At 42.0% G+C, this 144,179-nt stretch overlaps 2 protein-coding genes across 2 annotated transcripts; both read right to left on the bottom strand.

Annotated features, from left to right (window-relative positions):
* Positions 1-29,957: 29,957 nt before the first annotated feature.
* On the bottom strand, positions 29,958-116,652 carry LOC108920009 (unconventional myosin-XVI-like). The gene is given in 36 exon segments (XM_029258151.1): positions 29,958-33,136; positions 39,950-40,040; positions 41,468-41,541; positions 42,291-42,431; positions 45,310-46,392; positions 46,541-46,881; positions 49,129-49,351; positions 50,148-50,244; positions 52,442-52,544; positions 57,496-57,701; positions 57,845-57,931; positions 61,189-61,337; positions 62,936-63,011; positions 64,138-64,338; positions 64,926-65,078; positions 69,493-69,565; positions 71,984-72,125; positions 73,347-73,418; positions 74,240-74,357; positions 78,231-78,354; positions 80,715-80,862; positions 81,289-81,400; positions 83,778-83,883; positions 84,402-84,529; positions 85,188-85,253; positions 85,971-86,081; positions 87,746-87,890; positions 88,547-88,688; positions 89,245-89,320; positions 92,114-92,281; positions 92,638-92,762; positions 94,866-94,974; positions 102,871-103,014; positions 103,887-103,957; positions 111,654-111,911; positions 116,544-116,652. Coding segments are annotated over 35 exon segments (5,499 nt in total). The 5' UTR covers positions 116,623-116,652; the 3' UTR covers positions 29,958-33,136; positions 39,950-39,992.
* A 22,868-nt stretch (positions 116,653-139,520) lies between these two features.
* LOC108920011 (tumor necrosis factor ligand superfamily member 13B-like) lies at positions 139,521-143,609 on the bottom strand. Its single transcript, XM_029258098.1, has 6 exons — positions 143,275-143,609; positions 142,921-143,038; positions 142,309-142,365; positions 140,592-140,704; positions 140,010-140,160; positions 139,521-139,878 (listed from the first exon to the last, which is right to left on the bottom strand). The coding sequence occupies exons 1-6, from the start codon at positions 143,542-143,544 to the stop codon at positions 139,766-139,768; spliced, it is 822 nt and encodes a 273-aa protein (XP_029113931.1). The 5' UTR covers positions 143,545-143,609; the 3' UTR covers positions 139,521-139,765.
* Between the last annotated feature and the right edge of the window lie 570 nt (positions 143,610-144,179).

Raw genomic sequence — 144,179 nt, 5'->3', positions numbered from 1 at the left:
GTGGCACACAATTCCAATCCATGACCAGAAAGACAAGATCTAGGAACTACTGTGACATGATACAGGAGCTTTTATAGTGACAAATGCATATCACCAGGCCTGTGAGTCATGGGAAAAAGGTATAATGTCCACTGATTATCTTTCAAGATAATTAAAGTCCAAACTCAATACAACAGAACTACTTTCAAGGTGTACCCTCTAAACTACAGACACTGTCAAGAAAATTGTACTTTTTCTAAAAACTGTAACCTGCTTGTGTCCTTTTCCTGTCATTGATCGATTTGCCTTATGAACTGGAATTAAGGTCAAGCACTTTTGTAAATCTGGTTCTTCACATTCCAGCCAAATACACTCACTGCTCATATATTTTCCAATACGTTGCAAGTGAATGAACAAAAATGTGCCTAGCAGTATTTTTGATCTAATCTTTAATTCTACCTTAAAAAGTTGCGATCCATCCAATTCTAAATGTAGATCACTGGTTTTACTTTGTGCTGTAGAGGGTCTGGAACACATGATGACTCAAGTAGCTGTGATGCTGATGACTGTTGCTCTGTTGTCCCCCAACATCTTCTCAGTGGTGCTTTATCAAAAGGAGCTGAAGGAGCACAAACCCTGATTCCATATATTTTCCATTACTGGTTTATCTGCGCCGTAGATGTTAGTTATATGATGTGGGCCATTTCGAGTAAGTGCATCACTTTTGAAAAAACATAACATCTGCCAACATCTGCGTGTCTTCCCATGTAATGTTGCATGACTGCAAATAGGTTTGTGTCAGTCGGAAAATAGCAATAAGAGATAATGTGTCCAGTTGCTGAACTCAAAAAGATCTCAAATATAGTACTTGCAATTTTGCGCTCTGCTGATTCATTCATTCACTCTGCCCCCTTCCACTGGCTTATTTCCCATTTTTGTGTGCTGCACTACATTTCTGTAAACGCTGAGACACTGGCATTGGTAGTAAATAAAGAATGAATCTATCAGCTATACTTTATTACCTTGTTGTGAATCTAATGTTTTTTACCCAAAGGTCCATACAGTTTTTCCACTGTAACAGCTGGATATTTTCTGGATATTTTACTGGAGCTCTATTCTCAGGGATACATTAGCAGAGGCCTTTCCACCGTCAACATTAAGCACTGTTCCACCCATATCCTTAACCACTGTGCTACCTGCTGGCAAACAGAGGTAAAATTGCAATGACCACTCTTGAAGCCTTTCCCAGTTCTCAGTTTATTGTACTAAATTTCGGAAGGAGGTGTGCCTGTTTTTAACTTCAAAAAGTGGACAACTGGGACTCAATAGAAATATGAGAGACCTGTAACAAATCCCATTTGTAACCAGAAGCCTTTGTCTTCAATTCCATCTCTTGCACTGTGCATAACTTGCCTGGGGCCTCTGTAGTATTTGGCAACCCCGAAATTACACAGGGAGCAGAAAACAATGTGTACTGTACACGCTGTCAGCTCTAAGTCTGTCAGCACATGATAAAACAATTCCTCCTGTGTTCTGTTTTTGTTCTGACAAATACCATGCGTTCATAGCAATACTTTATGCATATATTAACAGCGATAACAAGGAAGAGACTTTGGTGGGAACAATTTAGTAATTTCACAGATGTTGTGTAAGTTTCATTGGTACTCAATAAAGTCTAAATTTGGTCATTTTATTAGAAATATTAACAAGGCAGCACAAGACTTGATCCTTGGCTTTAACATTGTCCACAACAACACTATTCTGATCTGAAAATGTTTCATAACACCTTCTGTATTCACTGTTTTGATCCTTTCAAAATTGTTCCAGTCTTACTTTAGACTCCATTTGTGACTATGCACATATTTAACAATGAAAGGTACAGTTTGTGCAAAGGGATGTTTACTGGAGGCAGGATGATGACTTAAATAGCAGATTAAATGAAAAGATCGTGAGATGTACGAAACTTGGACACTCACTTTGTCCCACAGGCTTTTGTCTCTTTCCTTCGTGCCTCTATTCTTTAATGTCCTTGAGTCTGAGCTTATGTGGTGACACTGAATGGACTCCACTAGATACAGTAAATGAGAGTTTTGGTAGAATGTTCTGTTATTCACAAAGTTTTCAGAACATATTTAGAGAAGTCTGCACTGGCATCTTTTAGTAACCTGTGAATGGTTGCGTGCATAAATCAGTACCAAGGTTTTTGAGGCTAAAAATCAAATTTAAATTGGACTTTACTGGCCTTAAAATAGCAGCAACACCAAATCCAAAAGCAAGGCTGTGCATAAAAAGCAATTATTTTTGTCTTGATAAAAGCAAAGAGAAATATTCTAAATACTTTCTTATAAGCATCTGTTTTTACACTTGCCTTTACTGTAATTTATAAAAGAACTGCATCTGTTTGCATGTCTTGACTTACCTTAAAGCTGTTAAAGATATATTGGTATGCATTTTGTGTGTCTCAGTGTGTGTGTGCGCGCGTGCGTGCGTGTGTGTGCTTATATTATGAAATGGAGGTGCATCTTAACATTCGCATTGAACGGTATGAACTGTTGTAATATCTAATGCTGTAACCCCAACCTTAAGTATAGCATCTATTATTATTTAAGCGGGGAAACTACAAATGTTCTTGCTGCCTAAAGCCAAAAGTCTATCTGTCTCGCTCACTCTCTTACACCAGCCGCCAGGTGTGCTGCTTCCGTCAGAAGAATGTCAGCCTTGTCAGTCACTTTGCTTTGCCAACCCGAATGTTTTTCCATGAATGGAATTTCTGCGGAGACAGTGTAGCTGTGCAACCCATTTTTCAGTCAGGCACCCTGAAGCAGGTTCTGAAGCATGTTCTAAAGCAGGTTCACAGTCACACTGCTGGAGACAGGCCCCTGGGATGTCATGTTGACAAGCTCGGAATGAAACTTCCATTCGTAGGGACTTTTTACAGGGCTGGAGAACAGAGGCGAGTATGCGTGTGTATGGGAGCACATTTTTGGAAACATCTCCTTGTAAAGGATAGAGTTTCCCTCAGTAGGGGTAGACCTGGCAAACCTGTGTTGTTCCTCTTTATCACCTGACAACCAATAGTTATGGTTGTACTGTCATTAGCCACAGATACATGCAAAGACCTGGTAAGCACAAAAGGAGGTCTGAAAGGTACATTTAACTGTCTAAGAATTGAGTTAGCACCACTGGGACTTTTACAGGTATGAAATAAATGTTGGCAGATGTGTCTGAATTCGGACTGGACTCTAGAGGGAAATTAAAAGGGATATTCTACACTTCCTGTGCTACGCTTAGCTTAATGCTTCGAGAACGGAAAATGATGGAAATGCAGTTTGCAGTCTGACTCCAATTTTCAGCTTGGTTCTGCACCTTCTGTTCTATTTTTGACATAAACATTTGGTATTTGGTCTGTTCGCTTGAAAGTCCCACTAAGCTGTAATCTAACTGCTTCGTCATTTTACTTTTTACTGTCTAGGACAGCAGGTAACATAGTGGTTAGTGCTGCTGCCTTCTGCTCCAGGAATCCAGCTTTGAATCCTGCAGTAGTCCCCTTAGTCAAGGTGCTTACCCCCAGTTGCTCCAGTCAAATTTCTCCAGCTGTCTAAATGCGTTAAAACAGACTAAGTAGCCTAACGTGCTAAGTTGCTTTGGAGAAACGAATTAGCTTAATAAATAGGCAACATACTACATTTAGTCAATTGCTGAGTTTGACAACTCAAAACGAAAAACATAGAATCCATCAAGAGTTTTCCAGAAAGAGTGAATTTTTAGGTGATCAGAGGCTTGTTCTAGGAAACATAGGGATGGTAATGCAATGAATATTCACATAATGGGCAAAACTGAGCTCAGCTGTCATTGAGTTATGAGTGGAACCTGGAGAACTGCGAGAAACATGCAGACTGTATAACTCACTGTGTGTTTGTTTGTGTGTGTGTGTGTGAGACGGACAGAGAGAGAGAAATGGACACCAGTAAATTGCAAACAGACTTTGATCCCATAAAGCACATATCTTTCTTTCATACAACGTACCTACTGGTCTGAACCTGCATGAATTCACCGTTCTTTGACCCAACACCAAGTGGCCTTGTATCTTTGTCTGAGCAGTCAGGACCTGGATTTTGTTGTGTGTGTTTGCTCTAACTTGACTTTTATGCCATATATAAATAACTTTTGCTCACTTTCATTTTATGCACTGTCTTCTCTCCACTCATCCTGTAATGTCTGTACAAGGAATTACCATGTTTTGTTCTTCAAAAATATTTAATTTAGTTTTATGTGATGAAGGCTGAATAAAGCACGTTTTTAGAAAGTTCACTCTTAATATATGATTAGTGTGTTCTCTGACTCACGCCTTCATTCTTACCTCAGTGTTTTTAATCAGCACTGGTGACAGACCCTGAGCAGGACGCATGCAGCCCAGTAGAGAGATGACGCACGAGTGAGTGGTGTGTGTTGACTCAGGAAGCCAAGGAGAGTTTCCATGCTCTGGGCTGACATAGCTACTCACATATCTAGCTGGAATTAGGCCATGTGTGTGCAGTGGCAACAGGAACAGAGGTAAATAAGGAACTAGAGGAATCAGATGGAAAGAGCACAGCAAGTACAAGTGTCATCACTGGACAAGGAATGTGCCCACCAAATGCCAAATACTTTGGATAACAATGGAGACACCTGTCCATCCTCATCTCATGTGTTTATTGGCCATTGTGATGGTGAATAAACCAAGGGTACTGCTTATTGAGACAGGATTGCTCCAACATTTTCGTGAGCACCTAAAAATTGAACCATTGTAAATGCTTTGATTTATTTTTCTAAATTATTGGTTTTATAAACACCAAAGCATCAGCATCAACGGTACACTGAGAAAACGTAAATGTCCACATACATAGAGAGAGGGCTCAGGGTTAAAAGGTTACAGATTATCACAGGTAGGTCATGCAGCACTTTCCAGTAACTGTCAGAACAGTGTCCAGATATTCCAGAATTCACTGGAGTTGTCATGAAAATTAAATGTCAATTTTTCAAGTGGGAGAAATTTAAACACTTCCGTCATCTATATTTTCACTGACCACAACATTAAAATACATTTCTAGATGGAGTGTTTGATGGAGGGGGGCGCAGTGGCGCAGTGGGTCTGGGGTTCGAGTCCCGCTTGGGGTGCCTTGCGACAGACTGGCGTCCCATCCTGGATGTGTCCCCTCCCCCTCTGGCCTTATGCCCTGCGTTACTGGGTAGGCTCCGGTTCCCCGTGACCCCATAGGGGATAAGTGGTTCTGAAAATGTGTGTGTGTTTGTTTGATGGAATTTTTTAATGGACAACTGAAAAGACTTCAGTGAAGACAACAATACAAATCACAGGTGGAAACTATGGGAGACTGAATTGTTGCTGATTGCTTTTATAACTGTTTTCCTTTTTCCCTTGGCCCTTCTCAGGAGCATGTGGTACAGTGGAGAATGTAATACTGTATAATAACATGACAATTACAAGCAATCAAGGACTACTAAGTATTTGTCTCTTTTTAAATGTTTATTTTAATGCCCTTCTTATTCTATAAGTACAAGAGAAGACTAGGTGAACACCAGAGTAAAATTCTAAGGTAGTGTATTATTATTTGTGGCACAGCTACACCACACACACACACACACATTTTCAGAACCGCTTGTCCCATATGGGGTCACGGAGCCAACCCGGTAACACAGGGCGTAAGGCCGGAGGGGGAAGGGGACACACCCAGGACGGGACGCCAGTCCGCCGCAAGGCACCCCAAGCGGGATTCGAACCCCAGACCCACTGGAGAGCAGGACTGTGGTCCAACCCACTGCGCCACCGCACCCCCACAGCTACACCATTTTTAAATAATCCATTCATTATTCTTTTCATATTTATAATGACTGCATTTGAATTGGGATATATCTGTATCTATATCTGCGCTAGAAGTGTGAATTTGCAAGAAGGTACACAAGGGTATCAAAACACATCAGCTGGTAATGACCTTTTTAAAAGTGGAGTGTATATGATAGAAATTAGAACTGCATTACATTATCTTATAATGGCAGTAAACAAGGAACAAAATCCTCAGGGAATAGTGCACGGTTTATGGGTGCTTTCAGTTGTAGGATGTGTGTGTGTGAGTGTGTGTGCACTTACGAGAGTTAATTCCCCCTTCCCCCTGGCTCTGCATACTGGTACAGTCCCTTACTGGGCCGGAAGGAGTTAAGAGGAAATCGCAAGCTCATTTTTCACTAAGACCAGACGTCACTGCGGAGTCTGGGGGGAACTGCAGTGAGCCAGAGGGGCATGTGGTTATTAGGTTGGCAACTTCTGCAGAGGGATTAAAAAGGAGACAGGAATAGTGAGCATAGCTATCAAATCTGAAAGCACTGATATTTTCACTGATATCAGGTCCAAGTTTAGCTTACACAATTTTCCCAGCGTCTCTAAAAGACGTAGATGAGATAGACTGTACTACGGAGAAGGCAATAGCACAGGACTAGAGCTCTCGGCCACTCGAAGTGTTTTTGCCAAAAAAGATGCTGCGGAGTCCCGATGCGCTCTGTGTGGACCCAGACAGTATTGAGCAGACAGACAGTCACCTGCTCGTGTGACAATGGGCTGGTGAGTGTCATGGCCCGGACGCCCCGTGCATGCTAATTTTGCTGCTGAGGAGAGGGGTAAACAATGATGGAAGGCGGGATGGGGGAGGGAGGTAGAGGGAGAGGGGGGCGGAGGCAAAGGAGAGACCTACCCTGTCTAGGAGGAATGGTTTTGTCCCAGACAGTACGGCTTCCCTGTGCCAGCCCCCTCTGGCAGTGCAGTGATGCAGAGATCGGCCAGAATGACACGTGGGCTGGGAATCCACAAAAACAACAGCACTTCTGCATCACATCCTCCTCCTTTTTGCAGGAAAACATCCCCATCATTTTTGCAGTTATGTTACCAAACACTGCAAATAATAGAAAATGAAAAACAGCAGCACTCAATTATTTTTGCAGCGTTAACATGATATTACTTTAAGAAGTTAAAAACAACAGTAGGTTTCCTTTCAGATCTTGTGTTGACTACAATTTCAGTATGTCAGCTAAATCAATACTTCTGAAGTTGGAACGAGTGCATCGTGTCATATAAGTACATAAATTATTTACAGTATTCATCCCATCAAAGATGCAACGCTCACATTTTTACATTTTTGGATGCTCAATATTTTGGTCCACTGATCAAAATCACAGCAACAGTTAATCAACCCTAGATTGTCTGAGCGTTGGGAAAGCAACACACGTCTACAGCTGTCTCCATATTTGGGACAGCAAGTCTTTGGCCCTGCCACATTTTGTTATTTGCTCTTTCCCGACAGTTATTTACACTCCTTCAGTCTTGAGGGGAAACAAAAGTGAATTTTAGACATATATCATATATGAACTTGTAGAAATATCTGATGATGGTATGTGAGCCTTCAATAGTGCTTATGTTTCCTTCACAGCACATCACTGGTGATTGCCTGCAGACTGCTCTTGTGGTCCTTAGTGTGAGGAAATGCTACATTCGCCATGCATCAGCCTCTTGACTTGGGAATGCTTCTGTGTGATGCTGACATGCTTTCCTCTGCTCATTCCCAAGTGAGGGTAAGGTGTCACACCTCAGGGTTTGTTGACAGGAAAGCTATAGTCACAAACGTAGATGAGTAAGGCTGGGGAGTAGGAAACCACACGTGAAACCCAGGAAGCGGACCAAAAAGGGATTCAGAGATGCGTGTAGTATCACCCCAAATCATGTTTACTGTGAGGTTACAGCACATGTAATTGGATATATTCAGTGTTACTCATGTGGAACACAGAAAAGTACTAGGGTATATTTCAAAATGTATTTCTCATTAAAAATTAATGACATAAAATAACATAAGACAACTGCCAAAAAATAAAATCAGAGTATAACATTTTTACTGGAGTCACAGAATTGACAAATTGATTCTCAAAATATCAGGGCAGGCATTCGCTCTGTTGGTAATAGCTTTCATTTATTATTAATGCGTTATATTTATCAGATTAATTTCTCGCATGAGAGAACCTAATAGGTGTTACAGTATGTCTCGTCCAGAATCAGCAGCTAATTTTTTTCTTCTCCTAGATGGTATTAATGGCAAGCTAGAATGACCTACAATGGTCTTGTTTGAAAAGAAATATGTCAAAAACATTTTAAAAATGAAATGGAAACTGTAAATTTGTAAGAGCTGAGTAAATGGGAACAAAACCATTTAAGTGATAAAAAATACCTCCCTAAATGAAATACACAAGAAAAAACATCAACAAGTTATTTACCCTTGCAATTTTGCAGTCATGTGATCATTTCTGAAGCTATTTAAACAGACTTGAGGCAAAACTTGGCATATATAAATAATACACTGCAATATTTTTGATGCAATAATTTGCTCATGTCCATAGAGTCAAACTTGATGTGGCTATAAACCTGTGGCACAAAGGATTTCATTACATACATTAACAGTAATGATCTGCAGAAGAACTAGAGCAATTAGAACAGTTTCCCAGAGTCCTCTTTTAATTACCATGTGCTGATAGGTTATTTGGTTAGCATGGATACCATTATAAGGCCCATTAAAGTGGTTTAAGAGCCTCAGATAGGATAGTTTCCCATGGATGGTTTGATGTACATCGTTGGGGGCCTGGAGTAGTAATGGATCATAACTCAGTACGCAGTGATGTCAATGTACATGGTCATTATAGGCCCATCATCCAGATAAGCATATCAGTGAAAGTAAAAAATGTGCAGCTATACACTGAGTAGACAACATGACCTGTCACTACACCTGGCTAGCTCCTTTGCTTGATGGTCAGTAATCTAAGCCCTTTTTGTATGCTGAGCGGATAACTGTGGACACCTGTGTATTATGCACATTATAAGCACACTGTGCCTGAATAGGCTTCTACCTCCACACCTTGTTGAAAAGGCAATGAAAACATACCACTCAGTGCAGGTAACAGTGTATGGGTCACCAGCGACTACAGAACGTGCTGGATTGGATTCCTGTGTACGTGTACACACAGACACGCTAAGATGCCCAACCACAAGCAGACACAGAGCAGCACATAATCCATTCACATCTCACTTTACAAACACCTTGTGAGTGAAAGAACAGATTGCTGAAGATACACAAATACAACACCTGGCCTGAGGCAAGAAATCTCATCTGTCCAGTAGGAAGGCAAAATCAATACGCAGTTTTTTGGCAGCAGCTGCAAGTAAGGACTCCGTCTTCACTCTCTCTCGGATAGTAATTAATGCGCATTATGACCTTTTAACCGGATAATAACCTGTTTTTAGAGATTCATCTCAGCCTGGTGGAGCTGAGTACAGTACCCGAGACAAAGCACAGGACAGAGGCCCTCTGTATGTTCTGGGGTAAATCCATATGAACTAACCAAAGAAGAATTTCATCATATGCCTCTAAGCACTGAGTGCTTTGGTGAATTATGTTGTCTCTTTCATGTATTGCATATGGAGACAATGAACAAGCACTTCAATAAGGCATAGGAAGCTTGTTCAGGATGGGAAGAGGTGGAGGGATGCCTACAGGTGTAAGGTAAGGTATTTGGTAATTTAAGGTGTTTAGTAAGAAGGCTGTTTAAGTAGTATGTCAACGGAAGAGTGTATTTATTCTGAGCCCAAAGTAATGTCTTGATTCTGTCAGACTGACCATACCTGGTGCTTGTTTCCTTGTAACGGGTCCCCACAAGGTACAGCCGTGAGAGCACATGTGGTCATGGGCATGGTCAACATTCTGGTGAATACAGTGGCCTTAATGCTTCTTTACCTAGTAGACATAACAAGGTAAATAAAGTTTTCCACGGCAAACACATCTGAATGACAGCAGCAGAATTTTCAAAATTTGGAACAAAGCAGTGATACCTTTATTGAGTTTACTCAAGAAACACATTTCCTACCTTTTTGCCATGAAAAAAAATATTCCAAGAAATGTAGGACTTTGTAAACGTGACACAATTCACTAACAATTATTCCTAAATATTCCTAATGCTTATTCCTAAATATACAAAACTTCACACTGTCACATGCAAACAAAAGGTTTCACAGTCTGACATATTTTTTTATATTCTAATGGATTGCTCTAAGCAGCAAAACAAAATCCAGTGATTAGGTGGGCTTTCTGAGTAGCGATACGGAATTTGAAGATTTTAAATGTAACTGAAATTAAATTTATATAGAAATTTGTGCATGATCTAGAGTAGTTTTTTTTGTTATATCCAGAAACCTCAAACAAAGATCTTTAAAGACAAGATCAGATTTACAGGTAGGATAAATAAGACCTATGGGGTAAGCTGCATACATTAGCATACTGCTAAAACAAACAATGAAAAAAAAAATTGCATGTTCAAGAGGTTAAAGGTGATCCCCAGCCAAAGGGTGGATATGAATCTACTGGGAGGTATTTCTTAATGAGCCTCATCACTGTCCTACTAAAAAGAAAGAATATCAGCAATATTTTGCCTTCCACACTGTCAAAATGACATCAAATCATCAGAAAACTGAAGATAAGAAAAAAAAAAAAAACTTCATTAATTTTCACAATGTAAAAAAAAAAAAAAAAAAAAAAAGAAATCTGTATTCATAGAGCAATGGGCTGTAGGAGCACTGTAAAGTTGCAGTGAGCCCAAAGGTCATGAATCTGAAGTTTTTGTGCTCTGAAACACAAGTGTAACACACATAAATGTACAGTACCTGGGAGGAATTGTGAGGGATTCCTTCACCTTGCTGGACTGCAACACCGAAATGTCCTGTGGGACCATACTGTGAAAATATCCCAGGAGCGTGAGGATCAATGTGATCCTGCAATGAAGATGGCTCCTTCATCACTGTCATCCTTTTGATTTAAGATTTAACACAAGCAAAGCATGGAACTTGCAGCATAGCTAAGAGTGTCCCAGGTCGATGGGTCAAACCAGGATTTTCCCACATGAAAACAAGCCTGGAGTGTCTACTCACAGTGCAAAAACCCGTTCTGAGGTATACTAACAACAGAGAATAAAGAAGAGTAAAAGAACAATGCACCAAGAACATTCAAGGCTTAATTTTAAATATAAGTACAAGAATAGAGTTTAGCTATACTTTAATAATATGGCTTCTTTTGTGGATGTAGAAAAACTTGATAGAGTGAATTTTGCTTTATGAATTGAATCAAAATGTAATGCAGTAATATACTGTAGAACCACGTGACCTTGTACCAACATGTGTGGGTCTCTTCACTGAGAAATTCATACCATTCACAATGCTATGGTGACATCAGTAACATTAACAAACACCCCAAAAAACTGGTTTTGAAACTGATTGATAAAGTGATTAATTTTACTAATAAAACGACCTGCGACGGACTGGTGCCCATCTAAGGTGTACATCCCTCAGGTGTGCACCCAATGCTTCCAGGACAGGCTCTAGTTCACTGTGATAATGCTCAGGACAAGCGATTATTGAAATTGGGTGGATGGATGTATGGATGGATGGAAAAAAACACTTGGGAAAATGAGAAAAATTTTGCATGTAAATAGTTTTGCAGCTGAACTTGGTTTTATGCATTCATTGGTGGAAGCTAAAGAGGATATACACACACACACACACACATTTTCAGAACCGCTTGTCCCTTACGGGGTCACGGGGAACCAGAGCCTACCCGGCAACACAGGGCGTAAGGCCGGAGAGGGAAGGGGACACACCCAGGACGGGACGCCAGTCCGTCACAAGGCACCCCAAGCGGGACTTGAACCCCAGACCCACCAGAGAGTAGGACTGCGGTCCAACCCACTGCGCCACCGCACCCCCCAAAGAGGATATAAAGAAAGCAAATTCTTCTCTTTATACAAAGCAGTCCTTCCAAAAATTCCTCCTTCACATTTTTAATTCACATTTTACATGAAAATGCAAGCCTGTGCCACAACTCTTCAAATGGAGTTAAAACCTTATGAGAAAGCTTCGCATTTCCATATTAAGTTCAAGGAAAGAAATATTCTCAACTTTAGCACTGGAAGAAAATAAAAGCATGGGAGGCCATCCTATCATCAAATCCAAGTAACTCCTAACATGAGTTCAGAGCTCAGGGAGAGATGCAGGAGCAGGGGGCGTAGATATCGATCGTGATACACTGATTCAGTCCACAAACTGCCTCTATATCAATGACAGGGACCCATATGATGTCTTGTTATTCAGACATTTCAGACACAGTTGGAGGCCACCATCGCTTTAACAAAAGGTCTGACACAACACTTTCCCCCGGGAGGGAAGTGAAAATCGGTACTAAAATGGGTTTGTTTTACTTGCTCAGTCCTTACCTCAACCCATGTGCAACCACCAATACACAAGCCCCAACGGAATCATGCAAAAAAAAAAAAGCTTTGGGTAAAAAAATGCAGTATGGGTATTTTTTTAGACATCTTGCAGACATTTTCAGTTAATCATTCAGGATTTGTATGAAATAACTATTATAGTCCATAGTTTTCAAAAAGAAGGAAAAAGGTGGAAAGAATTTTTGTAAACACAAAACAGCTGAAAGGTCTTTGCATGGTGCTCACTAAGAATGTCTTGAGCTCTATCAGAAACACCTTTATGACAAAAAACTGGCACAAATGAGGAGTGAAGATGGTTCAAATGTTGTTTTCATAAGAACCTTATTAGTTCATTTGTATAAACAGAACTGCTTATTCCTAAAGTAACTGGAATGACATTTTTATGAGCATGTGATACAAGGCACTCTTCTGTTGTACCACTGAGAGAGTTATTAGCCCAAACTGCTTCTCTCAACTACTGATATGTTCTTCCTAAGCAGCTAATAATAATGCAAAGGAGGCCAGCTAAAGTGACTGAAAGGAAAACCATTATAATCCAACTTATTTTTGCCAGAATGCAAAACATATACACTGCAAGTTCAAAATTATTTAAATTTATGCACAAAGATAAAACTACCTCTGCCATTTGAGAACCAGCAAATGTAACATGTTTCCTTGGAAACTGTAAGACATCCATGCTATTTGGCTTTAATGTTTCTGCATAATTGTCACCTCTTTATTTTCTGTACCACTTGTATACTACAGTTTTTTCTTTAATATGTACTTGTATAACTTTTGAACATCATGATTTTTCTTATTTGTGACTCAGTAACATTTTTGTAACCAATAACATTTTCTAACCAATAACACTAAGCATAAGTAACATTCCTAAGCAAAAGAAAAACAATCTTAGCAATTACACATAGAACTTGAATGCACACATAATATCTGGGTTGCTTAAAGGGAAGTATTTTCTTAAGAATTTCCAGTGTGAGCATGTTTGAAGATTATATATACACACACACACACACACACACATTTTCAGAACCGCTTGTCCCATACGGGGTCACGGGGAACCGGAGCCTACCCGGCAACACAGGGCGTAAGGCCGGAGGGGGAGGGGACACACCCAGGACGGGACGCCAGTCTGTCGCAAGGCACCCCAAGCGAGACTCGAACCCCAGACCCACCGGAGAGCAGGACCGTGGTCCAACCCACTGCGCCACCGCACCCCCTGATTATATATATATATATATATATATATATATATATATATATATTTTTTTTAATTTAGAAAATATATTGTATATTAAGACATATAATTGCATAATTGTGTGGTTTCGCTAAGCAATATTTCAAAAAAGTGGTTTCATTGACTAATAAATCCCGTTATGAAAAAGGTGTTTATGGAAGTTGTTTTGGATCCCGAAAGGCTCACATAAAGAGGCACACGCACACATACAACTAAATCCTGTAGAAATGACCTTTCTCAGCTGAACAGGACACGTTGGAATGACATTCACATGACGGAACCACACAGAAAGTTACAGAAAGAGAACACATTGCCCCTAAAGAGCACAGGGGGTTTGACAAGGCACAATAGATCTTGCTACTGTTCAACTTGTCAATAACTGCAGTTGCAGGAGTCACTGATCCTAAATATTTTCTTTGAAAATTCATCTTGTGTCTAAAAACAAAAAACAGCTGAAACACTATCATTTACCTGCACTAGACTGCGTTCACAGGCATGTGGAAGTATGTATCACTGTGGTGTGTGCACACACTGAAAAGACATTATAAAGGTACGGCCTTTGACTGGACAAGAGGCGACAGATGAAAAAGCAGAAAGTTATGGCTGTGTCACTCATTTGACTCCAGTACTGGCTTGCGCTCCCCACGTGACTCATGCAGCCAGGGGAGCTGTTAAAGGCCCTGAATGTGGAGCATCTTCACACCAGTAACGTGTCCTGGGTCTCTGCTCCCATTTCAAGACAAGCGGAAGTCATTACCCTGATGAATGGCCTCCAGCCCTCTGACGCGAAACCATCACTGGATGTCAACGCATCTGTGAAATATTAAATCTTAAAGAAGCCACCGTTTGAAAATCCTCCCTGAATTCCCCCACATGCTGTGGAGAGTGCGTCTCAAGTGAAACAAATGAATGAATCCAGGACTGATTCAGGGCAGATGCAAGAATCTTCAAAAGCAGATCTGATTCTCACAGTTTGGTAGAGATACAAACGCCTCCTGTGATGGCAGGCCGGAGAAAAAAAAGCCTCCTCTGGTCAGACCGAAAGCAAAGCTGATGTCTGAGTGTACAAAGTGTATCTAAAAAAACAATATGTCTTTGAAACATACCACACAGACAGCACAGTTTTTTTTAATAAACAAAAACATTGTTTCCCACACTGAGTGAGAATGAACTTGAGGTCACTGACAAGGGGATCTCTGCTTTCAACAAATTTTTAACAGACATTAATACAGCTTTACTGCAGACACCATTCATTTCACATTAAACAACCAATGATGAAATGCTTGAAGTACATAATTAATTCATGCAAACAGTTTAGTTGGTTTTTAGTATTAATACATTACTGTTTAGTCGATCAAGCTGAAGCATAAACGTTACTTGCATGCTTCTTCTCTTTCAGAAGTAGGTTCTTCAGTCCTGTGGCTGTTTTGCAGATGGCTTAAAATATGGGTCTGGGGTTTCATTCTCCTCTTGCTTGATGGTCAAACTGTATTTCAGTGAACCCAGGAGGATACAAACAGAGTTATTGGACAGTTATATCCTTACAGGGTCAAGGTTGGGTGTAAACAGTGCAAACCAAGGGCTTCAAGGCTTGAAAATAAGGGTTTTCATTTAACAGCACTTGACCAAAATATGCTTTGCTTCAACATAAAGATAAACTAAAATCTTTATGTATACATATGTTGGATAATAGTTGGGCCATTTTACTCACATAACTCCTTGTATGTGCACTAGTGATTGAAAAATTTACTATAAGAAAGTATTTATTTGTGCTGTTGTACCCTTGTACTGTTATTTTCAGCCGGACTTCTTACTTCTGAAGAAAAACAACGTATTTTTTAATTTTTTAATTTATTTATTTATTTATTTATTTATTTAATTTATTTTATTTTCGATTTCTCTGCAACCCTTTCAGGTCTGCATTCAGCACTTCTTTCACCAGAGCACAGTACACCCATATTCGTGATAAACGAGGTTAATCTAGGTCAAACACCTTTGAGGTACACTGCCCCTGAGGGAGAGACATCTTGAAGGTAAACCTAAAGAAAATTTACAGCAAAGGTGACCTAGAAACAGGCCTAGAGATATACAGAGAAAGGGGGTCAGGGTGTTTGGTCCACCACTCTTATTATTTTGGCATCAGGAGGCAGTTTGAGTGCAATTACACCAAGGCTCATAATTCTTGCACATTCTCTCAGATGCTTGTGGAAGACCCTTCACCCTGGATAAAATCACCTTAACATCAGCAGCGTAAAAACAGAGATAAATCAGACTGAAATGTGTACTCCTTGGTACTTTGGTACTGGGAGAGAAAGGGTATTGTTTTATGAAGGGTGGTTTGTCAGTTAAGGTGGTTGTACATGAAGAGACTGAAAGGGGTCTGATGAACAGTAACACAATGTTCTGCTGAAGTTCTCAGAAGTTTCACAGGCCCTGTACTTATCTCCTGAATAATGTGTTCTTATTAACAGGTGTATGAACTGTTCTGCAATAACCCAAAGACTGTGGTTATTCAGCTTGGGCAGAGGATGCACATGTGTAGCATTGCAAAGTTACAATCTGCTTGTGCAGATTTAATTCAGAAATGTGGCTTAATTATACACTTTATTTTTTTAAATGTGTCAGTGCTATGTGCCGTGCTCTGTAGTGCACAGTTTTCCAGTTGAAACTGTTCACTACACAGCAAAGAGCGCAGCACTGACATATTCCTGCATTCAGTCCCAGTAACTCTGGTCTCCAGTCAGGGAGGTAGCTGCTACAGCATGTTTTGATTGACCTTAATGCAAGTATAAAGTTGTAAAACTCAAAAATGCTATGAAATTGATAGTGGAAACAGCTGGTCCTCTATTTACGATGGTTCGACTTACGATTTTTTCGACTTTGTGATGATGAGCTGGTGATAGACATTCAGTAGAAACCGTACTTAGAATTTAGAATTTAGATTTTTTCCCGGGCCGGCGATATGCGGTACGATATTCTCTTGCGATGCTGGGCAGTGGCAGCGATCTGCATCTACCAGTATGTCACACAGAGGTGTGTATTAGGTGTATTAAATGGATTTTTGACTTCCGATATTTTCAACTTCCGATGGGTTTCACGGAACGTAACCCCATCGTAAATCGGAGACCACCTGTGTATATTTCTGTATATACGTACATTTTGTGTATTTAGAACAGAATTTCAGTATTTTCAAATAAAAAGTTGGCTGATTTCTTTCAATATTGCAAGTCAAAACACCAGAATTTAATTAGACACTAATAACACTTTGAACTAATGTTAACAAGGTAAGAGATGCTGGAAAACTGAAGACTGTGACACAGTTGTAATGCTATGGCACAGAAAGAGAAGATGAAACTGAATCTTTGACCTTTCGAATTTAAAAAATAAGATAAAAATCTTCTGCACATTTGGACCACTTGTATATAATATCCATAAAGCATACTTAAAATTCTCTTTTATAGTAAAACATCATAAGGACAGTAAAACTGTCAAAAAGTGCAACCTACTCTTCAGTGAATATTGCAATTGTCTTCTTAAGAATAATCTGCTAAAAATGACAGACTTTTCAGCCCCCCACATGTTGTTCATCCATAAGACTTTCAGTGTTTTTAAGGTAACAAAATACTGGCTAATGAAACAAATAAATAAGAAAATTAATTTAAAAAATTTGGTCTATGGTGGCATGACAGATACATGATTTTTTAGGAGTTTCCTTGTACCTTTCACCTTTACCCTGTGATTATGTCCCTCAGTATGACTGAGTTACTCACGCATTAAACCCTAACTCTCAATAACGCCTCTCCAACTCGAGGGACTGTAAACCAAGCAGCCTGATTCTTACTGTGTTGCTGCCTATAATCCATTCCATATGTCAGGTACAATTTCAAATAATCCTGAGTCAAAAGTCTCATAGGTCAGTAGTATCAGTGCTTGCATAATATTTTCAGCCTGATCTCAGAAATTATGTAAATATGTATTAGCAACGGAATTGCTTGCAATTTATGTTTCATTAAGTACATGAATGAATATACTACATGTGAACATGTCAAGTTAAATGGTGCTCTTTTATGTTTATGTTACCATTTTAAAAAATTATGAATGCTCAAGTATATACAACAGCAAAGTGTTAGAGGGTGTTTGTGATATTTATAAGGAATTACTTGTACTGTATATTCAAGGTACCTTTAGCTTGTCTCATATCATCTTGGGGTGCACAATGCCTTTAAATAAATATTTGCCTGTTTTTGACCATTTGTGTGTGTTTGCTACGGTAATTTTTACAGCAAGAAGATTTTTTTTTTTTTTAAAGAAAAGGAGAGCAGAAATGGTACTGCGAAAAGAAAATCCAGAGAGTAAATTTAATAGTTAGTAATACTGCTGCTCTTCCTTCCTCTGGATAACATCTTTGGTTTTAAATAATGCATCAAAAAGACTGATGTAGGTACTTGCTGCATAGTAAGAGTGGATTAGTCCTTCCATTGATCTCTAGCATGGTCTCCAGTGCAGGATTGTGCTTTATGTAAAAAATGTTCATTCAGCACCCAAGAATTTTTTGCGCTGTATTTTTCTTAAGTTCATGAAGGAAATGAAAACATGTCTCAACATAGAAATGTGTAATATCACACTTGGCGTTTTGTTCAAACATAAACCTATGTTGAAACCTCTGAGGTAATTGTGTATGACATCCCTTGTCATGCTGTAACATGCACAGAACCACACTCTGACTTTTAAAGAGCATAACTGGAATGTGAAATGTGGGAAATAATGAACTCTGCCTTGCAGAGAGGCAAAATGTAGTTACCACACTTGTAAACAACCTCAAGATTGCAATGTTAGTGAACCACCCCCTTTCAGACCAGCAAAATCTTAATAGAACAGGACCACATACTCACAATCATGTAGCATTTATTGAATTCAGTACTGCAGAATTTACATATTTTTATGAGTAAATAGTTTGAAATAAACAGATTTTTATTTAAAGAGAAAACACACTAATCATGGTTTGTTTTCCAAGGATGGAGGTAAGCCTGCCCTATAAAAAGGAACATGTCACATAAGTGAAAAATAAATGGATTGTTCATCTTGAATCTAAGAGGAGTGTAGTTTAATAGCTTCCACTTCCTAACTGCATGGTCTTGCATCATATCAGACATCATATCTGTTAGAGTTTTTAATAGAGTTTTATTACCAATATTAGTCTCAGCTGTATATACACACACACACACACACACACACACACACACACACACACACACATACATTTTCTGAACCGCTTGTCCCATTCGGGGTCGCGGGGAGCCAGAGCCTAACCTGGCAACACAGGGCGTAAGGCCGGAGGGGGAGGGGACACACCCAGGACGGGACGCCAGTCTATCGCAAGGTCCAACCCACCGCACCCCTCTTATATATATAATGTTATATATATATACACAACTGGGGGGCGCGGTGGGTTGGACCGGGGCCTGCTCTCCGGTGGGTGTGGGGTTCGAGTCCTGCTTGGGGTGCCTTGTGACGGACTGGCGTCCCGTCTTGGGTGTGTCCCCTCCCCCTCCGGCCTTACGCCCTGTGTTGCCAGGTTAGGCTCTGGCTCCCCGCGACCCCGTATGGGACAAGCGGTTCTGAAAATGTGTGTGTGTGTGTGTGTGTGTGTATATATATATATATATAATTGAAAAAAATCATTTAATAAAAACAAAAAAGGTTGCTCTACTGGCCAAGAGCTCTTGAAAAAGACGAAGGCTAAGTGTCAAGGAGGACTCAGTCAGAGGGAGATTTGAGAGAAGGAGGCGAGGGAGAGATTGCTGTGTTGCTGGAACAGTCTGCCTCCAAGGAACTGGTCATTATCACACCTCTGGTAAAGTGTTGTATGGTTGTGATTTGTCTGCTGGTTTTTTAACAGCCCTACTAAATGATCAAGATTGCTAAAATACAGTTTTTTCCCTTTTCGTTTTTGCAACAGTATCACCTCTCTGTATCGCTGACTGTCCTTATATTAACATTTATTTGTTGAGACTCTTATTAGCATAAGTAGAAGACAGTTCCCTCTCAATGTACTACCCCAAGAAATAGAGATCTAAGTCATATATATCATGGACATATCTTCTTCTGCAATACCACGGCCCTGCATTTAGGACTAGCAGTTACTGATAATGAAAGAATGATTGGATGAACATTTCCCTACATGACAATTCTTACTGTAAACTAAATTATTCTCTGAAACAGCCTGGTAAAGCTGCTGTTAAACTTACACAGACTAAAGGTTTCATATGTGGCCAGTTGTGTTACAGCCATAATGGATCTTCTGAGGCAGAAATACTCTATATTAGCATGCATATCATTTAAGTATGCAGATGTTACCTACTGTGCATTACTGCCCGTCATACCTCTGCTAGTGCCTTTGTAGGGGCTGCAGAGTCATCAGCTGTGAGTTACCCCTCATCAGTGTTTTGCCGTTTGAATCCCGGAACATTCCCTGGTGGTGGGACAGCAGCAGGGATGTCTCCCTGCCACCTCTGCAGCTAACCCCAGGAGCCATCTCTTCCAGGGGTTGCCCTTTCTCCATGACCACAGTAAACTACATGCGTTTCATGCATTATCAAAGGCCGTCTCAATGAATGGTCAGACAAATTGCAAAATGATAACATCCGGTCTTGAACTCACCTGAGAGATGGTTTTGTCTCTTTTTTCCAAACCTTAATGCAGCTGTTTCATAACATAATAATAATATCTTATGTGATAATGTCATCTGTTGCAGAGTTCTGATGTATACCGTCTCCCCAGGCTTCAGATGGACTGTTCTGCCAGCAATGGAGGTCTTTCACCATCATCAAAAGAAAATCTGGTCACTTCTGATTCCTTTATGAACTGAGAAGCTATGAAACTTTTCCTGTTTGGCTTTCATCCTGTCCCATGCAAGTAACCCTTTTTACCTTTCTAGAATTTGGCCTGTGCAAGCTGCTGTCTGAAGGATGTTATGGTGTTAACCATATATCTCTGCAAGGCCAGCAGTCTCTGTCCATACTTTGTCCGGTTTCAGAGGACCATCTTCCTTGCGTCTCTCAAAATGATTACCAGCTGTGAAAGGATGGGAGAGAATCAACATCCCATCACATTCAGAAGAACATGTGTTGTTTAAAGAAGAAGTTCTTAATTACACACACACATTTTCAGAATCGCTTGTCCCATACGGGGTCGTGGAGCCTACCCGGTGACACAGGGCGTAAGGCCGGAGGGGGAGGGGACATACCCAGGACGGGACGCCAGTCCATCGCAAGGCACCCCAAGCGGGACTCGAACCCCAGACCCACTGGAAAGCAGGACTGTGGTCCAACCCACTGCGCCACTGCGCCACTGCACCCCCTTAGTTCTTAATTATTTCAATAAAATTCAATCCCCCCCCCCAAATTTCACAAAGCTCTGCATTCCGGCAATTATAAACTCCTCTTAAATTCTGTCCATATTTTACATTATTCAATCGATTTCAGAAAAAGCTCAAATGACATCAAAATGTAGTTTAAATTCTAAGCCACATAATCCTGCTGTGTTTAATGAAAGCCTTGACGCTTTGCTACAGGAAGAGAAAGGGTGTTGTTGCATATGCAATGCTGTATGTCCCCTTGTTCGTATCGTGTTCTGCATCATTATTGTTTGCTGCTTTTGAAAAAAAAAAGCAGCATAATGTGAGAAATTTCTAGACTTCATATTTCAATTCAGTCTTCGGTAAGAAAATATGGAGTTATTGCTTTCTTTTAGTTGAGACCTGCTATGTTTATTATGACCTCCAAAAGAGGTTTGCATGACACATATTTCATCATTTACAACCCATAAAGTTAATGCTAATACAAAGTTTTAAATTATTTTATAGGTGTTAAAGTACTCCATAGATGGCAGCAGCAAGGATTCTTTACGTACTTTTTTTAGTTCTCTCTGGCTCTGTGTTGAATTTCATTAGAATAATGCATACCAATGTCACCATACTTTGTCGAATTAGCGGTTGTATTTTCACTCTGCTAGTCAAATCATGTTTAATGCATGATCTCTGTAGCTCCATGTTGCTCTGTTTTGTTACTTGAGTTTTACTTCCATCTCCAAGCTTTGATGTTTTTTCCCCCCTTTTTTCTTTACAGTAACCACCATTTATGCTATAAATTATATAGACACACCATATAAGTATAAAAGCTGCCTAATGTAGTTCTAAATTTCAGCTAAAACAGATGAATTTGAGCTCAGTGTAAGTGTATAAAAACTCACCCAACTTTACCCCAAAAAACAGAACCAGAGAGATGAATGTTATGCAATCTGACCTTATTTCATTTTTACCACATGACAGTATTTATGTGAAAAATGTAGAATATGATTGGAAATGATTACTGTTGTGTTTTTCAAATGAGCATCTATCCAGTATAGCAAAAGTGATTTATATCAATGTATTATGAAATACCACTAACAAACACTGAAAGTGAGCAGACAAATGGGGGATGATGCATTAAATAAATTTTAGCTAAACAAGTGCATTAAAAATATGAGAGAAATAAGAGACTCTATGAAAACTGTAAGAGCAGCATAAGCGCTCCAACCTATGAAGACTGTTCTCATAGTGCATCAGTGCATGGAACTAAATTAGAAGCTCAGAGGGAGTTTTGACTGAGAGGTTTCTCACTGCTACAGCGCTGGGATGGAGAATGGAAAAATGACACTGTATTGCACTGCCTACGGGTCACACTCCCCCAGCGTGCTCTACCCTTTCTCATTCAGAGCTGCAGCGTAACCAACAGGACTCTCGGTCCTTCATCTGTTTTGTTTTATATTAATCTATTAATTTGGGGACTAGTGTGTGTTTGATGACAAAACCCCAAACAGTGAGAGCATATGTTCACCAGATGGATGTGGAGATTCACAGAATTACAAAGACTAGGGGCATAAAAGGCCACCGATGGGACCCAGGTCCAGTATTGCTGGGTTTATAAGTGTGTTCAGTAGGTAGACTCTTCAAAACAATCCAACAAATACTGAATCAAAACAGAGTAGGGATCCCTGGAACATTTCTCTCTTCACACACACATGCACACACACGTAGAGTAAGTACCTGGATCTGGTCTAAATGAGATCCCTCAGAATGGCTGCAACATCAAAATAGCCCTCCAGAACACTGAACTGGGCCCCTGGTAGACCTAGAACCGTGTTTGGTTTGTTTTTGGCTCCACCAGAGACATGGAGTGACATCCCTACTCTACTGTTGTCCCTCACCCCGGTCATGACATCCTGTTCCCCATAACGGCGCCTGAAAACAAGGCTATTGCTCAATTCACTTTACAATCCTACAGATGGCTGTTAAGGAACCACAGAAAGAATTGTTTTGATGGCAAAACTGCATCAGTTGGGTTGATTCTCACATTACTCCAACCACATAAACCTTCCTAGTGCTTGGTGGAAAATAACATGTCAGTGCCCTGTAGTTATGATCAACAACCATTTCTCCTGGCAATAAATTCCCAAAACCGCAGAACCAAAAGTGTAATGATTTAATTATATAATTTGGAAAGGCCATTTTAAACACCTCAGCTTGAGATGTACTTCCCGTAATCTCTGAATTTTTTGGAGAACTCCCAGTTCATGTAGTGCTGAGAATTCCAAGTGATGTCTCTTAGTGATTCTTGGTAATGTCTCCAGATAATAGAAGAATTTCTGACAAACAAAATACCATTGGAAAATGGAGTCAATGATAATCTGTCAAAACCACTGAGAGCCAGATAAAGCCAGAGAATTAGCCTTGTTTCTTTCACCTGAGAGGATATGTTTCAGTACAGCTTCTGACTGAAGAAAGTGTAGTAACAGATGCTGGTGTAGGTGAAAAGCGTAAAGTCTGATTATACATACAAATATACTCTATGAATATATATATATAGAGTATAAATGCATATAATATGCACACATACTGTATTTACTGTATGTATATACATATATATGCATATGTGTGCACGTGTGTGTAATAAGACAATCACACATGAATTACTAAAAATGTATGATTCCAAGAAATGTGTTACTCTGCTTTTTTAAAATACACACACACACACACACACACACACACACACACACATTTTCAGAACCGCTTGTCCCATACGGGGTCACGGGGAACCGGAGCCTACCCGGCAACACAGGGCGTAAGGCCAGAGGGGGAAGGGGACACACCCAGGACAGGACGCCAGTCTGCCGCAAGGCACCCCAAGCGGGACTCGAACCCCAGACCCACTGGAGAGCAGGACTGTGGTCCAACCCACTGCGCCACCGCACCCCCCTTTTTTAAAATAGTGGCCTTTAAATCTTGAAGTCAGTACTAAAATAATATTTTCACAGATTTGCATTGATAGACGTGAACTGTTATACTAAGCAGTCCACTGGGACCTGGCCAGTGTGTGCACACACTTGTTGTCTGGTGTTAAAACTGTCACACGCAGCCGCGTAATGTGGGTTGACATGATGTTCCCAAATTTGTGCAGGTAAACACTGTATGCACCAGGGGGCTGGCCTAGATGTGAACGCGCCGGCACAATTGTGAAAAAGACACAAGTGAAAGCGCAGATGAATCACAGGCAGTGAGCTAACTGTGACAATGTAGAGGGGTCACCACCAACCCTCACGGCCAGAAGACACCACTGAATTCATTAAAGGAAAGAGAAAAATACACAGATTTCGCGGTGTGCTCATTTTTGCATACTGACTCAGGGGTTATATTATGATGTCTGGTGACTGATCCGCTCTAGAAAGGATGCGGCGGATTGCCGGTTCCGTGCAGCTCAGACGCTTGCAGGAATGAGCTGCGTGGTTGGCTGCCTGCGTAATTTTATGAGGCTCATGCCTGGATTTGCACTGATGGGCCTCCGTTTTCAACCGCGCTGACATTGTAAGCTCCGCCAGTGCACAGCTCTTGTACTTAATTTACTCAATCCAGATTCAGACCTACAGTAAACGCTGGGTTAAAACCCAGTTCCTGCATCTATGAAAGCTTTAATCCCTTCCCTCAGTCATGTCTAATGCAGACATGTGTCACGCATCTTCTGCCGTTGAAATGGGCGCCAGGAGATGACGTTTTTTGCCAGGTTTTTCCTACATCTTTATCGGGGTCACCTGTGTTCTGCTCGCCTCTTTTGCCTGGCTCCCCTCCACCTCTGTCTGGTCTTAATACTTCTGGAGCTAAACACGACTTCAGCTCCTGCCTCCACCACCAGTCTGAGTACTTTGTGTGACCATCTCCTCCTCACAGGCCTCGCTGCAGAATGAATCAAACCGACTGCAGTTCCATTACTCAGATTTGCATTTCCATTCTTTTAAGTGACATTCTGAACCAGTGGAATTTACAAAACTTATTGTTGTAGCTGCTTATATTACTAGGTAACTCAGATGAATCATTTAAAGTAAAAGGCTACACCTGGATTCAGCTGGGACTTCCTGACAATCCAGGAACTAGATGAAACCAGGCAAAACAATTCAACATAGCAGATGAATATGAATATTTGTACATGGGTAATTCCCAGACTGCTTTGCAAGTTTAAATTATTTCTATTAATTTACCTGACACTTTTTTCAAAGCAATTTACTGTTTTACATGTCTATAGTAAGCTTGTAGTAATTACAATGATTTATGCGTTAATATAGCTAGGTCATTTTTACTGCAATTTAGGGTAAGTACATTGCCCAAGGGTGATACAGCAGGAGGTAGGATCCAGACCTGGTTTGTTTGCTTGATTTCAACGAGACAACAATAACCACTAGGCTATCTGGTCTGCTGCACCTGTTCAGACAGTAAAGGTTAATAACTTGTAAGATCCATAGCCTTGGGGTACTTACTGAATATTGTGAGAATTTCATTAAAAAAAGAAAAAATATATACTGCTACTTCATGTATATGTATGTACTATATCCCTTGCTCGAGGAACCCTTCCATCCCCCAGCCTTCTTAAATCTATGCCTTATTTAGGGATAAGACATGTCAGCCCTGAAATTGGTAAGTGCGTTCTCAGTGCAGTGAGTTTACTTCCACAGAATCTCCCATGAACTCCCAAATATCACAGGTTTTATTAACGTCAGCAGCGGGGCTCCAGAGTCCTTATGCTTCCCTAGGATTCAGCACCGACTTATCCAGAGGAAACACCCCACTGGCGTGCAAACTCCTGGTGCTTGATGTGAAGTGCAGCTCAATCTGATTATTTGCAATGCAAAGTGTGATACGTAATGACCTCTGTGCAATGACCTTTTGGCATTCATTTGCATTAAGAAGCAACTCTTGGTTGGACACATTGTGTTTGAGAGGTTTGTGCTGCCACAAAGGCAAGGCTGTTTTGTGTTGCTTCACAAGTGTGTTTCTTCAAGACACAGCCACTAGAGAAACAGAACGGAGGTAATAAACTCAACAGAGCTCATTAGTGGTGCTTCTTTAAAAACCATTGAATATGCTCTCCCCATTCCCAGTTTTTCTGACCATCTCACATACTTTGCTTCCTACATGACACAATTCATATTTGAACAAGTGATATAAACTGTAATAGATTTGTTATTTTTGTAAAATAAATGATGAAGGTCAATTTATAAAATTGGTCCCACTTGAATTAATTTTCTATAAAGTATTTTACCCAGGGGGCATGGTGGTGTAGTGGGTTGGACTGAGTCCTGCTCTCTGGTGGGTCTGGGGTTGGAGTCCCGCTTGGGTCGCCTTGTGACGGACTGGCGTCCCATCCTGGGTGTGTCCCCTCCCACTCCAGGCTTGTGCCCTGTGTTGCCGGGTTAGGCTCCGGCTCCCTGTGACCCCGTATGGGACAAGCGGTTCAGACAATGTCTGTGTGTGTCTGTGTGTGTGTGTGTGTGTCTATTCCACCCATTTGTAGAGCCAAGACTAGTTCTTGCAACCCAGAAACATATTCATTAGGCTCAGAAGCAACGAGAAGGTGGTCGCCTTGTGAAATTCCTACAGCTTTCCTCGAATGGGCGCTAATTATTTTTGTCAGACTAGGCCACTTCACCTCTTTATGGCTTTGGTGCAGAGCACTGCATGTCGCAGACACTTGCTGCAAAGTGTGGGCATGGGGGTGCTCACAAGTGTACTCTGTCTGCACTGCTGAGCAACCACTACAATCCACCCACATAGCATTTGAATGAGAATCAAAAATATCGGCAATCTCTTGCAGAGCGTAGCAGGTTCTGTGTATACATTGTCAGATGCCTCACTTTCAACAGTGTGTTCCTCTGCATCACACACTAGGTGGTTAATAGTGACTGAGCTTTGTCTTTGATGAATTAGGGCAAATACTTGAAAGAACATCACAAGTGCATTAGCACACTTCATATACAATGCATATTTAAAAATAAGAGCTGAAACATTTGGCATGGCAGTGCTCCCCTGGAGGCCCTACCCTTGGCATACATGCCTTTTGCCTCCACGGGATTCTGCAGGACATTCTCTTTAGATACCCAATAAGCATTCCCTCTTCCAGAGATGCCCATCTCTTCTCAACAAAAGAATGATGACTGGGAAACAGACGCGGCACATTAAATGCGTCCACGTTCTCAAAAAAATCCAGAGGACAGGTGGCTTGATGAAGAGGGGGAAACAGTCCAGCGGAGGAGAGCTGGGAAATAGGCAGTTGTGAGAAATTCCGTTTAGGGACAAAACATGGTCCAGAGCAGGGAATGCACCTAGTGGTAAGCACAGCTTGAGGAGGAAAGCACCCACCATTAGGGTGAATTTGGTAAGTTGTATCAACTACCTTCTTCTTTGGAGAATTCCCAGACACAAGGCATTTAATGTCTACTTTTACCTAAAAAAATGTCTCTAGCACCAATTCAGCCTGTATGGTACATATCAAGCAACTACTGTATATTCCTTAAAAGAGTCCATGGCATATGGATTTGTTTTGAGGACACAGTATGGGTATGCCTATTGTTGCTTTGAAGCAAAGATTGAGAGAAAAAGGGATAAAAAAACACCCTGCTGTCCATGGATGTATGAATTCCTAACTCAAGGTCTGACATATGTAGATGAAACTGGACGTGTTGTAGTATGTGTCTGTCTTCATTGACCTTCTTACCTCATTTTGACTTCTACATTAAAAATAACACATACTAGGTCCACTTGGTAGGAGGCATAATTTTAATGTGTGGCACAGTGGCACACTGAGTAGCGCTGCTGTTTCACAGCACCTGGGTGTTGCGAGAGAATGTGGGTTTGATCCCTGCTTGGTCTGTGTAGAGTTTGCGTGTTACCCCTGTGCTGGGGTTTACTCCAGGTGCTCTGGTTTCCTTCTACAGTCCAAAAACATGCTGTTCAGGTTTCCCCATAGTGTGTGAGTACTGCAGAGAGAGTATGTTTCACTGATGTATGGATGAGTGACCCTGTGTAAGTAGTGTCTCTAGCAGTGTAAGTCACCTTGGTGAATAAGGTGTGTGGCCTAATAACACTACATAGTATCCATTGTAAGTCGCTTTGGAGGAAAGCATCTGCTAAATAAATAAATAAATGTAAATGTATACATGCTCAGAGGGAACAGCTTCTAACAGCAGATTAGAATGGGGAGCCATAAGGCACAGATGATAATAATCCAGCCCAGGAGTCCTCTCACTTGGACAGCTGTGTGTATGTGCTCACAAGAGTGTGTCAGTGGTATGTGGAAGTGAGCATTCCTGTGGCAGCCCCTCTCCCCTACCCACAGTGAACCTGGGTCAAGCCTTGAACAGAGTCCACCCTGAACATGCCATTCTCTTCATTTCCTGGAACTGCTGTCCAGTAGATTAGATCCAATCATGGGCTGGTTGTACTCGTTGACTTCAGACATTTTTGTTTTCAGTTTTAGAATCAAAAAGGGGAACCTTTATTACCCTGTCCCTTTCAATGCAGGGTAGAAATATTTCCCTTTTGCAGTTCTGAGGTCACCCCCACATTGTTTATGCTTCCTTTTTGCTTGCCCACTGGTGCAGCTGTGCACAGTTACATGACCCACACGACTGTATGCATGTCTGTTAGTGGCAAAGGTGTAGGCCACAGGGATGGAACGTGGGGTCATCTCACCAGCTCTGACACCATGGAGAGCTGACAGGCCCTCTTCCCACAGGGCTTCTGTCAAGCTCTGCAGCATCAGTACACCAAAAGGTCTAAGAAGGGACTAGTAGAAATCAACAACAAAAAATGTGTGGTTGGTTTCTGGGTCATGAAATACTGTACCTCTGGAGTCTTCCAAAAAACGATCATTTTGACAGTTGTTATATTCATTATTTAAGGCCAGTAAGCCATGTGATGTGCCATGTGGCCACACCCACACTTGCTCATGAAGAATAAAAGGAGAAATCCCTATACAAAACAAAGAATTAATACTACTACTTCAATAAACCAGTGCTGTGACATGGAGGAGCACAAGAAGCTCAGGTGCCGCATACCACCTGGGCTGCATGGTCGGACTTAGGTCTGATCCTTTCTGACTCTGCGTGGAGTTTGCATTTTCTCCCTGTGTTTGTATGGGTTTCTCCCAGGTGCGCCGGTCTCCTCCCACAGTCCACTGTTTCAGATGGATTGGTGACTCTAGAGCAACTGTATGTGGTGTGTGTGTTGGGGTTAGAGTTATGTATAGTACAAAGTACTATAGGTATTATAATAGAGCATTGTAAGTTGCCTTTGACAAAAGCCATGAGATAAATACTAGCTAATAGTAATTGTATGTTGCTTTGGAGAAAAGTGTCTGCGAAATTAATAAATGTAAATCCTTTCACTAGATTGCATTCAAATCATTACACCTCATGTAATTAAGTAATTACAGTTTAAGCAGCTTACCTATATTTAGAGGACAGCATCGAAAGGATGTTCATTGACAGTAAATATGACAAATCTGACTGCTACAGTCACGATGTTTAACATTTGGTGGTTCATAGACACAGAATTCCCTTCCTACTTAAAAATTTCATACACCTTTCTCCTTCATCCTTATCAAGGACTTTTAGTTTTATCCTAGGTGGACAATTGACTCTTCCCAGCAGGCCTGTGGGGATGTTCTCAAGATGTTCACAGAGTTCCATTGCCCATCAGCTGCGCTGGAGGCTGTGTGTACCGCAGTTAGTGAACAGAGTGGATGACAAACAGCGGAAGGCTGGCACAGGAAGCCCAAGTCTCAGGCAGCCCATTTTGCCAGAGAACAGTACCCGAGGCAGAGCCTGCCTTAATCTCCTAAAAGAGGATTAAACTCACTTGTTGGGCTGAATGGACCAGGCAAGAGGTGGAACTCATTTGTGCTTTATTGCTATCCCTTTATTTATTTAAAAAAAATGCTTAAAACAAGGCGCATAACAATAGGACACAACTTATTGGTTCCCCACAATTACATTTGAATGGAAAAGCCACTATAAATAAATAAATAAATAAATAAATAAAATCAATGGATGAATGCAAAGGAAAACAGCAAAACACAACTGATAAGTTCTTCCAAAGAAGTTTGTTATTACACTGATGTTTTAGGTAGTACAAGAAGCACTAATGTGAAGGAGGTTTGTCCTGAAGAGCGCTCCCCTTATGAGGAGTTTCTTTCGGGGAGAAGACCCTGTGGGTAACCAGACACAGGGTGGCGGGGGTGATGGGGATTATACAGCAGAGGGACACTTGAGCACCAAAATAAAATAAAAAGATAACAAAAATAAATAAAATAAAATAGCCACAGCAAAACAGCACCAGGAGAACCTGAGCACAATGACCTACAGATTTCAGCTGATATGATCATGCAGTACCATAACGGCAGGGTTCATCATTACAACTGGAACAAATATTTCTGCTTCTGTGGGAATGTTTTTCTGAACTATTAAAATTATGCAATAAACAAATTAACACACAACACTGGCTAAACTGTAGGTCTGTAAACAGGGAGAAAGCAGTCTCATGTGCTGGTTGCAGGATCATGTCTAACACTGAGTGTTTCACAGGTTTTCTTTCTGTGGAGCAGTATAAGCCATCGATCGAGCATGTGGAAACATGGTGTGTGTCGGGTCCACACAGCTCTGCTTTGTGAAGAGCTGTACTAAGAAAATGAGCAGCCTCTAGATGGTTCAGCACACACAAGTTAGTCCAAAATAAATTCTGTATACATATGAATGAAGACTTCATCCCATATGGAATGCTGTTTCGCTCATTATTTAAATGGCATATTAGCGGCCCTCTCATGTTAAGGGGCATCTTATGTATGGCAACTAAAAAAGGTTAAGTCATGATTTTTTTTTGGCAGTGGTGTTTTGAAAAACCCCTGTTGCTACTCATCAGATAAACATCTGAGTCACTTTGACCAAATCAAAACTGTCCTTGATCTGGTTACCAAACTGGATACCAAACTTGGAAAAAATGCCATCAAGAGTTTAACAAATTATTATTCAACCATACCGCAACACAATTTGTATAAAACCACAAATTATGGCTTTTTAAGGGTTAATAAGTTAAACATCATGTGTCACAGAGTAATTAAATGATGCAGCTACACGTCTTCCTGACAGAGCCTGGGAGAAAATACTGTATATTCAAAAAATCAACTGCATTTTACTTACTGTAATAACAGTCTTTCTAATATCAGTTTATTTTAGTTAACTTCATAGCACAATGAACCTGTGCAAAGTGCTATGGAGAAAGTTATGACCAATATTCCCCAACTGGCAGGGTATGACACTATAACCAGTAAACAGGCCATAAGTATCACTAATATTGCTTTTTTCTTAAAGCTCGTTGTGGGTTAATGACCTCAGGCCATTTCTTGTGAAACATAAATAAAACATAAATAAATAAAAACGCTAAAACAATAAATAAGACAAAATTGTCATTCGGTCACTCAGCTGAGCATTTTTCATGCTTTTCAAGCTATGTGAGATCAACCCATTCACTCCCCAAGTACAGCATACAGACTGAAGACAGACCAAACTTAAGTCTGTTTTGTCCCTGATTAGACCACAGATTTCACCTTTAAAGCACACAAACACTTAGCTAAGATAGAGAAAATAGATTCATACATGTCAGTTAGACAAATAGCAAAACTGAGTAAATACGGCTGTTCAGCCACTATGTGTGTTTAGCACCATTTGCCCAAATGGACTTGTTACCATTGTTTTCAAGGGTTCTCCACTAGGTATAATAGGAAGAACATAAGGTAAAACCTTGTTGTCGTTCACTAGCTCAACTATTACAGGAAAAACGGTAAAATATATAGCTAAACATATTTACTTTATTCATTGCTATTATTCATTTATTGTCTCAGTAGACCAGAGAGAAGCACACTAATTTCCACCATTTCAGTGGAAAGTAACGCGCAGGTACTTCACCCTGCTGTTCGGTCTTCTAAAGATGTTAGGTAGGAGGACATCAAGGACATTACAGATGTGATCCCAGCGTATGTGAATTGGGAATCCAAGTAAAACATCAAATAGTGGAGCCCGAGATGTGCTCCTCTCTGAAGAGCTGTACAGAACACCACGACCAGATATCTGTGGGGAGCTGACCTTCTTAAAGGCCTTCTACTGAATGTGTCCTGGAGAGCCCCAGCCTGCTAGTCTTATTTCTCACCTTAAATCACCCGTTTCCCTCTCTTCACACAGAACATTCAGACAAAAATCCCGTTAAGAGACTCACTCAATTATCACTAATTATCGAGTCCCTCAAATCCTTCTGAATCGGGTGATTTGAGGTGACATAAAAGACCACCTAGATTAAGGACTTTCCCCTTATGAAGCATAGAATGGCATGCACATGACTTTTACATGTATCTTTATGGTCTTATATTACGTATATGTATTTGTTGATTGTATCAACACACCTACTAAATAAGCTGGTCACCCTTTGGTAAGAGGGAGACTGTCACAGAAACTTGAAGCCAGCAACAGTTCTACGCCAGATGGTTTCTTTCAGCTTATTTAAAGTTGAAGTGAAGCTCTTTTGAAGTTTGTTCTTGGTAAGAAACAAGTGTGTCTATTGCGGGAACCTACATTTCTCTCTCCATATTTGGGAAGCACCTATAAAATAAATTTGCTTACCTGAAATATTCAGAGATGAATGTTGCCCATTAATATTGGGCAGCACCAGAGGAGAATATCTATAGGAGTGCAATGCGTGAAAAGAAGGGTGGCAGAGCACAAAGCTTTCACACATACTCTACTTAAAGTCCTCAGCTCTAGTTACCCTACACACAAGGAATAAGGCCAATTTTGTTGTTTCTTACTACTGAACTGTGGCCTGTGATATGCTTAACAAAGAATCCAGGTGAACTCCACATCTGCTCGGTGATCTCAACAAGGGGAACGAAGAAACAGGGAAGTAGAGAATCAAAAGAGGAAGAGAAAGAAGAAGTCTGACAGTGCATGGATGAGTGTGATCCAGTGAGCAATGCCCTCTAAGGTAAAGCTGCAGGGCTGAGCAGTTTTAAAAGATCTGTGGCACAGTTAAACTTTCCATCCTGCAGAAGATGTGTTTTCTGTCACCCTACTCCTCAGACTCATTATAAGTGCACCATCAGTAGTTCCTGCAGGGCGGCGCTCTCAGTCCATGACAGCTTCAATCTGCTGGATCACCTGAGGACAAGGGAGAGGAAAGGGCGTCACTATCAGCTTGCCCACTAGCAGTCTAATCTGTGGCTTTTCTCCTGCATTCATAATCCTTACTGTCTGTCCTAGCCAGGAGTCCCCCCCCCTCTGCGTACACTTACCTCACCTGAAGAAAAGCTTACTGATGTTTACTCATTTGTATTTTCTACGGTACTTCTGTTACATTACAGTGCAGACGTAATAAAATCGATAGCGCTACTGATGACTTTTACATACACCACTTCCTACAGAAGAACACAATGGAACTGCAGTATTTTTCAAACAATTTTATACACGGTATTAACAATGTAAATATTTAAATTTGTACGAAGATGCGATATAAATCAATAAACAAGAGGGAAATCCTGAAATCCTGAGAAATTAAGAAGAATGGATGACTTTTTGCTCCAAACTACAGGGAAAATACAGCTAATTATCATGGTTTGGGATGAACTGTGACAGTCAGTTGGTAACAAACAGAGAGGCTGCTTTCAACTCATTATTGATCCCGATCTCTCCTTTGAGAGGCATATTAAAATGTCACAACTTGAATGCACTTAAGAAATATGTTTAAGGTAATGTGTTTTATGTCTCTTGGTTGTAAGGAAAATATCATCCATGATTTCGTTTCATCCACACTGAAGCTTGCCTGTGATACCATACTATTATTATAACTACCTGGACCATGGCAAAATATTTTCTTGACTGAAAATATTGAAAAACAGAAATGTGTTTTCTCAAAGAGCTCTTCATGAAATAACTTTGCTATGTTAAGGAATTGGTAGCACTTCAAGATAGCAATTATATATTACTCCTTCAGCTCCTTTGTCCAATAGAGCACACAAGATAAAGATCATACAAGCAAAAAAAAAGAGCATTACAATAAAATACTCCCCTGAGCCTGGGTGCAGTAGTTCACCTGATTCTCACCTTCTGTGATACGTTGCAATAGCTGGACATTGCTGAGCTTTCGTTTGATGCACTCCTACTTATTATTTTCTATCTACAAGGGAACTACAGCTTTGAATCACAGCTGCTACAGAATCAGATAATGTCTCTGATTTCCGACTCATGGCTGTATGCAAAGCCTCTAGATGTCGTGCCGCACTTCAAGCAATGGTCTGGAAGACACGATGGCTCGTCAGTCAAAGCAAGCAAATTCGAAGACATTTTATGTGTGGATATGAAAACCATAGAGAAAAGTAGCAATTAATCACATGGCCTTGTAGCCTGCATCTTGCTGCCTCAAGTTCACTCCCTGCTATTGCTGTAGTACCTATGATCAATGTACTAACCCTGAAGTGCTTCAGAAATACATTTCACTATTTAAATGGGTTCAGCACTGTACATTGCTTTGAATAAAAGCAATAAAAAGTAATCAGTTCAACCAGACAGTGAGCTGTTGTTATAATGTGCCATCCTATGTTCCTAAATGTTCCTAAAATACACGCTACTAATATGTGTTTGTGTTAAAGGTTTTTGCAGGAAATTCCTTAAGTTCTATTCCAACACCATGCAAGTTTTAGGTTTTCCTCAGGAAAATCACGTTCACTTCTTCGTAAAGATGTTGTGCATCGAATAAATTATAAGCGATTCTTTCATTGATCGAGCAACAACAAGAGCAGACTTTTTAATCTAAATCCCTCTACAAACTTATTCAGTTTCAACTTTCATGTAACTGATCATATTGGTGTAGCTGTGGTATACTGTTAAAAGAAAACATTTTGAAACTCTTATACTTATGACAGCAGCATATCAATAAAACTAGCTGGCGTTAGTAAACCCCAGATGAAATATCTGTAAATATATTTTGGAAAATGTTCTCCAATATATTCTCCAGAGAACACAGACAGAGTGAAAACCCCTCTTTCAAAATTCTGTTAACACCCCCAAACTTTGGTGTTATTAAACACTGTTTCTAAATGAGGTCTCACTTTCTTTTTAACACTATGGACTATGGAAGGAGATGTAGCAGGTTCCCCATGTACACAGCAGCTCCCCACATACACAACAGCTGAACGGGTATCCTCTCTAATCACCCTACCCAGAGACGGAGCACTAAATTTAGGACTGGATCGCACCCCTGGAGAGAGGAAGGAGGTAACCACCGCCCTTACATGCAGGCTTAATAAAACCATTTTGAAAATCTCAAAAGGAGCCTAAACATGTTTTATTCATAATCAGTCTCAGTTAAAGGGAGAAAGCGCAAAAATAATCAATGCACGCTGCATACGCAGGCACACACCAACACCTGTACATGCAACAGTCTATAAACAAGGCTGCTCATCAGTCAAAATCAAACAGTTCATAGACATTTAATGTGTAGGTATGAAAATAACATGCATATGTTATGTTACGGATCACATAAATTTGGCAACTTTCACAGAAATTATTTCTTGAAATATTTTTCTAAGTCTATGAAGTAAATGCCATTTCATGAGCTTAGTGATTTATTGATATTAACACTGGTCTGGAAGCACAAATGCACTGACCCTTGTAATGGTTTAATAGTTCATATTTTCTTTTTACTATCATGTACGAGAAGTATCGGCAAAAAAATGCATACAATATTATTTTCTGCCAGTCTGACATATAGATGTGTATTATACTTCCATTGCCGACAGCAATCTGAATATAATATGTACTTGATTGTAATGCCAGGGAAACATATCTCACAGAATTATGAAGTATCTATGGCTGCTGCCTAATGTTATAGTGTAAAAAAATGGTTTCAAAGGAATGTAATCATGTAATGACCTTAATGCATGTATGTGTGGATGAAGATCTGAGCAGGCTGAGTATATGCATGGATGTGGGGAGAGAGATCTGGCCAGGCTGAGGCTTGCTATGAATGTGTAACAGTAAGGTCCTCTCTTCTGTTCCATGGGAATTGCTGATGCAAGAACTGTCAAAAGAGATGGAAACAATAAAGAAAAAATAGAGGACACAAGGAAACAGAGTCTTGCTACTGGGTTATCCAAGAACACATCAGCAAAGGATGGAATGAAAAAAATGATGCTTCTGACCAACAGAAAACCATCAGCTACAATAATTCTTACATAAATTTTTCTGTGTATTCCTAACTATAAATTCCTCTGAGAAAGACACTGTAAAGCACCTATTCTTGACAATATGCGGTTCATAGAATAATACAGAGAAGTCCAAATGTTCTACCAAGGCATTCCATCAACTGTCACAACAAATAAAAAACATAAAGACACTGCCACTAATACTGAATATCAAGATCTGTCAATGACCTGACCTCAAGGAGGACAGGAAATGACGTGGCTACGTGGAATGAAAAATTCCACAAAGAACCTTGGAAAAGTAGGCAGCTCGCGACTTCCAGGATGGGGTCCCAAAGACTCACCGAGTAAATGGCTAGAAACTCTTCAGGATATGGCAATGAATCGACAGCAGCGGCGCTTGTGTTGTCATTACCTTTCAGGGCAGGTTGCTTGAATGACTGTATGAGTTCACCCTTGTTTGTTGGCCAGACGGCACACCTTTCGTGATACATGTTTAAGTCCCACCTCCTACCCGTTTTTAATCAATTTGTGATCGCACTCACTTATGGAAGGTGTGGCAGTAAGCAGAGGTTTTTTTATGCCTTTGTAACGTTGATGGATGATGATGATGATGATGATGATGATGACTGAGAGTTTATGGATCTTGTCTATTCTATTATCTCAAATTCAAAATACAATTTATATAATCACAACTTTTCTCTCATGTTTTCATACAAACAGACAGACATTAACTGTAAAACTACCACGTAGTTAAAATCATGCTTAGAAAAATGTTTTTTTTTTCCTTGCTGGAATCTCTTTGTCAGTCACAGTTGAGGAGAAACTGGTGGAGAATGATATGCAATTGGAATAGAACGGCTGAGCAGACAGTGACTTCCACAACAGAGGTGCTGGTCAAAAGGCCAGCGGCATGGCAAGCTCTGTAGTGTGAAAGGATGCAGATTAACAGACACCAAGGAGTCAGATGGTGTTCCTGTTAACAAGTGAATGGCACTGCATAAACTGCTCGGGGGTAAAGGCTAAAGGACACACACACAGAAACATGCAAAGATTTGCCCAATCAGACTGATTAGGGCTTTAATTAAAGACTGTGAGTGTGGGTCAGCTCCTTGCCCAACCACTCAGGATAATCAGATTCTACCCACCTTCTGAGATCAGGGCTATTACAGTGGTGTCCAGAGTGTGTGTCTGTCAGCTATTCCCCTGACTGTTCTCACTCTCCAGTGGGTGCTCCCAGCACAGGAATGTCATATACATTAAAATACATTATGGAATTGTTATTTTTTTCTAGTACACATAAGCACACTGACTGGAAAGCAAGTACACGCCCGTAAACGTTCGACAAAATACACACGCACACACTTGAGTGTGTGTGCACATATATATATATATATATATATATATATATATACATATATGTACTGTATATTCTGCTTTGGGGGACTGTTAGAAAGTATTGCTCAGTACCAGAAAGGACTGGAGCAATAGGCAGACCACAGCAGAGCATAAGCGGCTTAAGTTAATGTCATGGACAGGGCCTACCGAGTTCCAGTCAACCTAATCTCTCTGTCTGCACATAGGCAGATCGCCATCCATGGTCATCGTTTGATTTTTGCATAAGCAGATTAACTAAAATGAAATCTGCTTTTTTCAAATTCCCATACACCATCTTCTCCTCCCCGAAAATAAAACCTATACAACAGCCTATATAGATGAACACAGAATGAAAGAAAAAATGCTATGCATTTGTTGGCATATATTTTTAGAAGGGGTGTATACAGTGATATTGCACCACGAAATAACATAGCTAGTGCTTTTTTTTTGCATAATTTTGCCCTCAGTTAGTTTTAATTCATGACATAACAGTCTGGACTCCCATTTACTCCCACGTACTGATGGGCTCTTGCACTACACACACTTCTATTTTAGTGAAGTGCATTTTTGTGTGTGTGAAAATGAGTGAGGGAAACGTGACAAACTTCTGATGCATGCGATACAGCGGGGCCTTCAGCACTACCGTGACATCCTCTGTAAAAGACTAGCAGCCATTGCTCTGTCACCTCTACCTCCGATCTTGACCACATGCAGTCGCTAACCTCTAGCAGCCCAGGAAGACTTGGCCTAAACAAGGACTGAGAGAAAAGCGCTGCAGGGTCGTTCCTCCCACTGATCTCCTCAGATGGATCCCTGCTGCTTCCCTCCTGCTCATATTTGCAGGCCAGAGTCAAGGGCACTACAAGCATCTCTGCATGCAGGCTGCCGGCCCCCAGTCCTCCTAGTATGACTCAGTTGAGACCGGGGAGACGGGACAGAGTGGGACGAAGACCCAGCAGAACAGCATGGATCTGGCCCAAGTGTGCCACTCCACTTCTTCGACTGTGCGAGGCCTCCTCCTCCAATGAGAATTTGCCTGCGGTGTTTCCGTTTCCACACAGACACCCATTGAACGTTTGCCCAAATTAAAAGTCATTAGCAGAGGCTAGCATTCTGAAGCCCGATGAGTGGTGAAATCAGTGTGGGCGTTTGGAGGAGAAACACAGCCATCTGGGCATGGAAATGACTGTCCTGGAACAATCACTAGGATGCGGGGTTTGGGCACGAGGCTGCTGACAGTGGGAAGTACGGGTGGGAGGTGCCTGCTTTCAGAACCGGGCTCGTTATCTGCATTTCGGCTCGAGCCTTATTAGAGCAAACACATGTTTTGTGGGCTTGAATTCAGTTGCCAGCCAACAACTGTTATGCAAATTTATTACCTTCGCTGAGGGAAATTACAGATCTCCACAGTACATTTACAAATTAACATTCAAACTTCGAGCAAACCATTTCTTCAAAGTTCCAAAATACAGTATCGTTTAAAAAGGCTAGAGGAAAAAAAAAAAACAAAGTGAACAATAATGGAAAAAAGTGTAATTATTAACAAAACAATGGGCTTAGAAATGGGAGAAATACTTTAAAAGACAGCAACTCTCTTTTAATCAATAATAGAAGTGAATGAACCCCTGCTTTTGAAGTTGTTATCGCCAACAGTAATTTTATGTGAGTGCTGATAGAATGAAATTTCCAAGGACACAAATCAGACAGACATGACATTACTAAAACTCAACCAACGTTATTTAAAAATTTTAGTTTCAAATATCATATTTTTTCCGAATATTTGTTAAAGGCACAGGTATGTTTCCTTAACAATCTGAGCTCTCTGGTTTTCTTTTACACTCTCTTCAAGTCACTCATTATAGTTTTTTTGGGCATGATATATAAAGATATAACTTTAAAGAAAAAACAAATAAATACTATTGTGTTGTAAATAGTTTCATGAAAATGCACAAAAATACTCCCAAGTCTCTCTATAAAATACTGACGATATGATCCATCAAAGGAGTTTTTGTCCACAAAGAAATTATACAAACATTTCGTCACAGTTTCAAGATTCTTACTTTCCTAACCTCAATGCTATAACAAATGCGCCTGGTGTTTTGAATTTGCCATCCTGCAAAAGCATCCTGAAATGTGTTGCAGAAACAGAAATAGTGACCCATTCCACATATTTCACAAAAAAAAAAAAAAAAAAAAAAAAAAAGTTTAGATATTAGCCACTCTAGCAGATTTCAAAGTTTGGCTCTTGCTGAGTAAATTTGACTTCTCTGATGTTTGAAATACTGAAGGCTGCAGGTTGTGTTTTGTACTCATACAATGCAATTTATCAACTCACATGGAATTAAGTGCTCTAATGCCTTACATTTCTGAAAGGCTAGAAGAAGTACACGAGACTCACCCCATCCCCGTAGTTTTGGAAGCATCCCGAGAGTGACCCCATTTTATAGAGTGGCTTCTGTGCCAAAAGGTGAGAAGTTCAGATGATCCCTCTGAAAGGAAATAATCATGGTAACACTTTTAACTTTCAGAACCATTTAGGAACAATGCAACACAACATAATGGCCAACATCATGTGGTAGGTCTTCAGTCTAGAGATGAGCCATTTTATTACAAATGAAGTTCATTGTTCCTGTCTATTGAATAAAATCTATTTATTTTTTTATTTTTAATAATAAAACCACAGAGTCTGTGCACAATGCCCTCTGGAAACAGCTGGAGAGACCTAACACAGAGGTACATGGTTTGTGCATTTGTGTTCTCTGATCCCACTTCAACACTCAGCACACAGCGCTATCTTCAGTGATCACAGGAGAAGTGAGATTTTGGGTTTGGTAAGGAGCACAGTGCAACTGACATAGTTCTGCATTCAATTTCTAACATACACTTTATATCCTGCAAGCAGTATCCAATCAATAATTAAGTAAAATAATTTTCTGCATGCTTTCTACATACTTTTTTTAGTCGGTCCTGTCAGTCAGTCCTGTGTGGAGATGTCTGTGTCCCAGGGTGCACTTATAAAGGAAACACCAACTGACATTTCCCATAATAAACATTTTTCCATGTATCAGAGTGCTCTGGTCATATATTTTGGTCATGGGGTATCTCCGACGTGGGCCACAGGAGCACCAAGCGAGAACATAGTGGTCCTCATGGTATGGAAGAATGACCAGTGTGCAGCTCTGTATGTAGATTTCCATGGCCTGCGTGAATATTTCATGTTGTCCTTAAATAATTGAAGCTTTATTTAAAGCCCGGGGGAATGTGTGCCGAAGGTAACAGTTTCTTATAAACTGAGACGGATCCTCTGTCTGTCTTCCCCTATCACTGTAGCTGGATTCCTTCCTGGTTCCACGGAGTCATGTGCTTTTCACCCATCTCATATGACAAAATGAGAGAGGGTGAACTTGCTCTGTAAATCTATATCTATAGCCCTGAATGCCATGGACACTAGAAGAAGTTCATAGATCAGAACTGAAATTTTCACTTATATTTTCCTGGTGGACACACTTCAGATGCAACTTGTTTATGATCTCAGAAGGTCATCTTCAGAGAATCTCCAGAGCAGTGCTTATTTAATGTGATGAAATTTAGTAGCAATAAAGGATACACCTGTGTTGATTGAAGGCCTTATCAGAAAAACTGTCAACACAGTAGATGCTGTTTCACTGCTCAGACTGCAACAACATGCTTCTGTAAAGATGACTCCAATATTTCAAATGGGTTTTCATGGCTGTAGAGTGTTGGTTTCTTTAGCAGAAAGATACAGCTCAGCTTAGCAATTCAATATGACACTACTGAAACAAAGTTACCTGCTGATTGATCTGATCTACAGTATGTCTGGGAAAAAAATATCAGAAATAGTCAAAATAAGTGACAGAAAAGCAAAAAAAAGGATGGTATGGACAACATAAAATACCTGGTTGGGATGCCTGTCCAAATGCCTGTGAAGTGATGTTATGATGTTGGACTGATCCTCATCTTCCAGCAAAACTACACAGCAACAACATCACAAAGAAGAGGACATTAGTCCTTAACATAACAGAAAATGAGCAACAAAACGAGAGTCTACATGTGATACCGTTGTGGAAAGTCATGTTATTCCAACATTGGTGTTTCTAACATTCTGTTATTCTCTTGTAGAAAACGCTTTTGCTATGCATGGCTCTAATCTATAGTCTATCTCAGTAGATACAAAGTCATTAAAATCCATTTTCTATAATCTGTTTCAAAATAGAACCCCTGCCCCATGCTAGACCCCTTTTCCCCCCAGTCTCCAATCCTTCCTACCTTAATTTTTCAACACTAAAAAACTAACCTTTACCTTTACTTGAGACTCACAGGTCTGCAGCTATGTCTCTTTCTCTTAATGTAATGCATAAATTGTACTTCTGCTGAGATGTACGTCGCTTTGGACAAAAGCGTCTTCTAAGTGAATAAATGTAATGTAACCGTATTAGGTAGCATCACAGCACCTATCAAGAAAGATAAACTTTGTGAACGTTTATTTGTCTAAGTTTTGGTTGTGAACATCTTTAAAGTGCAAAAACTTAGAGTCATAGTTATTTAAGGCAATAGTTCAGAAACCTGCTGCTCCATGCATGATTTAATATTTATTGTACTTTCTCCTTGATGTAGTTTGTAGTTCAGATTAATTGAGGATTATAGGAATTTATGACAAGTAGACTCTGGTTCTGGAAGAATCCAAGATGAATCACCAACCTGCTTTTGATTGGTCTTACCGTTGGAGAGCTGGTTGCCATTTTCTATGGAGATGGGACTTCCGATGGGGTGATTGTTGGCGTTTTTGTCCTGCAGTCGTGGAGATGGGGAGGTTGTGCCTGAATCCAGCCTGCCTGGGTGGTTAATGTTGGAGTTGAACCCTGTTGAGATACTGTATATAAATCCAGTGCCATTTAATCAAAAACATTGTTCTCCTAATAGCTGATATTTCACAACCAAATTTTGATGTAATGAAAACCTTTAAAAGGCAAAGCAGCTCTCGCATTCATTTGTAGACCACAAACAAAGGGTTTTACAATAAACAAATTCAGGCATCTCTCTCTGCACTGGCACTGGGGCACTGTGCTCAGCTTCCCAGAGTACTTTACTACAATAACTACAGACACACTACCCATGAAGGTGAGCCTACCTTTAACTCTAGCCATACCGCCCACCGCCACTGGTCTGGGTAGATGTAGCCATCACCAATGTTATCACCAAACCAAACTGTTACACCTGCCACTTTTTCTGTTGGTCTTACAAACAGAGAGCTTCCAGCAACACTAATAGGATCACATCTTCTCCATAATGTCATTAATCACGTAGAAACAAAAGAGTGAAGAATACATGATATTTGGTTATGCCTGTGTTTTAGAGCGTTGCTTGCAATTATCACACCATCAACAATAGTTAGCCGTTTCCTCTGGCAGATAGTTCCTCAGTAAGTAATTTTGTGAAAAATTATTTCATTCACTCGTAATAATCAAATGGGTCCAATAATTCTGGCAAATGTTCCTCAGAATATGCAGAGGCCCTCCAGAGTAATGATTTAAAAGAAATAAATGCGCAACTGTAATTTTATATAAACAATTTTCATCAGTCATACACAAATATCCACAACAGGTGCTGTAAATTATGAATATTTAAGGTGACACTGATTGCCAATAAGTCATCAGTCAAAATTAGAGGTATAAGAGGATGACAGATACTTCTTCTCCGGTCCACAATCTGCTGAGGCCATGGAGTGTAATTACTTTTTAGTACTTTTTTCTAGAGTGTTATCCAAGACAGCGCACTCAAATGTGATGTGCGATAAAAAACCCAGGCCAAGAAGTGTGAAGAGCACCCAACAATGCAAAGAGAATAGCACTTCTGCCTGTAGACTCATTTTCATGTTTCATTTTACAATATTCCATCTTTGCTAAATTTCTCTAAGCTTTGAAATAAAATGAAACTGTGGAGTAGAAAATACATTAACCCCAAAGACAGTCAGGGGAAGTCTTGGGATTGGAAATGAAGGTTCCTGCATCAGGATATTTAGAGGATGATTGCAACCCAGAGACTTTTTTATAATCATAGAAGAGTATTGTGTACTGTTCAACTGCATGGCTATCTCGTGGATGGAAGAAGAAGTGTAAATCACCTTGGTGAACAAGGTGTGCGGTCTAGTAACACTACATAGTATCCATTGTAAGTTACTTTGGAGAAAAGCATCTGCTAAGTGAATAAATGTAAATGTAAAATGCAATTTAATAACCAAGAATATAGCCATAACAGAGCCAGGATGCAGAATATAAACATAAATCCCAGAACTTAATATAAACACAACCATTTTCATTAAACAAACTTTCCAGAGAAGGTAAAACTTAAACATCCTTCCATAAATATATATTGTATGAAGACAATCACACCAACAAGAATGGCCATGTGAACATTTTCATGCACAGATTATTCAGTTACATCACAGCACAATAACACAGTGATCCTACATCTGCTGGCTGAGCCCTCTACTGTAGCGCATTGTCAGGCCAAGTACCTCATTAGAAGAGATATAGCCCAGGAGAAGGATCTTGACACATTAATGTGTAAACTATCTACAGTGATAACAAGAAACCCCAGACTGATGTTCACCAGCTGTTACCCCTGGGGTCCCATAGTAGTCATCAAAGAAGAGTATTTTGAATATGTAAGAAACAGCCTGGCCACTGCAGTGGTCAATGGGGTATGACAGGATAACCTGTAGGCCACCTAGTGCAAAGACCCAATGGGTGGGAATGCTAAAGAGCCTCACATGAGCAGTTTATCTATATGGACTGCAGCCCACTATGGCACCCCCCGAAAAAACCAGGACATTAAAAAATCTACCCCAAGGGTAATCTAACAAAGAATAATAAATCAGTGCAAAGAGTCATTACAGGGATTCATTCATTACCCTTTAATCTCTTTGCTCGAGGATTTGAAGGCAAATGTAACTTCTAAGGCAAATTCAGAAATAAGAACTGGGGTCTGATAAAAGAATGAAAAATAACAGAATTATTGTAGCAAGCTCCACTGACAAGGTTAGAGGGTTGAGTAGAGTTGTATGAACATGCTGTCGCAAATCTCTGTGACAAACTAAGAATCTTCAGGGCCATGATTCTGAAGTTACATGGAGAAATCAAGGGCAGTGTGATATAAAGACAGAGGAAGAAGAAAGCTCATTCATGGGAACTGAAGCAACATTTCAAAGTGCAAAAGATCATGTGAGTCTTGCTTTTCAGTACGTATACTCAAAGAAAAAAGAATTCACCTTTGTGTCAAAGGACATCCAGAAGTCTACAAACCTTTTGTTACTCACATGAACTGTGCAGACCGTATAACCACTTCATACAATACAGAACAAGTTTCAGATTTGGAAAGACAGTATGTTTTTGAAAATGATTATTTAATTGTAAATCAATTTAAAATACAAAACAGGTTTATATGTGGACTACAATTTATATTAACTGAAAACTGTCAGCTTCCTTAACTTTGTACTTGTCACTTAGACATAAGCAACTCTGTATAGTCCTTGGACATTTCATATTGTTAAAATTTACCAACTGAAATATCCAACAAGATTTTCTACTTCCTTTCTTTGAAAGAATGGTTTTGTTATACATATATGAAATGACCTCTCTAGATCAGCTAAATGAATCAGGTAGGGTGACAAATCGTGCAGGGTAGATTGACCCGATGTAGGACGCATGTTAGCAATATGGACAGAAGAAACGTACTGACCTGACTCTCGGATTCTTCTCCCATTGGTTGACTTCTTTAGTAAGCTGCGTCCAGCACTGATGAGTGTTGAGAGCTCATCCAGGGGACTGGATAGGGGACGAGCATTGCTGGGGTTGAAAAGTAGTGGGGAAGAGCAGCAGGAGTGTGATTGCCGGGAATCTGGGTGTGACTTCTTCACAGGGGAGTAAGGGGGCCTTCCGGTAGCTGGAGGGGCCTCCGATGAACCTTGAAATGCTTTCTGACACCCTTTGGTAGAGTTGGCTACTGACACGCCACGCGTTACTACAAGAACACTAGTTTCACAGGCAAAAGGGGTGTGACAGTGGTTCTTGTAAGGGGGAGGAAGCTTGGCTGGAGAGGGGAGTCCAAGGGCTGGTGAGAGTGGTGGAGTTAACCTGTCCTGTTTAGAGACAGGGGTGGTGGAAGGGTCCGATCTCTGTCGAGCACCACCCTCTGCTTGGCCTGAGTAATTCAGGTTTGTCTCCAGGACAGGCAACTTTTTCACTTCCAGTGGAGTGAGAGGGGACTCATCTAAGGCAGAAGAGTAGGGAACAGTGGGAAGAGGAAATGCTAAAAGTGGTGGTCGATGAGGCAGCAGGTTAGGGAAGGGAGACGGAACATCAGACGGCCCACCCTTGCAGTAGGTCTGTGAGGCCCCAGAGCCCTGATCTGTTGCAACCTGATTTGTCTCCATGTTTGGTGGGGGGGATGACATCTCAGATGTGGTCTGCAGAATCTTCATTTCTGTGGCTCCCACATCTGACTTGGGGTATTTCATCTCCTCGTAAACAGCCTCACCTGGCTCGAGGGCACCTGGCTTTTGAACAAAGGTGATCCTGGGGTGCCCCACCATCTCAATGTAGACACTTTCCTCTTCCTGGGAGCGGTAAAGGCGGTGTGGCCCGTCGACAGAGGCTCCCAGACCCTGGGTTGCTTTGGACAGGTTTACCTCAGAGGCTCGTGGAACTGAGATTTCTTCAAAGGACCCTGTGAGCTTGGTGTTGGGGCTCCTGATAGGCTTGGGAGGTGGGACCTTCTTCACTGCACTGTAGTCGTCACTATGAGGTCGGGGTTTTGAAAGTGCTGCATCAAAGAGAAAATAAAAATTACCCACCCAAAAAAATTCAGAGGAACTGAATGCATTACAGTGTGAAAGATAACAGGACCTTTAACAAGTTATTTTTACAAATAGAATAATGTCACTGAAATACAACAGAAAAGGATGTGCAACGGTTTCAGTAAGTGAGGGGCTCTACCACTGGGGAGGACTGACCATCAGCAAGTGTGTTCTGGGGACAGACAGACAGGCTGGCGCTGACAGCATCAATGGAGGTGCTCAGCCTGGTGTTAGGATCCCTCTTTGGTTTGGGTGGAGGCTGTTTCCGTGGAGATGAGAGGCCGCTGCCACCTCCTCCCCCTTCCGTCTGCTGGGTGGGGGCCTTGATTGATAACCCGGCGGCAGAATGTACCAAGCTTTCCACAGACAGGGGTAGGGGCACCGGGCTGGAGCAGAAGTTCTTGAGAATGCGGCTCCTCTCGGTGCCGTCGTCGCTGACCTTCTTGTTTGGATCCCTGGGAGGACATAAAGATACCAGAATGCATTATTCAACATGCAAACAAAAAGACTGCTCAAGTGAACATAATTACATTTCTCTTTTCACCTCTCTCTTCTATTTCTTTATTCTGTAAACAAGTAGCCCCTCCCAGACAGACGATGTGGCTGCTCAGACGGAGGCGACACCCGTGTGGTAACATTTTGATAAATCACTACATTAAATATATGCACCTACAGAGTTCATAACCCAATAAAATACACCTTCGCATATTTAAAACACATCTCTTCCTTCTTATCCAAAGCCTTCATTCAAGCTCTGAGTGACAGTATAGCGGATAAAGAACTGAGCAAAAATAGCTTATTTATAGTATTAATTGTTTAAGTCTAATCTACTTCCTCTAATGCCATAATATGATATGTATTCCCTAGTTTGATATCTCCCTTTTAATCTGGAACCACCATCTGCTATTTCTTGGGGGTTTTAAACCTAAAGAGATTTCGAACAGAGGAAAAGCCGTGATCTGGCCAAGCTCAGGCCGTTCGTGCTGATTTTAGAGCCCCTGTACAAAAGGCCCACATTGCATCTTCTTGCATACGCTTTTGATGAGAGGTCCTTGTCATGCTTGAGGTCAGAAAGATGTGAATGACGTTGATGGAATTTTGCCCTGGACTAACCTCCCCCACCCAGGCCACCATGAACACCCCCCCCATCACTGTTCACCCTGTGGCAGCCACAGCAGATGTCCTCTCAATTTCAAGACAGAAAACAGACAAGAAAGTGGAAACTCAGCCTTCAATGGGTAATTTGTTTATACCCCAGTGTTTAATTGCATTTTCTCTTGCACAGCTGCCTCGTAAAATTGAGGTACCTCCTAGCTAATTAAGAGGAATAAATAAAAACCAGATAAATAAAAACCAGATAAATAAAAACAGATGAAAAAAAGATCTGTTACCTACCACACAGTAAATTAAAAAAAAAAAAAAAGTGATGTAGTTGTTTTTTATGTTTTTAGTTGTTTGTTTTTTCCCTCAAAGACAAGAAATCAGAATGAGCAGAGCACAATGAAAAAGCAAATGCTATGCAATATCTGCTCAATCACAAGACCTAAAAAACTAAGGCACTGACTCAGTTTCCCAGATGACACAGTTCTATGTATATTTCATTGTACTGCATATTACTGTAAAAACATATGTACATTTTTTTTTAAATAAACACTAATCGTAATTGGATACACTAAATGTGATTGAAATTGGATTCTGCACTCAATGTATTTGCATCAGTTTCCTTATTATTGCTATGGTTATCATACTTGTGGAAGTGAATGAAACTTTGGATCATGGAACAAAACCCAATGGGAAAACCCAATGAAAGTCTTCCCTTTTACTTGTGTTAATCCAATACCCATACTTAGATAAATATGAATGATACACAGCACTGACACACACACACACACACACACACACACACACACACACACACACACACCTTTTGCACAGTATATATCTGAGTGCATATGTGTGTGTTCATAATGTCCGTGAGTCATTTACTGGGAACTTTATACTCAAATAAATTATTCTTATGCTCAAAAATATATAACAAGCAATTAGTTTTGGCACATGTAGTTTCTTTAGATCTAAGATTGAAAACTTTGAAAAGCTGACACCATTGTGCAGGTGTCCAAAGGGGTTTACATTTAACATTTCTCACAAGGTTAGTAAGAAGATATACTCAGAATTATAAAAGCAAAACAAACACTCAGTGCGGTTGCAACCCCTCACCCCATCTGACAGACACAACTCTCATTTCCTTAGAGAAATCCCAGCACACACAACTGATTCTCAGATTCTCAGATTAGGAAAGACACACTCCTTATGCTGGAAATGAGCATTTAGTGGGAATACAGCAGCACCTCCCACCCACCGTTTTGCTTTTTAACCAGATTAACACAGAAGGAGGTCATTTGATGTGAGTAGTAAGAGTACAGAATGTGTGTGGTTACACACAATACGCCTACAGACTTGTGTGACTGTTGCCCGCAGGCAGAGCGCTGGCACCTGAAGCACAGTGTCCTCATTTACTCTTTAATTCTTCACAGAGGTCAGTCTCTCCTGGCTCTGGCTCTGTGTCACACCATCACGCCAGGAGAGGACTTAGATGGGCCTGCTCATGATTGTGAGCTTGTACTCATCATAGCGAGTGAAACAGCACTCGCTCAGTGGGATCTGAAAGCTTAGCACTGTGTTTACTGGACTTGGTTAGTCACCTTATGTGTGCCTCCTCCTGCTTGCCCACTGGGCTGTGGATCATTTTGCGGAGGTTGCCGCTCTCGCGAGGGATGCTGGAAGCGGTCTGGATGACCGGACTGTCATAGGCCAGCTGGCCGAGGTCTTCGGTTGCCTGCGGGAAGCCAGGGACTTTGCTGACCTCCCTCTGCTGGACTCGCACCCTGGGTTGCGTGTGCATCCTCACCAGCCAGCCCCGCACCACTACCGAGGCAACACACATAGTTATTGCCTTATCAATCAATCAAACAAACCTGACATTACAGCCCATTACAACAGAAACACGTTAAACTCATTTTAGACACACACACACACACACACACACACACACACACACACACACATTCTCACACACTTAGTAAACTATGGCACATAAACACACATGTACATTCACAAACAACTTATGCAAACTTTATACACAACCACACACATTTTAGAGCAAGTTTTTGTCAAGCACATTGAATTATAGTCAAAGGCATTCCGCTAAATGTGTACCCGAGTAAATAATACAATATGACAACAATGAGTAAACACAGAAGAGGTGTGTCATGTTTGTGTACAACACAGCACTTAGGGTTCGGCAATTACAGTTTACAGTATTTGCATCAACTGCTAAACACTGTTCCTTTATGGAGACACAGGCATGTAAAGCAGTTCCCTCTTGCATGATGCAATGTCAGCAAATTTTAACAGCAGTCCAGCATTTTAATTAATCTATACATTCTTTGAATTTCTGAATGAATTTAAATAAATTCTGCAAAAGGCAGAAAGATAAGTTCAGTGGTGTCTGAACAACACACTGCGCACTTGGACACATCCACAAAATAAGGGACTCGTCCACATGGTATCAATAAGGCTTGATCCTAGAGACTAGCATTTAAAATGCAACATATGATTATGCTTTTGCCATTACCGACAGGAATGGTATAACAAGTTTGAGATAACATAAATTCTTTTTTGAGGTAAATCATATGCTTTGGAAGGGACCACAAAATGTTACCTTTCTGGCAGATGACAATCTTTCTTTGGAGCTGGTGACACTGTTCATCTAGCTGATTAGCCTGCCAGTAGCCCAGGAACACTTTATTGTAGCCCATCTGGAGAAGAGTGATGCCATAAGACTTACAAAAAAAAAAAATCTACTACACATTGTCTCTTAGCTTACTAAAACTGGCACGTCTATGAGAACCAGTACTCGAGAGCCAAGATTCACTCAGAACCACAAATTAATCTGCTGGGTGTTATTCCTAGCTTTCAGCTGACACACACCCACACACAAAGTCTCAAATGGACTGGCAAGATGAAAGCTATTGTTTCAGATATTTTTTGGTAATCTTCTTGGCGGACGTGACATGTGGACATCCTTGGGATTGCATTCTGCTGCTGAAGGAAGGGATAACACAGAAACAGTCATCTGTGTCCATACAATCCTTTTTCCAGGGTGATGATTCTAACCTGAGATACGCACCATGCCAGTATGCATCTTTCAGAATGAATGGCACACCATTAATCTTTCTGTTGTACACATGACCCATATGAGGACGTGCCCACAGACTAGGGGACCTCCAAAGGTTATGGGTTCTCTAATGGAATTAGAACCTATGGGGTACCAGGGTACCAGACAGCTGGGGCTGTGTATAATTATGCTGTGCATCTACCATCTAAATTACAGCACCATAACCCTAGTATCTATTCTGATATCAACCACCTTGTTTTGTATTTACAGAAATTAACAAAACTGAAATTTAACTACAATTTTCAGATTTTCAAGATCAGATTGGCTCCCCACAGTTATAGGGGCCAATAGGACACTGCAAGGGATCTATCGGAAAACCAGTCCTGCAATATGGGTTCTCTTGTCTCCTCTCTGGCCCATGGCAATGGTAGTCTTGGGGATTGGGGATTTTGGTGGCAGCTTGGCTGACAGATTGAGCAGAAGGAGTACACACTTTGTGCACATGCATGTATATGTGTGTGTAAGGGAGAGAGAGGGGATTAAGAGAGGGCATTTTGCACAATTACTCCATTCCGAAAAAGTCATTAGAATCACATAATTAGTAGGCGACATGAGACACTGACTTCCCTGACTGCACTCGTGCACAGACAAATAGAGGTGAACTATTGTTACCATGGATGGAAAAAGGATGGCCTGGAGAGGAAAAACAGCTTTGGGTCGGAGATGCAGAGTGTGTGTAAGCCTAGGCTAGGAAACAGGGTGAGAAATGGAGAGGGGGACAATTTAGGCCAAAATAAAAAGAAAAATAGAAATGAAATATTACAATTTTTTTTTTTGAAAAGTTATACCTCTGTCCGAAAGTATTCTCTATCCACATGCTTTTTGCATTCAGAATATTAGGAACTATATGAACATATGATTCACTAAAATCTGTATTTGTATTGTATTATACTATATAAATTGTTTTCCATATGAATTACTATATATCTTAGTCTTTCTTCCTTTTCCTTTACAGTAAGTGATGTCACTTTTCAGCTGAAACTCCCAATCTGCTGAACTTTTTAGTGGTTAAAGAGATGTGATAAAGATGGTATGAAAAACCATTACATTGTCACTGTTTATAGTGACTTAATAAATGGGATTTAGTTAAAGCCATGAATCACCATAGAGAGCTGGCTGGAATTTAATTTGTCCCCTGGAATATATCTACTCTTGTTCCCATCATGGATCACAGCTGTTAAACATCTCTATCATTTTATATGTCCCTGACCCCCCCTCACATCACCCGGGTTATATTATTGCAGTCCCTGAAAAAAAGAGCCAGAGTGCACTGTATTGTAGACTCTAATGAAGCCAACATACTTCTGGAATTAGCAAGAGGATGTACAAAGCAGCAGACAAGAGCTTCCAAACATGAAATATATTCATTGAACACATGTCTTCTTAACCAGGATTCTCCAACAATAAACACTGAATTAATTCCTGAAGTATGACATGTTAGTTTTGCAAAACTTCCACATGTAGGACGGTAAACATTATCCACTTACTGTAAATAACATTTTTACCTACATTATTGGGAAATACAAAAGAAGCACCAAATGACATTTTTTGATACAAGAGAAAACAGATTATAAGGTTGAAAGTAAATAATTTCAAAATAGTACATATTCATTTAGGACTGTAGCTTTGCTCCCACTGTTGTGCAGGGTTACACTTTAACTCATTTAAGTGATATGATGGGTACAACTTGTGCAGTAAATGCCAAAGTAACACAATAATTCCTAGAAAATTTCAAAATGCAGCAAAATGCAAGTGAAATGAGGCGAAAGGTCTCCCACCTGCCACCCCTGAAGTTTGCTATGCTGAAGAACATGGCGACATTTCTCCTCCACAGAATAAAGTCTGTCACTTCTTAGAGTCATGGCAGCCAAATCTCGGAATCTGGGATGGCACAGAAAATAATCACCTCATTTGTTTTAGACAGAAACATTTATAAGAAAGAGCTTATTCAGCAGTTAGGGGAAAATAGTGTTATTCAGCAGTTAAAAAAAAAAAAAAAAAAAAAAAATTTACAAAACAGGATTTATTTCCCTGGAAAACTGTGAAACTCTTAATGTGCTTCTCTTTAACCCACTTCTCCTGTTTCCCTGATGATGTGCTCTGAAACAACAGTGAGAGAACCATAGAACAATAAAGGAAGATCATAAGAGTTTCCTAGATATGGAGAATTGATGAAGGCAGGTTCCACCGAGAGGAAACCAGTTATTTATTTTTTTTTTTTTTTAAAAAAAACATTATTAAATAATTTTAACACTACACTCATACAGGGAAAGGGAAGGGTATGCCCAGTATGACCTGCATATTCTAATGAAATGCAAGGTCAAAGGTGAAAGAGAACAAAATTCAGGCTTGTTTATTAACATCTGTCTCCATTGGTGTGGCCGGTCGGAGTGTATTCCATATTACCATGGGGACAACTAGGGTCAGTGTGGCTTGGGAGGCTCAGAAGACAGCAGGAATATGGCTGCAATTCTTTGTTAAATCGGTGATCTTGGTTATATCTGGTCTCAAGTAATCAAATCAACAACAGCTTTGCTCTCAGCACAAATTTTACCTTTTGGTACAAAATACTTGAAAGTGGAAATATTAATTTTGACGAAACAATGAGCATTGTGTATCCTTACAATAAACAATTATCTATTTAAATATATTTCATCATTATTCATTGTTAAAATATTCTGTGAAACAGATGTGGTAAATACTGTGTGTAATAACAATAAGTGTGTGATCCAAGTATCATTAACCTTATCGAAATAGTTTTTACTCTGAGATGAGTATCACTTTGGAGAAAAGTGTCTGCTAAATGAATAAATGTAAATGTAGTAAGTAAATAATACAGCTATACTGTATCACAATTTAACATGAGGGGGTTCAAACTGCTTTGCAGTTATCTGAAAGTTCAATTACTTTTCACAGCGTTTTCAGGGGAAGAGGAATGGATAGACATCAAGACTGATGTCTCAATTTACCATAGTGCTTGGAGCCATTCAAGGAATGTTCACATTCTTCACGTTCAGATTAGTAAGGAATAATTTACTTTGGATGCTGATATAGTGGCACACGCTCCTATTTTGAAATTAGGATGTTTGGGTAAAGGGGGTTATGGGGCCGGAGTTTCTTGTTTTTTTCCATTCCTGTTTCTATTTGCCCATCTCTTCGTGTGTCTGTCCTCCATGTGACTTCTTACGCAGAAACCATAGTAGTCTTCAGATTCATCTGTTTGCTTGAGAATTGCATCACACAAACCAAACAAGAAAAAACTGACAGATCTATGAGTGTCTGGAGACCCCATTTTAAGAAAACTATTTTAGAATATGAAATAGTACACTTTAAATTAACCTCAAATTACCTCTATAAATCATGACCATATACGCGGACTTCAAGAAGGAACGTATGTTGAAAGTGTCGCTGACAACACAACAGAACAGAACGCCACCTCTCCATCCCAAAGACCTCACTCTCCATGATTTTTCCAGAATGCTGTGTAAGTGGAAAGAGCCAAAAATCTCACAGCATCTCAGACAAAGCAGCACACAACCCACTTCTCTGCTGGGAAGGACCGAGTTCAGACCCTGGCCACAGGAAGAGCCCTTGGGTCCTCACACAAGCTTGGCAGAGGAGCCTCTGCACCAGCTCTCATGTTTCCAGCTCTCCATGAAAACAGTTCAAAAAGAGCAAAAAAAAAAGTTCTGGAATGGCTAAATCCTAAAAGCGATATCTTAAGATGCCCAAGATAGTCTGATATGCTAACCCTTGTAAAAAACAGCAGTGATAAATGTATATCAACCCAGAGCAGTAAACATACATTTAGTGGACCTCAGATGCCGATTCATAAATATTTGTGCTGCGAAATGGATCGTAAACACCACAAAGATAATGTCCTGGGGACTGGGCTATGATTTATAAGCCTGCAAACTTTATTAAACGCCTCAGTGCCCTGGGTGCTCAGGCAGGCAACTCATGGCCAACAGCATGGTAGTCAGAAGCTCCCAACAGCATATCAAGACTACAATGTGGTCTTTCAGTCAATGAAATACATTTTCTTTCACACACTGAAAAAAAAATCAGTGATCGGCTGCATGAATGGTTCTTTTGTTAGCCTCTAACTGATATTTTTACTGTAAAGAAAACATTTACTTGAAAGAAATGCTTCACTTGCAGTGCTGTGTACACGTGATTTGGCTGGGAACAGAAAAGCAAAGCAACACTGATGTGGACTTGAAATGTTTTCTCATTTCTAGTAGTTGTGCTTATTTAATCCAGACTGCTGAAAACACAGGCACTAAGAACAAAAGTGCAAATAAGTCCTCTGCATGCATCATAGAGCACTGTAGGAAGGAGTGACATGTCCATGTAACATACTGTATGTCCTGTGAACTATATGCAGCAGAATAAAAGCAAAGAATAAACTCTGAGAGTTTATTTCTTGTTCATTTCTAGTTGAGACTGGACTTCTAGACTTCACTTTACAGCATGGGCATTTTTACCGTGAAGAAATTTTTCAACATCAGCACTACATCGAATCAAATACACAGTGTTCTCATGCCCTGAAACTCAAAATTTTTCATTTATTTTTAATTGTATTTGTTCAGTTTTCTATTATCTAAAATTTGTTTGCTGTGGATTGAATGGAACTTTCATTTTTGCAGTTAGCTGTTTACTGGCAGTAAAATTTACCTAAACGTCGCTCTGACCTCACACATCGTGAAGACACTAGAAAGGCTGTCTTGAAACACCTTTGATGAGGACTGCATAGACCCCTTACAGCACCATGACCATGTTGGAGTGGAGGATGATATCATCTACCTGCTAAACAGTGGCTACACCCTCTTGGACAAGGCAGACAACGCCTGAGCCTACAAGGGAAATTTTTTGGCTCCCTTCCTGTTTAACTTGTACACCTTGTACTTTAAATACAACAGTGAGTTATGTTATCAAGAAAAGTTCACAGATGGTAGAGCAAAAGATGTGTGTCAGAGACAGGCAGGAGGATGAATAAGGTGAATAAGGTGTGTAAGCTGATAACACTACATAGAGTTCATTGGAATGGTGACCAGAGGAACTGAGCACTGTGTTCCATGTGATTTAAGCTGTAGGGTCTTTTGAGTCGGAAAGCAATGCACTCCAAAGTGATAAATAGCAGCAAACGAAGGGTCGCCTCCAGGGAGTAGCCACAAAAGACCTCTAAAAAAAGGAATTTACATCACAATTCCCCTCTGTCTACTGACCCCTGGCGTCAGCCCATTTGGAATGGGTGTTATCCCACTGTGGTGTTAACAATTCAAACACGTAACACCTCTATTGCTCTCTATAGATAATGGAAACAGAATTAATCATGTGGGCGACTGTGGGGGCTTCTGCATTAGTTTGATATACAGATAAAGAACACTAAGAGGATGTCTTAAAAAATTACTGAAACTCTACATCTGGATCCAGAAAAATTAGAAATATCAAATCCATTACACGAAAGAAAGACCTGATCACTGCAACAAGGTGCTTCTCCCCTCTCACTCTGAGGACCATATGTACACCACTTCCTCAGCAAACAAATGATATGTGAATAATATACTTTTACATAATTCAAAGCAATAAAAAGGTTATTTTTCAAGATCATAAGATTATACGATTACAGATAAACATTGACTGGTCATAGCGGGCAGTGTGTGGGACGATGATGATAAGTTCATATCAATCACATGACACACCTGGGTTATGAAACCCTGATTTATCTTTCATATTGTATGACTGGCTTTTGTGCAATGCTGTGTATCATTCACAGCGTGTAACACTGTGACGTCACCCTAGAAGCGCAAATAGCAATTTAACCCTATTTGTTCATCCCAATCAGTGCCGTTCAATACACCTTGCGAACATTTTAATCCAGGTGGTCCATGTCTCTAAAGTGAGGGAAAGAACAGCTGTATCCTTTGACTAATGCTGCAAGATTAATGATGTGTTTTTATTTTAATTTTTTTAAATTCTCCCGTGAGTTACCAGCTCCGTCTTCTCTGATTATCAGCCAGGAACTTTAACGGAAACACACTAATCCTTTAGCCCATTACTGCATGTACTGAGATAGTGAGAACTGTAACACATCATAGCAAGCTGCTGGGAGGAAGCGAGCAAGTGGACTCAGAGAGCCTTTTCAGCACTTCGCAAGTGTGGCACTGAAACTCTCAGGGTCTGTTCTCGGCACTGTCACCATGACATGCGCAGTAATCATGGTACATTCTGAGGAAAATGGGCCTGCAAATCCTTTCAGCTAATTTGTTCAAATTTTTAAGTTCGGCGCACAGTATTCCATGCCCACTTGAAGAGTGATAAAATAGAAAGAGAGATTATAAGTTAAACCAGTAAAGCTTATGGACTCATTCCACACTGTATCTTTGAAATTCAGGTTACGGTGACCTAAGAGAGAAAAATGGAGTGTAAAGCCTCCAGGTCCTATCACTCTCAGCATCGCATCCCCAAGAGCTGACATGACAATGAGTGAATTGAAATGTGTCCCACTGCTGCTGCCTTTAAACATCCCAGAGCTGAAATGAACATAATGGAAGATCAGGTCATTCCAGTCTTCCCCAAGGGCACCGTGACATGAGTTTATGCTAACACAAGCACACATCATCTTCAGATGTGAACTTTGATCACCTCTACTGAAATTATACCAGAAGAGCAAAAGCAAGGTTGGACTTTTTTGGCTCAATTTCATTTGCACAGGACTATTGTTAGTATGATTGAGAAGTTGCTTTTTCCAATGTGCTCAATAACTTACCTACCACATATTTTTTTATGTTTAGGGTCATATAAGTCAATGACTGCTTTAGGGTCTCACCGGGTCAGAAAGCTGATGAAGGGCAATCGTATAGGGTATCCATAACGGATCATCTTCACCATCTCCAGAACACCCACATGCTGCAGCTGCGCAGACACGTGGAGGCTGTCAAAGGAGTCCGGCCGCTTCAAGCCATTCGGCTTTACGCATTGGATGAAATGAGGGGTGCAGCACTTGAGTTTGTCGGTAATCTCGAAGAGGGAATTCTAAAACACACGGGAAACAAACACCAAAACCACAGCGACTCGCCTTGTCAAAACCATCAACCAGAGTGACAGTGACGCAAAAAGAAAGAACACAATTCACCCCCTGGGCTTTTATGTACATCTAGCCAAGGTTACATACTCACCCTCATCTGAACTGCCAACGTCACCGGTCCACACTGCTCCAGTCTCTGCAGCAAAGAGCTTGAGCCTGAGCCATCCTTCTCCAGAAGCTGTATGGGATAAAGACGAAGCACACACATATACTGCCTGAACAGTTAACAATGAAAACACATATTTATGCTAATAAGAGGCTAATTACAGATAGTAGCAATGATTTCAGTCTTGTTAACAACAGGGGAGAATCATTCATAGCTTTATCTTTGCTCCTAAACCCAGAATCCCAATGCATCGGCAGTTTTTCCTGATGCTTTTAAACAGGTAATGACCTGAAGGCACCATTTGTGTGATCATAGCGCAGTCAGACGCAAATTGGTTGTGCCAGAGTGTTCCCTGTATGAGCAAGTTTTGCAAGTTTCATGACAGGAAAATGAGGTGCAACTGACAGAACAGAAGTGGGTGAGGTTCAACTAAGTGAATAAATTATTTCTAGGTGTGATTTAATTGTAAGTCACAGAGGTAGCTCTTTTCTGCTTAAATCACCACAGTGCTTTTACTGTGGCACAGTGGCATTTTCCCAGTGATGTGTGAGAAGGAGAGAGCTGCAGTGATCTTGGCAGGGTAATCGCAAGCAGGGCACAGAAACCTGCCACTTCGTTCTCCACATCAGGAAGAATCAGCTGACAAATTTCTCCGATGGCCTGTCTTGTGAGCAGCTTTAACAGGTATTCCTCCCTTGACACATCAAGATTCACAGATCCTGCCCTGATACTGCAGCCTAATTAGCCATTCAGAAATGTACCCCTTGCTCTTCCCAAACATGAAGAAGTCCTTTAACATACACAGCAAAGAATACACAGCAGTTTGAAATACATCACATGTAATAACAGGTACACATTTCACTGGCTAATTTACACAACTCGTACCTTAATTCTGCCAACATTTGTGTTCTATATCAAAAAACTGTGAAAACCACGTGCCATGCATTGACTCACACCGTGCTGGAACATTCCTCACTTTGGTGATTATTGACGTGTGTTTTTACACAAAAATTAGAACTGCACGTCAAGACTTTTATCCCCACACCTGTATTTTCACAAATCTTGCCAAAGTGGTGGACTGCATTCGATGAAATTACCAGCTGAAGAAAACAAAAACAGCAATAGTCCTTTGAACCATGGGCATCACTGTGAAGATACACACACACACACACGCACACACACATGCACTGTCCGAAACCACTTGTCCCAAGTGGGGTTGCGGAGAATCGGAGCCTAACCCAGCAACACAGGGCGCAGGGGACACACCCCGGATGGGACGCCAGTCTGTCGCAAGGCACCCCAATTAGGGCTTGAACCCCAGACCCACCAGAGAGCAGGACCCAGCCAAGCCCGCTGAGGCACCACGCCCCCCATGAAGACACAAGACTTTTATTAAAAGCCAAAATGGAATCATCATAACAGCTTTCTTCCCTGAACCTGTTTCAATTACTAAAACTTTATGAGTTAAACGAGAATTATCTGAACTGCTTTGCATGAATGGCACTGAATGGTTAAGACACTTCAGGGTGGACACAGTCTGTGCAGGATGAGGCGCTTTGCTAAGCCAGGCCTTCAAATACCACTATTACGCAGGAGATCCTAATCTATACTGAAGAAGAAGCTTGCGACTGGGGAGTAAGTCAATGTCATGTTGCCATGCACTCAGTTTCCACCGAAGTTGGACTGATTGTGGCAGGATGCCCGACGCCTTCACTCTGAAACCTTCAGAGGGCTTCTCAGACCAAACTTGACTGTTGTGTATTATATAAAGTATAGTGTGTCCCTTTATTGGGAAGAGGTGGCGGCATGGCTAGGATAGAGGGACATGAAAACAAGGTCTACCCCATGAAAGATTTTATGGCATTAAAAGATGAATGGAAAACAGGTACATGGCTCTTTTAAAGTGAAAACATAACATAGAAGACACCAGGGGTTGAAAACACACACACACACATTTTCAGAACCGCTTGTCCCATACAGGGTCACGGAGCCTACCCAGCAACACAGGGCATAAGGCCAGAGGGGGAGGGGACACACCCAGGACGGGACACCAGTCCATCACAAGGCACCCCAAGCGGGACTCGAACCCCAGACCCACTAGAGAGCAGGACCCAGTCCAACCCACTGCGCCACTGCACCCCCCAGGCTGAAAACAGCAACCAAAATTATCAAACAGTCTTATATAAGATTGTAGTTTCCTCATTCGAGGCCACTAATCATTGCTGTTTGTGAGAAATGAAAAACAGCAGGTCTTGTTCACTAAGTGTAGCCCAACCACATGCATTGTTTCTGCATCATGTTAGATCATCATAGTACAACACACACACACACACACACACACACACACACACACACACACACACATACACAAAGATATATCATGCCAATTGAACTGAAAAATAAACCCAGTGATCACATAAAACGCATTACACAAGACACAAGTGCTCTTCTCTTCTGTCGAACCAAACAATAGGCATCTCCTCCATGCTTTTCAAAGAAACACTTCCCAGAATAAATATTCTCGTCATTTAATGAATTGCACAAACCCCGCTCATTCATTTAATAAAAGCTGGACTTCACTCTGCTATGGACTCATTCCGAGCAAGTGGAGAGGATCTATGATCTTGTCAGCTGACAGCTGTGTTTTACGCTTGGAAAAGTCTGGATCAATACAAGCCCATAGAAAGAGAGTTTAGGGTAACAGTTTCTAAATTTAAATCTACTTCCGAAGGCTATCTTCATCAGATAAAAATAGAGACACTGTTTGTTCTGCTGGCAGGTCACATGTGAAGTGCACCCGCTGTGGAGCGGAAACCAGCTGCTGACACAGATTGTTTTTAGCCTCACACAATGACCTTGTCTTCCCTCAGTGGCCAGTGGCTTGTTCATGAGACTCCTGCATTCTGACCCTCCTGAAGACCTCCGTATCCATAGCAGAGCGCACCCATTCCGAATCACGACCTTCCACAGCAATATATCTGCCCGAAGATCAAACGATCCATAATTGTGTGTGTATGTAATAGAAGGGTTCGTGAACGCTCGGACTGCTTCCCTCTTTCAGAACAGAAGCTATGGCGGCACTCCAGATAAGATGCAAATGAATAAAATCTAAAACGCAAATGGACAGCAACGATAAAGTAAATAACCACACAGAAGACAGCTGACGGGTACAATGTTGGCATCCCCAGTCGGACAAAGACAAGCGACAACACACAAAACGCAGAGAAAGGGACATGGTGCTTCACTGGAAAAGAGGAGTTCTTATGTCCAGCTTTATTACTCTAACCCCCCATACCCCGTGACAGGGCTTCATCTATATGAGATCGCACCTTGCTGATGTCTCTGTACTTTGATTCCATGGCTGTCGCAGGTGAGATCCTTGTCTGGCCAGGCTCGAGGCAGCGGTGAGGCGGAAGCAGCAGCCCGGTGTGTGCCCGTTTGCACTGGAACACCTGACGGACAAGTACGTTCTCGCTGGCTGTGCGGAGGACAGGGGGAAATGGGCCACAGTGAGCCATGGCTCCAGATGTGCAGTGACACACAAGGCTGTATTCCTACTACACACAATGGTGCCATTGAAGGACTTATCTGGCCCTCTCCCACACAGCAGCACCCCACTGAAAGGGGCCCTTCTGCCTGGGAAAGATGAATGGGAACTTGTCTGCAGCACAGTGCAGAAGAGCGGTTGTGTGTGGGTGTTTGTGAATTGCCCGAGAGGAAGAAGCCTAACAGAGATGTACATGTTTTGCACTAATTAATCCAGGTACTTTCAGTAATTACCTCCTCTCACATCTAAAGTACAGAAGTAATGCTTTACCCCGCTTAAACGCTTAGAAAAACATTCAAATCGACTGGCAAACCACCTCAGTGGCAAAAAAGGCTGAAAGTCTCCCCAGGTGTTTTCCTGAACTGACTGCACCTTCTGATTCTAGCATGCATACAGCAATCTTAATTTTTTTTTTTTCTTTTCAAATTAAGTTTCTCAGCGGCACTGAGCCGCAGACAGACACAGAAACGGTACACTGAGAAAACTGTGAGTATGTCCACCTACATAAAACAATGGCAGAAGGTCAAAAGGTTATATTAATAATTAATTAATATATCATAGGTGTGTCATAGGTATCACATATATTAATAACCCTTTGTTACCAAGTAGCTCCATTTAATAAGTTCCAGAAGGGTGTCCACACATTCCAGAATACAGCTGAAATGTCATGCAGGCCAAAAGCTACTTTTTCAAGTGGGTGAGAATTAAACGTTTTGGTCATCCACGCATTTACAGACGGAACTTGAGTTGCAGACCAAAAAAAAATAATTCCTTCCTATTTCGTTCCCTCACTGTGGTGTTATACATGTGCCGCCAAAACCTCATGCTTAGCTCACGTCTCCCTCTTCCATCTCTCGGTCCCCATGCTGAGCTTTTAATGTTTTCCCCATCAATCCTGGTCTTTCATATCTTTAATTAGCACGCAAATAAACACACACACACACATTTTCAGAACCGCTTGTCCCATATGGGGTCATGGGGAGCCGGAGCCTACCCAGTAACACAGGGCGTAAGGCCGGAGGGGGAGGGGACACACCCAGGACGGGACGCCAGTCCGTCGAAAGGCACCCCAAGCGGGACTCGAACCACAGACCCACCGGAGAGCAGGACTGTGGCCCAACCCACTGCGCCACCGCACCCCCCCGCAAATAAACACCCCTGTGAAAAATAGAATTCAACAAAACTGAACATGGAAGACAGAAAGGCGTACAACATTACTGAGTGAACCTGACTTCTGCGTGATGCTAATTATATGTGGCAATTAGCACCACGCACGTGTCTGTGGGAAGTTTTGACAAGGTTTTCTGTGCGTCCTGCCACTCGAAACACGTCAGCGTTTCGTAACGCATGCTGCTGACACAGAAAAAGTTTGCCGTTTGAGGAAATGTGCAAACATACAACATTTTGAGAAATAAATGCGATTTATGCCGTTATAACGTTTCTCAGTTCTTTAAAGCTGAATTTCAAGTGGCTGTTCTGCTGTGAGGAAAAAGAAAAAAAAGGGAGCGGGCTACTTAAATAGGACTTACATCTCATCACAAAAAGGATACTCCGTGGGAGATTGTCCTTGTTTTTCTCAACTGATCCCGAGAGGTCATATGTTGTCTGCCAAACCAAGGACCAAGAAATGAACAGCACATCACAAAGAGGTTTGTATCAGTTAAACAACCATAGCTTCGATGGACACAATAAAGACTGATCAAGCATTACTTTATCCAAAGCACCTTACAGCTTTTTCTGCTTATATGGCTGACCATTTTATCAGGGAACTTAACATAGACTGATCTCAGGTAGAAAATCCATGTTCTTTGCCATCATCTCACATTTCGTCCCCTGTTCAAGACTCAGTCAAGCGACAAACATAACCTGTAACCTTCCTCCTATGTTCTATGGAGTATATGGTCCACACACACACACACACACTTAGGAGGAACCTTCCCTTCATTACAAGGAAGGAGTGTGGAGACAAGTGAGTCTAATTCTTATTATCTTAGATAAGGCGTCATCTTTGTGGAGCGAGGCAACTGCACGTGCAGAGCAGCATACGGCCTGCGCCTCCACCAGGAGGAAAAATAACTCATTGTGAAGGGTACATATGTGTGAAGTAGACTTAGGTTACGTTTTAAGGCCGGTCTTTTCTTTCTATCAGTCATTAAGATGGCACTAAAAAAAGACTGACAATGTGTGTTTATGACTGTCTGGTACTGACACGTACTGGAAGTTACTCTCCTCCCATTGTACTCCTCAGCTGGATTGCTTAAAAAATGTGCAAAGTGTCCCTTTACCACATTCTTATAACCTGAACAACAAATAATGTTTCACAGAATGGAATTCCAAAAAAAAAATAACAACTCCTTTCGTCATTAGTAATATTATTAAAACAGCAGTATGTGCATTTTAAATTATTACACTTTGCCTGTACTTCTGCCACTTTTTGACAACCAACTCTATAACAATGCCCTCTTATCTAACTTTTATCCCTGTATAGAAATAGTGCCCAGACAAATATGTCTTTGCTTACGACAGATGCCCAGCAATTTCTCACATAAGACAGTGAGTACCTGTACTAGAGGATGGTTCATGAAAGTCAAATTGCTTCACATGCTTATGGAGTTTATGAGAACTGGACTCTTACTATTCTTGAACACCCAGACACCAGCTGCGCAGACAAAACAAGAGCAATTTGTCATATATTTTCAACTCACTTCACTTAATGCCATCCACAACCCACCTTGCCTGCATAATGCCTGATGGAGAAGATGGGCCCCTGGTTCTCAAGTGGGGGGTTGCCATTGCCATCCTGAGCGGACATAATTACACTACCGGCACTGACTGAAATCTGATGGGCCTGCAGCTTCTGGTAGGCATTCTGTTCTTCTGGCTGCAGAGCTCGGCTCTCCGAGTCCAAAACGGAGAGCAGACCATCGGGCTCCTGGGAAGAAAGGAGCAGAAGAAATAAGAATTGAGCACAAGCATGGGGTTGCAGGACTGGAATTACAGCCATCACACCATGAAATAAGCAGTTGCGACCATATAGTCGTAAGACCTGTGTCAGAGACCTTACATAATGAACCACCCTGTGTGTACTTTGTATATTTTTACTACATCAGTGAGATGTGAAATTTCAAGAACACACAAAAAATCCTCAAGAGAATTATATTTGATCCCTTTGAGCCAACTAGTTGAAAAAGACATTTTTTGAAGGAGCATCAATTTGTCACTATAAAGCAAGCAGGGACAAAACCTTTTACTATACTATAACTTACTACTTCGGACCATCTCTGTAAAAGTGGTAGCTTTCAAGCTCCCTGTGAAACCATGAAATATGTCCAAATAGACATAGCTGTATTTAATGAAATAAATTGGTGAGTGTAAAAACTCTTGATACATACTCCCTTTGTAATTATGACATTAAGTAACCAGTGCATGTAATACATGTTTCACTGACCGTGAGAACAAAAGTAAAAATGAATTTAAAAAAGAAATAAAGCTTTTATTCAGAAAGATCTCTTTTAGTACCTGGAAGAAGAAATTGAGAACAGGGGTCTGGTCTCTAAGTGTGTAGCTGGTTTCCATAGTGATACCCTCCTGTTGACACTCCAAGTGCTCTTCCTTGAAAAGCGTCTCAGTGATGTACTGGTGGATCCTCTCATTGGTCATGTTTATGCAAAGCTGAAGAATAACACACATGTGAATAAATACGCACAGACACAGATGCGCAGCACTTTACAGTTGATCCCCATTTGCTTTCCATTTTCTAATAACACTAATCTAGAGTATTATCACTTTGTATGGATTAAAAGGGATATACTGTGGAAATCTGTATATGTATATGTACGGTATACACTCTGAACAGGAGGCACTGCGGTATAATGGTTAGTCCTCCTGTCTCACAGAGCCTGGGCTGTTAGTGTGTAGGTTCAGATCCAGTTCAGTTTGAATGTCCTCCCCTTGTCTGTGTGTGTTTTCTCCAGGATCTCTGCTTTTGTACCACAGTCGAAAGATGTGTTTCAGGCTAAATGGTGACTCTGAATTCACAGCAATGTGTGAGTTTGTGCTATCCTTCAATGGACTGGCATCCCATCCTGGGAGTACCTCTCCTAGCCTGGTGATTCTAGGATGGACTCTCAACCATCCCAATGCTGACAAGGACAAGCAGTTAAAGAAAGTGAGTCAATGAATACAAACGTAGTACTCAGAAAACAGAGTAGAATAATCAGCCAAAACAAAAGCACTATAAAAAAGAACATTAACTAATAGCCATTAATCTAGGAAGATCAACACAGCTTTCAGCCTGAGGCTGCAACTTGCATTTCCTAGGTCTGACATAATATAATATATGTACAAGTGTTCTCTTGTACCAAAACAAAAGAGGGGGGTGAGGTTGGCCTGAACATTCTGTCCTGTCTTATATTCCTCACACCCCCTTCCTTCGCTGTTAAGTAACCAAAGGGGTGTCTGTTAGAGGGCCACTGGGGCTCCTCTTCAACCTTAATCACCAACCTGGAAAAGCAACACCAGCAGTGCAGTGCAGAGCAGTGGAGGTACACCGGACAGAAGTGCTGCTGTAAAACATGTCAGAGGGCCGGTTTCCACCGTCGTAGAACCCTCCTTAACGGAAATCTTTATCCAGCCACGGTGTCCACCGCATGGCAGGCCATGTGAGATCATCAAGTGTGCGAGGGAGTGACCTTATTCCATCTGCTGGCACTTTATTAACCCTGTCATGTTTATAGGCCATTGGAGCTGTACAAATGAGGAGGCCATGAAGCTGTGGGGGTGGAGGGGAGGGGAGGGGGGTGCAGGTGATGTAATGGAGCTTTTATTAGTGGCACATAAAGTCCCTGTCTGGGAGACAGTAAGCCCTGAGGACACTTCCCCTTTTATTTATTTGTTTTTCAAAACAACTGCTCCAGAGAGAACCTGGAGTTCTCTGGTGGGATTATACTCCGTTTCATAGCCTCTGTAAGCCACACCTGCAATACGCTGCCAGTTCTGTCTACCTACACAGCCACTTACAGCTGTCTGTACTCTCTTCTGACATCATCAACACTAAGTTGTACTTACAAGACACTTCATTAGAATAAAGTTCCGAGGTTAAAACCGAATAAAAACCTTCTGTGCGCAAGGAGGAGTATTGCTTAGAGCACAATGGTATAAATTTGCTCTATAGAAAATAAGAAATAAAAATACCATACCATAATTTCATTTTCAGAAGTGAGGAGCTGGAAGGTCACGGTATGGTCTTAGTTAATTAAGAAAACACAGAAGGATGAAGCCCCTCATGAATATAAATCCATGTTTACAGCTTTAATTAATAAGTTTAGACTCAGTAATTGCCCTCTCTGTACACAGTATTAGAACTTGTGAGCAAACACCTCCAGCGGTTATCAGTGATTTTATATGTTTTCCTAAACCTTACAACCTCATTTTTCAGATTTTAATGGGCCTAACAAGAAGACTAACATGGCCTTTAATTAGTGAGCAGAATATCTGAAGGAAAAACACTGATAAAGAATGCTGACGGAGACTTTGGCATCTACAGCAGCATAGGTTGAAGGGGAGTGTTTTCCTCTTAACTGTGAGGAACCCTTGATCAGCGCTCTGCACGAAAACTCCATCAAAAAGGAAAACTCGGGTCTACTTCCGTCTAAGCCGATCCGAAAGCTCCTCCTGTGCGGAAGCCACAATATCTAGCGTAGCTCTTCAGATGATCCTCTGTTATGTAACTAATTTTCACCTATAAAAAATATGATGGATGCGAAGTGCTAGTGTCACAGATGGCACCTTCTGTGTCTTTCCGATCTCTGAGACAGTGGCCCCCCACTAACACTCTCAGTAGCGAGAGCTACAGAGCTGTGGGTACCTGGTATTACAAGTAACTTTGACTTGTCAGCAAAAGGTTTCAATTTTATGTTCCACAGAAGATCAGGCACTGGGCATGTGGTTAAAGTAAGATATGGAGGTATCTTGCTTTGCAAATGGGAGAACTTTAAACATTGAATGGGAGAAGCCTAAGCTGAAACATCGAGACTCTTTTGATAAAGTGTTCGGTAACAAACTAAACGGCAAAAAAAAGACAGATAAATGAAAATAACCTCTGTTTCAAAATATTTACGGAAAGATGAGTGGCAACACTTCTCAGTCACAGACAGTTAACGATTACCAAGGCATTTTCCCATCATCGCAGATGGTCCTGGCTGTATACCTGCGTTTGAAACTTGCCGATAAGAGGAGGTACTGACTAATGCGATCCAACAGAAGAGCCGCGATGGAAAGGTCCAACATCACCCGCGGCATCTGATCCTTTTTCGACCCGAGCTTTGGTCATGTCCTCAGAAAGCCGGCCTCGCCGCAAACGCATACTTTTGCAGTTCAGGGAGTGAGAGAAATGCACCTGTGGCTGACGTGGCTCCCGTTTTCCTCCTACTGTGGAATCCACAGGGGAGCTCGTGTAAAAGCTCTTTCACCTCCATACAGTGTGGGATTTACCGTACCATCACAGCCCCTTTCTGCCTGTTCTTCAGGACCCGCTCATGCAGACGCTATACCGTGTTATGCTGCAGCACACGTAAACACGCACATGGCAAGAGGCTAAGAGGCGCTCTACATTTTCTGAATACAACATGAAGCATATGTAAAGAGGTGGAGGGAGTGAAGATCTTCTTCTGGTTCTCTGGGCTGAGGATCAGCGCTCATCATCCTCCAAGATCCTCTTAGAGTTGGGTTTCGGTGAGGAAACAAAACCTTTAGACTCTTTCTCCACATTAAAACAGAATTACAAAAAGCAGCATATGTAATCCGACTTAATTCTTAACAATGCCCTTTCTCAGATTCAGAGTCTCGCTCAAAAAAGCACTTCAGGTCTTGACGGTCAGATTTTGTCGAGAGTGACAATGACGTTACAGGAATGCCAAACACAACCATCTTACTTTAAGTGATAAAAATTATTTTTTGCCAACATCAGTCACAGTTCCTTGGGGGTCATGATCAGGAAATCTGCAAAAGCGAATTTTTCTTCCGTCCACTGGCACTGCAGCGGCATCATGAAATGCAGAATGTGCTCGATGTTCTCTGTGTTTCTGAGCTGGCTTGTGGGAAATTGTGTGGGATCACAGGGCCCAGCTGTGGAAAAGATCACCGCTTAGGGCTCCAGGCTTCTTACTGGAGCAGCTGACCACAAAGATAATGTCCTCATTTCCACTCAGCTATAACAGACTGTCAGGACCACATCAAGGTCTGTCTGTCAGGCAGGGCACTGCTCAAATGTCCTCAGAAAACACAATTACATGCTTTGCTGCAAAAGGCCATGGATGTGTGTTGTCTTAGATATACAATTGCAGGCTTTGTTATAAAGGTTTCTGGTAAAGATGTCTTCAAGTACAACACAAGCACAATTACATGCTTTGAAAACATGTGTTTATGTGGTGGTAAAATTGCTAACAGAGCACTGATCTGAACATAAAATTAAAATGGATGACTTAAATAGATTAAGAAACAGCACACACCTCTGAATCATCGGAAAGCAGTAACCTCAGCTGGGTAGCCGTTCTGCGGTAAATGTCCCCAGCTAAACAAATTACATTAGCAACATCGCCATACACATCACTCCAGAAATGAGGCAATTATACCCCACAGGTCACATTCAGACAGTTGAAACTACCATTTGTTGCAATGTTAAAGCTCAATGCTACTGAGATTAGGTCAGATGATAGCTTAGACGGCTTGCTCGAGAGCACAGGGCTGTTGATCAGCCCAGGTCCCGAACTACTTTGCCACCTGCTGGAGGACATAAGCAGCACTACAACTCAGGGGGAGAGACTATGGATCCATGGGCACAAGGACATGAGTACAGGGCCTTGGAATGGAAATGCATTCATACCATAGGATCAGGCACAGCCTGGTGTGACCGCTGCTGCTGCCGGGCCGAGTCTGAGCCTGCAGTGAACGGTGATGACTAATAAAGTTCCGGACAAGATAAATTACACAGGGACTGGGAAATATTCCCAAGAACACACCGCTCAGATAGAAGGAGAAAACAAGGACTTGAGAAGCTCATTTATTATTTATTAAATGGCATCTTTACCTGTTCAAAGCCATTTTTCTTGAATTCTTCAAATCCAAAAATGTCCAAAATTCCAATTTCAAGATTCGGACTCCTGCAAAACACACGTACATGAGAAGACCCAGACACGGCAAAAAAGAAAAAGAAATGCAAGTCAGAGAAAGGTGAGACTCGGTCTGGAACAGGCATAGCCAATTTTGTTTTTTTTTTTTTTTTTCAGAAAGTTTCTCTGAAAATTGTGCCTTATGGGAGCAGGATCCAGCCCTCCTAGCCTAGAGGGTCTGTAAGGTATTGGCTCTGGGCTTTTGTTCTTTGTGCACATAGCACACATGCCATGGATGGCAAATGTCACCAGGAATAAGAGTAATTTGTGAGTTGTAATAAACAGTGACAAACAACCATCCATCCATCCATCCATCTTCCTCCGCTTTTATCCGGGGCCGGGTCGCGGGGGCAGCAGTCCGAGCAGAGTCCTCCAGACTTCCCTCTCCCCGCACACCTCCTCCAGTTCCTCTGGGGGAACCCCAAGGCGTTCCCAGGCCAGCCGGGAGACATAGTCTCTCCAACGTGTCCTGGGTCTGCCCCGAGGCCTCCTCCCAGTGGGACAAGCCCGGAGCACCTCCCCAGGGAGGCGTCCAGGAGGCATCCGGAACAGATGCCCGAGCCACCTCAACTGGCTCCTCTCGATGCGGAGGAGCAGCGGCTCTACTCCGAGCTCCTCCCGGGTGACTGAGCTCCTCACCCTATCCCTAAGGGTGCGCCCAGCCACTCTGCGGAGGAAACTCATTTCTGCCGCTTGTATCCGCGATCTCATTCTTTCGGTCATGATCCAGAGTTCATGACCATAGGTGAGGGTAGGAACGTAGATCGACCGGTAAATTGAGAGCTTCGCCTTACGACTCAGCTCCCTCTTCACCACAACAGACCGGTACAATGACCGCATTACTGCAGACGCCGCACCGATCCGTCTGTCGACCTGCCGCTCCATTTTTCCCTCACTCGTGAACAAGACCCCAAGATACTTAAACTCCTCCACTTGAGGGAGCAACTCCCCCCTAACCCGGAGGGAGCAATCCACCTTTTTCCGACTGAGAACCATGGCCTCGGATTTGGAGGTGCTGATTCTCATCCCCGCCGCTTCGCACTCGGCTGCAAACCTCCCCAGTGCACGCTGCAAGTCTTGACTTGATGAAGCCAACAGGACCACATCGTCCGCAAAAAGCAGAGACGAGATCTCGCGGCCACCAAAACAGACACCCTCTGTTCCCTGGCTGCTCCTAGAAATTCTGTCCATGAAGATAATGAACAGAATCGGTGACAAAGGGCAGCCCTGGCGGAGTCCAACATGCACCGGGAACAGGTCTGACTTACTGCCGGCAATGCGAACCAAGCTCCTGCTCCGGTCATACAGGGAACGAACAGCCCGTAGCAACGAGCCCCGAACCCCATAATCCCGAAGTACAAACAACCTATAATTCAAAACGAAACATTCTGAATATATAAACACTGCACAAAATGTACTATTTTCAATTTCTTTTACAACATTTAGCTGTAAAGGAAATTGCTACTATGCATCAATCAGTACTGTTCATGCAGGATCTAATGTGGACTATGTTGTGCAAAAGTAAATAAGTATGTAAGTATATGAATTTGCCCAAGAGCCAAATGACTGTTTCAAAATGTTACCATTTAGGCAAAAAATGTTCAGACTCCTTTTAAGGGAAAGCAGACCTATATTGTAACATCACACGCACACTTGTCCCAAGTGGGTTACGGTGAGCCGGAGCCTAACCCGGCAACGGGGGGTGTAGGGCTGGAGGGGGAGGGGACGCAGCCAGGATGGGATGCCAGTCCGTCGCAAGACACCCCAAGCAGGACTCGAACCCCAGACCCACCAGAGAGCAGGACCCGGCCAAATCTGCTGCACCACCGCACCGCTGTACCCCCTACTGCTGTAACATTCATACTGGAAAAATCTCCAACAAAGTGACCACCCCTGAAAATATTTGAAAATGTGAATTTTCAAATGAAATGAATTGAAGTGAAAACACAGTTTGCCAAAATTTTTTACTTATCAATATATTATAAAGCGCAAAATTCCACAAGGGGTTATGCAGGTGTCCATCTGAAAAGCACAGGCTCACAGCAGCCGTGTAGAACATGCGGTCAAAGATATGGCAGACTTATTGCCCATGACTTTCCTCTGCTCTACTCCAGTGGTCTCTCTGGTCTTAATTACAGTAATTAGAGCACTTTATGTTCATGTGCCCTAGTCCTGTGGAGAGGAAGAGACTGGACTGTGTGTGAGCTCTACAAATACATGACACTTTGCCGCTCTCACAGTCTGCACTGCTGTGCTGTTAGACATGAGGAACGTAAGCTGACGTGAGAGTACAGCTAAGCAGTACAATCTGATGTCCATAATGTCTAAGATCCCAACCACCTTCCTATGACCTCTTTGGTTCTGTACACCACATATACCCTTTGTCCGTGTTCTTGGTCTCCATCTTACCTGTTGTCCTCTTCCTGACCCTGCAGGTAGTAACTGAGGCAATTGGCCAGGAAGCTGAATATATTGCTGTACAGAGATGTAGCCAGAAGATCCCTGTAAAAATTGGCCATTTCCACTGTGTGTCGGGTGCTGATGACATCACCTGGGGAAAATAGGTGATGTAAATGTTACTGTCCAGAGGTCAGGCACTAGATCCTTAAAAACGCAGCTGAATTTTACTGGTAGGTTTTCCTCTTGGGGTCAGAATGAAAGACACACTGCACGGCATCACAGCTCTTTGCATCCAAGGATGTGCAGCATGATCACTTGCAAACCCCAGTTCATCATCCCTTTTCAGGGGCAACAGGCAACTGCTGTGTGTGATTGCATCAGACACGTCCTGAGCACACAATTTACAGATCTTAAAATCATCCACCCAGACATGGTAAGATCGCTCACAAAGTGCATTTATGCTCCACATTTTTCCCTGGCCAAAAGTGTACTCTTTCAGAAACTGGATTGACGGTGCTCGGCGTCACTCGTCCACAAGTGTTATGACACAAGAACTAATCGGTCGGGTCAAAAACAACAGGATCAAACAGGTAACCAGTAACCATGGATATGTGATGCATACACACTGCAGCTCTACATCACACCAAGTAATACAGAGACCCCTAGAGTTGGAGCATATTAGAGAAAAAAGGCAAACAGAAAACAGTGATGCTGCAAGCAAGTAAAGGGACAGGCAGGCAGACAGGCAGTCAGTACGTAGATGGGGAAACATCAGGATACGTTCCAAAATTGGCCCCTCACCGAGAGACAGCAGGATCGCACAGTGAAAGCGGATTTACAGACACGCAGACGGTGTCATCAAAGACGCAGCATCAGAGACACAGTGAGAGCAGCGCCACAGATGTCAGAAGGAAGACAGAGTCATCCTCACAGATACCTTCCCTAACTTCATCTATCAGCGATCACAGGGTGTCAGCTGTGCGTGCGTGTGTGTGTGTGTGTGTGTGTGTGTGTGTGTGTGTGTGGAGGGTGTTTGTACGTCTGTCTGACTTTGGTGGAACGGTCAGTTTGTGTCCCTCTGCGTTGACTGGTTAGGGACGTGATGTAAAGCTAACCGCTCTGAGCTTTCCTTGCGCGATGACTGGGGACAGTTACGGATTTGGCCGTCGGCTTCCTGTCACCGGAATCCCACGCTGCTCTCGATCCCAGACGCTGGCCGCTTAGCTGCTGCGACTTCAGATACAGGGGACGGTACTAACACCAGCCATGACCAGAATGAATGAAAAAAATGATTAAATGAATTATGGAGGGTCGGGGGAGGGGGGGGCTTAAAACAGAAACTCATCCCACCCCGAGAGTGAGTGATATTTACCTTTCAGATACTTCACGTCAGATGTCAGGGCAGACCCCAGGTGCTGGGAGGGCACCTGCAGCATCGCTGACACTACAGGAAAGAGAAGAACAAGTTGGATCGCATCACTCAGCTGCTCTCGCACCCCATCTACACCCACTCCCGGTGAACTCGTGCTTGCCCTCTGATCTTTAATCTCTGGCTTCCATCATCACGATCATGTGCTAAGTATATTGCCGCCGGGGGGGCGCACGTTAATTCGTTAGGTAAAGCACTCGTCGGTTCAAATCACAGCAGAGCGCCGTTCGCCCCCCCGCAGTGCGCCAGCCCGAGCGTTTCATCTGCCAGTTTTGTGTTGTTTATTTGCAATTTGTTTAATAATGTTTAAGAAGCGTCAAAGCGGCGCATCTTCGAAAGTGCACAGCAGGCTTCCCAAGGTGCTGCCACCGTGAGCCTGGCCCTTGTCAGACGTCAGCCGTGGCGACCTGACGCACCCGTGACACTCCTCAGCGCTTCCACTTACGGAGCCATGAGTGAGCAACGCTGCTGCTGTCTGACGTCACTTGTTTACCGTCTTCCAGGTCACAGCTTACTGTAATGCAGGCGCTGTTATATAAAGTCAGAAATTAATATTCTAACCCTGCTGAGTGTGTGAGTAATGCTGCGCGGGATGACTCAAGCGCTTCCGCGGACACGTGGCCGGCTTTCACACGGATGCGCAGGCCGGCCCGCAGCGGTCTGCAGCGATCCGCCGAGCCGTTCCCCGTGGCACTGCTGCAGAACTGATGTAAACAACCGAGGATGGCGTGTGACACCATTCCCGCTGCAGTGCCTGCCTGGCTGCGTGCCGGCCAACGCGACCCCTGCTGGTCGAATCCCGTCACTGCGGCCGTCGGCCCACGCTCGCGTCTGACCTTGATCCAGCAAGCAGGGGTCGGTCACGAACACTGTGTCGGCGTCGCCGTGGCTGGCGAAGGCCAGGTCCCCAACATGCAGCACCGCAGAGAGAATGCGAAACAGGTTTTCCACTTCCTGAAAAAGGAAATAAGAGCACGAATAACACAGAGGAACAAAGGCGGAGGATTTTATCGTGATCCCCCACGATTCCCTGAATCGGACCCCGATCGCGGACCCCTGACATCAAACAAGCGGCTAATTACTACCTCCTGACAACACGCGGTACAGTATTTAAGGGAAGAGATGAGCCAGGTGCCTGCGCGCATAGTTTTAAAAACCCTAACGAAGAGGCAGCCAGGGCTGTGTTCCGATGATCGGATGATGGGACAAATCCCTCTTTAATGAAGCCGATGGAGGCGATTCCGGGGAGGATTAGCGCGCTGCGCTTGGCTGGAGGTCAGGAGCCCCTGTGCTGCTTCCCAGCTCAGGCCAGGCGGTGAAACGGGGCCGATCCCACCCCCACCATCGCACGACAGCAATCTCCAGCACAGAATGAGCTTGTACCCTGGCGCTCCGTGTTGGTGACCACGTTATTTCTGTATGGCCTTATCAGCTTGCACATTTACTGTGTGTGTGTGTGTGTGTGTGTGTGTGTGTGTGTGTGTGTGTGTGTGTGTGTGTGTGTGTGTGTGTGTGTGTGTGTGTGTGTGTGTGTCATTGCTGCAGCGTAACACCCTCGTACGGCTCTCACAGCATGCGGCCTGACCTGTGGTCAGGAGATGTGCCGGTTTGTGTCTTGGGAAATCGGATTTCGCCAAGCGGAGTTCATTAGTCAGACGCTACTTGTCCGCGTGTGTGTATGTGGGGCATCCTCCTCCTCAGCTCTTAAAACCTTTGCCACACTGCGCCTACAGCATCGCTCTCTTCCAACTGCAGCCTGGGAATCCAGTGGGAAATACAGGGCTCATCTCAACCGTTATCATTCACTGTTTCACAGCAAGTGTAGTAAAGTGTAGTAAACACCTCACTCACTTTCCTGCCACCTCCCCCCATTTACTGTGTATATCCTTGCACGAGGTTGAGAATGGTTCATGGAATTTGCATTTACATTTTTTTATTTATTTATTTATTTATCTGATGCTTTTCATCAAAGCAACTTAGAATTCTAAGCTACTCACAAAGATTTACCCATTTATACAGCTGTGTGTGTGTGTGTGTGTGTGTGTGTGTATTTTTTTTCCAACTAAAGCAATTAAGGGTTAAGTACCTTGCTCAAAAGTACTATGCCAGGAGGTGGGATACAGGCCTCAGTTCTATGAGTGTAAGGCGACAGCTCTACACTGTGCTACCTGCTGTCCCATACGGCGCCTAAATTCCCCGTTATCCAATAATCCATCCCCTAAAAAGATGAAGGCTGAAGTGATCCCACGGAGGGGTGTTTTTCCAAATCTAATGGTTGGGAGAATGAACACAGCGTGAGCTCCAAAACAGAGGGCCGAAAAGCTGCGTCTGCGTATGTGTGTGTGACTATGCGCTCTTTGTCAATAGGTATGATAATGAAACAGTCGATGCAGACTGGGTCACGGGGTGAAACACCTTGCACAAAGAGGTCAACTAAATAAAAATCATAATACAGTAATAACATAGTTAATGGCCATTGAACGTAGCTGCCGGACATAAGCAGTAAATACAGTGCTTGTATCGAGGGGGAAGCCATGGGGAGGGGCCACAATTCATGGACAACGCTGCGCGACGGCGAAGGGCACCATACGAGGCAGTTGGTGGCCTTGCCGGTGAGCGTGCGGTAACCTAGCGTGTTTTGCACGTGGATCCATGTGGTTTGACCACATTTTCTTTCCTGTTCTCACGTATTTTTCCGTTTCGCTTTTCGCTGCCTTTGTAGGAACTGCAGTCGGTCGTTTCAGTGAACCTTTTTCATGCAAATACAGCCCTTCTGGGTGCCTCCCTCTCCGCACGACAGTGTAAGGGCATTATTTATTTAACAGACACAACTGGCCGGATTAAATGAAGACGTCACAGTGAAAGTACAGCTTTCATCAATACGGAGCTCCGGGACTATGTTTGGCGGGACGGTGTGTGTGTGTGTGCAGTTTTTGGCAGTGGCTCGGGGAAAGGATTATGGGTAAATACCCTCAGATGAGGGAATGAGCATTTGCTTCTTATTGCTGGGACTTGCTGTCGTGTAGCTCAGCGTGCAGTCTGAGGATTTCATCGTGGAGCAGCACAGCAGCATGAGAAAGCCTATCGCTGTAGCGCCGTCGGTGTGTATTTGTACATGTGTACGTGGGGGGCCGCGTGCAGCTGGTCAGGGTACTGGCCGTATGGTGATGACCGCCCTCTAAACGTTACACTACTCTACGGTAGGCAGCAATTAACACAGTGGTTAATGAGAGGGACTTTTTATAGGAAGGCTGCAAACTGAAGAAAAAGAGAAGGGCCTCACCGTAGTTCACGGTGTGTTAAAAACGGGAATCTGTTGGCTGGAAACTAGAATTTTTTTCCCTTTAATGTGGCATTCAGTTAACAGGTTTCATCAGAAAATGAGCCCACGTGTCTTACATTTATTTATTTAGCTGACACTTTTCTCCAAAGTGACTTACAATACTAAGGTTACAATCATTCACACAGCTGGCAAATTTTACAGTAAGTACCTTGCTCAAGAGTACAACAGCCAGAGAGGAGGCTTGAACCTGCAACCTTCAGGTCCAAAAGCAGTCATACTAACCACTACACTAAGAGTTGTCTTCCCAGCTTTTACATGGTAAATCACAGAGACCCGCTTGTGGGCCGTGTGGTTTCGCTATTCTGTCCAGCTCGTCCCACACAAGTCCTGCCCTGGTTGCCCAGATGCTGTATTCAGTTGTGTAATTGGTTTTTTAATAGCCCTGGATAAAAGCATCAGCTGAGCAATGAAAATATGAACGCAGGAGTGCAGGAGGTGTGTTGAGGAACAGCGTACCTCCGCGAGCCACCTGCCGAGACAGACAGTTGGTGACGGAAAGCTGCAGCGGCACAGGGAGAGCGCTGTCGCTGCCCGCTGCCCAATGTCCATGACCTGCAAACCGCGGCCACGGAGCGCCACGCGTGACATTAACTATGTATCATGATCGCTGCGGTTTCAAAGGGGACATGTGGGAAGCTCTCGCATCCACGCCCCGCTGTCAGGAAAATGTGACTGTGGAGGGGTTTGTCAGTCTCACAGTGCTGACTTTGAGAAAAACATCGAGCAAGGCACACGCGGACTTGCATAATCAGGCCCAAACACACACCCCGATCGCTCCGGCTGGAAATGCTGCTTGCGGCTTTTCGCTTAACAGCGTTTCTGAAGGTCAGGCTGCTCTGCTGCTGGTGGAGGAGCAGTTAGTCTAGTGCAAACACACCGGTTCACCCATTCCTACTCTTCTGTGTAGTCATGTGCATCACCCAGTGCGATCTGTGCAGTTCTCATCATTCCTGCCCTCAGGTTTCGTACTTGGGCCGTTTATTATTCCTTTTGTCTGCCCATTATTTTCCTGATGTCTGGTTGTTTCCTGGTTTTATCTTTCCCTCAGATGCGACCATTTTAAAAGAGAGTAAACCAGCGTTTTTCAATATGAATAAGTCGGGACCTTTCGCTTATCGTATACCACCAGTTAACAGCTGCTCTCTCAAAAGCACCGTGGGCAGTGCTGGTAGTGCATTGATTAATGCTGCTGTCTTTGGATACAAAGGTCATGGGTTTGATCCCCATCTCTGGCTGTAGTACTCTTGAGCAAAGTACTTACCCTAACTGCTTCAGTAAAAATTACTCAACTGTTAAAATGGGTAAATAATTGTAAGTTGCTTTGGAGAAAAGTATCAGATAAACTGATGTGTTGGGAATTTCTTTGTTTTTTTTTTTACTGAATGCGTGAGAAGATGTGTTTATTTCGTTGAGTTTGGTGTGCATGTCCGTGTGTGTGTGCGCAGATGTCACGCAGCTCTGAGTTCCCCTCCGATTACACCCACCAGGTCGCTAAAGTCCAGTGCATGTAGGGCTTGCTTTAGCTCCAGCAGCTTGTCCATGCCGTGGGTGGCGCCTGCCGCCGCCACGTCTCCTGCCCTGTCTCCTGCCCCACTCTGGCGCAGGTACCTGGAGAGGGTCACACACGCACAGAGGCACACAGAAAAACACACACGCGTTCAGCAGCTGAAACCAAGACTTCGTGGACAGATCATCGTGAGGTTGCCGTTCGCCTGGACAAGCTGAGACAGTGCACCGCTTTGGGGCTGCTGCTGCCACTTGCCAGTCTGAGCAGCTTTCCAGAGAGGCGGAGCCCGGAGCTGTTTATGTGTAAACAACGCTACCTGGGTGTGTGTAAACAAACCCGTGACAGCCATGTCTGCCTTTCTGGCACAAACATGGGCAGGTGTCTGGAGCCCTGTGCGTCTGCCTCTGCAGTAGGAACGACGTGAGCGTGGTTGTGGCTTGCACCCCCCCCCATCGGCAGTGGGAGAGGGGGGGAGGAATGAGGAGAGCCGAGAGGGCCATTGCGTGTGCAGAAACACGCTTACTAGCTCTAACGAGGCTCCACAATGATCCCCAGCTCCTTACCATGATCTAGGTCACTGAATATGTGAGGAATGTTTACGCAACACCCTCACACAAACACCCACACCATGGGTGAACTTTTGAACCTGCTGATTATGTGTCTCTACAGCAGCACTGTCAGGATAATAATAATAACAATAATAATAATAATAATAATAATAACAACAATAATAATAATAATTTAACGTTCAAGTGCTACTTCTAGGGGGGCATGGTGGTGCAGTGGATTGGACCAGGTCCTGCTTTCCAGTGGGTCTGGGGTTTGAGTCCCGCTTGGGGTGCCTTAAGATGGACTGGCGTGCCGTCCTGGGTGTGTCCCTTACGCCCTGTGTTGCCAGGTTGGCTCCGGCTCCCCGTGACCCCGTATGTGACAAGCAGTTCAGACAATGTGTGTGTCTGTGTGTGTGAGAGAGAGTTACTTCCACTTAATTCACTAAAGGTATTAGTATTCGGATGCAATCTGAGTGCAGACCTGATGCTGAGCTGACTGGAAGGATGTGGAAGATGCTCACGTGAGATCCATCCAGACTTTCCAAGGTGCTTCCAGCTCAATGCTTACTGAAATCTTTTTGGGAGACCTTTCACACCCATTGGAGTGGTGTGTGCACCTGGCCACTGACATAGGTGTAAACTACAAAAAAATCGTATGAGCTCATTTCCTGTATATACATTACTGAACCCGTGGATAAATCACATCAAGTTCCACACGATCATGTGAAATAAGTAACGCTTTAATCCAAAGAACCTTTGCAACCCTAACCCATTTATGCAGCTGGGTAGTTTAATGGGGCAATGCCTCACACAAGGATACTGCAGAGCAGCGAGGAGTGGGCCTCGAACCACTGACCTCCAGTTTACAGCTCTGTGTCATGTATAGTGGCACTCCCCGCTGTCCCCTCATGAACGTCGCATGAGAAATCGTTACGTTTTTTTTTTTGCTTTGTTTTTAACCCTTTAATTTAATTCACTTATAAACTACCACTCAGATAAATAACAATATCAGTTACACGTTTGGTGAGAAAATGACTTTGTTGGTATGCAGGGGTGAGGTACAGAACGTGTAAGCACACAGAAAGTAAACTGTAGCTCACACTGCTAACCTCTGGCTCCCTCTCCTGGTAATTTTGTGTGTGAAATGTTAAAATGTGGGTAAATCCCCAACCCGTGTGAAGCACTGATCTGTGCAAGATGTGCTGGCCTGTATGTGAATTACTGACCAGTGTGTGAGTTACTGACCTGAGAGTGAAGTACTGAAATGTGTGTGAAGCATTGAGCTGTGTGTAAAGTACTGACCCCTGGGTGAAGTACTGACCTGTATGTAAAGCACTGACTGGCTTGTGAAGTACTGACCTATATGTGAAGTATAGTTCAGGGTGCAAATTACTGAGCAGTGTGTGAATTACTGATCTGAGAGTGAAGCACTAACCTGTGCATGAAGTACTGGCCTGTATATGAAGTACTGACCTATATGTGAAGTATAGTCTAGGGTGTGAAGCATAGACCTGTGTGCAAAGAACTGACCTGTGTGTGAAGCACTGAAATGAGTGTGAAGAACTGACCTGTGTATGGAGCACTGACCTGTGTATGAAGAACTGACCTGTGTGTGAAGCACTGACCTGTGTGTGAAGAACTGAACTGTGTGTGAAGAACTGACCTGTCTATGAAGAACTGACCTGTGTATGAAGAACTGACCTGTGTGTGAAGAACTGACCTGTCTATGAAGAACTGACCTGTCTATGAAGCACTAACCTGTGTATGAAGAACTGACCTGTGTGTGAAGCACTGACCTGTCTATGAAGAACTGACCTGTCTATGAAGAACTGACCTGTGTATGAAGAACTGACCTGTGTGTGAAGCACTGACCTGTCTATGAAGAACTGACCTGTCTATGAAGAACTGACCTGTGTGCCAGGACATCAGTGAGAAACAGGCTGCTCTTTTCTTCAGAGGACATCCCCTCTGCCATTAGGTAGAAGATGTTGAAGTTGCGTTGACATCGCGGTGGACACACGAGTCGTGACTTTTCCAGAAGGTATACGTACAATTTGACTAGAGAGAGAAACACATGTATGCAGTGCTGAATTAGACAATCACACCAACACATACACACTCGCAAAAAGGTAAATACACAATAGGAGGGTCTCGGTCACACTGACTTTAAGATGAGCAATCAAGTTCGATATGCTTAATTTTAATTTGCCACAGTGTAATTTAGTTCTACTTTGATGGGGAATAGAGAACATGACCTTGGTGGTGTGTAGCTATGAAATGTGTAAAAGAGTGAAAAACGAAGTGTTAACATGTGGCTCCCTCTCTTGGTCATTTTGACAATATCACAAAGTGACTTTGCTCCAGTGCTCAGTGTACAGCAGCAACAAAAAAGACATGAGCCACGAAGAACATCTTCGCCATGTGTCACTCAGTAAACATGAAGAGTTCTGTATCGTTCACAGAAAGAAAAGTAATCATATTTACCGCTAATCAGTGTCTTCTCAGAATACTGCAGCGAAAGGAACTTAATGAATCGACTGGAGTTGTTGTTCATTTCCGTTCTTGCATGACCAAACGCTTCAAGGATGCAATTTGCCTGGAAATGACATAAAAGTGATGCTCAGCTCAACGAATGACTCAGTGAGTCTGTGGAGGTACAAAACTCTCACTGCACCACTTTCGTTTACCGCTTATCCTGGGCAGAGTGACCGCGATCCAGGGCCGGTCGCAGAATCACTGGGTGCAGGCTGGGGTGGAACAGTTTTACCCCTCTGGGATACCAGTCCATCACAGGGTAGGCATGCATGCACACACACACATATACACACACACACACACACACACACTATGAGCAATTGAGTGGGTCCAACTCACCTGAACAGCGTTTTTGGAATGTGGGATGAAACAAAGAAAGACACTGGGAGGACACACAAACTGAGTCCAAGTTGGCCCAGCACCCAAACAGCTCAGGTGCCAAAAGGCAGCACCATGATCCACTGCACCACCACACCACCTGATACCAAACACACACACACATTCTCTGAACTGCTTGTCCCATACAGGGTCACAGGGAACCAGAGCCTACCTGGCAAAACAGGGCATAAGGCCAGAGGGGGAGGGGACGCACCCAGGATGGGATGCCAGTCTGTTGCAAGGCACCCCAAGTGGGACTCGAACCCCAGACCCACTAGAGAACAGGATCCAGTCCAACCCACTGCACCACCACACCCCCTTATACCAAACATTTCCCTTAAATGTAAGGAGGAGCTTCTTAGGAAAAGGTAAAACACAGTTATGAGATTTCCCACTAGAGGGTGGACTGCACTTCTGAAGAAATTAAGACAGGGCTGGGCAGCTGCATGTTTCTCCTGTCCATTTCTGTAAGCTGGTCAACCAGGGAAATGGCCACACTATTACTTTTTTAAAAACAAAAAATACTTTTTTTTTTTTTTTCCCAGAACTACAATGACAGTCAAAGTCAAATATACATACAAAGCTAAACAGAGGTTTCTCTCAGTGAAAGTGTTCTGAATGTCATGGGTGAAAAGTCTAATTAAACAATGTTACAATGAACTACATTTATACAGCTTTTGCAACATTTTCAGAAATATTTATGACATTATTATTTGGTTCACCAAATAACAGCCGGCCACACTTTTACATTTGGTCACCTGAAGCCACTGGCCATTGGGTTGGCCGCCACTGTATTAAGACATTGCATTGATCACACAGTAAATACTATAGTATACGCTAAAGTAATTTTTATTGTCACCAGTATTTCTATCTAAATTTAGTACTGCTACCATTTTCATTTCTATGCTCATATTACCTAGATAGATATGCACATACACACCCTGCAAATAATTGTACTATTTCTACCATATTGATTGTATTTCAATCAAACTTTGTTACTTTATATTTACTCTGTTAATACAGGTCTGCTTTTTTAAATTAGTCTGAATGGGGATCCACTGTGTCAGATTCCTTGTACAATATGTGTAGACATACTTGGCTAGGAAAGACTTAAAATACAATACTTATTGGAAGTATGTGAACCCCTAGTGTCTCTTAATTTTACCATATTTTACCAGTATTTTAATGAGAAGCAGTCTTTTGCATCTGACATAATAGGTGTGTAATGGCCAATACCATACGATGCTTTAGAGGAAATCATGTGTGTAGTAGAAATACAGATGTAATGCAAGAGCAAGAACAAGTGAGCCCCAAGTTGCACTGGTTAAACCAAGGAAACAAATAGAATCAAGTGTGTAAAAGGGGAGAGCTGGTAGTGTGGTGGTTGGTGCTACTGCCTCTGCCTCTGGATCTGAAAGTTAGAGGTTCAATTTCTACCTCTGGCTATAGCACCCTTTGCTTCAGTAGAAACTACCCAGCTGTATAAATGAGTAAATGCTTGTAATAAGTGTGACCTCACCATCACCTTTTATAAGTTTATTTTATACAAGAATAATGACCATCCCTATAGGGTTCATACACTTTCGCAGCACTGTACGAGACAAGGCTTCCAACCCCAAGATGAGACTGATTTTGTTGGATTATGGATAAGGTTAAGGAATACATCTTAATGCCAATGAAAGGGATGAGAGGCGGTCAGTGTTTGGTCCAGCACAATCTCAGGCTGCTTTCCTCCGAAGAGGACAGTCTGCTCTGTCCTTAACAAGTCACTGTCACTTTTTACATAAACTGCTTCTACGTTATTTAATCCTGTTGCAAGCTGACAAATGAGTCATTGTGACTCCTTAGTCATTAATGCAAGAAGAAATGTATTTGCATGCATATAAATATGAGTATGGGTATATAATACACATTTTATATTTTTTAAATGTATTTCCATAAAAGTTTGTTTCATAAAAACTGCTGCTGAAAGTGCGGACAGCACCAGCGTTAGTGGAGATGAAGACCCCTGGTATCCTGCACAGTCCACAGTGGAGGGAGGGACAAAAGCCCTGACTCACATGCTGTATCCTGGAGTCCAGGGCAAGGCTGACGGGACCGGAGCGAGCCATTAGATGCTGGACAATGTGCTGACAGGCAACCGTCTTCCCCGAACCGCTTTCTCCACTGAGATAGGAGGACAGCAGGACAAGGCCCGAAGGAGAAGTCGACACACGGATAGAGACAGTCGGACAGACAGACAAACAGAGAAATGGGCATGAGAGAGAAAAAGGGTGAGTTACGAAGGCAGAAAATCAGGAGATCAACAAGAGGTGCAGAAAGGAACGGAGAGGGAGACAGAATGGTTAAAGGCCTGTTGGTGTACATGAATGTTAGCGAGGCACAGTGTATACTCTGTTCTCTGCTCCCCAGGGTTGAGGATAATGCAAGGATACCATATATATGAGTTAGCGGTTCTCTTCATACTGCCAGGAAAGCAGCCACGCTGTGCTGATACTTTGCTGGTCTCATAGCCTATGACAACTGCCAAATGGATATGCTGGAAATTTGGAAAACTGCAAATTGTCGTCAGTAGCACAAAATCTGATGGTGAGTATAACAAACTGGGATCCACAGAAGAGCGGGTGCGCCATCAGACGCAGGGATTACCGGAGTCGAGGGACAAGGAGCCGGGTGAGCGGTACCTTAGGACAAAGCACTGCGGCCGGCGCTCGCCCAGCATCGTGTGGAAGGCTCTCTCTGCGGAGGAGAAAATGTGTGGGGGCAGCGAGGGGCTGGGGCGGCCGCTGCGGCTCAGGTACAGCTGGCTGACCTGGAGTGCGGAGAAGGGGAAGCCGAGAATGAGAAGAACCCAGCGTTTCCGCTTGAAACAGAGAGAGGAAAGCAGCGAACGACTACATCCCTATACTCCAACACACAGCAACACACAGCAACGCGCCACACTGCTGTCACTGCACTGCACGTCAGTTTTCGGCAGCAGGAAAGACCTGACCCACTTTGCACACTGTCCATCTTATACCGAACCACGGCCGCAGGGTGGACTGACATCTTCACGGCGCACACACAACAGAACCTTCCCGCTCCGAGCTTCTACTCTCCATCCCTAGACTGATTTCAACTGGTTTAAAAGCCTCGAAACTGGGGGTATTAGGGGAAAATGCCATCGTTTTCATCCCATTACAGCAGAAACAATTTGCCCCAGAAGCCTAATAGAGCTATTTTTACATCAGTAAGGTCTGAATCAGACCCCGTTTTTTCGCCGCTAATGAAAATGCCGTTCTGTAAAATTTACAGACTTCCTTATTATTCCTCACAGGGAAATACTGAATTAGTTATAAGCAGATCAAGCCCAATTTTCACTGTGCAAATGACATTTTCTTCTCCCTCTTAGACTGTACTCCACATTCACACACTGAATTTTGTACTGGTTTTTGCTGTTACATTGAGGAAGCAAAGAAAAAGAAACTCACCAGTGTGGAGTAAATGGGAAGCTCTTTGTTGGGGTTGACAAGCAAAAGAATATGTCCAATGTAGGTCTGAAAGACAAAAGCTCCATTATAGTCCATTCGGTAGAACCGACCAGAGGCCCTTGCGGCCCAAGAGAGTATTCAGCAGTGTCTCCGGAAGTACGGACCACTGTTCTGTGTGGCATTACAGGACAGGGGAGTCACAGCATCCTGCAGTCTGATCTACTAACAGTTTGCAGGGCATTAAAGAAAAGAACTGCATTTAAAATATTTTAATTACAGTACAGTATAACAAAACTCGCATTTTCTTAACACCATCGATACAACAGATCACAAAATAAAGAAAAATTTACAGAAGGAAGGATTCTACACCAGTAAAATAAAATCTGACATCAGATGAAGAATGGTCTTTTCATATACATACTGTGGGAATAACAATAATAAAGGTAATTTGATAGGTGGTCTTTAATATGACATTAATTAAACAATGGCATGTAAATGAATGATATGAACCCCTCTCGAGTGCCAACAGAGAATCTAGATATCCTTTCCAAAAGGAGCAGTGGAACAGGAGCCTGTAAAGTGCAAAGCTGCCATGCTGTAGGTTACCTGGGAGTTTTATGGTCTACCGTTTTCCAAGGCACAGAATTATAATTTGAACAATGGAAAATCTGGACCTTGATTCAATGTAATTGTTCTGCATGATCCTGAAATTTCATTACATTTCAGTTAAAGAAGGGCAAATAAGTGGTTTATTTGTTCATAAAAATGATCTCTAATTCTTACGTAGATCTGGTCGTTCCCGAAGCGCTTCTGCATTTCGTACAGAAGGCTGCTGTCAGTCAGTTCACTGAGTGAGGCCAGGTCGTCGTTGGGTGCTGGAGGCATAAGCTTCACCTGAAACAAAGAAAGCTCCCGTCATGGTTCGAAGTGGCAGGAACAGGGAGTCAGAAGTATGAAGAGCTGTATGTGAGTCCACAGAGACCTGTGAGTCACACCCCATTAGCATTTTTATTTTTGCTGAGTTTTACTCATAACTTAGTGTAAAGTTGAGAACTTCATAGAGTCATGCTAGAGATCCTCTTCTGTGCTACTCAAGTCACATTCTGTGAGTTTCATATAATTCTGTCATATATTCATAGTTAAAATCAGGTCTCCAATGAATAAAATCTCTTTTAGAGGGATAATCCATTCCAGTAGTGCATCTGACTTGTAACCGCTGATAGCATAGTGGTTAGAAGCACCTGCCTTTGGATCTGAAGGTTGCTGGTTTTAACCTCACCCACTGTCTTTGCACCCTTGAGTAAGGTACTAACCCTAAACTGCTTCAGTAAAATTACCCAGCTGTATAAATGGGTAAATAAATTGTAAGTAGGTTAATGTTGTAAGTTGCTTTGCAGAAACATATCAGCTAAATGAATAAATGTAAACTTAATCAGTTTCAATACAGTGCCACTGTATTGCCTTTATTTCACCATAAAACCAATAAGTGATTCACTGACTCTATTCGGTTTGACTGCTAGTGGATTGGTAGGACAGGGCAGGGTCTCTGCTCTTCATTCCCCTTGAACCCTTGTCCTGAGTCCATTTCTGGAGGCTTATGGCAATCCCGCTCCTAATCAAGCCCTGAGTATCTTGCACGAACTGAACTCCCCCAAAGGTTGATGGAAGAGATAAACTCGCTACCCAGTGTGTCGTAGACACAGAGAGTCCAGGCAATTCACTAAGACATTTATCAGACCAAGGGGCCAGTCCTCATATTAAACTTGAGATTCCACCTCAATAATCTACTGCGGAAATCTCTTAAACATAACTGTGAAACTCCAACACAATTCCTCAAGAGTAATATATTGCTATGCAGGTGTTTGTCAACCTATGTTACAGACAGCATTACAGCGGACAGAAGGAGCTGACAATGTTCCAACGACCTTGTCGTAAGCTGACTCTGTTGCAAGGCGCAAATCCCCTTATACTGTATTATATAAACAATAAGCATATATAAACAGGTTTTTTATAATTTAACACATGATTAATGTTCAAATAACACTAAAAAATAATAATAATAATAACAATAATAATAATAATAATAATAAAATGTATTATATTTTCTTGCTGTAATATTATTTTCACTTTCATTCAAAAGGTTTTATTTTTTTTTTTTTTCCTGCACCACCAGAATGCTCACATTTTTGCTGGCTAGAAATGATAAAATAGTAACTTGAATGGAATCACAAATTAAATGTTCTGTAAATTAAAAAAAAAAAAAAAGTTCTGTAAATAAAATGCAGTTGCTGACAGACATGGCCGAGTCAGTCAGAAATATGGTGCCTTGCTGCAGCATGGCCAACCGATGTTATCGCACAGCGGATGGTACAGTCATCAGTTAGACGTAACGATGAAACGTCAGAACTTGCAAAAAAATAAGTTTGATGGGACAGCTGTCCTAAGTCTGAATTGTTATAAGCCACATACATCTTAACTCAAGGACTACCTGTACAGGAAAATGAACTTAGCAGGTTATGGCTATAGCTAATGCTGCTGTGAAGAAGCTGTAGACTTGCCTGTTCCAGCTTGCCTGCACTCATGGCCATGGGGCAAACAGTGGCATGGGACCGAGAAGCTGGTCGGGTCATAGAATGGTCAGGGAACATGGTACTCTTCTCTTGGATGGTGTCCCGTTTATAGATGGGGAAAGTAAGGTTATACCTACAGGATGCACAGAAGAATGGTGCTGGTGAGCCAGGATAAGGGGGGTAACTCTGGTTCTTTCCTGTCTCCCACCCCCACTGCCATTCATTTGGGAGTATTGGCTTGGAACTGCTGTAGGACCTTCAACATCATAAAGAGCCAATGGGTGGTTTTACCGCTCAAAGTCTATCCCATGGAAACATGGCCATACGAGGAGAGATCTACTGTCCAGCAGTTGTTCTCCCTCGGACTGCCTTTCTGTCTTTTAAACATTAACAGCCCTTGAACTGAACCTGACTGAAGCAGAACGATAATTCCCTCTTCCATACCCTGGTTAACCCAGGAGAGCCATTTCATATTTTTCTAATAACCTCTTCCTTGGTTGTCTTAAATCAATACAGCAATCAACTGCAAAATTTTCTCCTCTCTGTGCCATGCCCCTCTATCCAGACTCAGAGCTATGTGAATTAATAACTACTTACACAGAAAAAAGTGCAACAAATTCAAAACAGAAAGCTAACGCTGTGTTACGGCATGCTTAGGTAAACAATATGCACTCTTAGTTCTATTATTCATAACAGTAAACAACACACAGAAAAGGAAGAAGAAAAAAAAATCATTAAAAATACACATGCAGCTAGGTGCAGTGGAGCTGCTGGAGAAGTAGCACATACAGTTTCCTGTTCAGAGTGGGCAGGGCAGGGACCAGTCTCTCACACCACTTGTCGGACGAAGACGATGGAACCTCCTGTCTCTGTTCCCAACATTCCTCCGCCTTCTGGAGTGCGCCTGCGATGCAGTCCAGAACAGCGATATCTACAAACCCACAAGGGGCAGACAAAGACAACCGATGATGCGACAAATGGGTTGACAATTTGCCAGCAGAACTCCAGCTGGGGTTCAGTCGTGGGGTACAGTTTCATATCAAAGTTCCAGCATAGATGCACAGCAACGCATGTCCAGCTAGAGCAGCAGCACTGCAAATTTGCCACTAATGCACAATCTCCCAAGTGAACAGCAGACATCAGTGCTACTGTTAGAATGCGGTAAAACAAGGAAGATGCATAGACATACACAAACATCCAAGGCCCAACTTCAAACTAGCTGTACTACCTGGAAGCAACCTTTTTTTCTGGTGTACCAATATGTAAAAGCAGATTACTTCTAGTACAGAGTGTGAGTGAACCTTTCTTTTGAAGATAATCTCATTCACAACAAATCAGTTCTCTGACAGTATCAATGATCATCTTATGTGTTCTGCATTGACTGATTAATGCACATGAGTAATTTGTACTTTTTTCAGCTTATTATGCAGAGCTCAACCAAAGCAAGATTTTAAGGAAATCGTCATCGAAGGTGAAGCTAATCCTACCTGAAGGTTTCGCTTTGTCACAGTCGAGAGGGACAGGGTTCATCCCCTGCCTCAGCAGCTGATCCGCAATATCGGTCTGGAAAGAGCGATACACACATATTGGCTATGTCACTTTACTAGACAATGGGAGCTATCAAAAATCTAGGACACCTGAGTCCTTGCAATAAAGTATTACTCATTTCAGTCATTTAAAAACATCATTATTTTTTTCAGTTCACCCGTGTTTTCCTTGCTGACATTTGAAACAAGAAAGTAACTATAATTTCTCTGATGTCTCATACATTCTTCATGGGCACATAATTCTGCAATATTGTTTGGGCCTGAAGTCTCAAGTTTCAAGTCTCAACTATCAACTGGTCTCTCCTTGGGATTTGTGTGATATTTCATTAGAAATATGTACCTGGATTCCTTAAGGTACAATTGACTGTGAGAGGCATTCAGTGACCGTTGTCAATCCTTAAATTTGTTAAGTGAAAGCATTTTTATGGCAAGACACGTGTTGTCGGCCTCCTTTCAGAATGTTTACAGGAAAATAACAAAATCACATAAAAAGGGATTTAACTTTTCAGTCACAATCAGAATTACAAACAGCTGTAGAGGTGAGTCATATTAGGATGGTTGACAGTTAGCAGTAAATGTCAGCTATATAAGAGGTCTGCCAATCAGCACTTTGATATGTGACTTTTCAAAGCAACATGAGGCAAATAAGAGTGTTCCGAAGAAGCTAAACAGTAAGTGCCGCAGCTGCATCGCTCACAAAAACCACTAAATTGTTTCACGTGTCGAGGGGAACAGTCTATGAAATAATGACAGCATGTGCGAAACACAACAGTGTGTGTAACAGCGGTCGAAAGTCAAAGCTCACAAACAGGGACAAAGGGACACTTTACAGGAGAGCCGCTAAATGTCACAAAAGTTCAGACTCAAAAATTACCGCAGTACTGAATCTGAACCATTCTGTGACCCAGTTTTAAAAAAAACTGTGCATTGTCAGTTTTACAAAGCCAGAGTTTATGGTAGGGTTGCCATTCGGAAAGTGTTTTTACCCAAGACCAACATACAGAGACATGTAACCTGGTGTAAGAAGCACGAAACCTGTACCTGAGCAATGAGAAAAAAAAAAAGTAATATGGCACGATGAGTCAGCTTTCACCCTGTTTCTTACATTGAAAGGTTCACATCTGCAGAAAGTGAAAGAATGATCTCAATCATTCAAAATGTCTGTGGCCAACTGTTAAACATGGTGGGACATCCATAATGATATGGGCAGACATCTTGTGGGAGTCATTAGGTCTGATGATTGCTCTGTGTAGTCATATAATGGCCAAGGAATATGAGGCCATTTCACAGTGGTGAGAATAGTGTTCCCTCATGATATTCCCATACTCCAGGAAGATAATGGCCCCATATACACTGCTAAATAAATTCAACATTATCCATAGCCTCCTCAATCACCAGATGTAAACATCATTAAAACGTTATTGGAAGTTCTGAAATACAGTGTCAAGCAGATTTCCACCTCCTTCATCCCTCATGGAAGTTTTTCTTTTTGAAGAAAGATGTAGAATCCCATGACACACACTCCAGGACTTGAGTGACACAGCATTCCAAAAAGAACAGAAAGATAGCAAAGGGTGCCCTACTTCTTATTAGGTCTTCAATCCTTGACATTAATACATCGCTAAGTGTTTCTGTTATTTTGTCCAACCCCCGTAGTTGTCCGTATGACCCTGGGTCCAGCCACTCTGAGTGTGCTCTGACTCCTTCCCCGTTACCATCTCACCTTAGGGAAGAGTTGCTCGAACCTCTTTTCCATTGTTGCACAAATAAGTGCACAGGTCAGGAGAATTCTCAGAGAAATATATCGTGACGGGGGTCACACTGAGAATCCATGACAGCTGTGAATGCCTAGTGGAGAATCATTGTTGGTCTATAAGTCAGCGTGTCATTCGTTCCCTAAAATGCCCCATTGATAAGAACAGTATCCAAGGGACTAAACATTTTTCTAATCCAAAGGAAATTTTTATAAACATGCACAGAAGTGGTAAAGTGTTGACAACAGAATGCAAATCGCACACACTGTTTCCCAGCGTTAGAAGTCAGGACAAGAGAATTCCATGCTGTTAAAATGGCGATTGCTTTATCAAAGACCTTAGCCCCAGAGAGCTCATAATTTCCTCAGTCTTTTCTCATCTTGAAAACATCAGGCTTGTTTATTTCAATCACGATGCTCTGAGTTGAGCAGGAAAGACATGAAGGGAAAAAAGGGAAAATTAAAAATAAATGCATTCATGTTTCTTGCAGTAGAATACAAAGCAGACGAGAAGCGCTTGAGTGTGGTTCACTGTTATGAAAGGCTTTTAAAAACAACTCCATTACAGGGATGGGGGCCAGTGTTGATCTTACACTGACCGCATAAGTTGAAATGTCCCTGAGGGAGCACAAATAATGTAAAAAAGAAGGTTTTTAAACATGAGCAAATTCTCTTTGTCAGCAACTGCCCAAACTGCCCAGTATATTCACATATTTGATCATGTCAGCAGGTTTTTAGCGAGAGGTTTAACCCACAACGTCAATGTCCCTCTGTGAACAATAATAAAATTAATCTAATGTAAGTCACCATAATGAATACACGAGAGGCGGAGAACTTCAAACACATACATGCTGCACCGAAAACATCCATTTATCAAGCTTCTAAGATGGATTTATGTCAATGCGGGATTTGTATTTGTTGAATGCTGCATGTTGTTTCTGAACTCTCTCAGTGTGAAACAAATCTACCTTGTCCACATGGGCAGGGTACACTGACATCCTGACCACTGATCTGTGAAGATGTATGTCTTGCAGTGTTCCTCTATAATTAAATTACCTCCGTCTTATTCTGATTGATCTGAGTCTGAATCAGGGTTATGTGTCCATTTTTCACAGCCAGCTGCAGAGGAGGTGAGGAGCTGCTGCCTGCTACCTTCGTGCTGGCTCCACTTTCCAGAAGCTGGGACATGACCTCCGTATAGCCACAGGTAGAAGCTGTTCGCAGCTGCAGAAAGTGAAGAATTGTTCTTGAATACTGTGTTAAAGATTTGGAGCTCAGAGCACTGGCCCACCAGAAGACCTATTTCAATGAGTGAAAATGAGTAAGAGGAACCAAATTTGACCGAGAAGAGGTGTGAAAAAACATATACAACACTGAGATATTATAGCATCATCACACCAGACTCTCTACTATCACACCTGGGTTCAAGGTGATGAGAGAAACATTTTCGAAAGAAGAAACTTGTTGGGAACAGACAGAGATAAAGCAGGGTCTTCAACCTCATGTTCCCTTGCAAAGGTTAAAAAGCATAACTGCAGCCTTGCCTGGTTACTCTGATACAGTGCGTGAAGCCCACTCACCATGGTGACCCCCTCACTGCTGCTCTGATGGACATTTTCCCCAGCAGCTACAAGCTGATGGACACCTGACAGCACATCTGAAAGCCGTTGTGTTTTCACGTGCCAAAGGGTGCTCACATCCACACCTGCAGGAAGGAGAAGACAGTACAAAATTTGTCTTAGGACAAATATGGGGTTTTGTTGATTTTTACACCAAAGACAAACTGTCTTCATTTATTGTTCTCAGTCTTTGCTGCTGAGAAGTGTTTCAGTAATGATTTTATCGTCTCAGAGCTTCAGCACAATTAAACAAAAGCCCACACAGACACATGGGTGTAAATGCTGTCTCATATCTGAGGAATTTCTGTCTTTAGTAAAACATTTATGAAAGTGTGAATTACTTTTTTTTTTAATTATAATCTCATTTTTCCCCTCCAGACTTATTTTACCAGGAACAACTGTAAGAGGAAGATCTGAGTTATTGACACTAAACAAATAGTGTAAATATGTCTGCTCATTTCCATCCTTTCAGTTATTCAGTGTGTGAAGATGTAGTTGTGTTTTCAAAGCAAAATGGTCCTTGGAATTAGCATTTTTTCTGTATAATTATTTTGGGTAATTGTGGTTTGTGGCAGTCATGGACAGAAAGCCCTGGTTCTCTGGATTCACAGCACTTCTTAAATTAGACAGTGAATACAACAGATGAACAGAGTGGATGAGAAGTCACCCCGGCTGATGTCTCATTACGAAATAAGGTGGGCCATCCCTGGGAACAGTGAGCCTGAGCTATCCTGTCAGAGGCAGGAAACTGAGGTAGCTCAGTGCTGCACTGATTTGCAGGACCATGGCAGTACAGTAGCTCACATTGACACATTACACTTTCAACATATTTTCCAAAAGCAAGAAGTGCTGGGACAGGGGGGCTTATTGGTGTGCAGTCATCCATCTCAGGCCCTCCTGCACTACTGCTCATCTCCTGCTGAGCGGGAGGTGAAGTAATGCCTGCGTTCTGTGCTGCTATGTTGTAAATGTGAGTCATAAAAATGACTGACAAGGTAAAATGCTGGGTAGCTATGTGATGTAACTAATGGCCGGACAATGTGATTATTTTTCCTTATTTAGTTCACTGACAGCGAAGCTTCGTAAAAACGCATTATTACAAATGTGGTCTGCCACGCTGAGATTTATCAGACTATTGGCCACACAGTTGTCTGTACTTTCAGCATTTCAACATTATTGAGCACAAAGAATGTTAATTAGGAAGAACTTCACTTTTTTCCCCAAGTGGCTAACCCAGTAAGGATACCCCGTACCCAGCTCTGACTGAAATACATCAGTAAGCAAGTAACTGAACAAATGCAAAAAATAACAAGCAAACTTAAAATTAGTTGTGCAATCTTTGCCATGATATTGAGGTAGGCAGGGGGTATAAATGACACCATTTGCTCAGTTTGCCTATTTCACCCTTCATCACTCGCAACAGCAAGCGGCACAGTTGAGCTGATGTCCCGAGGTGGGACTATGACAGCTGATCAGTCCTCCCTGGTGGCGCTCTGGCACCGCGGCCCGTGGCCCACGTGTCCACTGTTAATAGCTCACGCTTCTGATGTACAAGTGGCCCCCTTGGCCTTGAGAGATTCAAATTAAAGATAAGTGCCTTCACTTTACTCCCTGACAACCTCTGGTTTTGGCAAAATTAGCAAAATGAGTGATGACATGCCTGTTCAAATGTGGTTATTCTCTCAATTTCCACAGTGAGAAGATTCATTTATTGGAGCAGTTCTTCCAACATTTACTCTTACACAACATAATTCAGTCCTCACAAGTATGCATTTCAGTGTTATTTCTTAGCTGTTCATACATGAAAGCAGAAAATCACATTCGTTCTTTTGTTAATTTTCCCATTCTGAGCCTCAAGTTAGTTCACTGCAATATTTCTGCCTTTCTTAAAGTGTCCCATAACACATGCATAGATCAGTAGCAGCATAGTAGTTAATACTATTGCCTTTAAATCCACCAGTTGCTGGTTCAATTCCCCCTCTGGCTGTAGTACCCTTGAGCAAGGTATCAACCCTAAATTGTTCCAGTAAAATCACCCAGCTGTATAAATGGGTGAATACCTAACATTATATGTCACTTTGGAGAAAAGCATCAAGCTTATGTTGGAAAAACACCGGTTTTGAGTCCAGTACATTTTCAGCGTAATTGAGGTTGCAATCTTTAAGTTAGAAGAAAAAGACAGTTTTTACCCTTTTCCTCAAGGTACTTGAGGAGAATGTAGCTGGTCTCAGTTCCTTCCACAGCGTAGTCCAGTGGAACTTTTCCATTGATGTCCTGCAGCCACAAATTGGCCCCAGCCTTCCGTATAGCACAAAATAAAACAGAAAAAAGGTAAACAAGCAGACTTAGTGCAAGAGAGAGCATGCAGTCGCAACTTTCTTCCAGTTTCACACACACTTTCAGAACCGCTTGTCCCATACAGGGTCACGGGGAACCGGAGCCTACCCGGTGACACAGGGCGTAAGGCCGGAGGGGGAAGGGGACACACCCAGAACGGGACGCCAGTCCGCCACAAGGCACCCCAAGCGGGAGTCGAACCCCAGACCCACCGGAGAGCAGGACTGTGGTCCAACCCACTGCGCCACCGCACCCCCCTCTTCCAGTTTCATACATGATTAAATGCTTCCCTACAAAGGGTGATTAAATAGCATTGTGAAGCCTGTGCAATCAAAAACAATAAACTGAAAGGTAGCTGTGCCTATAGACCCAAAAGTTACCAGTTCAAATCTCACCTTCAGCTGTAATACCCTTGAGCAAGGTATTTACCCTGAATTGCTTTAGTAAAATTGACCAGCTGTAAAAATGGGTAAATAACTGCAGGTAGCTTAACACTGGGAGTCGCTTTGGAGAAAAGCATCAGCTAAATGAATAAATGTAACGCCCAATGAGGTGTTATTGAAATAGACACTGAAGGAATTTATGTAAATTTGATATGGGAACCAACAGCAGTCATTGTCAGAAGAGAACAAATTTTGTTGCTTACATTCCAGAAGAAGTATGTCTAAGAAAATAAAAAAAATGTAACCATGTTTGGATCATTCAAACTCAGAGTACAGCAAGGGAAACTAAAACATGATATAACATGATCATGGTAAATACAGATTAACACTCATATTAGAGTACATATTACCTAAAAAAGGGGCAATTACCTGTACAGGAGTAGGACCATTTTCCAAAGCTTATCCCAATTCTTTTGTACATCTAAATATCAACCGCAATGAAGTGTGAACATTTTTAAACATCATATTTACAAATTCTCCTCTCCTTGACTAATAAGACACAACTGAGCACAATTCATCTCAAAATGAATTTGAAAGAGAGAAATAAATGAAAGAACAAGAAGTTAAGTGAGCGCAATTCTAAAAGGACATTCTTCAGTTTCAGAAGAAAGAATAGCATATTTAATTCTTTACTTGGGAATCTGACTCTTAATTGCGACTACAAACAGCATATGTAATAATCGTTCAGTTTTTATTGAGTGTGAGTTGGATGAAATTCCGTACTAATATTAAGAATGCTTTCTCAAATTATGTTACTGCTCTGGAGTTGTATTTTTAGCGCTGCAGGTTTTCTCTGAGCAGCATTTTTATTTCTGCTATGTGTCCTATCCTTATTCTGGGGCTTATTCCAACCCAGTGTGGGGAGATTCCAGCTTGTTTCAAGAACTTTAAAAAAGGCCTCTGCACTTAATTCCCCAGACTCTGGGAGCTAAAAAAAAAATCTCTAGCACAGTTCTTCTTCTATTTTGTATGCTGAAAACTCTGATAGTCCAAGGCATTAAAGACACCTTTATGGATTTAACCTATATCTTCTTCATTGTCTAAAGTAGACAATGTCTGCAAAGCCGCAGCCCCTTTTACTGCTGTAAAGTGTAGTTCCATGCATTTACTATTTCATGTGATAGGCTGTAAACTTCAGACCAGCTCTTCAGACCCCACCCTCCTGTTCAAAATGCCCAGTGAGTTGTACAGGAGTTTTGCAATCACAGGCAGTTACTCAACCCATCCATAAAAGGATATTACAATGGAAGCTCCACTGCAATCTCTTTTTGTATTGGAATCGTGTTTACTTCAGAAGGGGTACTTTACCCACTGGCCAATAGAGACTCATGAACAAACTGGTTGAAAATGGCTCAGAAAGCTTTTGCAGAAGTGATAAAGGGTTAGGCTGGATGACATTAAAAACATATTTACATACATACATAAATTTTGTTGGTAATTATACTGTAAAGGAAGGAGTGTCAGACTCTTGGTAAAAGTCCTTAGAATGAGAACATTTTTGAATAATTTATTTTGCAAATTAGCACAGAACTTTATTAAAATGAATATTCAAACATCCAAGGAGCCAACACCCCCCCCCCCCACTCCAGCCCCCAGGGTGCTGCACTGACAAGAGCATTGCTGAATGCAGGGAAATATTTGGGGATATTTACAAAACTTGCAACATCTTTTGCATGCTTTAAATATGGAAGAAGGGCTCGCTCAATTCTGAGCGCTGGTGGAGCCCAGGATTATGGAAATGAATTCAGAGGAAAGTGTTAGTGAGGTTTATTAAAGCTGGTGGCATTTGGAGGAGATTATGCTCAGCACTGTTTCCTGAAATCCTTGTAAATGCTGCTTTCTATTACTACAGACCTGCATGTCTCAGAAGGATAATTTAAATACTGTTGAAACAAGAAACATCTAAACACCATTTGCTGAGGTAACAAAATGTGCAGCCTACAACCTCACATATTTCACACTTTCAATTTTCAAAAGACACTGTTTATTAGATTTATTATTTTAAACACATAGTTGTGGGCTGCAATCTGTGTGCCAACAGCGTGATTTCCATTTACATGACGTACAGAATAGCCTTGGTCCTGTGACTTCTCATAGACCTAATGCAAAATGTCACAAAGACAGTGAATGGCATTTCAGGTCAGTCACATCAGCAGCCAACCACATGAGTTTTGAGTGTGGTCCTTTGTTTATCTGTTTCACTTTTTTTAGTTACAAAAGAAGTGTTTAACCAAAAGTTACTCAAGCAACACAAGAGGAATGAAATGAGATCAATTTATATTTTAAAAAGTTCCTCATTTTCAAATTCATTGTACTAACTTAAAGTCACACACCTTGTAGCTTAAACATTCTCTTATATATATTTGATATATTTGATCAATGTCAGTGGAACACAGCAATTAAGACTTTTTTGGTAATACTTTTTAAGAATGTTTACAGAATATGTCATCTCTTTTGAACTTGACTGCATAAGGTAAACAGGAAATATGCTGGCATTGCACCTTTATGATTATTTATATTTGTGCAAATGTAGGCTAATTACAATATCCCAGTGTATGAATTTTATGTTCAAAAAGAAATTGTTGATTATTTCTCTAACACTACACAGCATATTATCCGAAATAAGATTACAGCAGGGGCAGGGCATGCACTACAGGGGATAGGACTGCTTTATTAGATTCGAAAGGACCAGGTTTGAATCCCACCCCATGCTGTAATATCCTTGAGCAAAGTACTTGAACCTGAAATGCTCCAGTATAAATTGTCTAGCTAGGTAAATGTACATACAAATGTTGCTTTGGAAAAGACATCAGCTAAAATAAATTTAAACACCATAAAAACAGAATATTCTCCACAGTTTGTAGGAAGTCTTTGGTGGTGTATATTTTCCTTCCTTTCGACTGTTTTTGAAACATATAGCATGGCTTAATCTGAAATGGTATCTGAAGAACCACTTTCAGGTATGACTAGACCAGTTGTTCCTCCGAGGGCTTGTTTATAGATTCAGTCATTGTGGATGGCGTATCCCAGACCTCAAGAAACATGCTGACAGAAAGAAATAAGGAAGGACTGAAACGTTCAGGTCTTGCAAGCCATGAGGCAGCAGCTGCTTATCATCTTTAACCAATGAAAACAACTGAATGAAAAGCCATTTATGAGTACATGCATAGTACAATTATTAAAAAAAAGAACATTTACTAGGAAGGTGATCAGGAGTTGTCGATTCTCTTTTAAAGTTTTATGCAGCTACTCATGCAATGAACGTTGGCTCATATGGTGAAAGAAACAAAGTAGCTGCACATAATAATCATATTGCATGTTACATATCCATGTCCTCTGTGGAAAGATATTTATATAACAGCTCCCAGTAGTTTTACACGGTAGGGAAACTGGATTCACATAAGGAATTCCGCCATTATAAAAGTGTTCCCCCAAGTAAAATCTTACATACATCTGGAAATATGCCTAAGAATAACCTGTTACCAGCATAGGTTAAGTAAAGTACTTACTCGGTATGAATATTTCACATGTGAGGTGAGAGTTTCATCCATTTTAATTTGTCACCTGAAGTTAAAATGAAAGAATGAAAACTGAGCTCTAAGAGGTTGAAGTTGTTTCAGGAACTTTGTTTCATGTTTAAATGTTACATATTTTACCCCCCATAGGAGAATGTATTTAGTGACTGTTTTATCACAGGTAAAATGAATTGGTCACAAGAGGACTGATTTGAAATTGTAAAATGTTAAATCTGGGAAATCCATGGGTCTAGAATCGAGGTGCGAATGTTCTTCCAAAGGGTGATCCAAGGTCGTGGTCGAAGAGGCGAGGAGATGGTCAAAGTCGAGGGAAACAGGACTTGGGAACAAGGAGTTCGGCAAGGGAACAAAGCAGGGAGTCGCAAGGCAAAGCAGAACTTTGAGAAGGCAAGGGGATGGTTTTCTCTGAGTTTCTGCGACATGGGAGTGGTGGATTGGCACCCTTTATACCCTGCCCTGCTGATTATGGCCAGGTGCTGGCATCTGGGGTGTGGTCGTGGGCATGACACTGACAATGCGAAGAATCATATGACAACTGAAATTCAATGGCTCCATTCTCTTCAAAATAGGAAAAATGATGCTCAACTAAAATGATCATCATCAGGGATGACCAGCACTATTTCTATCTTTAAGCATGACAATCTTGTAAAGAAATACACATGCAGATACACAGACACACACACACACACACACACACACACACACACACACACACACACACACACACATTCTCATGAGAGTAAACAAAAGAAAAGTTCGAGCTGAGAATGAGCGCTCCATTTATTTCAGAGCTTCAAAGAGAGACATCAGAGGAAGCCAGAAGGCTCTTACAAATTGAAACTTGAGTGGGAGCGGTTATTAAACTGCACTACAGAAACCATAACAGCAAGAAACTGTGATGCATGCATCAAATCACATTAAAAAATAATTAAGACAGCCATGGAGGTAAAATCTGGTCTTTGACTGCCTCTTGGACTGCATTTCATCACATGGCTTCATGAATGATGAAAGTGCCGCCAGCGAGTAGCTATTAAACAATGACAGTTTGGCTTCCCATCCTCCAGGGAGACCCTCTCTGTCAGCACACAAACTCACTTTCAGGTAAACAAAGTGCAACAGCGGAGATGACCACAAGTCATACGCTGGTGAAACAGTAATGGGTTTGGCAGGAAAACAAGGCTTCACTAATTTAGAAAATTACCAATGCGTTGAGGATTTTTCTTTTCATTGAGCTATACAAATATCAGTGTGTCATTTTAAACATAAAAACTGGGAAAAGTTCATATTTACTATGATTGACTGGTACCCTCTTCAGCTTGTACGCTGTCTCACCCTATGCATCTCGGTTAGTTATAGATCTTAATGACAGTGGCATTAGATTTTTATGCAGTTTATACAAGAATCATGTTTTCTGTCACTGCCTATAATGAAAATTTTCTTAAAGTGTAACAGGTCATTACCTTCTGTCAAATTACTTGTATTTTAATTTCCTTATAAATGCAACTGGCTTTGAAAACAATCAGTCATGCTCAGATAAGTCAATATGATTAATGCCAGCGACTAAATCTGGAAGATATTTCTCAACTTTCAAAGTCAAACGGGTTTCAGTGTCTGGTTGCTTTACTTTGCAGTTTTATGTAATTTAAGCAAAAAAAAATTAAGTTTCTAAGCAGAAATGGTGCCTTTTCTGCTGTCTATATGTAAAAATCAGGTATTCAGCAACCATCCCCTGCTGAGGTATATAGTAATGTTCACCACAGCAGAATGTGTTCAATAGAAATTTGAAAACAATTTTACTCTAAAGCCCCTTGTGGGGATACACCCAGTTTGACGTGATATCTATTGTTTAAATATGATATGCAAGTGTCTGCCAAGTTGGCTCAGCTAATGGATTTAGGATAGTAGTCTAAAGACAATAAATATAGTTCAAAAAATTATGCAGGCCAAGACTGAAGAAATGGATTTTAAAATATTCGTATGAGGGCATGTCAGGGGTGGCAGCATTGCTGTGCTTTAGCCGCAGTGTAACTAGTACACTGGAGTGAGTGAGTGGGTGGAGCTTCCCGTCCTTCACACTGAGCCTTCACTTGCTGAAGGAATATAAAAGCTCACTCAGTCCCGAAAAATGGGCAATAAATTATTTTCATGCCCAGATTGTGGTTTATATGAGAGAAATACGCTTCACGAGCCTTAGCTTTGCTTTTCATTGGTCCAAAAAAGGACGGATAGCGAGTCCAAATTGACTGCCTTGTCCTAGATATGTGGCATAGCTGCTAACTTGCTCCAAGCTTCTTTTGAAGGTGGGATTGATCCCATTACGGTGGAAAAGCCCATCTCTCATTGAAATGGATGCAACAGAAAAGCAGTTGAATGTTTTGCCTTCCTGCACATAGCAGCAGGGCACAAGATGCCCCATGTTGCTCCTGCTGTGTGTACTGGAATGCGCAAAGCAGTGTGTTCCTGTGCATGGCAGTGTAACGCTGAGTGCTCTGTTCTGACCGTGTGGCGGCAGACTGGTGTGTTCCCACAGGCACCATTATCCCTCTGAAAGCAGCACACGGCCCATCTGACACCAGCAACAATCACTGCATCTCACTGGCGCTGAGCTGTCAGCCCACAGATTGGCACAGGCGCAAGAACTCTCCTTACTCCCACACAAAGAGCCGACGGCAGACACTGTGGGCACATGCTGGATTTGTGTCACTGGTACACACACACATACACACACTGACCTACTGATGATCGCTGCACCCTACTTTAGATCAATGTTTTTGCATGCACACCCACACACACAGATCTACTGAGAAGTATGGTACCCACATACCGCCTGCAAACACACGTAACAGTATAAACAACAGAACCCGGCACTCAGTACTCTGTCACTGGCATACACACGGCACTACACAACTGAACACACTATGGAAATGATGTGCTGCTGGAGAACATGCAGGGGTGAGCCAACAGCACAAAATCAACGTATGATTCACAGAGTGGTCCTCTGTTCAAGAGAGGTAACTGCACCTCATTCGCTTACAGCTCGTCCTACAGATGCCACAGATACTGCGATGGCAAGGCATTCTTTGAAGGAGGATTGCTAAAAAATATACTCATACTTAAAAAAGTAAGAAAAGGCGAGATTAAACAACTGAAAGCACCTTCACCTTAATACCCTTTCTAGCAGAGAAGGAAAGCACTCACATTAACTGAGAAACTATTTGCCCTTAGCACCAATGTCAGTATTATCTTACACTTCTGACCTCATCTTCCCTATGTCTAAATTACAAAAGGCGAGGGTGCTACTGAATTATTCTCCTAAGAGGGTTGTGCTGCTTCGTGTCGCAGGCAGTCAAGGCAGAAACCTTGTCTTTACGTGCTCTTGATCCATAGGATCTCATGCTTTTCGTCTGCAGAGTGGCGCATATTGAACTATGCTTAATCTGTCTCAGATCGGCTCATTCCTATAAGTAGTGGAGGAACTGATCGAGGGAATGACATGATAGTGATGGGACTGCTTGTTAAAGCCGGAGGTTCCACCAGAAGAAAAAGTTACAGGAATAATGCTACTGAAACTTCTCAGCTTTGACAAAGTCTACCACTGAAGCAGCACCCTACTTTTTGTCATCAAAGCACAACCCCACTTCCCTGCATCTCTCAAGCTATATGACAACCGGCACAGGGCGATGCTGGAACGGCATTACTTAATTTTGAATAAAGCTCACTACCAGATGTCTCCTGCGGAGAAGAATCAGGGAAGTGGATGTGTAGTTTTGCATTCCAGTTTACCTACAATGCACTTTCCTTTCAACACACTCGATGTGAGCTTGGCATCTCTGCGTAGTAAACCAGTCAGAACGTTGGGGTTCGACAGGGAGACTCACCACCAACAGTAGCAGTACAGTTTCCGGGCTGTCGCAGGCACAGGCCACATGCAATGCCGTCCACAGCTCCTCATCTTGCCTGTCCACATTGAGTCCCATGTTGATGAGCAGCTCAGAGACCACACTATTATCATGGCGAGCACACTGCAGTGAGAGTGGGGAAGGGAGGTTATATTAGGCACTGCAGACCCAGGTAACATCAACGCAAAAATAATGCAATGATAAAAGGCTGACACTAGCAGGGGGCAAACTGCTTATTAACTTCCCTATTAACCTTAGTTCTGACACTGGCATGGATTTTGTATAATAATGAGCACGATTTAACCCTATTATATGCCAATTAGTTTGCTGTAATAGTACGTGCTGTTATAATGTGAAATGCTAGCACTAACTGAACTGCTTTGGTTAAAATAAGTGAGAGAAAATATAAAACAATTTTACCTTTTAAGATTTATAGCCTTTTATTGTAAATTTGTAGTCATTTTATGCATTATTGTATTAATAAAATTGATTATTTTCTGTTTACTCATTTGGAAAGGAAGAGTTCATTATAAATTACAACCAGCTCTATATTGAGTTCTCTGGAACACCATAAGCAATTAGTAAAAGAAATATATAAAAAAGTCAATAGCTTTTTGTTCTCTTGATGTTGTCTTGATCAACGGTCACATAGCCAGACTGGAGTGTTAGTTCTATGCAGCAGTGTTCATATCACTAGTGTAAAGTCTTATTTCTGTGGAGCAGTGATCAGATCCCTTGAGTCACATGTTAGTGGTTTGGAACAGTGAAAAGATCACTAGTGTGGAGTCTTAGTGGTGTGGAAGAGCAAATCAGGTCACTAGTGTGAAGTGTTAGTTGTCTGAAATAGTGAATTAGGTCACAAGTAAAGTGTAACTACTGCTTAGACACGGTCAGATCACTGGTCTAGCGGTGCTGTAAGAGGGGAACCTCTTGGACTCCGTAGGGTATAATTCGCTACAAGTGTGCAAACGGGGAAGACAGTGTAAAATCCTTACCAGATGCAGCAAGGAGCCTCCGGAGGGAATGGCAGTATTGAGGTCAGCTCCGTCCTTCAGCAGCCGCAGGACTGCAACATCAAAGGGGACATTAAATGGCCATCTCCATATGGAGGGAAAACGCCCAGCAGCCCCAAATCATTCCATTAAGGAGTTGTAATTATGGGGGCCTCATGCACAACATGCTCCGTCAAAAACGGCAGCAGTCTGTGACCCAGTCACTGCCACATCCTCTTCCAAACCCCTGATAATTCTTTTTGTTAATTACTTTTTCAGTTAGGTGGGTGTTTTTTTTCCCCGTCAAGAGATAAGGAGCTGCAGCGGCAGCACAAAGTATGGTTAAGCTGTGCTTGCAGGAAGGTGAAGATGTGGTTAGGGCTTCTTGAGATAACTGCTCCTTACTGCTCAACTACGTGCTCATTAAGTACTTCCCTCCAAGTCTCAGCTGACCCACATCTTCAGTATGGCAGTGGGGGGGGATAAAAACTACAAAACATTTTAGCAACTGGTACAGCTTAATCTTACAAAGGGGATAAAAATTAAAAACTGTAACCTCAAGATTAGGTTTCTTGACAGAAGAAACAGTACCAGATCAAAGGGAAACACTCAGAATGGATGTGATGGTTGGACTAATCATAAGCGCACAAGCTTTTAACATAACAGTGTAGATCAGATCTAGATCTAGAGTGCAGATGTTCTATAGGAGCTATCGGCATATCAGTTTCTGAAGAGACAGAGTTGTGATGTGGCTAATCAGAAATCGGATGTTCCCAATATTAAATCTAATAGGAATGATTAAACTGTTGCACAAATCAAAAGGTCTCAGTAGAAGACTAGATTTGAAGCTTGAAAATATAACTGATGGTGCTACATATAGTTAAATGCTAACATTACTATTATTGTTCTTTCTGTTATAAAGACTTAGGAAAAGTTCTCAGATGATCATAACAAGCCAGAATGTTGAAAGTGAAGCCCCAAGTCTGTGTCCAAGGCAGTAGTTTTTATTTTTTTTCAGTTCTGGTATACACCAAGAAACAGGATTACAGACAGAAATACCTTTTGTCTTGACACCATGAAAAACTGTACATTAAAAACATGTATCAGTAGGTTTTTACAGTAGGCAAAGGGAAGATAAAACCTGTTGACTCTGCCTTGTAATGAGACAACTGAAGCTCCTTCAGCTGAAGATCTCTTACCAGAATTTTATCAGTAGTGATTAGGTTCAGTATATTGAGATGATGTTCGTGCCTCACAATATTAGTTTAAAATACATCAATTTTTCACACTAAGAAACATAACAGGAAAAACAGGGGGGATTAGGTATGAGACCAATTTTGTACAATCACTGTATATGCAGGGCAGTTACAGACTGAGAAGGTTTACATATCATTGTGAGACAATTAGAAAAGGAGAGATGAGATACACGGAGGGAGAAATTTCAGGCCATTCCAAAACTCCAAAGTCACTTGTCATGTCACTACAATGAACAATTTCACACAACAACTTGCAGCTTCATTAACAGCATGATAAAAAAGGTTGCTGCTAGGTTTCAGTTAATGATGTCAACCTTTCACATAGTTCATATTTTGCCACACAAAACCAATGCAAATCCAAGGGATTTTTTCACTTGTCTAACAAATGAAAATCTGGCAAGATATCTGAACTAAGATGAAGCTCAAATGGATTACCTATGAACAACTTAAAAAGGAATCTCAAATTCAGGAGCGCAAGTAAGGACTCCTCTATTTATTGGGCCACTAAACATTGAACAAAACATACTGGATTTATTAGTGCAAATGACAGAATTGGAAATCATCTTACAATTAATTAAAAGCAGTGAAAAGCACAAAAACCAGCACATGATCTAGTGCACATCACACTCAACAAAGTTTTAAGCAGAACATGACAATGTTCTGTACCTACATATAAAAAAAAACAGAACAGCCATGATGAAAGCTTCATTCAGAGACAGCAGATTTTACTGTTTCAGGTTAGAGACCGTCTAAATCTGAAAATCTTAGCCTGAAAATAAAAGTAAAAATCTGAACAGACTTTAGTCACTTTAAGAATGGTACTATAGCCGCTCCTCCATGGGCAGCCCCACATAGTCAACCGAACTGCATCACTAATAGGCCACGCCCTCTTAGTGTGGCTTCTTGGATTTTTATACAGCCCTGTCCCTTGAGGAATCAACACACTATGCACTATTACACTATTACTGGGATTAGCATTAACTGCCATGGCAATGGGAGCATTTGCAAAAATTCTCGCTGACTTTACACTTGCAAGTAAAGGATCCTAACTCTGACACCAATGCAGCACCCCCAGCACATGAAGAAAGACAAACCCTAGTCTGTCACACTGGAGGCTTTGACCTGAACGACATCACCAACGGGTCAACTGCTATTAACAAGGCTGCTCGTAATAGATGCTGATTCATTAAAAAAAAAAAAAAACAGCTACCGTACAAGAAGATGAAATTGTCGTCAAAACACACATAATACAATTTTGTCAAGCACAGAACTAAAAGGTGTGGTAAAAATAGCTAAGAATGTGATGTGCTTTATGAAAAACTACTGCAGTTTGCAATATTTAATCATACACATTCTAATATATTAGTCTTAGTTGGTGTAAAAATTAAAGACTTTCAGGAAGAGAAAGAAAATAGAGGCAGAGGAGAAATATTAGGGAGACAAATCCTCTGTGGTGTTCTTACTTATGGAGGCAAACATTCAACTTATGTAGCCCTGAAACTTGAAGTCCTGCACTGAGTCCATGAAGTATATTATATTTCAGTGAGAACCTATGAAAATCAGCAGCTGTTAAGGACCTGCAGCTACAGATCAGTAAAGTCAAATCGAGACCAGCTGGCACTCAGATCATGTAAAGGCTTGGAACCAAGCATGATGGACCCCATTCAAAACATGCTGCAGGCAGTACCGCTGTGTTTCTGTTGGAAGCTGCCAGCAGGATTAGTGTAATCGGTGACTTCATTGGTTTAATGCTGTGATCGGCCACCAGAAAAGTTTTCTAAAGAAAATCGCAGATGACTGTAATCTACTTCCCTCAGGGAAAACACATCAAAAATGCTCTAGGTAACAACAATACATCTAGTAGGCTGGTCAGTCCAACTCAATGGAAGGCTGTAAAAATCCACCTGGATTTCTTGTTTTTTTCTGCATTTCTCTGATCAATTTATTTACTAAATTAGTAAGGACTCCAGAATCTGTTCCACTTCGCAAAAACAACCTCAGCACACTGTATCACTTTGGTTTGCCTATGATTATATAAATGAGAGTGCAACACATATTGTATATAGTATAGCAGTGCGTTACATATCATATCATGATACTTCACTAGATATTGCTTTATCTGTGACTTTAGGAAGTTGTTAATTCATTAAGGTGATGGTAGGGACATGACCATGGTCTTATTACTGAGCCAGCCCAGTTAGGTTGACCACTTAATTTTATTTACTCTGCTTGCCTGCATGAGTTTAACCTGCATATTATTCTCTTGAATTTACTTTATTTTTACACTCTTAACCATTAACCAAGTGTATGCTTAATTAAGAAACTAATAACGTGAAATGTTAAAGTGTCCATTGTTAGTTGATTGAAATTAATTGACAGATCAGCAAGTCAACAGCTTTTTAAATGCTACACGCAACAAATTAATAGATGACAACAGATGACATTTCCCAAGTGTGACTTTCGTGTTTAACATTAGTGCCAGTCTCCATTCTGATTAAAAACTGCATTAGAGATGCCATTTAGCAGGTAATGGGTCTTGCGTCATTTCCAGCAAAGATGAAATATGTTCATAAACACTGAAAAACCATCTTCATGATATACAGGTTGGGCCAGCTTATGTCAGCAAGATGACCTTTCATTAATGAGCAGACTGTCTGTGTTCACCTGACTCAGAGGAAAGCCTTAATCATTTACATAATCTGACAGCACCACAAGAACGTGTACCATATCTGCCCTTAATGGGCCTCATCGGCCTAATGGAGCCAGACCACTGGCATTAGGAAAAAAATGAAGAACCCCAGTTAAAATTCCCACTTTAGAAATGCAATGCATACAGTAATTTTAAATGGTCTGGATCACTGATGACTTTCTCAAAATAAATACATTTTCATACAGTCAATATTACTTAGTTTGATGAAACCATATGTATCTTTATCATTTCCATATGACATGCACAAACTACTGTAAAATACAGTGGAAATAATGTTTCTGTCTGAAAATGAAGTTCACGCAGCACAAAATCAAATAATGTGCTTGGAGTACTGTTTTGATTACACATAGCCTAAAAGGCAATACACAAAAGAAAGTGGAGTTTGTGTGGAGTTTGCATGTTCTCCCCGCGTCTGCGTGAGTTTGTACAGATGGGTGACCCAGTGTAAGCAGTGTATCTAGCAATGTAAGTCACCTTGGATGAATGAAGTTTGAGCTGATAGCTGAACACTAGATAAGGTTCATTGAAAGTCTCATTGGAGAAAAGTGTCTGCTAAAGGAAGTAACAAACCAAGTAACGTAAAGTCTCATAAATGAGATGATACTTCCAGGAAACGCTCTAAATTATGTTACAATCCTTTAATAACATAACCCAGTAAGAAACTATTTTTGATATACTAATCAACTTCTGTTTTTTTTAATTAATTTTCCTTTTGCAATATAACCCAAAATATGATGGAAAAACTAATTAAAATATGCAAAAATTTGAGAATCTGGGACAGCTTCTGTATTTTTTTTCTTTTTTTCACCCATTTCCATTGAGTGGCATAGTATTTTTAAAATGGAGATCATTAAGTGCAAGAATGGACTTCACTTAGATACGTTGACATGACCTCCTGCTTCAGTACCCTTGAACAAGGTACTTACCCTGATCTGTTGCAGTAAAAATCACCCAATTGTGTAAATGAGTAAATAATTGTAGGTAAATCAGCACTGTAGGGCACTTTAGAGAAAAGCATCAGCTAAATGAATACATGTAAATGTAGAAAGAACAGAAAGTGCACCCATTTTGCTAACTTCTCAGTCAGGCTCCACCTGCTTCACCTTCTTACATAAACAAAAATTGACCACTACAGACTGATGATGGAAACTCACAATCCATTATCACTCCTATGGGATTTTATGGGAAACAGAGCATTGCAGTAAAATTACTTGAGAAAAAAAATCCTAATGTGTTACAGTTTTCAGATCTCAGCGTTTATGAACCGCTAGGGCAACCAAAGCATTTTTAGGAGGCACTTTACAGCAATGCATTCCATAGTAGTTCATAGTTTGTTTCTTAACGATTTTAAAAACACACAGCAGAAAGAACTAAACTATTGGCAGCCAATATAAACATTTAAAGTAAGATGTATTTCAGCTCCCATCCTGGGTGTGTCCCCTCCCCCTCCGGCCTTACGCCCTGTGTTACCGGGTAGGCTCCGGTTCCCCGCGACCCCGTATGGGACGAGCGGTTCAGAAGATGTGTGCGTGTGTGTATTTCAGCTTCATCATTTATAATTTTCTGCTTAAAGTAAAAATAATATTTTACATTTACACAAAAGTTGTGCAGATTTTAGCCTACCTAATGAATATAGAATGCACAGAAATTCAGCTTTATGAGATAATCTCAGATCCCTCATGGACTTTAAAGACACAAGTAGAATTTGCCGAATACTAGTGTGGAATACTCCAGAATGAGTTAAAAGGTGGTTGGCACCACTATTTTTTATGCAGTTTTCCGCACTTTACAAGGTACAATGCTGTATAATGTAAATTATTACCTACATATTATCTATGATGACATGAAGCACCTACTAACAGCCAGATAGATAGATAGATAGATAGATAGATAGATAGACCTAATGGTAGCTTTTCCTTTGCAGTTCCTTTGATGTACAAACTGCTGAGATCACTTTTAATGTCTTTATATTGAGTAGAGCATATCAGTTTTGTCCTACACAGTAGGCATCAAGATTTCAGGGGCTGGTTTCAAGTCTGCCATGCTGGGAATCGATCCACAGATGACTACCTTTCAGACCAGCCTCCTGTTGATTCAAAATGCTGGTCTTTTTTCTTTACAAAAAAGGCTTTCTACACAAATATTGATGTCAGGATGGGAAATCTGACTGCTGAACACAGGAGGTGAAATCCTTGGCTCCCTTCAGAGGGCAAATCTTTGAAGGGTATTTGTCAGGTCACTTTTATCCCAGTCTCGGAAAGATGCCCGAGAAAGGAAATGTACATTTTGTTTTACAAGGTGAAGGAATGATTTCAAAGTGTGTTTCCTGCTGGGTTGTGTCAAAAAAGAAAATAAGTAATACTTCAGACGGGATCTGAAAATTCAGGCTGGAAAGAAGCATGGCAAAATAATCTCTTGATTTTCTTGACGTTACTGCCTGGGTTTCAGTATGCTGTTTAGGCTTTCTGTTAATCTGTCAACCCTAGTTACTGAGTGTCGCAGCCATGAAGCATAAAAAGACAAAGAAACACCATTTTCTGACATTCAGCTCTCGCAGAGAATCATGCCTGACCATTTTCATTGCATCATTGTCACTGGAGATCACAACTAGCAGGTCTTGGCAATGATCCGTTATTAGAAAAGCTCAAAGAGACAGTAATCTAGAATTATTCTTGTCTTTCACAGCCATACTTGGTGGGTACATTATTATTATTATTACTATTACTATTATTATTATTATTGCTTCAGCATTGACCATGAAATCTAGTTTCATTTAAGGATACTGAATATTGTAAATGTCTCACCTGTGACTTAATGGTAACTTTCAGGTATGATCATAACGATAATGGCTTATGTTATTCCTTTATTTCTGGAAGAAATCTATGACTTCATCAAAACTCACAAAGGTGTTTTGAGAATACGTCATCATAGGACTACCACAGATATCCATGCTGCGGTCTTGGTACGCAGGAGGACTGCAGACCCGCGTGTTTCAAACACATTGAGCACGCCATTGGGCTGGACTCCATTCAGGCTGAACGTATGATGCTAATTAGAACATATCAGCCATGACAGAAAATGGCCTATACTAGACAGCGCTTCTCATTGTGTCCAACGAGCAATTACCGCTGTGTAAAATCTCTGCTTCCTTCCTAGCCAAATTTTGACAGGAACCTAATGAGCGAACCAGCTGGTTCCGAAGACCGCGAGGAGAGCAGTGGCAGCCAGACTGAGTCACACAGTGACCTACAATGGCTGCTCGGAGCTTTGACACAGATTCGCAGAGGCAGCTGTGGAGACAGCCACGTACGTGGGCGTAAAGAAGAGAAGCCGAAGCGGCATCCCCTGTCTTGGAGGGCTGTAATGAGGCCTTCATGAACAAACACATTACGCTCCTTGTCTGCTCTTTTGTAGGGATCACAGCTACCCCAGAGTTGTAACCTTCCCCTTCCATTTGTTAAATTAATCTGACCTTAACATGTCATTTTGCGTTCCCTTTTATAATATCATCCGTCACCATGACCTGTAAGTCATTTTTAGCTCTTCTGAGTAACTTTCATCTTTTGTCATGTCACCTTTGCATTGCTCTATTTTGGCAATGCTCTTTCATAACATCAAAACACAATATTTTATGTGCTCTTTCAAAGTACATGCTCACTGCTCAGATCTACTGGCCACACAGCATCTCAGAATAAAAGTACTGTTTCATCCAGCATGAGCATAAAACTGAAAAGGAGCGCACACAAATTTATGAAACGGTACATCCAAAATGACCGAAGCCATTATGAGGGAGCAATAACTCACCTTCTTTATGATCATGGTGCACAATGGCATCCTGGAGAATGTCGCAAGCGTGAAAACGGATCTTTGGCACCTTCTTCTTTTCAGACTGGCCTTGGTATATTGCAGGTGAGGACTTCTCGCGTTCATAGTAAGCCCGGACCTGGTCGCTGCGCAGTCGCTTCACTAGGCGCTGGCGCTGGCTTGGGGACAGGGACTCCAGCAGACACTGGTCTATTTCCATGGCGTTGGAGCGGAAGACGTTACATAGCTGAAAACCACCTGACCCCCCCCCCACAAAAAAAAAAAAAAAAAAAAAAAACAAAGAGAGAGAGAAATTCAAAGAGAAATTGTGTTATTCACATGTGGGAGAAGGACAAACACCATTACCTGTTACTCAACCAAAATCAAGGAGCCAACTCTCTGTCTTTGATTAGGGCCTAATTCTAAAACTGAATTTTCTTCTAATATGTGCTTGTGTGTTTTTCATGGAACACCTAAGAAACACCTATTTCTGTACATCTGACAAATTGCTTATATTTAAACTACTGGTTGCAGCAGCAAAGCAAATACTCAAATGGACTGGAAGGGACAATTTTTAAAAGAATACTGAGTCAAAATATCTCAGTGTCTCACTAGTTACCTTTGACAAAATATAAATGTTTGACAAAAACTGTTTTTAAAGCAAATATTTATTTGTTTAAAACTTATTTATGTGTATATCGGTTACATACTATGATATGCTAACATTTTCCTGCCATTTATTCTTAAAATATGCATGGTGCATATTTTTTTCATTTTCAGAAAAACTGCTGGTCAGACTGATTGATGACAAAGAACACAAACCCGTGACTAATAACTTCTAGACTAGACAAACACATCCAAGCTATCAAAAGAAACACGTTTTTTTTTTTTTTTTCTCAGAATAACATTCTTCATTGTAAGAGGGCCATTGATACCGGTTTTATTGTGTAAAACACAGTAACACCATTCACAACAATACTATGTTGACTTTTTATTTGTTGGTACAGCTTTTCATGACAGATGATAACGCGACTAAAAATAAACATGCCAATACACCACTCGTGCACACATCACCTTCTAAAAATAATACGCTGGAGCAAAAGCGGCTGCAGTTTGTGACTGAAAGACGAACTAATTGAGTCCACGTGGAGTGTGAAGGGGAGAGTACACACTTGAGAAGTATCCTAGCAGTAGAAATGGCTGTGATGCAGGAGTCATATTCCCAGGCTTGGGGACTCGACGAACAAGGCCTTTGAAGTACCTTTTTCCACAGAGCTAATAAAGGAGAAAACTGTAGCTCTTTTGCTAATGCTGCTATAGAGATGAAAAGTGGCATAATTATTCTGTTCTCGAGGGTGACCTTTTGCAAGCGGATTGCGCCCTGCGTTTCCGCTACCGACGCTGGCAGAACACTTGTGTTGGAATTCATCATCTTTGAAGTGGAATGCCCGAGGCATGCAGTGTGGAACACTGACTTCTAAAATGTGTTACATAATTAAATTGAGGTTTAATTTGTAGTACCACCTCGGAGGCACTACAGATAGATCCCTTAACCCTTCAGTTCACTTTTCATTAGCCGAAGAGTGCAGTCTTTATATTTATTTAGGTTCTTAAGGAACAGCCCTGTCTCGGCGACTTCTTGACCATTCAAGAAAACCGAGCGACCATAAATTAAAGTACAAGCCTACACGGCCTACAAAAAATGCCAGTCGTTCTGGGATCGGCTTCAGACCACTGCGACCCTGACCGGGAGAAGCATTTAACAAAAAAAAGCATAAGAGTGGGTGTATAATAAAGTGGTTTACTGTATTTCAGCAGTTCTCTTTTGTGATTCTGCAACACTTGGAGAGGGTCAAATTTCATCTGAAACTTTTACATGAGCAAAACAAATTTAGACTACGTAATCACTGCTTTCCCAGAAGGCAATTCGTTGCCTTCCAGTGCTCGTTTTACGGTTTCTTTGTCTGTCCTTCTCGATGTGACCTCATTGCACCAGCAGGAAACTGGACAGCTGCCTGCGCCGTTGTCAAGCTTCTCTACGGCTGGGGTGTAAGACGGGACGTGTGCCAGAGCTCCGCTGTGGAAAATTGGGGCATCTGCCACCGTGGCGTTATCTCTGCCAGCCACAGAGCGCACAGCACACTGAGCTCTGCACACAGATCCTCGGATTAGAGCACCGGCCACGTCAGGCAGAGCTCGCATACTTTGGCTGCACGGACTATGTACACGGTGATTAGTGACAGCCAATGAGAGAAACTCGCTGGCAGCCTGTTGGGGTTCTCCGGCTCCACCGTACCAGATTGTGACAGTCTTCTTCACCCTGCTTCACTGGATGACAAAACGATCTGTGCCCAAGATCACAACAGTTTTTCAGAGGGGTTTCCCATCAGCTGCTCAAGTCTGAGTGTCTTCAGTCACAGATGTGGCATCACCTGACTTTGCATTCGGTGGTTCTTAAGTATATATAAGAGGTCCTCAACTATACATAAGAAAAACATTAAATTAACGCCATGTTCAGAATTATAAACATTTTAAAATTCTATATATACTAGTGACAATGAGGAGATAATGGCAGTGCTTTCATTCATTTTGGAAATACACTTTAAAAAATAAAAAATTTTGTACAACATTATATAAAACACTTTATAAAATATGCCATATACATTTTTTTTCAATATATATGCTCATACTGCCTAATGTTTAACTGAAGTATGGTGGCTCTCCCATAATTCCAGCTGTACCCCTTTCACCCGCCTCTGTCCTAGTTTTTAGTGATTAGGCTGCCAGTTTTCTCCCCCTGGTGACTCAGCACCATTGTAGCGATAAGCCTCACCAAAGATGAAAGGAACGAGAACCCAGTAAACTGCACAGAAGTGGGCTGCTCGGAAATGTAAGCCACACTCAATTACAGCAAAATCACACCAGCACTCAGCTGCACGCACTCATGCATTCCATTCAGTCTTGAAATACAGAGGAAATATTTAAAGCCTGAAGAAAATCACCCAAATGGATCATCTTGAATCTCTGAGTCTCTCTTGAGTCTTTCAAAGCGCCCTTGTGCCCTCTAAGGATATTAAAGACCTATTGAGAAACAGCTTGTCAGCACGTTGCAGCTGCACAGATATATTTGATATAAACAAGGAAACTAAATTGCGTACAATGAAATAGCAGTGTTGCACAAGAGATTCACACCCTTTAAAGCCTTCAGGTGATCATGAGGCCCCAGGCCAAATCACTTCTTCATAGTAGCCCTTTATATGTAAAAAGAAATAAGTCTGGGGTAAAAAAAAATAGCACTCCGTAAACCATAATTCACCCTCCAACAGTATGGTAGTCTGAAAACCTTCAGAGGATCTTTCAAAAGAAAGTTTTTATGTAGACAAATAATAACATCTCAACGGCGATCATGTTATAATAACAAAAGCTGCTGAGTTTCAGGATCAGTGTCACAATCCGTGAAAGCACTGAACCAAAAATATGACAGCAGACCTAATTCACTCTAACGTGATTGAATTAATTGTTATAATTCATGACATTCACTGATATTTGAGACATGAGATAATTAACTAAAACAGGTTTATGATTCAAAAAGTAATCCCAGCACTGAATTTTAGCTAGGTACAATGAAGGAAAATACTGTGACCTAAAAACAGGGCAAGGAGAAAAAATAACAGAGAAGATTTATTCTTCCAGTATAAATCTTAAACTCAATCTGCCCCCTAGGAAGATTGCGGGTAACGAAGACAAAGCCGTAGGAAACTCGATCCCTACACCTCAAGGTAAACCATGTGTAACAAAGGTAAATATGATACAGACTGTTTCCAAATCATGGCCAAGGCTCTTGCCCTTTGGGAACAAATTCAAAATACAGCAAGTAAAATCTACATACAGTAATTGTCACTTTTACCTTTAAATTGACTTAGCCTCAGCCAAGTGTGAATACACAAATATTTATATTCAACAGCCCCATTCTCACATCTGGGATGATCTACGGTGTGTGCAGTGGGAGGGCAAAGCTGGATGGAGTGTAATCGACTCAGACTCATACCCTCCACAACATGCTCAGCATCAGCAGCAATCACAGCAGAGCAGAAAGCTCTGGCAAAGCCTCAGTCTTATTTACCCTGATTATTCCCAAGGGAGAAGCGGAAGCTACACTTTGAAACACATTACGTGTATCCCACGTTCTAATGTCAACTCAACATGAATGATTTTTGGATGGAGAGAGCGATAGTTATATAAATATACTTCACACCTGTCATTTGAAATGGGACAATGCTCTCGATATGAAAATTACAGGTGTATTTAAATAAAACCACATTTAACACACACTCCATCCCCTCTGTCCTAGTTTCTCCCTTCGCTCAAGGTCTGTCCTTGAGCCTTGAGGACTCAGCTTTAACTATGAAATTGGCCACGGCCGGTCGGACGCAGCCTGCCCAGCACAGCTCCAGAAGCACCGCGGGTACGGCCAGCACACGGCACAGCGAGCCAAACGCAGGCAGACCCAGGTGCGAGCGTCCCAGCAGTCCCAGCAGAACCAGCAGAACCAGCTGAACACAGGCACCCCGAGGCAGCCGGGCGAGGCGGAAGCGCATCCTGCCCAAGGCACAGAGTCCATTAAGTCTATGGCTCCATAAATGGGAGTGATGGTGACCTTAAAACACAGCCTCGCCAATTCTTAATTGTACTTTCCTCTTCGCTTTCTACCTGCATGGATGGGAATTCTTCTCCTGCTGTTACTCCTTACCGGCATGGTCTCGTTAACTGTCACATGTGTGTCATGTGTCAAAGCGGGGGCGGGGGGTGCGCGGAAAGGCGCGCGCCATCCACGCGCCCACTGACACACTGCCAGTGCGACGGAGGCTCGACACCGTGGCTTTCTCACACCTGGTCCATCCTGTGCGGACGTCCGCAAGGAGAGTGGCACCTGACCTGTCGCGAGTGGCCCGCCCTGAGCCACGCGCATCCACTCCAGCCCAGCCAGGTGCGCTCCCCGCCCCAGGAACACACCGCCTGCTGCCGTTTCACGGGAAAGAAGAGATGCACGAGTCGAGACAGAGAGTGCACGCAGATGGACACACAACACAAGGAGGAAGAAAAAGAAAAGAAAAGAAAAGAAAAGAAAAGGTTCTAATTTTTACTCACAACAACTCATGTAGTGATAATGATGGGGCATGATTTTCCTGCCTCCGTGCACGAGCAGCTACAGGTTTCGGCGTTGTCTCAGCGCGCCGCCGCCGTAAACGCTGCAATTCATAATTCAGTGCCTCGCGCGAGATGTTTGCTTTCGCTCCACGTGCATTATTCACCGCCTGGTCTCAGCATCAGTAGCATCACGCACGGGCGCCAGCATCCTCCCGCAGCTCCCGCACTCGTCTGCTCCAGCTGCGCAGCCCGCCGGGCGCGATGCCGCCTCTCCGAGCCACGAGCGCCGCACGTGCTACTGTAGAGCCCGTGATTGGCAGCCCGCTAATCCCCCAGCGTCCCGCCCACACCCTCATCTTCGGGATGCGCTGTTCATACCATGTATCCCTTCCTGCACCAACTAACTGACCGAGAGAGATCGCCGAGCTGTGGGTCTTGTGGGTACTGTGGGTGTTACTGGTATTACGGGTGCTGGACATCAGTGCTCTGGAGCCTTGTCCACTTTCCGGCCCTCTTTGAGGGACTGAGAATCGGTTGTGAAACGCTGAGATTGGTGTGTCACACTGTTACATGTGCATTGTTGTGTGTTCCTCCGCATAGCTGTGTATTGCTGTGCGTTGATACGCTTTCCTGTGTATTGTGGTGTGTTGTTGTGTATTCTTGCTTATTGCTCTGTTTTCCTTTGGGCTGCCAGGTTTTGTCACACACTGTTAGCTTCATTGTCTTTCTACTGTATGTAGGTTACGTGTGCATTCTCTGTGCACTCCTGTGCCTAAAAGTTTTGGTGGTGAGAATAGGTAATGTGCTTACACATTCTGTTTGATTGTGTGTGTGTGTGTGTGTGTGTGTGTCTCAGCTCGCCCATATCAAACACTGGAGAGACAGGAGAGTGAAAAAAGGAAGGGAAGAGTGGAAAGAGCCTGTCACGTATATTTAGGTCACAGATTAAATGTAGTTTTTCTCCATTGTCAAAGTACCAAAATCCCCACATCAGAAAAAAAGGTGTCATCTAGCACATGCAATCAGTGTTTATTTTGCAGCCAAGTAACTAATTACTTACTCTAGTACAGGAGTAACAAGGCAGGCATGTCCCTCCCAGTGTTCAAGCAAGTGTTCAAGCAAGTGTGTGCATGTATTTGTAATATGTTTGGTCCCCTGAACACCAAACGCGTTACACCACTCTGATACAGTACTGCACTAGGGCTGTCGTGGTGCAATCTAAATGTTGCTGGTTTGAATCCCACTCCTGTCGCAGTACCCATGATCAAGGTACTTATCGTTAATTGCACCAGTAAAAATTACCCAGCTGTTTAAATGGGTATGTCACTGTCAGTAGCTTTACTCTGTATTACCCCTAACATTGTCACACTGAGATAAAAAAGGGTCGGCTAAATTGATAAATGATTTTTAAATAATGCAGAAAGGGACTCTTTTTGTGTAATACATTCTGCCAGAAGTAGGTGGCTATCAGTATGGTTTTAGCATGACTTTATTTACTTAGCAGCCATCAGTTAATCATGTATCTCTTGCACAAAGTTAATGCATAGCCTGCTAGAATAAAAGATAAATTGCTTAATATTCAAAGCCAACCTGCAGAAATGTGTCATCGAAATGCAGCAAAGGCAAAGGTGCCTGTTACTAAATAAAGGTTAATAAAGTAATCAAACATCCGTAACTTCATGACCTCTATACTAATCATTATCTTGACCATACATTTTAGTAGTAAGTTTTTTTAAATATTGCAAAATATGGCACAAAGTCCTCAACTATACTCAGGTGGATATTTAATAAGTGTTACGATCTTATCTATTGCTGAAGAATGGGTGAGAACATTTCGCCTGAATGTCATTCTTGGCAGAGGTAATAAAGTTATCTTGCACTATCGCTGCACCAGCAATCACAGTCTGATAGAAAAGCAGAGATTGCAGCTGTCACCGTCGCACAGGTTTTCGTGATGGTCGCAGCTGTGCAGGAGAAGGCATTTTAATCATCATGGTCACTAAAGAAGAGGAATAGGGCAACCAGATCTTATAATGCTGAAAGACTCTTCCAGGCACAGATGATATTGCTATATATGGAGCCAAGACAAGGGAGTGAGAGAAGTCATGGCTTGAAGCAAAGTCAGATAGTCTCATGAATACTCATGACTACCTTGTCAAGCAGGCATGCTCTGTAAGCACCAGTGACATTGAGGCAGTAGTATATTTTTGTACAATCATCTCTGTGGGACACAAAGCCCTCAGAAGGTCCTAAAATGCCTGACAGGTGAATGGTGGGGCCATTTCCACCCATATTAGAACATTAGAACATGCAAAGTCAAGATTTACAAACAATACAAAGAAAATTCCAATGCTCATCATGAAGACATCAGATTATTGATGGACTATGCTGTGAAAGATATTGCGCCTCAGAGCCTAGGTGTGCTGCTCATGCAAATTCATGTGTTTGGCACTGCAGACAACACACATAGCACAGAAGTTTAGACCATAACGTCAACAAAATTCCCATAGAAAATGTAATATTTGTGCCATCCATACATCATCCCACACACACACTGACTGAAGCTGCTTGTTCCAAGCAGGGGTCACGGTGAGCCAGAGTCTAACCCGGCAACACAGGAGGGGACACACCCAGAAGGGGATGCCAGTCTGTTGCAGAGCACCCCAGGCAGGACTCAAACCCCAGACCTACCAGAGAGCAGGACCTGGCCAAGCCCACTGCGCCAACACACACACACACACACACACACAGAGAAGCTGCTTGTCCCAAGGTGAGCCGGAGCCAAACCCAGCAATACAGGACGCAAGGCTGGAGGGGAAGGGGACACACCCAGGATGGGATGCCAGTCCTTCGCAAGGCATCCCAAGTGGGACTCGAACCCCACACCCACCAGAGAGCAAGCACAGGCCAAACCTGCTGGGTCAACACGCCCCCTCTATACATCATCCAAAATAAGATTTCCATGTGCAGTGAATGCTATCAATTACAATAACAATGTACTAAAACACACAGGTATCTGTAAGTAATGCAACTTTTAATGCATCCTCATTTTTTCCCGGGATTTACATAGGATCAAAGTGATCCCAGGATTTGCCCAGGATTTACCAGGGAAGGATCAAAGTGATCAGTGGCCGTGTTCAAGAAACACAGCATTCCTCTCAGTGTATGAGAGAGGCAGGATGCGTTCAGTTATGAAAAGCTCTAAAACACACTTGTTCAGACATTAAAACACATCGACAGTCATGTCTTTGGAAAGCTGGTGAAAACCAGAGAACCTGGATATAAGACACAAAGAGAGAAGACCGGATACCTCTGTACACAATTTAGCCCAAATTAAAATCCATAACCTCTGGAGCTGATTGAATGACCTCCTGAGCCATTGACAGAATTATATTCTGAGCCACCGTGCTGCTTCGAGATAAACTATGAACTATTTTCATTTCATTGTCAGTATCATGCGGTACACTTCAGAAGCAAAGAATTATTTCTCAAAGTCTTATAAAGTAGGCTTAGGACAATTTTGGCACTTACCATATAAGATATGTCCAACTACATTACTCTGACATACTGTTGATGTCCATTTTATCTATATACAGCATGTTATGTTTTTAATCGATCCCCTCAGTAATATGTTTATCTACTTCTGGAGATGTAATTAAAGCTTCTTTCAGTTAATTCCAAGCGAAATGTTCCAATGCACTGCTAATTAAGCCCTTAGCTTTTATCATCTCCTGAGGTCACTCTCTAATTCCACCCTGTTTGCCAAGGCATAAGATATAATTTCCTTGATTTATAAGAAAGCCTACTTTGTATTCTTTAACCAAGTTACTCTGGTGGGATTGAATCTTGAATAAGATGTTAAATTACGGCATCAGTACTCAGTACAAAGTTGCCTGAAAGAGCGATTCAGACTGAAATACTCCGACAAAAATGTTCTCCAGTATGAATGAATCATGTATGAATGCAAGGCAAGGATGTACATGTGAAATAATATAATGAAGCAATATCAGTTTTAGGTGTGAAATCAAGGAGGAAATTAATCTGAAGGAAGTGGTGGTTCAGCAGTTAATCTCAATAGGCGTTAACCCAAAGAATAAAAACAATTACATACAAAAAAATCTCACCAATAGTCACTTTTTTGTGTGTGATGCATATTCAAATGACCTGCAAGGATACCTTTGCAATCCTACCTAAGAAGTGTCATCAAAAATTCTATCAAATATTTTCCTTGTATGATCTGTGCATGCAGCATGCGCAAAGGGGCTTGGTCTGTGTCAGAACACAGGGTCAAAGTATGCCCTACAGTATGACCTTTGTTGTGACATTACATGAAATGGGCACCGACTGGAGCTCCTACCAGTAGCCGCTGTCTGTAATGGGAAACAGACATTTTTGCACATTATTTCATGTAGCTATGGGTTTACCATTATCACCATCAAACAGCTGCTTACCTAAGAGGACCACATTTTTGTGTACATTACTGAGTGTGAAAATGGACTAGTTACCTCCTAGCTCCCCATTAACCAATGGGAACCAATAATCAATAATTGATAATAAAGAATGTATCATATACTGGTGGTCCTGCTGGTCACCTGGAGTCTAATTAGGAGAAATTGCTGAAATTGCTACCAACTGCGGTGTTAATTTAGAACCAGTGCGCAAAGACATGGTGGTTTTCCTCTCTAATTTTGAATAAATCACAACACCGATTTCGGCGCAGTGGGTTGGACCGCAGTCCTGCTGTCCAGTGGGTCTGGGGTTCGAGTCCTGCTTGGAGTACCTTGTGACGGACTGGCGTCCCATCCTGGGTGTGTCCCCTCCCTCTCTGGCCTTACGCCCTGTGTTGCCGGGTTGGCTCCGGTTCCCCGTGACCCTGTATGGGACAAGCGGTTCTGAAAATGTGTGAAACAACACCGATTTCTCCTGTATCATTTTTTTCATTGTCGCATCGGGCTCTCCAGCGCACACTCAGCTTCGCCAATTAAGCTTATATCACGTTACGAAAACACCAAAGATCCAGCCGGTAAAGAGGTCTACAATTTAAAGAAGCAGATCTTTCGTAAGAACAGTGCCTCTTGGAGACTAGACCAATAAAACTGACACAGAGCGATGCAAATGCTCCAAGGAGAGCTTTTATCTTGAAAGCAGGTCAAGAGAGATGCCTACCCTACAGAGAACGTTGTTGACTCTTGTTGCCTGGGGCGGTAAAACTAACCCTTTGGTGAAACTCGGCACATGTAATGCTGTGGAAATTGCACGCAGGCTTTATTTGGAAACACGGGGAATGGAGTTCAGTGTACCGAAGGCTTAGGGCTGCCGGTGCCTCACGGACAAACCGAAGGAAGGCTCCTTATCGCTCAACAGCTGCTGCCTCTGTTTCTCGGTCCCCCTCTGAAAAGATGCTTCCTGTAGGGGTGTGCGCAGAGTCCTGGCAGCATCCCGGCCATCTGTAGAGCACGCGAAGGGGACGGCGCTGCATGGTTGGAGCTGAAGGGTGCATGATTCATTTAGCTCATTTACAACCATGGCGCGAGGTGGGTGGGTTGGGGGGCATTTAGAAAAGGCTCATTCATTTTGCAGTGGTAAATAGATTCACGTCTGCGGCAACAGCTTAGCTTCTGGCCACTGACTGCAATAAAGAGCACAATGAATACTGCTGACTCTAAGGCAAGAGGGCTAAGACAATGTTTTCTTGGGTGGCCTGGAGAGATCACTCCATTTCCACACCTTCAGCAAAATTTCTTAGGTCACCTTTACGTTCACTATGCAGATACGACAGGATTAGGGTGGCCCATAACCTTCGTCAGCCGTGCCGTGATATTAGACATCTTTCGCTGCATGAGCAGTCATTATAGAGGACACAATGAACCGCTAGTCATCCCAGAAAAGAGCGACAAAAATAGACACAAAGAGAAGGAGGCGAGAAAGCATGAAAGAAAGAAACAGAAAGAGAGGGAGACGGGTAGAAACAAAGAGAGGGAGAGGCAGAGAGCGCAAGAACTGAAATCTGGGGAAAACTGGTGGAGGGTATTAAAAAACTTAGACTTTAAACAGAAACGTACATTAATCGAAGCAGAATCGGATGCAGGTGATACAGAAGCTTAAGTGCCTGGTGTGTACGCACAGCAGACCCACATTTCAAAGCAGGGGAAGGCAGTTACTAGGAACCCGAGGCAGAAAGAGAGGCAGCTGAAGGGGTGGGAAAAAAGAAGAAGAGACAGGGATACAGAGAGGAAGGGAGAAGAGCACAGAGTACCACACCTTTCAGGAAGAAAGTGCACCTCATGATGGGTACAGCTGTACTGAGGAAAAGATTTTAAACACTCAGCATTACTGAATCCATTGTAGACTAATGCATCTCAAGTAGTTTTTTTGGGAGTATGTCACTTCATTGGAATGTTTTCAAATTCAAAAACGGTGTTTATGGAAGGAAAAGGAAGATTTGATTCTTTCACATTTCGAAAATCAGGCTATAGAAGGTACTAGCCCCATTAGGTGGGCTGCGGAGCATCCACTTGGACAAGAAATGCAATCAGGATTTAGAATAGTCACCATGGCAGTTGCATATAATTTATTATAATAAGAACTATTATTATTATTATTATTATTATTATATGAAGAAGAAGATATGAATAATGATAAGAAGAAGAAGAAGAAGAAGAAGAAGAAGAAGAAGAAGAAGAAGATACAGCACAGTATTATATTTTCATGCTCCGCAATTATTTTTTCCTTTAATTCAAAAGCTTTTATTTCATTATTATTTTCCAAACCACCTGAAAAATGTGCTAAGCAATGAATAAGTAAGGGTCAGTTATACACTTTTTGTAAATGATAATACCAGTTTATTCCGTAAGAAATATGTACAGTAACATGATACATTGTCTCGTATATTCAGTTTTGTTGAAAAAGCACAATGTTAAAATAGATTAAGGTACAGTAACATTATGTGACATTTGCATGAACTTCAAATTCATCCTGCTGACATGTGGCAAAATGAAATACTATAGTACATCTTAAGATTTTTCTCACGTTAACCTACTTCTGTCAGTCAGCTGGATCTGTCTTACAAGAACTAAGATGTGTTGTGGTAAAGATATAGTTCAGTTGGAGAACTGGGCTTGAAATTAAGATGCACAGCATGGCTTCCATTCTTAATTACATGTATAAATATTTAACTACTCAAGTAAAATCTGAAGAACTGGCCTGGTTGACAATATCCTGTAACACTGCCTTGTAGCAGTGTATTCCAGAATGACACACATTTGGTTGCTGGAGACGTGAAGTCATTCAACAATGTGCCACACTGACAAAACGTGTGTGTGACAACAGAATGTGTGAACTTCACAGTCACAACACCTCAGCCTCATGGAAAGTTCACTGGTCTGCATTTCCGTTAGAACCCTCCTTGACCATTCACCTCCAGTGAGCCAACACTTATACAGTAGACAGAAACAAACAAATCTGATATAAAATGTGGGAATGCACTGCTCTTTAAATGGGAATTGCAAAACTTGGTTAACACATATGAAGAGTTAATAGAGGAGCAGTAAGCAATAACAGCCACATTTCCCAGAAATATTTAAAAAGGCCAATATCTATATGGTTATATCAGTTTTCTTCATTTCAAACTATCTGCAAATTATGCAGAGGTCACAGATTCCCTTATGTTTTCAATAGGTCTTAAGGCGTACAATTCTAAGAACTGCAACAAAGAAAAAAGAAATAAAAAGCAGCATAATAAATATAAATTTAACTTCTGTGACATCTTGACCGTCATTCCTCAGACTCGTCCATATTTACTCCTTTTGTGTGTGGTGAATTTAGACTGGGCTACAGCGCATGTCTCACAGCTTTGATTCCGTTTTGCTGGCAGGGATACACACATACGCTCTCTCTGCCCCCCTTTGTGCGGCAGCTACAGTATACATGCCATTCGCAAAAGCCGGAGTGCTATCGCTTGCTCTTCGAAGTAAAAGCGCTGGAAATAAATTTAGCAGCAGTCATGACTAATGACACCGATGTAAATGAGGAAAACCAGAACCCTACCTGAGATCCAGTTCTGTGAAAGCAGTAGTGTGAGTGTGTGAGTGAGTGAGTGAGTGAGTGAGTGTGTGTGTGGATGTGTGAGTGTGTCTCTGTGTGTGAAACAGGGGGTTGGAGTTGGGGGGGGGGGGGCGGGACTCTTCCTCTGTGCTGTCGTTTCACAGTTTCACACACTCCCTTCTCTCAGTCTCCATGATGTCATTCATTCATTGGCTTGCCATCACCATGGCAACCAGGCAACGTGGTGAAGATCTGTCAGTTCAGACTGTGTGTAGACTGGAATCTCCATCCACACACACCCCTCAGACCACTGCAAACTATCACTAGCCCCTTCTGCTTACCCTGTGATACTAACAGTGTCATTGTGTAGCACTGCCCCCCCCCAAAAAAAAAAAAAAAAAAAAAAAAAACAGAGCAGTTGAGGAGGTCATCAGTGTTCAGCTGTACTGGATGCAATCTAAATTAAGGGTGGCACAGCGGCACAGTGAGTCTCACAGTCCCCTGGTGGTGCTAGAGGATGTGGGTTCGATCCGCACTCAGTCTGTGTTGAGTTTGCATATTCTCCGTATGTCTGCGTGGCTTTCTGCTGGGTGCTCTGGTTTCCTCCCACAGTCCAAAGACACGCTGTTCAGGTTTCCCATGGTGTGTGTGTGTGTGACAGAGAGAGCATGTTCCACTGATGTATGGATGAGCTACCCAGTGTAAGTAGTGTATCTAGCAGTGTAAGTCACCTTGGTGAATAAGGTGTGTGGGCTCATAACACTACATAGTGTTCATCAGAAGTCCCTTTGGAGAAAAGCATCTGCTAGATAAATAAATGTAAATGTAAACTTACTACTTAGCCATACAAAAATGGGCACAGGTCATGCTAATGTCCTTAGCTTGTCGCACAAGAAGGCATTAGTTGTATAATGTCCCTTCTGCCATGCCTCATCTGTCACAGCCAAACCAATACAGCTGTCAGAGGGACTATTCAGAAAGTTCCCCAATTCCCCACCCACTGTATCTGCACACACAATATGACAGATGTGAACTGTTAGCTGCGTAACTGGTGTTTTATTCCAAAAAGACTTAAGTAGGTTTCGGCATACAATCTACCCATTTAAAGATGTAGAAGTTTTTTTTTAAACAATCCTGATTATGCTGTTCCTCTCCTTTGATTCTGGACCAACAACCTCTCAGTCACTGTGCTGTCTAGTGCTTCTATTTTAATAACAAAGCATAATTTACAGTTCTGTGAAGAAACTTTGAGGTGGTGCCATGCAAAAGAACTCTTTTCAGGAGAGTGATACCAGGCTTCATTTCACTTGTCCTTCACCAAGCAGGACAACCTGGGTAGGAGGGACTCAACATCCACTTCACTGTGGTTATTGTGGCGAGAAAGATAAAAAACCCTGAACATAGCTGTTACTCTGGCTACCATCTCAGGTGGAAATTCCTTTTACTGCACTGCCTGTGAATCTGTGTTTGTTACCTAGAGGCAAAGAGAAATTAGCACTGACACCATCAGCATCATCATAATCATTACACATTCATTCATAAATAATATTGCATTTCTTTCGGTTTAAACATGCCTATCTGGTTATACTTAAATAGCGAATGAATGGAAGCTCATATTACTCCCAAAAAGTTTTAAAGAGGAATGCAACACAGATACAGTTTATGCCCCTAGTTCTTGCAAAACCCCATACAGCTCTCTTTTACAAACGTAGGTAAGTCAAAAAGTTACTGTTATTTATTGAAATGAAACATTAAAGAAGATGACTAACAAATAGAATAAATATTAAATTTTAGTAAATTAATAAATGTTAAATAATAAATAGAATACCAAATTTTAAAAAAATGTGTACTGTTGAAATCGTGCAGTGAGCTTTCATACTGGGGTGCAGCAAATATGAATTGCGTTACGTCTATTTCATTTGCATCTCAACATGACTTTGCTGAAACAGCAGGTCTGTCATTCTCATTCACTGCATTCTCAAAATGCTTTATTAATTGTGACATTAATTACCCCATGAACTGCTGCAAGCAAATCTACTTGACGGAAAAAAACTGCAACAGAAAACGTTGTTTGGTTGAACTTTAGAGCAATAAAAGAATGATACCACAGCTTTAAGTGTCATTCATAATAGACAGCAGCAATATAATAACTAGCCATAGGCCTTCGAGTGGCACACTGCCAACACACTAGTGCCTCAAATTTGTGTGTAGGTTCAACTCACCACACAGTGTGGTGTGTGGAGGTTGTTTGTTCTGCCTGTGTTTGCAACCCAAACAGACTCATGTATAGATGAAGTTTCTAGTACACTATTTCAGCTTATCTGATGTTTCTCCAAAGCAACTTACAGTGTTAAGCTACCTACGGTTATCTACCCATCTATACTACTAGGCAATTTTGCTGGAGCAATTTAGGAGAAGTACTGTGCATAAGGGTACTAGAGCTGAGATTCAGACTTGTAATCTTGGGGTCAAAAGGCAGCAACACTAACCACTATACTACTTCCATGATCTTCTTCACCCTGAAAAACCAGATGCCATGAGTTGAATGTGACCTGATGGCACTTATCCTACCTACAATAATCGCTAGTGACAACGGTATGGCCTCACATGCAACGGAGCTATAAATCTCATGAAAAATAACGGTGAAATACAAACTCTTCAGACTTCAGTCACCTTCAGCTGAAGTTCATTCTAGCAGAGTATGCATTAGCTTTTTGCAAGGAGTCATGGGAGAAATTTGTGGTTTCAGAGTAAATACAGTTATGTTGAACCTCTTTTATTTAACACCTATGTCCGACAGACTGTATTACACAAAAAGTCCAGCCTTTATCAGCATTATAAAACTCTTTTCAAATTCAGTTTAGTGTTTCCAGGGGTCAAAGATGACTTTAAGTGTATCACCTTATGTGAAGGTCACAGCCTGCTCTACTGAACTCGGAAAGTGTGTCGATGGGGACCCTGGAGCAGCAGAAGAAGCAGCCGTCACACTGAGCCCTTTTGAAGTTGTGCTGAACCAGGGAGTTATCCAACAGCACCAGGTGTATGGAGACGTTTCTATCACATTCCTTATGCATCTCCATCTGCTGAGGGTATCACAGTGTGTGGTCCCCTCTGACCACAGCTCCCCAGAGAGAGGGGCACTTATCTCCGTGCAGCCAAAGAGCAGCAACTGGTCACACACGGGTGCCCCTCCTGTCCAATTTTTGACAGCAAGACAGGAGACTGAACACCTGAGGCTGGCTGACCAGCTCCTGACCAAGACCCAGGCTGCTGCAGGCCTCCACAGTGATTTCGATCAGCTACTGCATTCTAAAAGAATATCATACATCCATAGCAGTTCATGGACAATAGTCACTTTGTAGTATTTTTCACATTAAATTCCCATTATGGTCAAACAAAAATGGTGGGTGTCCCTAGTTGTTTATGCTTTCCCTTTTTCCTATTTAAAGTGCATCAAAATCATTCTTATGTTTCCCAAGGATTAGTAGTGGGTGACAGCAACAGACAGGATTGGCTTCTTGTGCCACGTGCATTTGCTGATCTTTCTTCATGAAAAGAATTAGTAAAACCCTGATAAGAAATTTTAGATGACCAACAATGCCCTCTAAAAATGACGTTTTCAAAAAGGTAAGTTACCTAGGTAACTGACTTTTAAATTCTTTTGCAGTTTTCAAAACATGTAACTGAAATTGTCATCGATATACCTTAAGGATGAATAACTATCCTACCATGGAGACTTATGTTCTGCTACTGATGGAAATTGTTTTTAAAGTTAATCGTATGGATTCTGAGTGTTCTTCATGACAAATTTGCCCATCCCAGTGCAACCACACACCCCTTCATTCACACACACATACACTGAAACATCTATTTGTACTGTGGGAGGAAACCAGAGCACCCAGAAGCAACAAAGAGAGAAAAATTCCAAACTCTACACAGGTTGAGTCATTTACAACCCACATCTGAACCTGCAGCCCAAGAGCTGTAAGGCACCTGCGCCACCTACTGTGTCACCTTGCTGCCATAATACATTGCATTGGCTCTTATTTCCCTGGGAATGGGCAGAGTTATGCTGATTCATATTAGCTACATGAAGCCTGCACCCCACCACCCCCAAAAAAATAATAAAAATAAAAAACAGTATGCACTGAATACAGACTTGGAATATTCACTCCGTAGTTGCTGTGCATTCCCATCTGAGGAGTGTTTTGGAAGTGTTCACGAGGAGCAATTTAAATAGAGCAGTGAATGCTCATAGAATTAGGAGGAAACTTGTATAGTTTCAGTGTGAAGACCAGTACTGGGGGTTTCAATAGAGGTAGTCAGACTCCAGAGACACAGAAAGAGTTGAGAGACTATGTAAAATCTGAACCTCATGGGAGGGAGCCATGCAGGATTATAAGTGAAAATACCCTAAATCAGTTTTATTTGGTGCTGTGTGATACTGATTTCAGTGTCACTGCGTAGCTGTATTTCCCAAAATAAAATACACCACCTACAGCTTTGCCACAAAGGACTTGCCAGAGAGGAGTTCCCAGACCTGTGAATATACACTGCTGTCACAAGATCTCGCCTTAAAATTAAAAAATTGTCAGCCACCAGAATAAGCCCTTCTATTTAACAGACACACACTTGATACATCTAAATAACAGCAACCTTCATGATGTCCACCTATAAGCAAGAACAAACAAGCAAATAAACAAACCAAACAAATAAAAATAATAACCATTTAAATCAGACATTTTTCATACTATATGAAAAGCAAAGGCTATTTTAAAAATGGCAAAGAGGTGTTTCTTTTTCCTAGAGTCGTAACAATTAAGGATTAAGGGAAAGCTAAATTCCAACAGAACATTTCTTGTAAGGATAATTAATTCACCTACCTCTTTGTGATCGATCCCGTCCAGATGAATCTAGTGACAGTCCTGACAAATATATTTTGACTTTTCTCCAGTAACTGAACTGACAAAGACCCCGAGATGCTCACCCAGTAGCAGTACTCACACTCACTACTTTACTCCCATAGGCACATTTCCACCATGACTAATCCTCTCCCCTTTCTTTAGAGCATGGAGAGGTTGAGCAAGAATGTGTGTGAGCGAGAGAGAAGGAGCACGTTTGTGTGTGTGTGTGTGTGTGTGTGTGTGTGTGTGTGTGTGTGTGAGAGAGAGAGAGAGAGAGGGAGAGAGAGAAAGAGAGGGGTGGGGGGGGGGACTGCAGGGCAAAAAATTAAAGAGTAATAGAAAGAGGAAGGAGGTGCAGTGGCACAGTGGGCTTGCCCAGGTCCTGCTCTCTGGTGGGTCTAGGGTCCCGGATGGGGTGCCTTGCAAAGGACTGGTGTCCCGTCCCTCCCCCTCCAGCCTTGTGCCCTGTGTTGCCAGGCTAGGCTCTGGCTCGCCGCGACCCTGCTTGGGATGAGCAGCTTCAGCCAGTGTGTGTGTGTGTGTGTGTGTGTTGAAAGAGGAATGTTCAGAGAACAAAGATGGGATGAAGGAATAGAGAAAAGATGAACATGAAGGAAAAGATACAGAAATAGACAGTCCTAGTCTCCCACCCACCAGCTGAACTAAGTGGTCACCATGGCAAACTGGGCAAACAGGAGCCAGAAGAAGGAGGGAAGAAGGTTGCAAGGATTCAGCAAGGCCAGCATCTCTTCCACAAACCCACGCTGCCACACAAAGTGGGAACAAGAGAAAGACAAGCCAAAGCCATGGGCTAAAAACAGGTATTTTGTTTAAATGTTCTGGTGTCTCTCACTTGTTCTACCTCATTACTTTCTTGTTTTCTTCTTCTTGCAATGCTATGGGTTGGGTGACAACCGCATGACGGAAGAGCCCTGACTACAGAAGATCCATCACACAGCGCCTGCGAAACAAAGGTCACCAGACCCCAAGAACATCAGAATTCATCCTGAAAAATGGCATGGCAGGAATGGAGCACCGCACGAATGGACCTGAGAAAGTGGCGAGTGCCTGAGCTGCAGAGACGTAGGTTGAGAAGCTCTGAGTTAGAGGCATAAAGAGGCTAATATCCCTGTCGCCTGTCAACACTGTAAAAACACTGTCCTGCTTACTGCTTTACTGAGATCAGCATAAGGTGAAGTCTTACACTACACTTGCTTTACCTCTTTACTACGTTTCCCATTACATTGAACCTGTAAGTCCTTCTAAATAATGTAATTGATAACAACAACAATAAAAATGGCCAGAGAAAGTGGAAAAATACAAAAACTACAAAACACATGAAATAACAGTAAAAGATTATTATAAAAGAATATATATATATAGGAGGGGGGTGTGGTGGCGCAGTGGGTTGGACCACAGTCCTGCTCTTCGGTGGGTCTGGGGTTCGAGTCCTGCTTGGGGTGCCTTGCGACGGACTGGCGTCCCGTCCTGGGTGTGTCCCCTCCCCCTCCAGCCTTACGCCCTGTGTTACCGGGTAGGCTCCGGTTCCCCGTGACCCCATATGGGACAAGCGGTTCTGAAAATGTGTGTGTGTGTGTGTGTGTGTGTGTGTGTGTGTGTGTATATATATATATATATTTGGAAAGAGGATGAATACCTGCAGGGTGCTGGTGAGATTGCTGGCACATGTATGTTTCCCTCACTGATAGTCATTCTTCTAAAGATGCACAGGGGATCATTAATGTGTCACAGATAACATCCAAGAGAAACAGACATGAAAAAAAAAAAAAACTTTTCCTATTTGCATTTTTACAGTCTTTTCATTTCCCCCCCCCCAGGCAATAACTGTACATTTATAATTGTGAGTTTATAAACTAATAAATCATAAAGTTCAAATAGTATATATATTATTTTTCTTTTTTTGAGAAAAAAATAACCACCAGAAGGCAAAACATAAAGCTATTGATGTTACAGGAACAACTTGAACTTTTTATGTTCATCATGTTTATCTATGTCCTTATGTTTATAGGCTATAGGAATAGATGAAAAAATATTATCCAGGTTGTCATTTTTAAAACTTGGTTAGAACTTAAAGATATATAGTCATAAGTGATATATTCAGCATAAAAAAAGTTAAACAGATAATATCAAAATATGAGAGCAGGGCTCTACAAAATTGATAGCACATAACAACTTTTGCGAACATAGGTAAAAAAATAAATAAGAGAAGAAAAAAATTTAATTTCTTTTTCCTTTTCTTCGCCAAAGGCCTTGAGAAAACAGTGATTATTTATCAAGGTGTCTCAGCTGGGGTCTTTGATAAATCTGGTTTCACTGCTTCTGGAAAGGAGCCCTATTGCTCATATGGGTAGGATACCATGCATCAGCACTACACTGGAGAAATGCATGAATAATTAAAGGAAAACAGTAACAGTTTTTAGACTGCGTTTTCATTCCACCTTCCTCCAGACAAACAATGTCACACTAATAGCCTTGATGCATTTGTGAATGATTTCATGTTTTATTCCCATAAGGAGTTATATATTACATATATATATGTGAAAGTGTGAATATCATGTTATTTTTTTTTTACAATAACAAAAAAGCATTGAATACACATAAAAAAAAAAAATAATAATTTAAATATTCACATTGTTGGTAAGTACCTTGCGTGTGAACTCATATGTGGAAATCTATTCTTACGAATGCATTGAAGATATTAATTACACACACACACACACACACACACACACACACACACACTACTAGAATTTTCCAGGGATAAGCCAGGACTGCTGTGCTTCCACTCTGCAGCCAAAGGGATGTTGCATTGATTATACACCAGCATGCCATACAGCAGGGATCCATGTTACCAGTTCTGCATGGGACACCAGACTAGTGTGAGGTCTAATCCTAGGTCTCAGGTCACCTTGGCCAAACGGCATGGGAGGGAGAAGGGAAAGCAGTGGCAATAGGATGGATGAATAGAACAGGGGTGGGCAGGATCACAAAAAAAATAATAAATGAAAATAAGTAGAATGGAAAGAGGAGAGATAAGAAGGACAAGAAGAGAGTGGGGCAAGAGAAGAAAAACACAGGACAATGGAGAAAGAAAATAGATGAGCGTGACGAAATGCATGCTGCAGAACCAGAGTTAATTAAAGAAATAATTCAAGCAGAAATATTCGTAGAAGACACAAAATTTCACTGAAAACTGATTCTTAGCTTCATGTCATTATACCAATAGCTTGTTATGCTCATTAATCAAATGTTTCTCAACATCAGTTCCTGAATTATTCATTCGGAAACACCATTCTCTCTTCAAATGCGGTATTTCATTAATACTAAGGTACGGGGTTTTTGTCTGGCATGACCCGCCCTGACATTTCTTGTGACTCTGAGTACGGTAGCAAGTTTTAAATCCTATTAGATTTATTACAGTGGCAAAGAGAAAGTAACAAAATCAATCATGCGCTATGTTGATTAGTTGAAACTACACACTTGGAAGATCATCGTGAACCTTTTGCCCTTCAAAGTAAAAGTATATTGTGAGAAAGAAAATATGAACAAGACAACTTAAAAAGACACGGTATTTATAAATATTTTCAAAACGGGACGCCAGAGGAGCCAGAGACTAATCCTAGGGGGTCTCTATGCAGTATAGATCCCTCTCCATGTTCAAGACACAGTTTAATCTCGAGCCGAGTTAACAAACCAAACCAAATCTCATTCTCACTAAGCTGAAGCAAGAATGACATCAGCTTCCACCACATGGTGGTTGTCATGGCAATGCATATAGAGCATTTTTTCCACTGCGCAAAAGATAATTTTACTTAATACATTTATGGCACCAGTCCCACAACTCCTCTCAGTTACACCATTTAAGGTTTTGCGTTTTAAAGCGTGTTAATGTTTTCTTTGTCTCCGCACAGAGACAGTATTCATGCAGCATTTTATGGCAGAACACTAGAGACTGAGAAGTGTTAGTGGCACAGAAGGGCCTAGAAGCAGGAGCGGAAAACATAGGCAGCACATAAGTGCGTTCGGCAATGCTCCGATGCAGAGGAACGCAAGACGCAGAAGAAAACTGTGACGTATTAATGGGACGCTACACAGAGCCACATACTGCAGCAGGGATTATGTGTAAGTAACGGAAGCAGCATAAGTATATAGTCGAAGGAAGTATCGCTTTAGATTCCTCTGCGCAGCAACCGCAGCACCCTGGGCGGCACACAACATTTACGCACATGACGTGTGCTGAAGAACAAGACTGCCCTCACACTACAGCCTCAAGCCAGTTACGTCGAAATAAATTGGTATAAATTAAAATCCTCTTTTCATGCCCTCCGCGCAGCCTTCTTAAACACTCGTTCATTTTCATCTTACTTTATTATTGCCTCCCACCACTAATTCTCGCCAATTTCACATCCGTGCCGGTGACACCCGAGTCCGCGTGGCCGCCGGCAGACACTTAACAAGGCTTCAGTATGCGGGCAGAGCACCGCTGGGCCACAGGTCACGGATCCCAGCAAAGCTGAGAAGAGAAGAGAAGATACAGATTTTACCCGTGCTGGAGCAGCGGCATCAATCCCCGGCTTGCTAGCATATGCAGAGGCAGAATGGAAAAGCACTATATATGATAAGATCGAAAGCAGAAGATTAAATTCCCCAACACTGGTGACTTACTGATGTGCTCTGCCAACAAGATGTGAAAGAATATTTTATTACAACATCGGCCGCACTTAACATCTAGATAGTGATTTTTTTTCAGCCGGACTGCGTACATTTTTTTTCTTCACCATTTGGTGAATGTATAATATCGGAATCATGTATGCTCTTTTTTCTTTATTCTTCGAATATTAAGCCTTGAAATACTGTATATTCAAGCCTGTGATCTTTGAAAACAGAGAAGTGAATGCTGAACTTTACTGAACTTAGATTTTTTTTTTTTTTTTTTAACTGATGTATCCATCACTTTGTCCAATATCAATAACTGCTCCTCCAGTGCAGGGTCATAGTGATCTGCAGCCTATCTCAGGAAGCCTAGGGGTTAAGTAGGGTACATCCAAAACAGGATACATCACAGAATTGCCTCACACACACACACGTACCTACATACATGCATGTACACAATGAGCAATTCTGAGTCACCAGTTCACCTGGAGCACATGTCTGGACTGTGGGAGGAAACCAGAGCACCCGAAGGAAAATGGCATGAACACGGGGTGAACGTGCAAACTCCACACGCGCTGAGCTGATCTCACACAGTCACACCTACATTCTAGGAGCTGTGGGACACTAGTGCTACCTGCAGTGCCTCTGTGTCATATTAATATTTATACAGTTTATTTACTCTTCCAAAGAGGAAAACACACACTTTCTAAACCACTTGTCCCATACAGGGTCACAGGGAACCAGAGCCTACCCAGCAACACAGGGTGTAAGGCCAGAGGGGGAGGGGACACACCCAGGACAGGACACCAGTCCATCACAAGGCACCCCAAGCAGGACTTGAACCCCAGACCCACCAGAGAGCAGGACTGCAGTCCAACCCACTGCGCCACCACACCAAAGAGGAAACAAAGAACAAAAAATTAAACATATACATAGTCATTTAAATAGAAGTGACTATGGCAAAGTTATTAGTCCAAATACATAGGAGGGCAAAAGCTCATACACCCACTTGTCCCCTACATAACATAGAAAACTACTGTAGCACTGAGAAAGAGAAAAAAGAAATAATAAGAAATAATACTAGTTCCAGATGAAGACAAAGAACTATGGAACATGCCATTTGGTACACTGCACTATTTCAAAATCTCGTTAAGGATTTTAAATCTTATGAAGAAGAGAAATGCGGGTGCGGAACCCGGCCATGAAATGGCGATGAATGAAAAAGGAATGAGAAGCAGGGATGTTCTCTGCAGTTCATAAACACGCTGTACAGCAAACGGGCTTTCTAGTTGGACAGACATATCATATAGTGTCGGGGCCAGAAACAGACACTGTGCTCTGAAAAGTGTTTGGCCCCTGTCCAATCATCTCTGTTTTTGCAGCTTTTGGGCAGTAAATTTGATCAGACCTTGCTGTCAAAGCCCAGGTCACATGGCCACCAACACCCTTTGCTGTCGATAGTAGATTCTTGCTCGGAAACGTCATATTTCGTTTTTGGCAGATGCAACAGGGCTCCTGTCGTCCTAAAACTTCTACTTGAGATTCATCGGTCCACAGAAGATTCTCGTAGAAGTCTTGAGAGACATCCGGGTGCATTTTGCCAACTTTAGATGAGCTTTTGTGATCTTTTCAGAGGCGGTGGTTTCCGCCTTGCTGCTATCCTCTGTGTCCCATTGTGACGCTCTGTCTTTCTCACCGAGTCAAGAACGCCGACTTTAGCTGAGGCAGGACAGGCCCACAGTTTCCTGCTTGCTCTTTTGAGGTTTTTTCATAATTTTTCTCTTTTCCCTGAGTGTATGCTTTTACTTTACTTTTTAACTATTTTTTTTTCTTTGCAGTTTTTAAGATAAAGTTCTTCTTTTTGGGTTTTCTCTCTTCCTGAGAATCTCCTGTGTCTTTTTTTACTTGGTAATAAAATAATGTTTTTCCTTTTCATGTCAGTAATATTCAGAAATGCAAGAGTAAGATGACAGACAGAGAGAGAGAACAAACTGAGACACTGACACTGTGCCAATATGGAGGAGCTAAAATGTAAACCCTGCCATGATTTTTTTTTTTCTCAGTGGTTATTTCCTTTTTTTTATGGGCCTTAAAATATTTTAACTTTGTTGTATTTTAAATTGTATTTACTCATTTAGCTCACACTTTTCTCCAAAGCAATTCATACTTATTTACTTGTTCATTCAGGTGGATACTTTCAGTAGTGTAATCCACAGTATGTTGATCAAGGGTACTGTGGCTGGACACAGGATTTGAACCTGCAACCTTCAGAGTCAAAAGCAGAACCGCCTACCGCTTTGTTAGCAGCACAACAATAAACAGCTGTTACACACTTTGTAATTGTGCTGGAACATACTACACCGGGTATATCGCACAGCACATGTTGGGCAAAGTCCCTTTATTTTCAGCTTCATACTCATGTTCTTATGGCACCTTCTTTCTTTTTTGCTTCTTGCGCAATTTTCCTACCTCTGAATGTGAGGAATGCTCCTTCTGAAGTAAGTGTACTTGAACAAAAGGCTAAGATATTCCTGATGTCCTTGGCGAAGACATGCGTCTGTGTATAAGCGCTGCGTGATTTTTATCCACTCTTAAAGATCCCCATTAAAAGAGCATTAAGCTAACTTACTTTGTCAGAGCCCTCCTTCGATCGAATGGGATAAGCACATAGTGTGGACGCTTCTCCTTGAAGAACCCCCACTGAGGGACGTGTTATTTTCTGGTGTGTTTCTGGCCGTCCATAATACTCCTGCTCTTCCCGCTGTTCCCACTTCGCTCAAGGTCGCGACCACACAGCCCTCCGAACTGTGAAACTAACCACACATCTTCCTCCAAATCTGCACTTCACTTGTTCAAAAAAAAAAAGGAGTGGAAAGTGGCACTTAACTTCTAAAGCTTTCTGGAAAGTTCATTCAAATGCAGCCTGAAAAACATACAAAGATCCACGACCTGCAAGTATCTGTGAAATCATACAGTTTATTCATGAAGTGCCGGCGGTTAACTGAACATCATGTTAGCAAGACACACGACATGATTCCCCAGCTGTCACTGGCAAAAAAAAAAAAAGCCGTCCGTCCAGGTAATCAACCTTGGGAGTTGTAGAACATTTTCTTATTGATTTATCTAGTCATGTTTCATTTCAAGCATGTTTACCATGAAAAGGAGCAGAACTGTATATTTAAATGTAAAGTAATGCAGTACCTTGGACCTAAGATTTCAGCTTCTGTAATCTATAGACTGTTGTTAGAAAATTTAAACATACTTATAGGACCTATTACAAGAGTTTTCCATGAAAGGAATTTCTTTCCAAAGTGGCAAAACCAGATATATTTATATTTACCTGCTGATGCGTTTCTCCAAAGACACCAGTGTTAAGCTCCTTACAAACATTTAGCCAGTTCTACAGCTGGGTAATTTACTGCAGCAATTTAGGTTACGTACCTTGCTCAAGGGTACTACAGCTGGAGGAGGGATTCAAACCTGCAACCCCTAAAAACTACATATATATATATATATATATATATATATATATGGTTTTCATTTCCTATATTATTTTTACATCTTTACATCTATACAATGTGTAAAAAGCAAAAATATGCAAATATATACTTGCATATTTTGCTTTCTATACATTGTTGAGCGTGAAGAGGCTAACAGAACTTTTAAGTTTATAAAAAATTTGAACTTCAAGATGACTTGAAAATGTGCCATTTTCAAATGTGTGAGTTTTCTTTGGTCATTATGACATTTTCTGCTGCATATGAGACATAGAGTGAAAAGGCAATGAACTCCAGAAATGTTTCTTAAAACAAATCCACTTGACAAACAAGAAATATAATACAGTAGTTACAGTATTACTCCCCACTTCTCCTTGCCACTTTTCTGATTTCTTACAACTAAGAAAATGAAAATATAGAGTAGGGGAGAGAGGTTTTTGACCTAACATTGGCGTTTTGCAAGAACAATAATCATGTTACAACATTCCTTTAATAGACTGACTTCCATGCCCTGTCACCTTATTTGACATTTTAAAACTGGTCTAGGCTTTAATTAGTGCTAACGCAATAACAGCAAAAAAAAAAATTAAATCACTGTAAAACCAGACACCAGGCATTTAAAATCAACAAATACTTGTTCAATTATGCTAGACACTAAAAAACACCACATAACAAAACATTACATTAACTAAGAAAGCTACAATGTCATACTGAAAGTTCTCGTAGTTTAATATTCGAATAGAAACTGTAGACATTGCTTCCTTCGCGATACACACAGTGTAGGTGTGGTCTCCTCAAACACAGCAAATCAAAACTTGCATAAATAGCACAAAAACAAGAGAAATTTTCACAGGTAACATCTAAAGGTCAACATATTGTATATATTTTAATGCTCAGGTTTATCTGACATGTGTCATTCAACCAAATGATTGCAACAGCAAAACAAACCAGTGGGTAAATATCAGACCCCAAACCTTAAGCCTTACGCTAAAATGCCGTCATCAGTTTATTCTGCTTTTTCAGTTTACTGATCACATCAATATATTGTCCCTAACAATATTTTTGCATATGTGTTGTTATTGGAGTTGTTTGACAAAAGCAGGTTATCTGATTCATTCATGACGAATAACAATACTGTAAATGCACTGACTCAGTTTCATCTTTGTTTTCCAGTTTAAAGTGTATCTGTGTTGAAATGGATCCTCGAAGCACCATGGTTTGCAAGAAATTGAATAACCTAGTGACAAGGGGGGCACAGGGGCGCAGTGGGTTGGACCGGGTCCTGCTCTCCAGTGGGTCGGGGGTTCGAGTCCCACTTGGGGTGCCTTGCGACGGACTGGCGTCCCATCCTGGGTGTGTCCCCTCCCCCTCTGGCCTTACACCCTGTGTTGCCGGGTAGGCTCCGGTTCTCCGTGACCCCGTATGGGACAAGTGGTTTAGAAAAAAAACATGTGCTGGGGGTGCGGTGGCGCAGTGGGTTGGACCGGGTCCTGCTCTCTGGTGGGTCTGGGGTTTGAGTCCTGCTTGGGGTGCCTTGCGATGGACTGGCGTCCTGTCCTGGGTGTGTCCCCTCCCCCTCCAGCCTTACGCCCTGTGTTGCTGGGTAGGCTCCACGACCCCGTATGGGACGAGAGGTTCAGAAAATGTGTGTGTGTGTGAATAACCTAGTTTTCCATGTAGAAATAGTTGCTCGATAATGACATATAGGCACTTCCTGCTTCGGCTGTAGTCCTCTTATGGTTGTGTGTGCGACAAGTTTCAGCTACAGCCTCGTAACACATTAAGCAGGGTGAATACAGTAAACGTGTCTCCCAGCCTCACCGGTGCCAGCCCAGACACAGCACAGCTACACCAGCTTGATGGCCCCCAGGAAGGTGGAATCCCCGTCGAGGGACACGTTGGCAGACTGCCGAGGGATCAGCAGCTCCACACGGTCGCCCACCTCCAGTTTGACAACGCCTGGACCGCGGGAGAGGAGAGGTGGAGTGAAACACTGCCATCCCTTCTAAACCACGCTACAATGATTGCACATCTTTTCCCCGACCTGGCTACCCGAACCGAAAGATAACAGTCACTTTCTTTGGACGTACCTGCAGTGTAGCAAGTGTTGTAGGGGAAGATCGGATTCATGGTCTGAATGCAGCGGAACAGAATGACTTCCTGTAATTCATCACCGACGACATTCTGCTTTCTTCGGATGACAAAGTGACCCATAGCAAAGGTCTTATCCGTGTAATACACCTGCAGTAAAAGTAAAAGTGAATATAAGTACTTCCGCAAACAGAAACTCTGCTCCACCTTTCTCCTTTCTGAGTGACAGCGCAGGGCTTTATGTTGTATTTCAAGGACGAAATAACGACTTTTGGAACAAGTGATCTGATCATCATCTCCTGATTTCCAGAGTGCATTTCTCCATAACTGCGAGGTGCCTTTCGGAAGAAATACTTACTCGCAGCCATGGACTACACTCTCTGCTCACAGAGTACACAGCACGAGCAGAAAGCAGCACTCAGATGTTACGTTTACAGTTCGAAACAATAACAATCATGACATTTCACCTTAACTCCTTGAACACGAAATCAGCCTGATTTCTCACACTATAAAGAGCAGTCATGACACAGCTGGTAAATTACCTCAATTACGAGTAATAAATAGAAATTCTGCCCCTTTACCTGACTGTACACAAAGTAGAAGCCTTCCTCTTTCACCAGGATTGTATTGTTGCTCTCCTCAAGGGCTGTGCCTCGCCTGAGGCCTACCTGCCAAGGGATGACCGTGTGTTCGTCTGAAACCGATAGAAGACATCAGGGACACTCTGCCACGCAGCGCTCTCCAGTCTGACCGCTGATCACCATATTCCAGCGTAGTATTTAAACGTGCCGCGGGTAGCACTGAAGCACTCGGCTCTGGTGCACTTTTTTATACTCTATACAGTACAGTAATACAGCATGATAATATGTAATACTTCACTATCATTAGTACTATTATTGTTACAAATGATTTGTTTAATGAAGTCAGAAACTGAAAGCACAAGTGTTCCTAACGACAAGGTTAATGCGTTCCACTAGACCAAGTCCTCTTGTGATGGGACTGAATAAGCATTATTCACGGATGTTTACGATATGAATGAATAAAGTTCAGTTTTGCACGATCACTGCCTATGTCTTTCACTCTGCAACGCACATGGACACCACAGAAATAAAGGCACTATGTACAGTTACTGACAAATGGTCAATGACTTTTAGACGGTCATGAGACTAAGCACAGCACCGGGAAGAAACCCACTCAGAACATGCAATCTCCACATAGATGGTGCCAGATTTAAATCGACATCCAAACCAGTAGCCCAGGAGCTTTGAGGCAGCACCACTACCCTCAGCAGGTCATCCCTTTTCATCACACTCACTCACTTTCCTTGTGCACTTGTTCTAGTGGCCTGGAACACATCCCGAAAGCAGGGAGTGCAAGGCAAACTAGGGTATGCACTGGACAGGACACCAGTCCATCACAGGGTAGCCCACACACTCATTCAGATATATACTGCAGTTGGTTCTGAATCACCAGACACACACACACACACACACACACACACACACACACATACATTTTCGGAACCGCTCGTCCCATACGGGGTCACGGGAAACCGGTGCCCAACCCGGCAACACAGGGCGTAAGGCTGGAGAGAGGGAGGGGACACACCCAGGACGGGACGCCAGTCCGTCGCAAGGCACCCCAAGCGGGACTCGAACCCCAGACCCACCAGAGAGCAGGACCGTGGTCCAACCCACTGCACCACCACACCCCCCTCTGAATCACCCGTTAACCCGAAATACATCTTTGGACTGCTGGAGGAAACCACAGTACACATGGGAGAACATGCAAACTGCACAGACTGAGCTGGATTCAAACCCGTGGCCAAACAGCCCAGATGCTAAGTGCTGAGCCACCATGCTGCCCCCTTTTCATCACAGACTTCCGTCATTTCCATTACTGTGTTAAATTTTGACTTTTCAATTTTCCCTTCCTCTCAAAAAAAGGGCAAAAAAATCGAAGAGACAATCATACTTCTTTAACACATTTCAGATGCATCACATGTGAAGTAGTTTTACCATGATTTGGCTCAATTATGGCTATGATTACCAGCAGCTGTCAAAAAATGTATTCAGACCCCTTGAGTTTTTTCACATTTTTTTAACGTCGCAGCCTTATGCTAAAATCTTTTACATTCATTTTTTTTCCCCTCATCAATCTACACTCAATACCCCACAATGACAAAGAAAAATCAGGACTTTAGACATTTTTACAAACTGATTGGAGATGATTTGGAAAGGCACAAGTGGCAGTCATTAATGCCGTTGGCCTTTTAGGTAAAGTCACAGAGTCTTGTACCTTGAAAAGTGGTCTCTTTCTTGCTGTTGGCCATCATCTGCAAGCAGGGCTGCAAGACTGATGGGGAAAAGATAGAAGGAAGTGAAAGAACATACAGGACACAATCCCTCCCTATCATAACATCACAGCTGCTTTTAAACAATACTTCATAAAGGATTTCAGCTTGAGCAGTTGCTCGGTCCTGTTCTATGCGTCTTGTCCATTATGCATTAAGAAGAGCTTTCGGAACTGTTGGCCTACACATGTCTGAAGTCCTGTTTATGTCCATCTGTGCCTTCAGAGACATGCTTAATGTAGATGACGCTTCCGCTACAGTACAGAAGTTGCAAAAGTGCTGCCTAAGCAGAACTGAAAATACAACCTGTCATTACGTCATTACAAATACAGTTAACGCAATGTGCACAACATGATTTTTGCGCTAATGCATTTACATTTACATTCGCACTTATTCCTTCAGCAGATGCTTTTGTCCAAAGCGATGTACATCTCACAGAGAAATAGAATGAGTCCATTACATCAACAATACATACAAATATAGCAGCACCCAGCGACCCCGTGACAATGTAACCTGTGTCCTCCTGAACAGGGGAAAAGAAATCAAATTAGACTGGCCTTTCTCCTCTGACGTTTGGGTTACGCCCCTCTTCTTCCTGTTATAAGTCAGGTGCAGTTCTGGAAGAGAATTCCCAGAGGCCTTCCTGCTCATTTTACTGCTTGGGGGTTCGAGCCTCTAAAAATGGAATGTAGGTGAGTCACCCCCGCAAAGACAGCATATGTTAGCTCATACTAAATGTACAGCCCTGGAAAAAAACTGCTTTGTAAATAATTTTGCCAGTCATCAGCAACATATCTTAGCCTGATACATGCACCTGCATTTAAACACGAACAGTAGGATTTACCGTGAAAATATTCCAAGCCATTTCAGCAAGAAAAACCATTGGTATCTTCTTCTGTTGTCACACTTACCACCTCTTTGGCCTTGGAGGTCTGAGGCTCCTGTGACGGCCCACCTTGGCGCTGCACGCTCATGCTCCTCTGCTCCTCCCTCCTCCGGCCGAGCTCGGCACGTAGGCCGGCGACCTCAGCCTTCAGGGTCAGGATGTGATACAGTGAGATGACCGACAGCGACCAGGACGTGATGGCAGCCAAGGTGAGGAGCAGGAGTGCCCACGGCAGCCGCTGCTGTTGGACCTCAGGGTTAGAGCGAAGCACGGGTTCGCCGGGATGCACCGACATCCTTAGCGGGAGGGGCTCAAACCAAGTTCATGATCAAATCCCTTCATCAGCAGGGCGTCTGTCTGCTGCCTCGAGAGTCTGAGGAATAGTAGACTGTGAAAAAAAAACCAAGAGAGAAACGGAGAAAAAAAAAAAAACAGAAGCAACAAACCCCGTTGATTCCGGTTACATTAGCCACAGTTTGCTTCCTGTCTCACCATCTACAGAGCCAAAATTCATACTTTTTCTCTGCTTGTTTTATCTGGCAGAAAAGGGAAATTTTAGCAGCCCTGCTCTTATGTCCGAGAACACAGTATCGCAGTAATAATATCAGAAAGAGTGAGTGTTGTTTTGGAAGGTCTGAAAAAATCATCTGGTTTATAAGGAATACTAACTAATGTGTAGGTAAATTTCCTTTGCTCATAAATGTGGGCAGAAAATACATCCAAACTTACTGTTGGCCAGAAATGGGCCTGTGCGTTAGAGAATATTGAGAGGTTGCAAAAATATTTTAAAAATTACACTTCTAAGATTAACATTATGCAAAGAAAGAGAGCTGTAAATCCATCATTTTATCATGTTTCTTGTTGCTAATAATTTAAATTTAACATAGAATTTCCACACACACATTGTCTGAACTGCTTGTCCCATACGGG

The sequence above is a fragment of the Scleropages formosus genome, chromosome 14 (genome assembly GCF_900964775.1).
Source record: "Scleropages formosus chromosome 14, fSclFor1.1, whole genome shotgun sequence".
Lineage (NCBI taxonomy): Eukaryota > Metazoa > Chordata > Actinopteri > Osteoglossiformes > Osteoglossidae > Scleropages > Scleropages formosus.
The sequence above is the reverse complement of the archived record's forward strand: the minus strand, read 5'-3'. Positions and strand labels throughout refer to the sequence as shown.

Excerpts from the sequence above, each read along its gene's own strand:
- LOC108920011 (XM_029258098.1), bottom strand. The coding sequence starts at position 143,544 with ATGTCGGTGCATCCCGGCGAACCCGTGCTTCGCTCTAACCCTGAGGTC. Across the intron at positions 140,705-142,308 it reads GAAAGAGACCACTTTTCAAG|ACGAACACACGGTCATCCCT; the intron begins GTACAAGACTCT and ends TATCGGTTTCAG. Across the intron at positions 140,161-140,591 it reads TCTACTTTGTGTACAGTCAG|GTGTATTACACGGATAAGAC; the intron begins GTAAAGGGGCAG and ends CTTTTACTGCAG.